At 36.0% G+C, this 144,179-nt stretch overlaps 2 long non-coding RNA genes across 2 annotated transcripts; one reads left to right on the plus strand and one right to left on the minus strand.

Annotated features, from left to right (window-relative positions):
- Window positions 1-51,557: 51,557 nt before the first annotated feature.
- LOC140713072 (uncharacterized) lies at window positions 51,558-109,834 on the minus strand. Its single transcript, XR_012094933.1, has 4 exons — window positions 109,701-109,834; window positions 105,997-106,149; window positions 51,853-52,026; window positions 51,558-51,688 (listed from the first exon to the last, which is right to left on the minus strand). It is a non-coding gene; the product is annotated as an uncharacterized lncRNA (long non-coding RNA).
- Window positions 87,082-106,133, plus strand: LOC140713071 (uncharacterized). The gene is made up of 3 exons (XR_012094932.1): window positions 87,082-87,217; window positions 87,392-87,469; window positions 106,029-106,133. It is a non-coding gene; the product is annotated as an uncharacterized lncRNA (long non-coding RNA).
- Window positions 109,835-144,179: the final 34,345 nt, after the last annotated feature.

Here is a 144,179-nt window from a genome sequence, read left to right on the forward strand (position 1 = left end):
CACAGAAACAGCACGGAGATAGCCACTCCCTTGATTTAATCATCTCCCACTGGGCTCCTCCCACGAAACACAGGAATCATGGGAGCACAATTAAAGATGAGATCTGGGTGGGGACACAACCAAACCATATGTTTCCGCCCTGACCCCTCCAAATCTCGTATCTTCACTTTTCAAAAGCAATCATGCCTTCCCGGCAGTCCCCCAAAGTCTTAACTCATTTCAGCATTAACTCAAAAGTCCACAGTCTAACATATCATCCAAGACAAGGCAAGTCCCTTCTGCCTAAGAGCCTGTAAAATCAAAAGCAAGCCAGTTATTTCCTAGATACAGTGGGGGTGCGGACATTGTGTAAACACAACCGTTCCAAATGGGAGAAATTGGCCAAAACCAAAGGGCTACAGACCCCATGAAAGTCTGAAAACCAGCAGGGTAGTCAAACCTTAAAGCTCCAAAATTATTATTAGTTTTTTTTACAAAGTCATGGGAGTGAGGCTGCCTAGAGCTTTTGGGACCCAACCCCCACCCCAGTGTGTCTGTTATACTGGGACATGGACTCAAAGAAGATAATTCTTTAGCCTCAAGATTTAATACTGTTTTCCTTGTTGGGGTTTGGACATACTTGGGAGCTGTTACTCCTTTATTTCCTATGTCTTCCTTTTGGAATGGGAATATCTACCCTGTGTCTATTCTACTACTGTGTTTTGGAAGCACATAACTTGTCTGGTTTGACAGTTCATAGACAGAGGGGAGTTTGCCTCAGAACGAAACACACCTTTGAGTCTCACCTATATCTGATTTAGATATTTTGATAAGACTCTGTACTTTAAATTTTTGAACTGGTGCCAGAACATGTTAAGACTTTTAGGACTACTGGGATGGCATGAATGTATTTTCATGTAAGAAGGATATAAATTTTGAGGAGCCAGAGATGAAATGCTATGGTTTGAATATATGTGTCCTGCCAAAATCCATGTGTTGGAATATTATTCAATGCAACAGTATTAAAAGGTGAGGTTTTGGTAAGAGCACCCCACCCTCATGAATGGGATACATGACTTGAAGGAATGCCCTAGCCCCTTTTTACACTTTCACCCTTTCTGCCATGTGATGACACAGGATTTATCTTCTCCAAAGGACATAGAAACATGACACCACCCTGGAAGCAGAAAGCAGTCCTCACTAGGCACCAAATCTGCCTGCACCTTAATCTTGGACATCTCAACCTCCAGAACTTTGAGAAATAAATATATATTATTTATAAACTACCCAGTCTGTGGTATTTTATTATAGCAGCAAGAACAGACTAAGACGCACCTTAGGTGATGTGTAGATATTATAGGAGAGGAGAATAAAGGGCAAACATTGTAAATTAGAGTTATGCAATGGTAGAAGGTGCTACTATGCATCCAGTGGTAGATATATATGAGCTCTCAATATGCCTGTGTTAACAAAAAGATGAATAGTATTTTCTTCCTCTTTGAACAGACTTTATCTACCAACACTTGTCCCAGTAGCTCAAAAACATTTTATGTAAAGTCCACTTTAAATTTAAACTTCATGTTTAACACAGTCTTTTAATTTAGTGAGTCTGGAAATGAAGTCTTAGTTTACATCATATACATATGATATGCGATATATCTACTCTTAAGCAAGAGAAAAACACAAGCTATGTTTTACTATACTTTTTATTATTATATTTTAGTAGTATGTATAGTTCTTAGAGTAAATTATTGTGAAAATACAGATACTTCCATAAAACTCCACTGTAGTTTATTCGTATTTACAATTATAATAAATCTTTCCAAACCCCAGCCATAATAATCTGATTGAAGCAAAAAGAGGAGCACAGAGAAATGGCATCTGCAGAGTTGCCACAATTTTATTGCAATATGTATAAGCAAAGTATAATTATGCAGTAAAAATAAACTTAAAGAATTATGATTCAGGTTTACAGATTAAGACATTAATTCTGTGGATATATGAGCAGTCAGTGGTAGTTTTAGTCACCTACGGCAATTCCTCAACTTCACAATAAATATTGTGTTAATTCTGTGGTTACCATGGATTTACTAAAGCCCAAACATTTGGTTTCATTAAAGCTTATCCAGTCGAGGCCGGGCGCGGTGGCTCAGGCCTGTAATCCCAGCACTATGGGAGGCCGAGATGGGTGGATCACGAGGTCAGGAGATCGAGACCATCCTGGCTAACACGGTGAAACCCCATCTCTACTAAAAAATACAAAAAACTAGCCGGGCGAGGTGGCGGGCGCCTGTAGTCCCAGCTACTCGGGAGGCTGAGGCAGGAGAATGGCGTAAACCCGGGAGGCGGAGCTTGCAGTGAGCTGAGATCCGGCCACTGCACCCCAGCCTGGGCGACAGAGCAAGACTCCGTCTCAAAAAAAAAAAAAAAAAGCTTATCCAGTTGAAAGTAATGCTGAACTACTTATTTAATATTCAACAACTGGGCTTTTTAACTCTGCTGTTAGGTTGTTTGCCCAGCCCATGGAAAGCTCAAGAATCTTTGCTTTGGAAACCTTGTTTCAACGTCTGTATTTCAGTCAGTTCTTCTCAGGCCTCAGCAGAACCTGTGGTTAACTTTATTACAAAGTTTATCCAAATTTGTTGTGATATTCTCATTATAAGCCTGATTTTCCACTAGCCTGTGTTCCAATTTGCCATGTACTTTTCTCCATCACTACCACAGTGCGAGCACCTTAGGAAATGTGGATGAAAATAAGGAAGAGCAAGTTTACGTAAAGGGAGCAAGTATGTGTTTACATGTTTGTTCTTCTAAATAAATCAAGGAGGTTTTGGTGTCTGTGGGCTTTTTAGAAAATTGGTCAGTTTACCTGGCCAAGGACCAAATATCTTTCTTTTAATGTTGCTCTCTGTCTCCCAGTGCTTGCACCCACCCATGCACTCAGCTAAAAGAGTATATACTGAGAGCCATATTAGTGGTTGCAAAATTAAGCCCCACCCCTCGGAAGCAGGATATTTCTCCCACCCCTGCACTGGACTCCCAATCATTTACTCAGCCCACCACTTTGAACTTCTCGTGGAAGGGAGTACACAAGTGACTGAGGCGGGAACTGGAGTGCACGAGCACTGGAATTGGCCAATGCTTTGGTGCCTGCAGGATCAAACTCCACTCATTCAGACCTGCTGCACTGCACCCCTTATGGGAGAGAACACCCAGGTGAGTGGGTGCAGGAGCCAATGTGAGTAGTTTTCGTCGCCGGCAGGAGTAAACTCTGCGCAGGCCCCCAGCAGTGTCCAGGCAGGGTGCTTGTGACTCCTGAAGCCTCAGGGGGCATGTTACAGTGCTCTTTGAGCTCTGCCATCCATGGAAAGCTTAAGTGTTAAGAGCTCAGTGGGCCTTCTGCCCTTTTGCACGAGGGCAAAGGACTAGTGTGACAGCCTTTTGTATCTACACTCGTGGCTTCCAAGCTCTTGTCCGGCATCCAGGAAAAATGTTGCACAAACTAATTGAAGGATGATAAATGCAGGGGATTTTATTGCCAATGACAGTTGCTCTGAGCAGGATGGGGAGCTGTAAAGAGGATGGGGCACGTAGGTAATCTTCCCCTGGAATCTGGCCATCTCTGCCGGATTCTTCTCTGAAGTTACGCCATCAAACCTCCCTCTGAAGTTAAGCCACTTCTCTCCCATGTCCAGCTATAGTTTCCAACGTCCAACTGCTTCTCCTCTCTACCAGCTGAGTCTGCGGTCTTTATAGGCACCGGATGGCAGGTGGGGTAGGCAATGGGTTGTTTAGGAAAAGAAAACATTCCAGCAGGAAGACGGATAGAAGTTCTCGCTTTGAGCCGGAGTTTCAGGCTTTTCAGCTTGAGGGTGGGAATTTGCTGGGGACCTGCTACTTTTCTGCCTAGAATTTTTCTGCCTCCTGCCTCTATCATTGTATCACCTCCGCCAGTCCTAGCTAACTTGATGTCCTCATCTGGACATCTGACTAAAACTGAGCTAATCATTTAATTAATGGGCTGATGTTGGCTATGCTGCTAATCATCAAACCAATTTCAGTAATTCCATCAACACAATAAAGACATTTTATCCAAATTTGCTGAGCCAGTGATTGGCTAAGATTCAGATGTAGAAATTTCTGTTTCTGTTTTTTACATAAATTGTATCTTGTGACAGTGATAGGAAAAAGATATCCTCAATTTTAATTATTATAGTGGTTTTTAAATATTTCTTAGCTGCAGAATTTTGGTTCAAAGAAGATTTTCCTGTAAAGTCCTTTATGTTAAACACACAAATGTGCAGTTGCTTCAGTTGACGTTGGAGGGCTTCCCACACCCACCCACCCATGTCCATTGTTCCAGAAACACCTGACGGAAAGGCACATGATGCCCTTAGGAGCACTGTTTGAAAATTATTCATTTATTTAAAACAACACACTTTGAAATAAAGTTGAATCAGGATGCAATTTGAAAAAACTGACAAATGTTGCCTTTGCCACAATGAGATCCTTAATATATCTTTTCATTGATTAGCTCTGTGTATCTATATAATTAGGCAATACTAATTATCTTTTTTCCAAGTTTTTATTGATTTAGTATTCATTTCTGGGAGTTCCAGTACTAGTGATGTCAAATACTCTTTATCGGTACTGGCTATTTCTAACAATACACTTAGAAATTTACTAGGTATCATATTTATTGTTTTGTTTCATCAGAGTTTCCATTTACAGTCAGTTTTCATTCATTCTGATAATTTGCCTAATGAAAATGCTCTATAAATATAAAGATACTTCCTCTCTATTTAATATATGCAAAAAGTTTCTTGGTTTGAAATATACCCTGGATAGTATCATAGAATAAAAATTTATATTTCAACATATGTTTCAGAAACATTTTGACACAGTAGCTGTTTAAAACTTGGAAACATTCTCAGCACTGGATCCAACAAAATTGAAAACATTAGACTAGGAAATAATCTCTGTATCCACAGACTTTTATGTGCAAACAACAACAAAAAGACAGAAAGAGAGAATTTTTTACATAAATTAAAACCTCTTAACTTGAGATTTATTAAGGTGTCTGCAAAACTTTTCCATACCAACTGATTCCAGATAGAACCTAATTCAGGCAGAGTATGAAAGGAAAGCCATTTCCTCCGATCATAGGGTTTCCCTCTGATTCCAGGCTTTTCAGCAAGCCTTTGTAGCGCCTACAGTCAGGAATTCAGTCAAACTTAGAAAGAGAAGTCAAAATCAGCAGTGTTATCATGTAATTTCCCTTATTTTTCTGTATCTATCTTAAGTTATTGAAACCTCTTAATTGATGAATGAAGACTTTATCAAGCCTGGCAGCAGTCGTTATGTCTCTGATTTTCCTTGAAATGTATCTGTCATGCAACTCAAAATTGAATAGCCAGTTTGGGGCTTAACCAGAGACATGGCACTGACTTAAGACACTCTGAAGGGAATGAATGATTAATGCAGTTTATAGACAGGATAGCGCTTCCTCTGTCTCATGTGCTTTTTGTATGTAGTCTCTAGTGGTTCAAGTTCAGATGGATCTAATGAAAAAGGACTAGATGTTTTCCACCTTCCCTTCAGAGCATGCTGTACGATTTATCCACTGACAAAATGTGCTAATGAAATGTCACCTTGGACAGCTTGGTAAAGGATTGATGGGCTGAAAGTTTTGCACTTTATTTAACTTTTGCAGGAAAAATGAATAAGTCCTCCAAACTCTGTATGATATAGAGATCCATTATGGTTTTCTGACTCAGGAAGTAGCTATGCCACTGATGGAATATAGAAAGAGAAAGATGCTGATGGGGAAATTTTTATCAATAAACAAATTGAGAATATGTGGTTTTGTTATGCTTCAATTCTAAATTACTGCCAAGTTATGTAATTTTATGAAGGCATTTCCTTTATATACTTTCTATAATTGTTTGCAATCTATTAGTCTATCAATGACAAATAAAACCGTCGGCCTTCATAACCAATTGCATTGCCTTATTTCTTTGTTTTTTGTCCCTTCTTTACCAGAGTCCCCAGCATAAAATTCATCCCAAGAATGGTTTTAAGCCTTTTATTTTTGCAGTGATAAGAATTCTTAATCTGTGAGCAAAGGTTACTGGTGATCATTAAAGAAAACTGAAATGGTAGACAAAGGATTAGGATGTCAGAGGAAATAAAACTGTAAATAATCAGAGATTCTGTTGATAAAGATAAAAGGGCAAAACATACAAAGTGGACTATCACTGATAAAAAATCAAAGCAGCAAGTGAAAATATGCAAAGAAACTAATATTTGCCTCCTGATACAGGTAGGTAATGACTATTTGTATTATGATTTGTGTATATGTACACCAACCAAAATAAATAAATAACCACACAATATATGCATGCACACACACACACAAGCTTAAAGTGATGGAAGAGTGTCTATCATAGGACATTTTCTTACTCTTTAGTCTAAAGAGAAAATCCAGTAGAACCTATTAAATATCAGGGCAGGAAAATTATCTCTGATCTAGGTTTCAGTTTTCCATAGCTGTTAAAATGGGAATTATGGTATCTTTAGGGCAACACTAACTGCTACAATAATTAAGTCCCCAAATTTTGGAAACTGAGTAAAATAGAAATTTATTTATTATACAATATTATGTTTAACATCGTGGAGAGTTATCCACTTCTAAGATAGAGGGATCTTGACTCTTTCCATCATGGGCCTTTTCTATTTTTAATACATGGCTTCCACGGTTGTTTAACTTACCTATGTCAAGTGGGCCTAGGGAAAAGAATGTAAGACTCAGTTTTTGAGTCTCTTATGAGCCGGGCTTGGAAGAGACCCACAATCCTTTTGCTCATCAGTAGACTACGTGACTAATCCTAATGCCAATTAAGCCTGGAAAATGTAAACTAACTGAATGTCTATGAGAAACAAGATTGATAATCGGGTAGCATTTCTTTCAGTTTTATGATAAAAATCTAATAATACAATGCATATAATAAGCCCAACGTATCTGTAACATTGATTTCCTGCTTTCTTTACCCATTCCTCTAATATTAACTGCCTCATAAGTATTAAAATGTATTATTGTTTCAATCTAATTAGAATAGCTAATTTGTCATCTTTGTTAAGAAAAGACAGAAGCACAGCCAAAGGACCATTCACTTAATAAAACTGAAGAAATTCGATTGTGAACTTTAGATTACAAAAATAGTAGTAAAAGAGAAGCTGCAGTTGCAAACCCACTGACTTTCACAATCATTTTGGCACTGAAAATATGTTTGTCTTTGACTTGTTAATATTCTGCCATATTTAATTCTCTCCTAACACATACTGTATTTATTGCATCTCAGCAAGATTTCCTAATTTTTTACTACGTACATACTTGGATGACAACCATGACATGAGAGCTGCTCAAAGGTATATTAAATATTTACACTTGTTTAATTTTTAAACTCTAAAAATAATCTGTTTTAAATGTGTTCATGTCACAGTGTAGTTGCCAAATTTTTTGAAGCATATATTTAACTAAAATATGAAAAAATTTGCAAATTGGTTGTAGCAGGACGAGCCACAGACAAAACTCCTCAGACACGGTGGAATTAAAGAAGGAAGTGGTTTATTCATCCAGGAGCATCTGGCAAGACTCCTGTCTCAAGATCCCCAGTGAGCAATTCCTGTCCCTTTTAAGGGCTCACAACTGTAAGCAGGTCCTTGTGAGAGGGTCGTGATTGATTGAGCAAGCAGGGAGTACGTGACAGGGGCTGCATGCACTGGTGGTCAGAGTGAAACAGAACAGACTGGGAAGTTCTATAATGTCTTTCTGTAATCTATAGATAACATCAATTGCTAGGTCAGGGGTCGAATTTTAACTACCAGGCTTAGGTCAGGCAGGCCCAGGCCTGGTTTCGGGTCTGGTTTCTTGGTTTTGGGTCTGGTTCCTAGGCGCCAGGCTACCTGCCTTTAATGTTGCTTCTCCTTCCTTTTCTGAGTATAAAACAATATAAAACAGTATGAGAGGGTCTGTCTCTCTTCTCTCATTTCCCCCCTTTGAGACTCTCACTTTTTATTAGTGTGAGTTCTCACTCTTATTTTCACTACTTATGTCTTCCTGTGCAATAGATTGATAATGATTCATATGGTACACTTGTGCTGATACATAACATGAAGTGACATTGAGAGACTGGGCTATATTCTTGGCTAATTGCAAAAACAAATTTCTTGTTTTTCCTGGAATTTCTGGTACTGGCACATTCAGTTCATCATAGAAAGTTTGAAATACTGGCTCAGGAGAGCATTTATAAACTTTTCCTCAAACCATGATATTTATTTGAAGACCCAGTCCAGCTCCATCAATTTCTAGGGTTACACATTCCCCCCGTTTTCTAGCAACGATTAAGGGAATTGGTTACTACTAGTTCTAAGGGGTTACACTGACCTCTGGTACAGAAAGGGCCACTTTTCCCTTGCTGAAGGTGGACAGAATTTTTTCATTTTTTAATCCAAGTAGCCTAAATGACACAAGACCAGTATCCACATTTATTTTTACACAGTCTTAATTTATGATAAATGTACTTATTTTCTGCCACATAGCCTCTTTCTTAATTAAGAGAACCACATCCTATTTTTAACTTATTACTTAGCACAGGCATCGAATTTCAAGGTGACTCGCTTGGGCACCTCTTTTTTTTGTTTTGTTTTGTTTTGGCTAACACTTTACTCATATCTTTTATGAGTCCCCACCAGTCCTCAGTCCTTAATCTTATTTTAAAAACGTGGTCATGGGAGGCTCAGATGGGTCATAACACACATCAGGTTGGTCATTTCCTGGGCTACATACCTGCACAGAATAACATTATACAAACAAGTTCTTTATAGAGTTTCAGTACACTTATAATAAATGTGAAATAATAGGACGGTAGCAACCTTTTGTCCTACCTCAGTGACTTGATGTATACACTAGGAACAGCGCTCACTCTGAAGAAGGTCCGTTGAAGTCCTTACTGTACAAATCTAAAATTTAAGGAAAATGAGTCCCGCAATGAGTTTTCTCATGCTTCAGCTGTGCGTGGACCAGTCAGCTTCCGGGTGTGACTGCAGCAGGGCTTGTCATTTTCTTCAGAGTCACTTTGCCAGGGTTGGCGAAGGTGCTCCAGTTCATGTATAGCTCACAGCCTACTGATGTTCAAGGATGGTCTCGGAGGTTGGGCCTGCTACAATAAACTGAATCCAATATCTCTACACAGTTATGTTCAACTGGGAACTCTGATACCAGGAGCAAGGTGGTGGGGTTTAGGGTGTTGCAAACTTCAATGGTTATGCAGGGATTTTTACAGAGCAAGCTTTGGTATCTAGTTAGTCCAGCATTCGTTAGCTAATGATGTCCTTTGGTATTTACTAAAGTCATCACAGCATGGGGGGACTTTATGTTTAGGTTTTGCCTAAGAGTTAGCTTATCTGCTTCTTGTGCTAACAGGGCCGTTGCTGCTAGGGTCTTTAGACATGGGGGCCAGACTCTGGAAATCCTGTCTAGTTGTTTTGAGAGATAGGCCACTGGCCTTGGCTAGGATCCCACAGTCTGGGTTAAAACTCCAACTGCCATTTTTTTTTGACACATACTGTGTAAAAAGTTTTGTCAGGTCAGGTAGCCCCAGGGCTGGGGCTGACCCGAGTTTTTCTTTTAACTCATGAAAAGCTCATTGCTGTTAGTTGTAATGGATGTAGTTTATCTAATCTACATTTTTATTAACTGTCACCTACTAAAATACTGACTTAAATCCTATAGCTATTTGATTTCAAGCTTTAATCTGGTATTCTTTGCAGGGCTCCAATTGCATCTAAATAGATATGAGAGTTGAAAAGCCTATAAGGGGCTTCTCTTGCTTTATGATGTCTTATTTTTTTTTTCCCTCTGGTTGATGAAATGCCAGGGTGAAAGGGATAGCCAAATGGACTAAAGTACAAGTGCCACTCTAGTTATTTGGCAGAATGTCCAGTAAATGTCCACCACAATACCAACACACATCCGCTTGGGGATGAACAAGGGCTGACTGATTGATAAGCTCTTGAAAATTTTTAAGCTCATCACATCCCTTTAGGTCTCTAAGGAATGCTAAGTTTCCTCCCTGTGGTGAGAGACACAAAGTGAACTTAGTGTTGGGAGACAGAAGCTGGATAGCCTTGGGTGCTGACCCACAGGATGCCGGACTTTGGGATATAGCAGAGAGAGCCTGGCATGACTTATTACTCCAAGCTGTAGAATCCTGGAAAAGAGCTACCATGCAGCCTATGCATGGTTGACTGGAGGACCACTTTAGTAGAAGGGGGACAATCTGGGCCTCTGGCCTGCCATGTGCACAAGCGTAACAATTGCTTTTGTTTAACATGCAGATGGAATATTTTAACCAGGCATTTGCATCTTGATATTGTCTTAATTGCTAGTTTAAGTCTTTAACTTTTGTGATCTTCTAGTAAAATGAATGTATGATTTACGAAATTACAAAAACCGGCTGGGGCAGTCCATCCTTGCTCTTTAGTGGTCCAGAGAACTTTGGACCAACTATGGCATGAAAGCTCTACATCGGGGGGCAAGACTCCTGGTTGGCACTGGGATCTTTATCGAAATCTCCCCAGATTAAATGGTCCTAGTTTACTAATGCCCAATATGAGGAGAGTCAGGAGGGACAGAAGTACTTTTCTGAAGTAGAGAGCTGTCTTTGACTTGGCAAGTCCCCACAGGGTATAACAAGGCAAGCATTAAATGCAATAGTTTGAGGCAAAATTGATTTGGTTATGTTAATAACTAGATGGCTAACAACAGAACAAGGAAAGAAGAAATAGCAATAGAAGAGATGAAAAGAGTTAACTTTTTCTTAGCTTTAGTTTGGTAGGGTTTTTCCCCTGGGACTATGGCCCACAACTCTGGAGGGGGTGGCGCTTTCTTGATTCAGGTGTGATGAGTCCATCCTTTCTTGCTGTACGAACAGTAGTCTTGGTGGTTAGCAGCACAAGGTAGGGTCTTTCCTAGGCTGGCTTGAGTTTTTCTTCTTTCGACTTTTTGATGAGAACATGATCTTCAGGCTGGTGATGGTTTACCGGAAATTCTAGGGGTGGTACACATGCTAAAAGACCTTTAGTTTTTGAGGGAAAGGAAAGTGGAAGATAAACCAAGTATATAATTTCTAAGAAACTGACCTTTTGTTTTAAATGTGGGGACCTTGGCAGTGGACTTTATAGTCCTTAGTGCCTCTTTACTGGGAAATTTACTTTAGCGCCTATTTTTATTAGTTTTTAGACCAAAGAAAACTAAATACCATTTTATATTTAATAATGCTTTTTGTATGATTTTTATACCAGATAAGCTAAATTTTATCTTTATATTAGTGTGTTATTAATGTTAAACTTAATTTAAATAAAACCTTGTAGACATATTTAGCTATAATTTGTAATGTTTGACCATAAGGTAAGATTTTATAGACTCTTTTTAACCTTTTATAATTTTTGCTAAAGAGCAGGTTGGTGCTTTAAGAAAAACCTATTATGCTTTTATTTTAATGTCCAGTTTACAGAAAAACTGGATGATACCTTTTTAACTTTAGCTAATATGTTTGCACACCGAATTTACACACAATTAACGTTTTAAAACTTGCTTAAACCTTTAAAACAAAATATACATATTTTTAACCTTTTAATGTAGGTAACAATCCACATTCTTATGCTTCTTTATAATCTTTTTACCAAAGGTATATTTTACTTTCCTTATACACCTTGCACATAAACTGTATCTTCAATAGTTTTACATTTAGGAAGCCTAATTACTTTTAAATCATACAACATTTTTTGCATAAATTCTTTTTTTAACACACTTTTTTTATAACTTTTTTCTTTCATGACTTTTACAGGCAATTTTTCAACATGCCTTAACTTTGTGACTTATTACAAACATTTCTTTCTTTAAACAACCAGTTTGTTTCAGGACAAAAATTTGCCATATAACACTCTTTTTATATAAATTCTGCCCCCCTTTTTATCCCCCTGTTTTTTTCGAAGATGATAACCATTATTTTCCAAAGCAACCCTTTTTCTTTTTTTTAATGTCTGTGGACTAGACTGTCTAATGCCACAGAGTAGAAGTTACTATAATACATGTTACACTGTTAACTTTTAGCAAACTTTACTTATGTTGAAAACCTTGTAAGTTTGGGATTTTAATTATTCTTTGCTATTAATAAGACCTTGTTTTGTCCAAATTAACTTAGAATTGGTATAGATGGCTTTTTTTTTCTTAACTACTTATATATCTCTTTCTTTCTCTCTTTTACTTTGTCTCTAACTTTCTTTTTGCCTCTGTCTCTTCCTCACTCTCTCTCTGCCTCTCTCTTTCTCTCTCTCTCCTTAACTCCCTCTTTGTCTCTTCCTCTCTCTCTTTGCCTCTTTTCCTCACTGTCTCTTTCCTTTTTCTCTCTCTGCTGGTCTTTCCTTGCCTCTGCCAGCTGCTTATGCTGCTGTTCACTCAACCACTATATGTGGGGGTGGGGGATCTAAAACCAGCCATAACCAAGTGTCTATGTACCGGAGCTGGTCTGGGTGTCCTGGCTAACAGGTAACCTTGTGCCATACCTTTGAAACAAGGGACCTGTCCAGGCTTCCTTCTAATGGCCAACCTACCTCTAATGCTGGCCAGTCTATCTTACACAAAGTTTTATGTTTTCCTGGTGTCATAGTACTCCATAGTCTCCCTTAAATCCTTTTTTAAAATTTTCAACATAGTTCCTAGTAGTGTGGGCTTATTTGTGCCTGACACATGCTTCTTCGAGACAAAACACCACGCTCACACCGCACCCACACCACAAAACGAAGAACAGGTAAAAAGGGCACGCATACCCTTTTGCAGTTTACACCAAACCAAAATCAAAACTAAAATCAGAGTATCCAGAAATCCAAGCCAGGTCAAAACCAAAACCAAAGTATCAAGCAATCCAAGTCAAGTCAAAAACAAAAACCAAAGTGCCGGTACAGGCACACCGTGGGTGATCAGGCCAGGCTTCCACTCAAAGGGATGGGGCAAGTTCCCAAGACCAGTCTTGTCAAGCAATTCAAACCAAGTCAAAACCAAAACCAAAGTGCCGATAAGGGCATGCCATGGGTGATCAGGCCACACTTCCACTCAAACGGAGCGGGCAAGTTCCAAAGACTAGTCTTACCAAGTTTCAGATGTCCGGACTCCAAATACCAGTTGCTTCCCGGTGTTCAGCCACTGCGTTGATCCTCCACAGGAGCCTGCCACACACTGCTCTGGCCAGACGTCCTACGGGGGCAAATGCTTACTCAGGAGCGCTCTCAGGATCCGCCTCGCTCAGGCTGGTCAGAGTCCCCCCACAAGCATATTCCACAGGGCAGGCTAAAGCTGCCTAAGGAGCTGCCTGGACCATCTGTCAATCACCTAGCTTCCTGGTCAGGGAACCAAGATGTAGCAGGAGGAATCACAGACAAAACTCCTCAGATACCGAGTTAAAGAAGGAAGTGGTTTATTTCGCCAGGAGCATGGGGCAAGCCTCCTGTCTCAAGAGCCAAGCTCCCCAAGTGAGCAATTCCTGTCACTTTCAAGGGCTAGCAGCCCTCACTCTCAGCGCCTCCTCCGCCTCAGTATCCACTCTGGCGGGGCTTGAGGAGCCCTTCAGCCCGCCACTGCACTGTGGGAGTACCTCTCTGGGCTGGCCCAGCCTGGAGCCGGCTAACTCTGCTCGCAGGGAGGTGTGGGGGGAGACGCGCAGGCAGGAACTGGGGCTGCCTGCCGGAACTCGTGGGCCAGCGTGAGTTCCAGTGGGTGCGTGCGCGCGGGTTCCTCCGGCCCGCAGCCAAGGGCAGTGAGGGGGCTTAGCACTCGAGCCAGCAGCTGCCGGCAGGCCGGCACTGCGCTTGAGTTCTCATTGGACCTCAGCTTCCTCCCGGTAGGGCAGAGTTCAGGACCTGCAGTCCGCCACGTCGGAGGCACCCCCTCCGTGAGGGTGGGCTCCCACGCCGCCGGAGCCTCCCCAACGGGTGCCGCACCCTGCTCCATGGCGCTTGGTCCCATCGACCGCCCAAGGGCTGAGGAGTACAGGCAGGGCTCACCCCTGCTCCATGGCGCCTGGTCCCATCGACTGCCCAAGGGCTGAGGAGTACAAGCAGGGCTCAGGACTGGCGGGCAGTTCCGTCTGCAGCCCCAGCGCTCCATCCATAAGTGAAGGCAGCTGGGCTCCTGAGTCTGGTGGGGACTCGGGGAACTTTTATGTCTAGCTAAGGGACTGTAAATGCACCAATCAGCACTCTGTGTCTAGCTCAGGGTTTGTAAATACACCAGTCAGCACTCTGTCAAAATGGACTAATCAGCTCTCTGTAAAATAGACCAGCCAGCTCTCTGCAAAATGGACCAATCAGCAGGATGTGGGTGGGGCCAGATAAGGGAATAAAAGCAGGTGCCCCAGTCAGTCCATGGCACCCAGCTCGGATCCGTTATACACTGTGGAAGCTTTATTCTTTTGCTCTTTACAATAAATCTTGCTGCTGCTCACTTTTTGGGTCCATGCTGCCTTTAAAAGCTGTAATACTCACTGCAGAGGTCTGCAGCTTCATTCCTGACAGTGAGACTATGAACCCACCAGAAGGAAGAAGCTCCAGACCTGAAGCTCCAGACACATCTGAAGGTCTGAAGGAACAAATTGCGGACATACCCTCTTTAAGAACTGTAACACCACGGGGGTCTGCAGCTTCTTTCTTGAAGTCGGTGAGACCAAGAACCCAGACCAAGAACCCACCAATTTCGGACACATAAGGGGGTCCGAGTGAGAGGGTCCGCGTGAGAGGGTCGTGATTGATTGAGCAAGCAGGGGGTACATGATAGGCTGCATGCACTGGTGGTCAGAGTGAAACAGAACAGACCGGGAAGTTTTGCAATGTCTTTCTATAATCTATGGATAACATCAGTTGCTGTCAGGGTTCGAATTTTAATTAACAGGGTTAGGTCAGGCAAGCCCAGGCCTGGTTTTGTGTCTGGTTCCTTGGTTTCAGGTCTGGTTCCTAGGTGCCAGGCTACCTGCCTTTAGTTTTGCTTCTCTTTCCTTTTCTGAGTATAAAACAATATGAGAGGGTCTGCCTCTCTTCTCTCATGGTGATTAAAATGGAAAGATTAGGACTAATTTTGTTTAAAATTTGTTTCTTTACATACTAGGTATTCTCAATACTTTTGAAACCCACCTGTGTTTATGATCTAAAAAGTTAAAGCTCTCCCTGTGGATTATGCAACATCACCCCCTGTGGCATCTTTTCCCTGTAAGAGAAATGTGGTCAGTGCACAGTTACTTACTTAATTATTTATATTTATTTATGTAAGTTTTTGTGATTTTGTAAATTTTTAAAATATAAATGCTGCTTTAAAAGTGGAATTAAAGGTTACACTCAATTAAATTAATTATTTTAAGGAAAGAGGTTAATTAATTTAAGGGAAATAATTTAGAATTACCAAAACTTAAGTTTGACTCTTATGTCACCATTTTTCATTGGCGTGCTTTAGACTCCCTGAGACTCAATTCGTTCATCTAGAAACCTGGGATAATAATATGGACTCTGAAAGATACAAGATGGTTTTGTAATTCATAGGAGAGAAAAAAAATTACAGGACCTAAGATGTTTCCTGGTACATAGTTGATTCTCAGTGAATATTTTTGGAATATATGAAAGTCAACATTCATAATATTAGAAAGTTATGAATATAGTGAGTATAGCAATTCTGACACTCATTTGTATATATTTTTAAGTTGAATAAATGTGAATTTATATATTGATATTGTTAGGAACCAGGGTTCTTGATGGCGGAAAGAAAAATACAAGTGTGTGCATATGTGTGTGTTTCTATATCTGATCTTAGAAAAGGCCTAAAAGTGAGAATATCCCAGTAGCAATGAATTTACCTTGTGTTCAGATTTTGGCTTCTAAATGCTAGTTCCAAGATTCTCAGAAGATGTATCCATCTTCTGAGAGTTTTGTTAGCCAGAGAAAAAAGGTCATGGGTTTTAGCCAGTGATGGGATAGAGTTGCTCAGACTAGCTTTGTGAGAGCTGAGTGTTAGGCTTTCAGGAATTAGTGAGTTGGATTTTAGCCAAGATCATCTTTAAAAAGTTAAATTAGCTAAATTATTTAAACTTACAATTAAATAAGTCTAATTTTTAAAACATCAGTACTCAAAACTCACCACTTCCAAAATTATTTTGCTGCAGTTTTCTATTATCAAAATAGATACTTGACATCTATTGTATCTGTAGGGTGGAAATGCAATACAATGGTATGCTACTACACATCCCCTTCTGGTGATATCATGTTGATTGCATGAAATCGGTGAGTTTTGACACAGGAAATTGGTCAACCAAGCATGACAAAACAAAGATTTTCATCCTCTTGGAATCGGTTTGTTAACATGTCATAACAATTAGTTTCATTCTAGTTCAAATAAAAAGAAAATGGAGATTTTTAAATACTCCAGTGGAAATTTAAAAAAATTACCAAGATAGCAGCATAATCAAATTCATTATTTATTTGCTTGTTTGTTTTTGTTTTATTTTTAAAGCCATTCTGGCTACTGTGTGAATAATAAACTTAAGAGAAGAAAGGGAGAAAATAAGTAAAACAGTTACTGGGATTTTGTAATAGTCAAATCAGGGTTGATGCTGGTCTCAACTAGTCAAAGGAGACCAAATCGGAACTAGGACTAATATTATTGTTGTATTTGAGGAAGTGTTAAGGATTGAGTATGACTACAATATCCTGGCTTGGACAGTATGTGTCTGATTGTACAACTTACTGTGATTATAAAAACTAGAGGAAGAAGGAGTAATGTAGAACTGGTGACAGAATTGGGGGAAGAAATAGTACAGTTTTGAATGTAGTAAATTTAGGAAGCATTTTAAATATCCAGCTTGCAAAGCCAGCCTGGTACTCTCAGTAGAGGATCATGCCAGGGAGTTAAAGGAACAGAAAATACCGAGAGCCTTGGGACTAAAGATCACCTGACAACAGAGGGTAAAGAAAGAGCAAAATTCATAGATTAGTGTTTTAGAAACTCCAACATTTAGCACTTCTGCTTTTCACTTGATGTTGACAGAGTGCCCTAAAACACTTCTACTTTTTTATCCTCTATGGACAAAAAAACAAGCTTTTAAAATTTTTATTTTTTAATCCTCCATGGACAAAAAATAAGCTTTTTAAATTTTTAAAATTTATTTTATTTACATATTTTAATTATGGTCTCAGTTTCACATTGGTGATATTTACTATGCCTTCTCTCTTCCTTTCCAGCCCAGCTTATTTTAAAATCCCTTCGTGTTACATCAGTCTTCCCCAACGAGCGTACATAGCTGCAAAGAGGGTTAACTCAATGATCCAATGACAAAATCCAATGCAAATTAAGTATAAAAAAGAAGGTGAGATAAACAACACACAACCTCAATTAAAGCCATAATGATTGTTCTTTTAAATTTCTTTTCGTAGAATATTCACTTTAGGATTTAGTAATAGCTGTCACCTATAAACAATTACTTGATTCCTATGTCTTGCTCAGCAAATCTCCTGCCATGTGCCAGTTCTTTGGAGTACAGATGTAAGTACCCACCAAGGATTAGGCAAACTTCCTTTGCATAAAACTTGACCATCTCTGAAAGAAGTCACCAATCTTCAGACGTAAACCACAGACTTCAACTGTGTAAAAAACACTTTTAAAAAATACACACTTGGTATTCTAATATTTGCAAATCATGATATATCGTTTTTTTTAACTTTATCGCTATTATAAATACAAACGTCAAGATGTTTATTTTGAAAATAAATCCAGAGCGTACTACTTATACCAGAGTCCACTACCATGTCCTGTGAGTAGCATGAACATTAGCTGGTAAAATTTTCTATTTGAAGCAAATATAGATGTCATTGTATGCAATTGTGAACATCTGAAAAAAATCTATGTATGCTATACATAATCAACCTGTTTAGGATTGAAGGCCAAGTTTTTTCAAAAATTTTAACTCTGTGAAATAAAGTTTTAAAAACTAATGGGTTACACCTTAGCCCAGTTTTGCAAACCACACATGCCTATGTAGAAATGCAGCAGCTACCAGTGAATATTTTTATTTTAGCCAAGAGATAAGCTAATCCCAACTCTCTTCAATCTATCTACTATATACTATACAATAGATGTCTCTTAAAGCTCTATTTAAAAAAAAAACAATAGTTTATATGTTAGCTTTTTTTCCCACTATGCTTTGATTTGTAGCAATGTTTTGTATTTTATTTCATTTGTAGGTATATATTCCTATGGTCTGTATTTGTTCTTTGGAATATGATAATTCATCAAAAAACTTCCTAAGTATATTAATTTTTACTTCTTCCTCCTTTATTTAACTTTTTGGGTGTTCATATATCCAAAAACTTGCAGCACAGCTCATTAAAGCCTATCTTTGGAAATCAACACATAAATTTGAAAAGTATTCACACTTGATTAACTGAAAAAAAGAAAAGAAAACTAAATCCAAAGACTCAAATATGAGAGGCCTTCAGTTTTCAAAAGAGGCACATAAATCAATTTTGGTTTAAGGACTAAAAAGAGTTAAAGTTTTCTTCATACTAAAATGAAAGGGTTTTATTCTATGTTTTTTACTTTCTTATCACTGGAAATGTCCACATAGAGCCTTAGTAAGCATCTGCCAAATGCACTTTTAAGGATATGCCTTCATTGGTTAGATAGAGCCTGCTTTCTCATCTCTTGGTAAGTGTAGAGCTTAGGAAAACAACAACAACAACAACAAAAAAAAAACTTGACCACTTTAGTGTATTTCCTATAATATTTTCTTTGGAAAGGAAAGGAAAGCAGAAGGGCATCATTCTATGAGGGCCAGTATACTTAATAGAGATGAACCACAAATTTTGCTCTGGGCTTTCTGGCAACAAGCATGAAAAAGCATAAAACAAACTCTAACATAATTTATAGGTGCCATAAGACCATACATTGATCCACTACATAAAAGTATATAAATACAAATGTTAAAAATACATTTGTGTTCCTGATTCAAGAAAGAAATTTTTCTCAAGGGTCTCCATACTGGAAACCGAAGAATCAGTTAAAATAATATGTTCAAAATGTCTTTATGTGAAAACAAATTCAAAGGGTTGTTCCTAAAGCAATATTGAAGTCTGTAGAGGGAACACACAAAGATGTTTTCATAATTTATAAGCGAAAGCTATGGGCATCATGTGTTCAAATTCCCAGATTTTAGGAAATGTTTTAGACAAAAGAAGGCCATAAATATTTAACTGTACTCCACCTGACTGTTATCCTGTGTATTTTAGTGTCAATATAAAGAATATTTCAGATTGGGTATGATGAAAATTTCTGTATAATTCGTTTAATTCCCTCAACTTTTCTCTCACCTCAATTTACATTCAATGTATGAGATCAAACACAACATTTTTCAAATGTGCTTCATATGCCTGTGCTTTGAGTCCTTGGATATACAAGAGTATGCAGCAGTGAAATTGCTGCATGGATAATTCTGTTCAGTCTCTAAAATATCTGAAGCAATTTAAAGAGTAAACATGAAGGGTAGATGTCAATAATATCACATTACAGCCTCGAAGTTCTGCCGACTCACCAGTCACAACAGAGAAGGAAGCAGTAAACATGAGAGGTAATACTAGCTTTGGGATTCTACTTAATATTCACTAAGGGTATTCCAAAAATGTCAGGTCTTTTTCTTTAAATTTTTATTGTGCATCTGTGAATTTCCTGCCCTTTTAAAGTCCTGATTCACTAAGATTTTAAGTCAATGGTGAAAATATTTCTAGTTTCCACTGAGACATATTTTTTAAAATGGCATTTAATTTAGTAATAATTGGCTAAAGAATGTTTCAGAATTAGAATCAAAAGAAAATTCTGGGGACTTTTCTAAAAGGGTAAATACACAGTGTGTCATAAGAGCTAATAATCTGCACATAATAAACTATCAGAAAAAAATAAATGTTGCAATTTTTTTATCACTCAAAAATTTTCATTGAAAAAGTCCATCTAATTCTTAGATACAAAATAATAGTATGTGTTGATTAAACAACAACAAAATAACAAAAAACACTGTCAGCATATAATGTCATAGTCCTTCTTTATGAGAGTTTCTATGAGTTAAGTTTTACAATTCTTTGATGAAATTGGATTCATTCAGTCCCTCACTTCAAATTTATCAAGCTCAGTAATACCATTAGAGACAAAGATAAGAGGCAAGATCTTCTACTCAAGGAAATGGGTGCCTTTGTGAAGAAATCAGACATGTATGCATGTGCTTACAATCTATACTATAAAAGAGGCATAAATACAGTTGACCATGGAACAAAGCAAGGATTAGAGGCACCAACCCCTCATGCAGTCAAAAAATCCAGGACAACTTTTTACTCTCCAAAAACTTCGCTAGTAATAAAACCTACTGTTGACTGGAAGCTTTACTGATAGCATAAACTGTCAATTAACATATATTTTATGTGTTATATGTATTGTATATTGTATTCTTAAAGTAAGCTAGAGAAAAGAAAATGTTACTAAGAAGATCATAAGAAAGATAATTTATTTGTTATTTAATAAGTAGAAGTGGATCATCATAAAGGTCTTCCTCTTCACACTGCGCAGGCTGAGGAGGAAGAGAAGAAGAGAGATTAGTCTTGTCATCTTTGGGGTGGCAGAGGTATAAGAAAGTGTGCATATAATGGGATCTGTGCAGTTCAAGCCTGTGTTCAAGAGTCAACAGTTGCAGGATTTAAGAACTGAGAAAGTAAAACTTAACCCTATAATTTATCATGAAATATCACCATTTACTCTCTTTTATTAAATGCCTAATTAAAAGAAATAATATTAGCCAAGATTATCAAGACTATCAAGATGACAAACAATTCATTAATTTTTATATCACCTCGACATTTAATCTTCTATCATTGAATAAATTTTAACCACCATGAGGCCCTATTCTTGGACTATATTTACATAGCCCCTTAAAGATTGATCTTGATTAAATCACGGTTGTTTTTTAATATGAGGTAAAATAACTTATTTTTTATAAAACTAATATCAAAAAACACCACCTCTATCATTCAATGTCTTCTGTATCATTGATTCACAACTATAGAGAAAGATATATCGGATTTACCTATACAACTACGGGTTGCTTTTGTTTTGTTGTTGTGTTTTGTTTTCAAACTATATCCTATTGCTAGAGATTCAGATTTGGCACCTTTATTTTCTTTTTCCCTAAACCCAGGAATCACCATCTTGATGTCTACAGATATAGTCATAATACTGTAGCGTTCAGATGTATTGAGAATGAAAAATATTGGGATTTTTAAATAATTTACTACTTGCTTAACGTACTTAGATTTATCATAAAAAATAACCAGCTATTTTTAATTCAGTTATTTCAAAATAAATTTTAAAATTTTCTTTTTCCTTGCCTACCAGAACGATTCATGTTAATTATATTAATCCTCATGGTTAGCATATTTTCTTCTTCATTTTGTATTCTTCGTATTTTCCCTCATATATTCTATATATCTTTAAAGTCATTAAACAGTGTTTCCATTTTTCTATTGCTGTTGAAACAAATTTCCACAAATACAGTAGTTTGAAACACCACAAATAAATTAGCTTATAGTTCACTGAAGTAGAAATCAAGGGATTGGCAGGGCTGTGCTCCTTTCTAGAGATTCTAGAGGAGAATCTAGTTTTTACCTTTCTAGCCACTAGCAGTTGCCTGCATTACTTGACACCTGACTCCTATAATCTTCAAAGTCAAGAGTAGTCAGTAGGCCCTTTCTCATGACTCTACTTCTCTGATTTTGGCTCTTATGCCTCTTTCATCCCCATTTGAGGATACTTGGTGAATACACTGGACCTGCCAGAATAATCTAAGATAATCTTGTTAATGTAAACTGATTAGCAACCTCAAATCCACCTGCAAATTTACTCCTCTTTTGCTATGTAATATAATATATTCACAGTCTAGGCACTCGCTCATGAGAATTCTGGGGTACAGGCATCATTATGACTAATACATATGACTTTTAAAAGTACACAACAAATAGAGGTATATGATCACCTGGGTCTCTAGAGAACTCATGATGAGATGTAAGTATTGGTTTCATTTGTCTTCAGCATAGATTGATTCATTAAACATATATTTAATTAATATCCACTCGGTGCCTGGTATTGCCTTTTTTTAACTTCAGAATAATGTGAACATAGCCTGACACTGTTTTAGGCATTTTATTTTATTTTACTTTATTTTATTTTATTTTTTTGAGATGGAGTCTCACTCTATCTCCCAGGCTAGAGCGCAGTGGCGTGATCTCTGCTTACTGCAACCTCCACCTCCTGGGTTCAAGCGATTCTTCCAGTTCAGCCTCCTGAGTAGCTGAGACTACAGGCACCCATCACTGGACCCAGCTAATTTCTGTATTTTTAGTAGAGACGGGGTTTCACATGTTGGCCAGGCTGGTCTCGAACTCCTGACCTCAGGCAATTTGCCCACCTTTGCCTCCCAAAGTGCTGGGATTACAGGTGTAATCCCGGCCCTGTTTTAGGCATTTTAGATACAGACCTCCTTGGCAAAGCACATGAGAAGAAGGAAGATTGCCTGGAAATCAGTAAGAACTGGGCATTTCGTGGAATCTTTTTATATAGTTACTGAACAAATACTTATTGAGAGGCTAGTCTGTACTAGATTAGATGCTACATATTGGATACAAATTATGAGAAACAACAAAGTGGTCCATATTTATAAAGATTACAGTGTAGTCTGGAAAATACCAAATAAACAAGTGAACCACTAAATAGTTGTAAAATTACAAATTAACAAATAAAGTACAGGTTTCAAAAACAGCAAAAGATCCCACATATGTAAGAAAGTCAGAAAAGACCTCAAGAGGATACACCTTCTAAGCCCAAGGTATATAGAATGACATATTACTATCTATAGTATTTCTCCATATGCTCCCAGAAATATCTGCATCATAAACACTGAGTGTTCTTGCTAAGTATTAAGATTCTTTGACTTCTTTGTAGGATTATTAAAATCAAATTCTCTGGTGTTAGGTCCAGGGAATCTATATTTTAGCAACCTTATCAAATAATCTTTCTGAACACTAAATTTCATAAATGTTTCCATAATTCTTGATGTTAAAAGAATCAATCTGTGGGTTTTCTGTTGCAGTGCAAATGACAAATCATTTTGTGTTACTCAGGGTAAGATTATTTTCCACACAGTTGAAAATGGTTATTTTCAGGAAGAAGACGCTTGGAGAACGAAAAGAAGTTCCACAGAAGCAAAAAAAAAAAAAAAAAAAAAAAAAAAAAAGCATGTGAATTGCATATGGCTAATTGATGCCTTTGATTTTCTCTGAATCATGGCAAAACTTGTGGAGCTGTGCTTTTTATTTTTTATTTTTTTTAGGCCAAGGTTAGGTTGACCATTAGAGTATTAACTTGGTTTTCTAAGTAAAAGAAACACCACTACTAAATTCTTAGACCTCAGTAAACTTCTTAAATAATGGTTAGACCATAATATAATTAGAAGTAATGCAAATAAACATTTAAAGCAGTTTTTACAGTAATTTTGTTTTGTTTCTGAGGTTTTTGATCTGTGCTCCACTTATTGCTACTTCTTTAAGTGTCTATTTTAGTGACAATACACCTCTTCTTATTCACTCAAAAATAACATGACAGTAAAAACATTGAAAACCAGAAACTATATTAGGAATAATAGGAAAGTTTATCAAATAAAAGCATGAGTGCATATGTATTAGTTCCTTCTCATGTTACTATTAAAGGCATACCCAAGACTGGATAATTTATAAAGAGGTTTAATGGACTCACAATTTCACATGGCTGGGGAGGCCTCACAATCATGGTGGAAAGCTAAGGAGAAGCAAAGGCATGTCTTACATGGCCACAGGCAAGACAGCTTGTGCAGGGGAACTCCCCTTTATAAAACCATCAGATCTTGTGAGACTTACTATTATGAGAATAACATGGGAAAAACCTGCCCCCATGATTCAGTTACCTCCCACTGGGTCCCTCCCATGACACATGGGGATTATGAGAGCTACCATTCAAGATGAGATTTGGGTGGGGACACAGCCAAACCATATCAGCATATAAATTGTAAAATAATTATTTTTTAATCCAACTAATAACTTCTCCCCATATCAAATGGATATTTCTTAAATTAACTTATTGGAAAATGGTACCCCTAGATGATATCCATTTAGTAATAGGATCAATATAGTATTTTTATGTGAGAAATTCTGTAGTAATATGATAAAACAAAGGCAAAAATTAAAACAAAAATTAAAATACATATAAAAGGTAGAAGAGAAGTGTCAACACTGGCACAATATTTTAATTCAAAGGTAGGTAAACTTTATTCCTCAGGCCAAATCTGGCCCCCCACCAATTTTTGTATAGTTATTGAGCTAAAAATATTTCTTATATTTTTAAATGACTGAAATTTTATAAAGTACATTAATATATCATGACACGTGAAAATTAGATAAAATTCAAATTTCAGTGCCCATAAATAAAATTTTATTAAAACACAGCCATAATTCTTTCATTTATAAAGGGTCTCTGGTTCTAGGCTGCTACAACAGCAAAGTTGAAAAGTTGTAACAGAGATCTTATGTCCCACGAAGCTTAAAATACTTACTATTTGTGTTTTTACAGACAAGTTTGTCAATGCCTGTTTTATCTAAAGATTTACAAATTTTACCTGTTTGAAGAAATTAATGGGCATGCCACTCCTTATGCCACTTTGGCATAAGGATTATTTTGAAAGCAATTAAAAAGTTACAAGAAAAGGTCTGCACCCTCCCCCATTTGCCTAAAAACAGGAAGTATATTTTCAAAGATGTCCTTCCTCCCCTCTCCACCACGAATGGCAAAAGTTAATCATTGGAGACACTTTTATACCCTTATCAGTCCAGAGACTATACCAGATAAATCTATGTAACAAACATTACTAACTAGCCTTTATCTACCATTGGTTTCCTTCCTACAACATATTTACCTTCTTAAAATTTCTTGTCCTTGGAAACCTAACACTGCTTTCCTTTCATTTCTCTAGATTTACTGCTCTTTGTCAATGCTGCTGTATAATCCTGAGTTTTAAGCCACTTTTTCAAGTCACTCATCTCTTGTTAGTCCCATTTTACATGCATGATGCACATGTTAATACACTTTTGCTTGTTTTTCTCCTATTAATCTGCCTTTTGTTACAGGGGTCCAGTGAGAATTTGGAAGGGGAAAGGCAAATGATTTTTCCTTCTCTACAATAGTATAAATATGCATATATATGTTTTGAGTCCTCACTAATTCTCATATACTATCCATGTTTTATACCCATTTATTTTGCCACATAATATATTCAATATCTGTTATTTCACTTAATCCTTGAGTTAATCATGCAAGGAATGTGCTAGAATTAAACACAATAAAAATATACAAATACTGGAATTTACATAGAATGTATAATTTCCAGAGGCACACATCTGGAACTCAAGCTCTACTTATTCTAACTCCAAAGCCCGTACTCTCTTATCTTTTGTTATTGCTTTATATTTTTAGTTACATATTTATGAATTTAGTGACATGTTTATGTATACTTAAAAACTGATTAAGACAGCAGAATCTAAAGCGATTAACAACACATTTATTTTCATTTTAATTTCAAATAAATCCTTTGCTGTTAGAAGAAAATTATTCTTGAATGATAACAAGTCATGCACCTATCGTTGCCAGATAGAGCCTTCTTAAACAAATGAAAGACAGTTATAAACAGACAAATGCATTTTCACCTTTTTCTCCTATAGAATTTTCTGTCTAGGAAGAGCAGACAGTCACACTAAAATCACACATTCTAAAAGCCAAGGGAATAGTCCTGAAAACACCTGTGACATAGCAGATACAAATTGAATGAGGCAGAGAAGGGAGGGAATATTAAACAGAAGAAAGTGGCCCTAGGCTTAACCGCCTAAAATTACCCTAGATTTTTTTTCTGCTAAATTCATAACAGATGAATTTCAAGTGATAAAACTGTACCAAGTGAGGACTCATAACCTTTCTAATGCTGTGAATCAGAGATTAATTATTAGTGGGAATAATCACTAACATGATTATTAGTGACACCTGTGTCACTAATAATGTCCTGACACCTGGACCCCAAAAAGCCTCTTCTCCAGCAACCCTGAAAATTATGATCCTGTAAGAAAAATGTCCCATTCTGGATCTTAGGTTGGAATTGACTTAGAATAGAATTAGAATATCTAAAAAGTATTCTAATAAAATTTTGTTAACCTCTATGACTCTTATACATTCTTTGAGAATAAAAAATATGTGTGAAAATTTTTCTAATGTGAACTGTAATATGAAAGGGAAAAGGGAGATAAAGAAAAAAATTATATGTATAAATTTAAGATATAAAGTCTCCATTTTTACTCGATGTATGGCACTTAATATAGCATGAAAACAAGCAATTTCTGTATATGCCACTGTCTTCATTAGATGTTTCACATATATGATAATATTATTCTATTTCAGCTCTGTGAAACAACATTTTTTTCTTATTTAGGAATTGAAACTTAAAAAAACAAAAACGAAAGTAGCTGTGCTAGATTGTCTTTGATCCACAGTTGGTTGAATCTACAGATGCAGAACCTGTGGATATGGAACGCCAACTGTGCTCTGAGCAGTACAGTAAGATGTGACCTCAGAACAAAGACCAAATACAGTCTGTGGGTGTGACACTTTTTGTTAAAACCTCTAGAAAGTTGAAGGTGCATGTAATGGATCTTTTAAGTCAGACAATAAGGCTCCTAGGAAATGGAGAAGTGTGAGCCCACAGAATCTTGAAGTAGCCAAACTTTCAGTAATTAAGGAAAAAGAGAGATGATTTTTAAAAGAATTTTAGATGCGACTCTGGCATACAGATTTGGCTGCAATCAAATACAAGGAAACTCATAGTATTTCAAAAGACCTGTACTGGCAAAGGTGCCACCTGCCTGTAGTGAAAAATATGAGGCATGAAAGAACTTCAGTAAAGAAGCTGACCAAGAAATACGCTCAATGACCTTTTCAAAAGTGGTCAGGGAGAGTTATGAAAAGTGGAAATTCCCAGAGAGTCAAGTCTAGAGCTGCAGAGAACAGTAGACTGAGTTGAAATGAGGCCCAATCAAGGAGCATTTTCTATCCTCAAAGTAAGGAAAGTGGGCAATATTTGCTCAATAGAATCTCAGAGTTACTAAAGATCGATAATAGCCATAGGACTACCCTTCTTTGCACTTGCAATAGAAGTATTTACTGTTGCTATCCTGTCTGTATTCCACCATCATATGTTGAATGTATGAGACAAGAGAGTTGCAGATAATATATCTTATCTCTTCTGATTTAGGGGCACAGGATCTAGATCTGATCAAGCCTGATGCAATGATAAGATGGGACTCTGAGTATATTTTGGAGAGTTATAGGGCATTTTTCATTTGGGGACACAGGGTACCCATAATGAAAACTGTGTTTGTGGCAACCATGAAAATGTCTGTGAGGGCCATAGGCTCTTGGCCTCCGAAAGGTTTTCTAAAAGCCACTGACATGAGGCAGATTGATTAATAGGAAAAAAAGGCATACAAATTTATTTAACATGTATACAAAGGAGCCTTCACAATGATCTAACTTCCTAATGAGTTACAGAAGCTTATATACCATTTTGAGATTACCGAAAGAACGAGGGCTTAAATTCTGGTAATACAGGTTCTAGGAGGGGGGAAAGAGGCTTGGCTAGCAAAGATGACCTTGCTATGTGGATGAAGCTTCCCACAGAAGCAACAGCTTGTAGGTATTTCTTTTCAGACTTTTAAAGGTACCTGACTCTTACTCTCTCAGATCCTGGGGCATGGCTGAATTCATAGAGATTATCTACAGATGCAAATTTTCCCCACTTAAGACAGCTTTGTAAGACCATTTTTTATCAGGATGGCCAAGTAGCAGCCATTTCAAAATATGTCAAATAAATATATTTTGAGGTAAATTATGTTAATTACCTTCATCTCACCCAAAATATCTTAACTGTGAGGAGGGTGAGTGTGATGCTGGATATATGCAGTCATGTCTATGAAGTGACCAGTGATCTGTCTGAAATGGGTGGGTAAGCTGGGGGTGATATTTGTCCTCACTGGATAAGCTTAAAGGTATTTAGGGAGTTCCAGTTTAAGATATGTATCTCTTTAAATCATCTATATTTTTAAAATTTTAACTTTTACACACTAAGCAACAGAATCCCTAAGAGACAGAAAGTAAATATTTAAGTATTAATTGTTAATAAATAATTTAAAATATTCTACTTGCATAACAACATCTTTTAATTAGGTTAAAATTGTATACTGAATTGTAGATCTAAAATAGCATGTCCTTTGAAAGATACATTTAATTTTAAATATCAATTGGTATGTTTAAATAAACTTGCATTAGAAATCTGAGAACATAAAAATACTTGAGAGAATATTGCAAATATGATCACCACAACTGGTTAATACCTATAAGAAAAAGGGTGCCGATTCTGGAATCTGATCTGCCACTTATCACCTCTGGGTCCTGGAATGTGTATTTAACTTCCCTGAACATCAGAATCATTTTCTGTAGAGTGGAGGTGATATTAAAGCCTTGTACAGTTAGTGTGAAATTAATTGTTATGACATATGTAAAGTTTTTCTTCGATGGTAAACTCTCAAAAATTGAATTTCACACCTCTCCCCCGTGAACACTCACAGATACATTTTCCTCAATGCATAAGGAATTGTTTATCAGACATGAAATATGAAGTTGGAATTTGTAAATGAATTTGTGGGCTTAGGACAAAAAGCACTCGATTCCATTGATTTATTGTCCAGTCTGTCCTTCACAGAGTGCTAGTCAGCATATCAGAATTAGTTGTTCTATTTGATGACTGCTTTTCTCATTCACCATAGTGGCTTTGTAGAATGATTAGCTGTTAGACCAAGGTATAAGAAAATCAGATTAACTTAAATTGGCAAGTAATTTTTTAATAAGTGGGCTTTAAATTCAGTCATAAAGTATAGGGGTGGAAGCTGGTCTAAACTCGTGAAAGCCTTATCTATTGGGTATGTCTTCAGATTGCTTTCCTTGAATTTTGTATGGCCAGTTGCCACATTTAAGTTGGACATGGGATGAGGAGGGTAGGTGTAATACTGAGCTCATGCAGTGATATCCAAGAAATGACTAGTAATCTACCCAAAATGGTTTTGTAACCAAAAATAAAATTCTAACTGACTGATGGGCCCACCCATTGGCCAAGGGCATTCCAAAGTTAGCTTGAAAAACTAGCTCAGGCCATGATGGGAAGTGGGGATCAGACATGCCTCATTGTACCCTTCTCCTTTTGGAATTCAAGCACAGCTGATAGCATTAACATCAATACAAAGGCCTTAAGACTGATAGAACAGACTCTTTAAGTCTGTTGAGTTTACAATCTATTCTCTCTTATGCTACCTAGAGGCTACATCTGCATGATAAAACTTTGATTTCTACAACCTCTTATCTAACTCAGACATTTCTTTCTGTTGATTTCAGCTCTTCAGTTAATAACCAATTGCCAATCAGAAAGTCTTTGAATCCACCTGTGACCTGGAAGCCACTGCTTCCAGCTGTCCTGCCTTTCTGAACAGAACCAATTCACATCTTACAGGTTTTGATTAATGTCTTATGTCTCCCTAACATGTATAAAACCAAGCTGTAGCCCAACTACTTGGCCACATGTTCTCAGAATCTCTGGGGGCTGTATTGCATGCCATTGGTCACTCATAAATGACTCAGAACAGATGTCTTCAAATATTTTCAGATTTTTACTCTTTTCATCAACAAGTTGATAACTTTGAGCTGCATATCTTCTGTTGGAAGAGCTCTGGGATCCTACCTAGTTCCATTTTCACGTTCTCCTTTCTACTGCTCTGTCCTCCCAATCTATTACTCACTATATCTGAGTTTATCTCAACTTATGTTCTGCCTTCAATGTTTATCAATACCACAACATTGAGAACTGCTGAGTAAAGGCTTGTCTACATGCCATGTAAGCTTATAAAGATATCTAACCCCTTTGACCCTGTACCATATGTATTCTATCCTTTATCAAGTCATAGATTATATATGAGCAACATTCTTTACAAAATTATTTACTTCCTTCCTTAATTTCCTATAATTGTTCTATCCTTCTCTGCAATTAATGATATACCAAACCCATGCCTCAATCAAGCTAAACCCTGTGCAGGTCCTTATTTATTTATTTATTTATTTATTTATTTATCTGGATGCCTAAGAATAGATTCTAAGCATTAGGAGTATGTAAATAGCCTGAATATGAGCTTTGTCCTAGTCACAATGGTGACAAGGGCTGCTTTTGTCTTAAGCACAATAAGAAAGAAAAACAAGAAGTGAACTTTGGGACTTTAAAACATTGGATTTGAATTGCAGCTTTACCTCTACTTTCTCTGATGTTTGGACAATTCATTTAACCCCCCTAAGCTTCAATTTGTTCTAATTTGTAAAATAGGGAGAGGGTTTTTTTGAGAATTAAGTGAAATAATGTGTATAAGTATTCTAATTCTTTTCTTTGCATGAATAATGTAAAATCCGGAGTACTTTCTAGGTGTTTACAGTAAAATCTGTGATGTGAACCAGACCTGAAACCTTTTCTTCCTTGACATTCAGCTGCACTATAATTTTCATGCAGATTTCCCATGCAGCTGTCCATATACAGATTTCATTTTCTCAATCCCTGAAGGTAGCCATGTTGCTAGTGAATTTTTCCCTCAATTTAGAAAACTAGACATACAAAATGTAAAACAAGTGATGTTAGATTTTGTGTAACTGGAAATGAAATTGAGTAAAAGAAGATCTATGATAATTTCCAAAGGAATTTAGTAGTTATGTAGTCACTTGCTTTAATTTTGACATTCTATATTAATAGAATTAATATTAGATTCCATAAAGCATAGTGTAGAAATCAAATAACTATAGCCTCTATAAAGGCATGATTTTTAAAATAAACTTATATTTACCAATAAACCAAACAAATGAAGTTGTTGAGAAAATTTCCTAATTTCTAAAAATTTAAAGTTATAAAAAATGAGAAAATAAACTTTGCAACTAAAGATTACATTGTTAAAAATTTATCTTCTGCCACGTCTTTCACATATTAAAAACTAATTTAATAATTTAATAGTTTTATTTTTTAATTCAATTTAATTTGAATTAAAATTGCATGAAAAGAGTAGTCACTACAGCCATTTAGATGGGAAAAATGGCTTTAAATTTTACTCCATATATACACTTGTTTGAAGAGAATGGAGTCTAATTCTATTGCTTAGGGTTTGCATATTACAGAAAGAAAAAAGCTTCATTTTAAGGCAGCATTATGATTTTCCATGACAAAAGCTTCAGTATAAGTTTAGATAGATTTGGATTCAAGTTCCAGCTCAACTCTTTAAATCAGTATAAAACTTTGTATAATTTTCCAATATCTTAGAGCTTCCTTATATTACCTATTAGAGAAATATAAACAAATTTTAATGAAATCCATATCCTCTCCTGGATAAGATGAGACAACAAATGTCTGTAGTATATAGTATGACCAACCTTTATTAGTCACTAAGGAAAATAACTAATATTATCTTTATAGATTCATCTACTTAAAAAAATACTGTATTAAAACCTGAGTGTCTCAGCTTGTTTTCTACTCTGTAACAGAATACTTCAGAAATTTATTTAGCTCATAGTTCCAGAGGCTGGGAAGTCCAAGATCAAGGAGCTATATCTGGTGAGGGTCTTCTTTTGGCTTTTAATATGGCAGAAAGTATCACATGGTGAGAAGTGAGAAACCATACAAGACAGAGAAAAAAAGGACACCAAACTTATCCTTTTATTAGGAGCTCACTCTCAAGATAATAAAACCACTTCTGCCATAGCAGCATTCATCCATTCATGAGGGTAGAGCCGTTATGACCTAAACACCTGTCAAATGTCCCACATCTTAATACCTTACATTGGCAGTTTAATTTCACATGAGTTTTGGAAGGGACATTCAAACCATAGCACTGAGCAAACATTATGCTGAAGCTTCGTGTGAAAATGTATAAGATATCTCATGAAAATGAGAAACAGAAATCAGAAATTGATAAAATTTTCATTTGGTTATTCCGAGATGGGCAGATCACGAGGTCAGGAGATCAAGACCATCCTGTTAACACAGTGAAACCCCGTCTCTACTAAAAATACAAAAAAATTAGCTGGGTGTGGTGGGCGCCTGTAGTTCCAGTTACTCGGGAGGCTGAGGCAGGAGAATGGCATGAACCTGGGAGGAGGAGCTTGCAGTGAGCCGAGATCGTGCCACTGCACTCCAGCCTGGGGGATTACTACTACTGAGAGTGTGATCTTCAATGTGGCTTGTTTGGATGACAAAATGAGTTTTCTTCCATAATTCTGCCTTAAAATCCTATTACATTTTGTTTGGAAGGTGATAAAAGAGAAATTGTTTCTGGTTACCTGCTAACCAGAAAGAGATGCAGTTCTTTCATTAAAAAGATATTCTGTTTTAGAGAGCAAATATATCAGAACCAGATTTTTTTTTCTTTAGTTAGAGTCACAGGAGGGTTCATAGAAGATTACCTTAACCATTGCATTTAAAATGGTCCATAAATGTCTAGCAAGTAGAAGCTTGTAGTAAATATGTAGGACAGAAGAAAAGTAAAGAACTGAATTTTGCCCAGAAAACTGATTGAGAGTATTTGGGGAACCAAGGGAAGACCCTTATTGAGCTTAACAAAAAGTTGTCATAAATACACATTTTTTGAGTGGCAACACAGATTGTATTTGTTTAGAAACCTGTGAAGAAATAATTAATAGAAGATGACCAGGCATGGTGCTGTAATCCTAGCACTTTGGGAGGCCGAAGAGGGAGGATTGCTTGAACCCAGGAGTTCAAGACCAGCCTAGGCCACATAGTGAGACCCCATCTCTACAAAACACTTAAAAAATAGCCCTGTGTGATGTGTGCCTGTAGTCCCAGCTACTTGAGAGGCTGAGGTGGCAAGATTGTTTGGCCCTGTGAGAGGGAAGTTGCAGTGAGCAGTAATCATGCCACTGCACTCCAGCCTGGGTGACAGAGTGAGATCACGTCTCAAATAATATATTATCATTATCATCATAAGAGAAACCAAGCCCAGTGGAACAGTTTTCCACAGGAAAGAAAAAGGTTTGCATAAAAAAGTTTTGGAGATTTTAGCACAGGATTAAATAGATGAAAAGTCAAAAAACTAGGCCAACTCCCTAATGCATGTGACTATGATGGAAGGGCTTATCTTCATTAGAAAGGGGTCACCAGAAGGACGGGACAGGCAGAATTTAAAACAAAACAAAACTTGCTAGATCTTTGAATGCCAATCTATTTAAAGGCATTGACGTACCCATGATATGTTATAACAATAAAATTTCTAAACTAAGATTTTGAAAAATCACATATTATTTCAAAGAATACATTTGAGTACAGCCTAATAATTGACATAAATTTATATTAAAATTAAACTATGTGATCAGATGTGAAAAGCTGAAAGTGAGGACAACAGAATACTAATTTTCTGGTAACTAGTATCCTGGGTTCAATATCCACTGGTAAATAAAATAAACAGCAGCTTTATGGATTATTCGAAGACCCAAAACTTGAGGAGAGTTTTATAAAGTTGTACACTGGAAGTCAAAACAATGAAATGGACATGTTTAGATCCCCAACATCCGCAAGAGATTAATTGTAAACATCTTTCAGTTTAACCAAGGGGTGTCATTCATAGGAATACTCCATGTTTATATCAAAAATGTGAATGAGATGAAAATATGAGAAGACAAGTTAAACAGGCTTTAACAGCCCCTAATTTCTGATGTTCTCTTGCACAATCTTCTTCCCTCTAATGTATCTGAGACTCATGACTTGCTTCTAACAACAGAGAACAGTAAAGGTGAGAGGATGTCATTCCATGAATAACTCATGCTGTGTAAGACTTTGTCTTGCTGGTCAACTTGCTCTCCTGGCTAAAGATAATAAGTGGGTGTTGTTCTAAGTCACTCAGTCTATGATGATTTGTTGTACAGCACAGAAAACTAATACAAGGAGATCCATCAATCCTTCACAGAGTAAGAATATCTTGGTAAAGGTAGAGATGTCTTTGGAATATAAGTGTTTTTAGGTTACAAGATTACTAATCCCTTTTTCAGGTAACTTACTAGCACTGCTAAGAAGGTTCATTTTATAGCAAGTAATTATGTGAAGTAAGGTTCCAGCTCCAAATTCAAAATAATAATAACAATAAAAGGGAAAAACATCCTACCAAATTGGTTATCCAAAGAACTTAATGATTTCCCTAGTTCATTTTTTTCTCTCTTAAAAATAATTTTTATTTTTAATTGTGCTGAAATTGTAGTCAATGTTTACCGTCATAACCATTTTTAAGTGTATAGTTCAGTGGTGTTAAGTACATTCAAAATTCTTTATATTTTTCAAAACTAAAAGCTCTATACCCATTACAAAACTAACATTCCATTTTGCCCCCAGTTCCTGGCATCCATTATTCTACATTTTGTCTTTGAATTAGACTACTGTAGGTATCTGTATAAGTGAATCATACAGTATTTATCTAATTGTGATTGGCTTATGTAATTAGCATAATGTTCTCAGGGTTTATCCATGTTGTAGTGTGTGATAGGATTTTCTTCCATTTTAAGACTGAATAGTAGTTCAGTGTTATATATAGACTACATTTTGTTTATCTATTTATCTTTTAACAGATACTTGAGTTGTTTCCACATTTTAGCTATGTGAATAATGCTGCTGTGATATGAGTATACAAATATTTCTTTGAAACCTGGATTTCAATTATTTTGGGTACATATACAGAATTGGAATTGCTGGATCATAGGTTCATTGTATTTTTAATTTGTCAAGAAACTGACATGATGTTTTTCATAATGGACACACAGTTTTACATTCCCATCATCAGTGCACAAGGGTTCTAATTTCTCCACATCTTTGCCAATATTTGTGATTTTCTGATTTTGTATAGCAGATATCCTAAGGAGTGCAAGATGGCATCTCATGGTTTTGATTTCTGCTTCCATAATGATTAGTAATGTTAAACATTATTTTATGTGAATATTGTTCATTTGCATATCTTCTTTGGAGAAATGTCTATTCAAGTCCTTTGCTCATATTTAAATTGAGTCATTTGTTTAGTTGTTGACGTGTAAGAGTTATTTATATGTTCAGATATCAACCCTTAACAAACATATGGTTTTCAAAGTGTTCACCCATTCTGTAGGTTGCCTTTCCTTCAATTGATTGTATCATTTGATGTGTAGAAGTTTTAAATTTTGATGTTGTCCACTTTATCTATTTTTTAAATTTTGTTCTTGGGTTCTCTCTTTCTCTCTCATCACACTAGTATTCTTGAGTGCTCCAGTCCCAGGTTTAAAGTGAAACTCAGAATCATACTAAAGTAAGTTTGTTATCTTTAAAAAGATAAGAATGTTGTTGCTGGACTTAGAAATATGAATAAACATATGCCAGATATATAGATGGATAGCTAGCTTGATAGATAATTACATAGACAGAGAGATAAAACCCCAGAAGTCAAGGTATCAGAAAACATAAGAAATACTATATTCATGCCCATGAAAAGTGTAGTCAGTAAATTCCCTTTCTAGGGTTTATTTATTTATGTGAATTCAAAGTGTTTATTAAACAGATAAAAGCCTCTCACCTTTTTGCTTTTCCTACTTTCTTAGGCCAAAAATTCTGATTTTGCAGTATTTTCCTGCTACAGTTTTTATATAATGAAGCATGGGCCAGTAAAAAGCATGGGATAGAATTATGACTCCCACCTTAATTTGTTCAATTTCATGAGCTATTTGATGCTTTACACAATGCAGTTTTAATGAGTGAGCAAACCCCAATATGGGATTTAACTAATTTTTCTCTCTTAGTTCCTTTTTCTACTTTCAGATATGGCTAGTTTTTTCAGTTGCCAAGAATATATGCCCTCATTATTTACTCAGGTGGTTTAAAAGTGACTGCAGGAAGCAAATGTCAAATATTCAGAAAAAGGAGTTGTCTGATCCATTCACATGGGGCACTCATTGAAGGCTTTATACAACCTTCATCACATCACTGTAACCATCATCATGACACAATGGGATGGAATGGAGTAGGTTGATCAGATGTAGTCAAAAGCTCCAGTCTTTCTACTTTTCAGGAATACTAGTCTAATCTTAAAGGAAATGCACTTATTAAACCATGTGAAAACTCTGAAAGAAGATGGGCCTTAGTGAATAGTTCTCTAGGAGACTGCACCCATCTCCTTATTATCTATCTGGCTGACCTGCAAAACAGAAACATAGTTTTGTATAAGAGACTCTTTGGCCAGGTTTTAGGACATATATTGGCAATAATACAGAGAAGCAGGGTACAACATGGTAAGTGATTTCACTAGTGAGGGCTTTATGCAAAGTAACTAACTGTTTGGCAAACAACAAAATGTTCATCTCAAGATGGGTGTGATATTTGGCATATGACCCTACCTTTGAGATGATGATTGCCCCATCAGGAATATAAAGGAAACTTGGATTTCTCAAATATGTTTTTAATTAAAGACAACTCAGTGGAGGTGTTAAAAGAACAAAACCTCACTTTGTAACTTTAAGTAATTTTCTCTCTGGATCTCTGCTTTAACCTATAAAACTGATGCTAAATAAGCGAGTTAATTTCCCAGTTCTTACCTCTCTTGAAATGCATTTTATTCAAAATCAATGAAGTATGAAGGAAAATCAGGTCAGTGGATGTATACATAATCACATGACTTCACATACCTCATAATGGGTTTTGCCTTATTTATAATTCAAAGCGAATTACAAACAAAGAGGTTAATTACAACATCTTACACAGTTAATGTGATGTGCTTAAATGTGGAAGTGAGGGTACTGCAAAAGGTAAGCTTCTCACAGTAAATGTACCAAGTCTACATTTCACATATGGCAAACTTCTTATGAGTATTTAAGGCTTTAAATTAGGAACTTAGCGTGGCATGTATATATGTTGATATTACAGGAAGTCTTTACTGTTTTGTAATTTATTTTGATTGTAATAAAATCTGCAACTCACATTTGTATGCAATAAGGTATAGGCTCCACTTCTTCAAGGTCTTTAACAACCATCTTTACTAGTTCAGCAAAATGTTATAAAAATGTGTGATTTGTGGGTGCTCAGTATAGAGATGAGGTAAGGGGCAGGGTGGCATAATGGCTGTGTTATGTAATAGATGTGTTATTTGGTTTACTTGATAACCATTTCTCACTACGAATTAAATTAAACTCATGTAGATGTCATAACCTTTGAAAATCATAAATATAAAACTATAGAGAAAAATACAGTCATGCATCTCATTCTTTCATAGTAATATCAGCAAGTCTGCTAAGCAGTGTGTGTACTGAGCACAATGAAAGATGATGCTGAGGGCTTTCTTTCCTTTACTCTTTCTGTACTTTTTCTTTTCCTCTACATTTTTTTTTCCATTATGAGGTGTGCCTACTATTCAGCAAACAATTACAGATGACAAACTATTGTACTAGTTCTGTCATGATTAGCTGAAGAATATGCTGGCAGAGACATGAATAATGCTCAGAATTTTTCACTCAATCTTCTAGTGCAGTATTACTATTAATTCATTCTAGAATTATACAGACATTAGCAAGGTACATAATTATGGTAGTAATTTTCTGTAATATTATAATGTCAAATAAATGTTAGGATTGCTATTACAAAAAAGGAAAGATAGAAATTTATCTTATTCTAAACTTAATCGTCAATGAATTAGTCACCTCAGTTGCTATCCAAAAAGTCTACTTAGAGAAGTTATCTAGAAAATACCACGACCTACATAGCAATAACAATTGCTGCATAAAGTTATTTCTAAGCAAGTAATTGTAGCAGATATTTTCAGCGTAATCCTGATGAAGACAAGAGAGGACACAAATTTGGATGTAAATGTGCTTTGCTGTATGTCATAAGCATGTAAATGAAAGGTCAATGATTTATTATTTTAAATGAATTCAAGTGGGGAGGGATGTTTTATAGTGTAAATAAATAATCATGCCCTTATTTAATTTTCTATATGTCAAATTTTATTTAAAATGCAGCACATTTGTATGAGATGTAAATAGAAAAACTGAGAAGTTTGTGTATAATGCATTACCTAATAATGATTAATTCATTCATTTATCTATTATATATTTACCAGATATACACTTACCATGTCTTTTGTTTAGAATTGACTAGATCTTTCTGCTGGAACAAATAACCCTATCGTATTGACTTAACACAGCACAAAAGGCAGATTTCCTATACAAGTTTCATACTGGTAACAGTATGATTATGATCTCTGCTCAATGTCATGCCACCTTCCCTTTGGGATCCAGGCTGATAAAGCAGTCACAATAGCTACAACATGCCAGATGTTGTGGTAGAATGGAAAGATAATATGGTCAGGCATGCATGTCTCTTAAAGCTTCTACCCAGAAGTGATAGGTGTCACCATGAGTCACATTTCATTGGCCAATGCAAATCACATGATGTGAGCCTGACCTTTCATCTGAGAAATGAAATAAATGTAATTTCATTTTCATGTGTTTAGATATATGGGCGTACTTCATTTTAATGTGCTTTGCTTTATTGCACTTAGCAGATTAACAGTATTTTTTATAAGTTGAAATTTTGTGACAATCCTGTGTTTAGTAAGTCTCTTGGCTCCATTTTTCCAACAGCATGTGCTCACTGTTTGTCTCTGTGTCACATTTTGTTAATTTTCATAATATTTAAAATTTTTGCATCTTATGGATAAGCAAAGAAAGTGGCTTCTTGAAAGAAAATCTACTCCTGGTGAACATACTGTGAACATTGTTGAAAAGACAACAAATAATTTAGAATATTACATCAACTTAGTTAACAATGCAGTGGCAGTATGTAAGAGGATCAACTCCAATTTTGGAAGTTCTACTGTGGGTAAATGCCATCAAACAGCATCACATGCTAGACAGAAATCTTTCATGAAAAGAAGAGTTGGCTGGGTGCGGTGGCTCACGTATGTAATCCCACATTTTGGGAAACCAAGGTGGGAGGATCGCTTGAGCTCAGGAGTTCGAGACCCGCCTGGGCAACATGGCAAAACTCCATTCCTACAAAAAAAAAAAAAAAAGAAAAAACTTTCAGAAACCACCATCCCATTAGTCAGCAGTCATCAACATCCAGGCAAGACCCGCCACCAGCAAAAATATTATGACTTATTGAAGACTCAAATGATCATTAGAATTTTCCAGCAACAGAGTATTTTAAAAGTAAGATCTGTACATTGTTTTTAGACGTAATGTTATTGCATACATAATGTACTACAGTGTAGTGTAAAAATCATTTTGATATGCACTGAGAAAACAAAACATTAGTGTGACTTGCTTTATCATGGTAGTCTGAAACTGAACTCACAATATCTCTGAGTTATGCCTGAACTTTCCTGTTCCTAAGTTAAATAATACAGGAAAGCAAAAGTGACTTTGTTACTTGTCCCAGAAAAGACGTGTCCCTGAGAAATATGATTGCTAATTAAATACAAGATCTTATTTATCAAAATTAAGAGCTCACTGCTAAAAGTGATTTCAAGATCTTTACTTTCTCGTGTCCACCAACACAAGCTATTAAAGCTATTATGTCATAGACGCGTCCCAATCTCAGCTAACTCCCCTTTTGCAATACACACTTTGAAATCATCCAACTCAGGTCCTAAAACCCTATCAATATTCACCACTGACTTCCCTCCTCTTGAACATTATTAAGACTCTATCAGAATAGTATTATCTCTTACTGCAGCTAGTCAGAGAGACTTTGATTTCCTTGATAGATAAGTTTTTCTGTCAATCATTTTGAGGACTGGGCATTCAATATATGTCTACTCTCTACACTTTGAAGAAAACAGGAAACTGAATTGAATTTTAATGTTAGGTGTTGTGATGGACATTAGAGATATATAATTCAATAGGGTCTAGGATTTGGCATATGGTATTTGTTTTATAACATTTGTTAAATGAAGAAATAAAATTTCAAACAAATGGCAATGTTGTAAAAACTTTGTTATTAAGAAAATGATGACAATAGAGTTAGCAGAATAAATAAAAAAGGTATATATTCATACAAACTTACTGTTGTACAATCCAGTATTTTAACTTGGTTAATGTTTTCTAATTCACTTGTTTCTTGGGTTTGTGAGTAAGTAACCCACAGATGGGTGGACAGCTTCTCCTCAACATCAGGGTGAAACAAATAATTTCATAATCATTGGAGAACTTCTGAAAGAATATTTAGTCTAGAAGAGAATAATATATTAGATTTTTTCTTAAGTTTCTTTCTCTTTTATATTTCTAAATCCCTGAGGACATGATATTCTTATCCCCCGATACAATGAAGATGTACAGTAAAAATTTTTGAAAGAATGAATAAACAGCAACCCCATTCATATTTCTGGCATATGTTGTGCTGGCACTTTATGCAAAATCCTGTGTGGTTTTAAAGATCCAAAAATGAATAGCATACAGACACTTGAGGCACCTTTGTAAAGGGAATAACGTCTGAATAAAGTCTAGAAACCACTATGGCTTCTAGAAGATGTGACATATCTCTTCCTTCTCATAACCCTACATGGCTAAGCACATTTTCTATAGAAATAATTCTATGACAAGCAACATGGTATAATGGAAAGATTTCTGAACTTAGAATGTGTTTCCAATGCCAACACTCACATTTGATTCTCGATGTGAATTTTGACATCTCTGTGCCCCTGATATTGGTTTCCTCATTTACAAAATGAGTTATTTATATTATAGTTGTGTTATGAGAATGCAAATATGGAATACTTGGGAAACAATTTAGCACTATCTGCAGTTACACCTGGCAAGTTGCTTTTTATCCTTCACTTCTACCGTCTCTTCGTTTTATATCTTGTCTGTCACTCTTTAGCCTCCTCTGGCATTTTATATCCAGCAGTGAATTGAAATCTTATATTAACTTGCATGCCTACTTCCCTTTGCACCTTCTCTGAGGACAGGACTACTTTACTCATCTTTACATCCCATACATTTAGTACAGAGCCTGATGTATAGTAGATGGTTAATAACTTGAAAAAGAAAATAATAAAGGATATGTTAATTAATGAGTGAATAAATACATAAGGAGATGTGGAATATAACAATTGTCAACAGAGTGCTCTGTTCAATCATTGAAGTAAGAGAATCACCAGCCCCTCTCTTCTGTATAACTTTTTTGAAGCTAAAGATGTAACATGTGCAGTAAAGGATAAAATCAGCACTGGAGTTTTCCCCAACTTCTTCAATAATAGGAATTACTTGAGTACTTATGAAATATACAGCTTCCATGATCTTCATCATGAAGAGTTTAATTTTTCAGCCCAGGATATCACTAATAAATTTGTATTTCTAGGAAGCGCTTCTAATCAGTATATAACATGAGTAAAACACCATTGAGAGGTTTAGTAACATACTGAGGTCACAGGACTATATATGTAATAGCTGAGATTTGAAATTTGGCAAATTGAATTTTAAGTCTGTATTCTTAATTTTTCATAATTATTTCTTCTTTAACAATAAAAAACTTATACTTGTACAATGCTACACAATTTAAAATGTGTTACATTTACTACTGCAGAGAACAAGTGATACTTACAGAGATCCATTAAAAGTATTTCAGAGTAAGCACCACATTTAGGTTTGAATTTTGTAGTACATGATGGGATAGTACCATGTAGTTATTGACCAGACTTTTCAAAAGCTATCATATTAGTTTCCTATTGCTGCTGTAAAAAATCACATCAGTGGATAAACACACACAAATGTACTGTCTTGCAGATCTGGAGGTCAGAGTGCCAAAAGAGTCTTACGAGGCTATAATCAAGCAATCAAGATGTCAGCGGATCTATTTCTCATGAAGGCTTCAGAGAAGAGACCATTCCTTGCCTCTTCCATTTTCTAGAGGCTGCTAGGATAGCTTGGCTTGTGGCTGTAGAACTTTAATCTCTTCTTGCATTGTCATATTGCCTTTTCCTCATTTGTTTCTCCTTCCACCCTCTTACAGGGACCCATGTGATTACATTAGGCCCACCCAAATAATCTAGAATAATCTCCTCAATTCAAGACCTTTAATTTAAATCACCTCTACAAGGCCCCTTTTGCCATGTAGAGTGGTGTATTTAGAGGGTCTAGGATGTGGATATCTTTGGTGACCATTTTCAAGCCTACCACACCAAGAGCAGCATAAGGGTGTTCCACAAAGGACAGTTTCTTAGCCTAGATGTCATTGAATCTCCTGCATTTCATATGCCAATAAAAGGATGAAGATTAGGTAAAAATACTTTTAATATTTTGGCTGTAATAGTTGTGGAAATGAAAATATAGGTTCTGATTGGAACAAGATACCATTCCTTTGCGCCCAGGAAAAACAGTACATGTGATTACTCTTAAGTCATCAATACGTTTTCTTTCTTACATGGAAAGCACTGTCACGCTATCTCAAAGTAAAACCTCTCCAGGAATTGGGTGTTCAATGCTATTCTGAAAGCCTAAATCAAACTAACTTTTGTATTCCAGAAGAGTTCCCTGAGACTCTATCTGCAAATTAATAACAAATCACCCAGAATTTGAAGTCATAAGAAATTACTTAGCAAGGGTTTATGGCTGCAAATCATGCCCAGTTGAAAGGTTCTAGCTTTCTGAGACAGAAGTGTTTGCATAACAGAAAGTTCTGTAAAGAGCTGCCCTATATTGAAGGATGAGTCCTCCTCTCATGTTAAAAATACCTTCAGCAACACATTTTAGAAAGAAACTGAACCATAGTCAGCATGAGGAGTTGCTGGAGGTCATAAAGGATGAACATCTGTAATAATTTGCTTGTCTCTATCAGATAATAAAAAACAAAATGTTAACTGAAACAGTTACCGTTTACATAATCTCAGTGACATTGATCAAATTGGGAGGATGCCAAATAAAAACATGTTTTCTTATTAATTCCTTAATTGTTTTTCTCATTTTACAAATTTGAGTTAATACATTGACAAGAAGATACAGTTACTTTGCAGTAGAAACAAATGTGAATTTGCCAACCAGATGTGGGCTGCTAAATAGCAGTCACCTTTGAACTAATTTTCCTAGGCTTTCTGTTTATTTGTTAGTTAGTACTTTACAAAGCCAAGAAGGAAATATGGAGTTTGTCTTTCACAAAGATCCATTGAGAGTATTTCCAGAGTAAGGACCACTGTAGGGTTTGGATGTTGCAGTGTATGATGGGGGCAGCAATGAGCATCCTGTGGGTGACTTCTGAGCAGTGAAATTAAGCTGTTTGCAAAGCTGTCTTTTGGATCGAGGGAAATGAAGTGATCTGCAACTAATGGATGCTTGGCATAAGCCCTGGGACATTACACTGAGTGCCTCGGAGGTGTTACTTCAAGCAAATCACTTAAACATTCTATACTTTAATCTCTCCATTTGTACAAGGCAGAAATTATATACATGCTATGTCTTCATCTCCCGAGAGTACCTTAGAGATTTGTAAGATTTATTCATACTTCTAAAGCATTTCAAAAGAAAATTGAACATGTAGGAAATCAGAATAATCTCTTCATGTCATATTCCATATAGATTAAAAATATTCCTATCCTCAGATTGATTAATACCATCCTGAGCAATTTGTCTTAAAGGAATTATCCAAAAGATAGAATGTACTATAGTCAATGAACAAAAATATTCTTTTAAGAATTGTTTACAATAAAACACATGAAAGCAGTCAAACTGTCTATTGATATTTGATATATAAATAATAGATATATGTTTAGTTGATATACAGTTTTGAACTATCAAAAGTAATGATAATGAAATTAAGGTGACATCATTGAAAATTACTTAGTATTACATAAAGTAAAAATGAACGCTATTAACTAATACCCAAGATATGTGTTCTATACGAATGAATACTAGGGCCGGGCATGGTCGCTCACACCTGTAATCCCAGCACTTTGGAGGGCCAAGGTGGGCGGATCACGTGAGGTCAGGAGTTTGAGACCAGCCTGGCCAACATGGTGAAACCCCATCTCTACTAAAAATAAAAAAGTTAGCCAGACGTGGTGGTGTGCGCCTGCAGTCCCAGCTACCTGGGGAGGCTGAGGTGGGAGAATCACTTGAACCCAGAGGCAGAGGTTGCAGTGAGCCGAGATTGTGCCACTGCACTTCAGCCTGGGCAACAGAGCAAGACTTCATCTCAAAAAAAAAAAAAAAAAAAAAGAATGAATACTTGAAGAGATATGCAAAATTAAAATGAATGATGTGTTTGGGTAGTGAACTATGTGATATTTATTTATTACATTTCTTAAACATCCTATAATGTTATATAGCATTTATCATTTTAACATTTTAAAATTAGAATTTTAAGATGAAAGAAATAAGGACACACGTAGTGGCATGCTGGAATATTGCCTTTATTTTTTTACTCCTGCTTTTCTGTTTTTCCTCTCTTCCATTTCCTAGAGTCAGCCAACACCACCATCTTCACTGGAAGCTTTCTCTGTAACTCATAGGAGTTTTTAAAGGTTTTTCATTCATTGTGTTCTGATAGTGAAAGTATTCCAGAGGGGCCTGCAGGCTCTGTCTAGCTGTCTCCCATCCTGGCTGCTCTTTGGTCATCCACACCACTGGCTGTAAAATGCCAGCAAGAAAATTAATGGAGCATTCGCCTACACCCTGATTCCTCTCTAAGGAAGACTGTCTCTGGGGAGCCACTAAAAGTACAGGAAAAATGTGCAGAAATCTCATGGGAATGGGAAGATGTGAAGACAGCTGGTGAATCTGGCAAACCCATGTCCCTGCAGAAACCTGTCATGCAGAGATAATGTGACCCGATTCTCTATGAATATGCATTTTATTGGACTAAAAGTGAAGGGAGCATCTCACTTTGTGAGTGCAGCTGTTTTTTAAAAAGTGTGCCAGACATACCCAGAACTTTGTATGCATGATCTCATTTAATTCTCATGATAACCCAAGAGAGAGAAAACATAATGTCCATTTTAGCAGTGAAAAGAATGGAGCCCGGAAAGAGTTAATTACTTTCCCAGTGACACACTGTGAGACACTAGTGATGCCTGAGCCTTCAACAATTCTATGCAGTCTCAGAAGACAGTGTAACTAGGGTTATGCAGAAAATCCAGCAAAACAACCAAACAAAATACTCTTCTCCTCCATATCAGGAAAGTTACAATCATGCCATTGGAGCAATAATGGAAGTGAAACAATAGTTCAGGGCCTTTATGGTAAGCTGCTGCTATTTGTCAGATACCTTTTAAGAATACAAGCTTTCCTAATCAAACTAGCAAGTGTTGGCCTCCTATTTTTCTTCTTTAAACAACTGAAATAATACTCCTGAGATGAAGTAAAGAGTATCATGTTTAAGAGCTCCTCTCTGGATTTTATTGTGTAATACCTCATCTTATAGTTAATGTGAGCAGTAAATGTCCATAATCGTAAGTTTAGCATGTAACCCAACGTCCCATGTGTATATATTTGGTTTCTTTCTATTAGCCTTTTTAAAAACATGTAGAGTTAATTTCTGGATACTCATTTTGTCTTTATATCTCATAAAGTCCAGACAGCTCACGTAGGTGGGAGAGTATAGGCAATTTACATACATGATGAAATAATAAAGATAAAAAAAAATTATTCATTGTCCCCCATATGCCAGTCCTGGTTCTGGATCATATTATACATTTTCTCAGTTTTTCCAACTGGCCTTCACGATAGATAGTATTATTTCCATTTGCATCTGTGAGAAGGGTAAGGTTTAGTAACTTTCACAACAAGATCACACTAGTGGTAAACTGGTAGCGTCAAGAATCTTAAGCCAAGATTTAAAGTCTTTTGCAAATATATCAATATTCCTGATCTTCCCCAGAGTATCTCAAACACAATAATACAGCCCAGACCTCACTTCCCTGCTGGCTTTGATATGGTGCACAGATTCTTGATTGGAAGCAACAGAAACTGAGTAATTAAATTTATTTTAAAGGATGTGAGATACTTCAAAGAATCATTAGCAAGGCTGCAGACTGAGCCATGGAAAAACAGCAGGAACAGAAACAGCTCCCAAGACCCTAGGCACAATTATGCCACAGAGCTAGTTCTGTAAAGATAACATTGCTGCTACCATCAACCACTCAATGACAGAGCTTGCATCCCTACCATGACCACTGGCATTGAACACTGTCTTTGCTTTAGGCCATTGCTACCCTGGAAACTCAAGGAGCTGTCTCTTCAACTGCAGCCTTCCACTAATATGAGCCTCTCAGTGTCTCTCATTCTTTGCTTGATATTTCCTAACTCGATGTTAGAGTGGGGTAAGGAGTGCCTTGTTGAACCAACATCACGCATCCACACTGTAGCCACGAGTACTGGGATATCAAGACTGACATTTTCAGCTTCTATTGTCATATATTGACTGTCATTGTCTTTCACCAAAGCTCAAAAATGCTGGTCATTACCATTCTCCCACTGTCTCTGAGAAATGCCAAACATGCATTTGAGTTTTTGTTTCTTACTGTTTTGGATTAAGAACATATAGGTTTCTTTTAAAAATGCAAAGAGAGTCACCTAAAGAGGACAACACACTGCTATCAACAGGCCAAATCCTCAGATTCTTCTACTTTATAAGATTATCTCAAGCAAAAATCAAAATTCTGAAGATGAAATATAAAAAAATGATAATGTTGATTCAGGTTTAAGTGTAAGAAAATAGTCCAGGAAAAGAATAATTTCTAGAGGAAGGTAAAGCTGGTTTTGTTGTTCAATTGTCTGTTTTGCAGACCTGGGAAGTTATGGTAGAGAAAGCAACTGAAAGGAAAAAGAGACAATGTGAGTGGAAACTTTCTTAAGTGACAAATGGGCATACATTCATTCAATCTTTGATTCAACAGGTATTTTTGACTGCCTATGCTGTCAGGCATAGAACTAGGTGCTGGAGATAAAAAATATGTGTAAAATTGCTCACTTTCTTCATAACGTTTGCTTTCTTCATGTATAGGCTGCTCGGCAGCTCACAGACATTTACCTGTCAGGAGCTAATTCTCTGGAAACTAAACTCCTTTTCTTCCAAAAATACCTATCTGACATAAAATGAAACGAGATTACACTAGTTCAGTGTTTAATATTCTGAAATCATAATTTTAGCCATAAATGCTGTTTCTTTCAAGTGATTGCTGTCTGGGGATTCTCACAGCAGCCTTAAGTTGGGGAGTAGTCAGATCCTTCCCTGGCTGTCACTGGCTTGTTTAAGTGACCCCAAGCAAATGAGTTAAGCATCTCTGGGACTTGGCTTTTTTATCTTTAAAAGAGGGCTAAAAATATCAGCCACCTGTTGGGAAGATCAGGGAGCTAATATGTCTCAGAGCTTTCAAATCTCTGGCTCTAAGCCTTTTGCTATCTACGTATTAAGAACAAAGACAAGTCCTCATTGCTTTCACCCAAATGCTACATTCATTCAAAGGAGGAAAAAATTACAATATTTGAGTTCTACAAGGCTTGAAGGTTATTTTGTATTAGTTTGAATTTCAAACTGTTTTTCTCTGTTGTACTCTTGGCACTGCCATTTTTTAAGTACAGCACTTCATTTGCATAATAATTACAAAGTTTAACAAATAGCATTAATGTCTGAAAGAAAGAGGTGCACTCCATTTAAATTACTGACAGTATTACATTACACATTTTAACGGCATTTTTTTTTTAAAGAAAGCTATTCCATCCTAATGTGCTGCTGTACAGATTCCCAGAGCTCAGCATTATTTGTGCTTTAAGAAGGTAAAATCTCTTCCTGTGCTCTTTAGTGACTTCTAAAACCCTATTCATAAATACTGATTAGGCACTATTTCACCATAGGACAGAGCGCTGTTGGCACAGATCCCTACTCAAAGCCAAATTGGAAATGTTAGTATAGTAAATTAGGCCAAATGTCCTAGCTGTACTGTACATGAAAGATCATCTTTAATAAATAGATGCTAATGTAGCACTTGGATCACTTACTGCCGTAAATGTCAACCCTTGGCCTTGATTCCAGGAAGTTTGGAAAATAAAAAAAAAAGATATTCAAGGAATGTGTGCTATTTTAATGAAAAAAAGAAGAATAAAGAGCAAACCTGAAATATACCATTTTTTTTGGAAAGAGTGTTGAATTTGAACAGAAACTCACCACTTAATAGTAGTATGAGGAGAGAAAAGGAAAAAATGAAAAGACTTGTAATTTTTCCTGCTTATGCCCATGTTGTATTTGTTTTATTTTGCTTTTGTCTAGCTTTGATACTTTGTGGATTATAAATAATGTATTTTTAACTAGTTTTCTCAATTGTTTGTCCATAACTTCCTTTAAACAAACTTAGATCCACTAGAAATAAAGTATCCTTAATTCTGATTCCATACACGCCATCCTACCACTTCTCCACTTACATGCTTTTATATCCGGGCAAAACACACAAACACAGACACACACAGCTCATGGGCAAACAACGTACAAAAATTCTACTAGAAAATTATATTAATTAGTAATTATTGTTTTATCCCTATATTTGGCCTAAGATAAGACAGCCTACTTCTAATTATAAAATATATCTTTAGCAAGCATATAGGCATTTCAAAGAAAGAGACTATGCATATATGCACATATTATTTACCTCATATAAATAATATATAAAAAATTTGATCTGGCTTGGTAGCTTGTCCAAGCATTCTAACTTACCTATGTTAACCACCTATGACTGGTTCAGTTATTTGACTTGAAAAGGTAAAGTGCAGTAACTAAAAGTACTTACATTTTCCTGATTTCCAGCCAAACACCAACCACTTGTTAGACCTTACAAGTCACTTAAACTTCCCAAGACTCAAGGTCTTCTGTACGCTGGTGATAAGAACACCTGTCTCATAGCTGCACTGTGAAAGTGATGAACATGAAAGACTCAGTAAAATGCCATTGGCATGTTACTTGGCATGCCAAGAAACAGGCAATATTGCCATCATTATTTCTAAACTGAATTATTTTGAGTCTTACTCATTAATAAATTATTTTATTTCAAGCTTTAGTCTCAAACATTAAACTCCTTATTGATAAGTAATCACTATTGCAATGAAAAATTATGACTTGTTACTGGTATACTCTTAGTCTTAAATTTTCCCCACATATGATAGATGTTTCTGGTTTATTTTTGTTTTTGTATTACATTTATTTCAAACTTTATCTTCTACAACTTTAAAAATGATTTAGTAGTACTTATCATTGTGAATGTCATGGTATTTCCATTCAAAGGAAAATAATTTGTGTTATAATTTTATTCATAAGGTACAAATTATGTGATTTATCATGGGAAGATATCTATAATAGAGATCTAAAGGATTATGCTACAGAAGCTTCTCTACTGTATCAATAATATCTTAGATAAATTCTGAGAAGAGTTGGATATAACCTTGATCAATAACAATGGCGATAGCTGAGGTTTTTAAATTCTTTGATTCTCCCTACTCTGTGTCAGGACCCATTTTATGTCCTCCAAAAGACATATTTCTAACCTTTACCACAGCCATTCAGTAGAATATCTATATTCCTACTTTAATATAAGAACTCCTGAAGATGAAATAACTCGTGAGGACACATAACTACAGGAGTCATCACCTGGATTTAAACCTAGGCTTTTTTTTTGTCTCAAACATCTATGTCTTTTATTTTATCATTCTGTATTCTAATACTGAATTATAGAGATGCTTTGCTTAGTAATATTGATTGTTCAGGTATAATATTCCCCCACATAGTTATTTTTTGATAGGTAAATTAGGGGTTATTTCTGTATGCATGAAAGGAAAAATAACTTTGTTTTATAGCCTTTGTATGTGATACGGATATTTATGGGATCATTTTACTTGACTGCAACAGTTATTTTTAATTCTAGATATTACTAAAAAGAGGATTAATCATTTCGTAATTCAATTCCAAGAAAAGATAGCACCATATGGATTCTCTAGGTAAACTGAGTTAAGAGATCCTAAGGAAGTTTGCGTAACATAGGGTTAAGTGGAGTCTGATACTATCTTGAGATGTGGATTCAGGACAGATAAGGCAGCAGCAACCATGTAACCATGTAAACATGGAACATGCGAAACACATTATAAGTCCTGGGGGGAAGCCACAGGTAGAATGTTCCTAAGTTTATGTAAGAATAGCTTAAAAACAAGCAAGTCAGCTATAGCAGGTACTGGAATCTTCAAGATAATGAGGCTTTGACAAGGATGAAATAGGTTCTATATGAAAAAGATTTGATGTTGCAAAATAACCCAATGATGGGCATTGTAGGAGCTTCATAGTGGCTCAAACGTGAAGAGTCACTGAAAATTGGGTATACTGTTTAGAATTCACGTTAAGACTTTAGGGAGGACAGAAATTTCAAATGGGTTTCATTATTTAGTTTTCTACAAAGAAAAAAGATAAAATTATAAATATACATTTTATAGGTTAAACATTAATTTGAAGACGTGATGTGGTGTGCTCTGTATAAAAGTAATCAGAAAGAGTAACAAAATATTAAAATAACCTATAATGGTTTTGAAAGAATATTAAAATAAATGGACATATAAGAAAATTAGAGATAATTTTGAAAGATGCTGTTATATAATATCAGTATTATTTGTTTGAGAAATTTCCACAAAGCCCTTAAATATTTACAAGTTGAGAGCAAGCAGTATTCAATGGGCATTCATCCAACAAATAGAACTGAATTTCCCTATATGCTTAGTGAGCACTCCTGATTGCTTAATTAATGTTGATTGTTCCGACATTTATCATTGTTCTTTTCTTTCAAAAACACCAATTTTTCAGATGTTTATGCCACGTCCATCTGTAGAAAATATGCTGATCAAACAGCTTATGTCATTCCCTTTGGTCCAGGGCTCACATTGCAATTTAAGTTTACCAATTAGAGTGAAGGGATAGGTTGATTTTCTTTGCTGGGTGAGGAGAGTATTATTTTCTCTCTGAATGTTCTTTTCTTCATCTACGAGCATATCTAGCTCTCTCTCCTAGAGGGGAGGGACGAGTAATCTTTAGTAATCTGAATGTTACAGGCAGTTGTGTTGCAACTACCAGATGAGTCAGCTTCAGTATAAAGCTGTGCCAAACATAAGCATAATATATATAGAGAGAGATGGAAAAATGCTGGATCTTAGATGACACCACTTAGTCCACTTATTTGCAGAGCATCACACGTCTGGAATCTATCTTACCTTTTATTAGTTAAGCCAATTTGTAGCTGTGTTTTCTGTCATTTGTAGCTAAATGGATCCTAAATGCCCGTGACTTTTGCTGTGTATTGCAGATATTCAGGAAAAAAAGACAAAATGTCTGCTCCCAAGGAGCTTATACTGTAAGGGAACAAATAGATATATACATTATTACACATAGATAAAATTGATATATTTTATTATATACACATATAAAAATCACATAAAGATATATACATCATTAGAAAAACAATAAGATAAATGTTAATGAAGATGTTTTCCACCGTCATACAACCAACACTCACCTATCACATTGTTCCTACTGCAGGCAGAATATGAAAGAAGCCACTATTCAGGAGAATTTCAGAGTATAGCTTGCCCAGTATCAGATATGAAATGCACATTCAATGGCTTTCAGAAGCAGAAGTGGCAATGAGCACAAAAACATTACCCTCAATGAACATGAGGGTACTCAGCATCTGCATAGGAGATCATTACACAGAAAGATAAATTAATTCTCATAGATCTCTACTGAGAAAAATAATAAGTATTTTGTTAGAAATTGTATATGATTTTAAATTTCACTTATCATCTGATAATGTGGTTTTGCTAAAATATATAATGAATACATACCAAGTGCTATGGAAGCACTGTGTTTATGAATTTTTGTTGAAGTGGGATATAGTTATGAGTAGTCTTCATAGAGTTATCATTCAATATTCAAGGCAATAATTCATCATAAATATGGGAAAGTTAGTCAATAGTAATGAATGTTTATTGAGCACTTACTATGTGGCACACATTTTTCTAGAAGCAGCAGCACTGAACAAAAGAAACAAAATTTGTTTTTATAATGAGGCTTATATTTGGAAGGGTTGAAAGAGTTAGATCATGAACAACATACATTACATGGGATGATAAAGTGATATGTGCTGGAAATAATGAAGTGAAATAAGGAGTAGTTGAGTTGGTTAAGGGAAAGGAGATCATAATTTCAGATAAGGTAGCCAGGGAAAACCTTGCTTAACAGGTGATATGACAGCAAACATATCCAAGAAAGAGTACTCCAGATGAAAGAACGAGCAGTACAAAGACCCTGAAGTTGGAGAACATCTTGCATGTTCAAAGAACAGAAAGATAGCAAAGAGCCCCTGGAACAGAGTAGGCAAACAAGCTGAAGAAGATATAATGGAGTCCTAAATTAGGGAAGGCTTCAGATAAGGGCCTTTGCAAATACTTTTACTTTTACTCTAAGTGAGATGGGAGGACACTGGACATTTTGAATTCAAGAGTGACAGAATCTAAGTTAAGTTTCAACAGGATTATCTTGCTGCAGGGTTAAGAAAAAGGTGGGAATAAAGAAACAGCATAGTATGTTTAGGAAGGCTGTTTGGTGGCCAAGGGAAGGGTATGAGTGTGCTGTAGTGAGAATGAGATTAGAAAAGGAGATAGGAACTATGTTACGATGGACCTTTATCTCTTTGATAATAATTCTGGACTTTTTTGCAGATGATACATGTTAAACCTAAGAGTGGCATGATCACATTTATATTTCAGAAATCACAGGCTATGGCAGCGTTTCTCTCTCCAGGAGAGAAATAAGAGTGAAGCAGAGAAAATAGTTAAGGGGCTCTGATTTTTACAACTTTTTTCAGCTACCAATAAAAAAGATTAAATATAAACAGTAATTTAAACAAAAATAAGTTTAAACATTTTTAATCTAGGGTTATCAAAGTGGTTCCTCAACCAACAAAAACTTAGACTTTTTCTGTATCATTAGATTATCATCCTCAACACTTGTCATTTATGTTATGATCCAAGATTGCTGTTCCATTTCCATCCATCATATCTGTATTCTAGTCAGTAGAAAGAAAGAATGAGAAAAGTGTGTCACCTCCCCTTTAAGGACATGTCCCAAAATTTGCTTACACTATTTCTAATTATATCTTTTTTTTGTCAAGAATTTGGCTTCAAGAATTTGGCTTCATCTAGCTGTCAGCGAAGCTAGAAAATGAACATTTCATTTTGTGTAGCTACATACCCAGCTAAAATTCAGTTTCTATTGCTGAGGGAGAAAGAGGACAACTTTCTTTGAGGACAACTATATGATTGAGTACAACTATATGATTCTCGCTCAGAGACTAGTCCAGGTGAGGTTTGCTGTATTCCTGATCTCAATTGCTGTTTCTGCAGGTAGAGGATAGCATGTAAATTTAAGCAAGGCTTACAAAGGAAATCAGCCAGATTTGGTGAATAATTAGATCTAAAGGATGATTAAAAAACACATCTAATTTGAGATTTTGACTGAAACTGATTTTATGACAAGGTCATTAAGCGAGACAATGTCTTAGTCTGTTAGGGCTGCTATAACAACCTACCATAGACTGGGTGACTCATAAACGAAAGAAATGTGTCTTTCACAGTTCTAAAGGTTGGAAATATCAACATCATGATGCCAAGTGATTTGATGTCTGATTAGAGTTAGCTTCCTTATTGATGGCCATCTTCTAGGGCGTAATGTGGACAAGGATGTTAGGTTGCATTTACAAGGACACTAATCCCATTCTTTAGGGCCCCACTCTCGTGACCTAACCACCTCTCAAAGATCCACTTCCTAACAACATTACCTTAGTGGTTAGTATTTTAACATACAAATTTTTGGGAGGAACACAAATATTCAATCTGTAGCATGTGAAGATTCCTGGAGAAGAAATAGATATGTAAAAAATGTTTGATTTTGTACAGATTGTATGTGAAATGCTTCATGATAGTTGGTATCTGGAAGAAATTCTTATTTTTACATTATATTGATTTCTTAAAAGAGTAATGTAAACCACAGGACATACATTCCTTAGAGTGTAATAGTACTATCAGAGTGGTTGAATTCATTTGGTTTTCAGTCCTGGAAATTGCTCTAGGAAATATATTTCTGTTTACTTAGGAGCTACCTGTTATTTTATTCTTGACCCTTCTGGCATTTGCTAGCATACAAGCATAGGTTACTAACTCACTCAAAACAATTTAATTTTGTTTTAGAGAGAAAGAATGCTAATAAAATGTCTTGAAGTCTGACCTCTATTCTTTTGTATCTTCTGTGGCAATTATCTAGTCAGGAAGACCTACCTGTAGAAATAAGAGACTTCCTGAAACCAATACAACATCAAAAGCACACAGTGTGTAACAGCATTTTTGCCATTTCTCCCCGTCAACAGAGATGCTTGAACCATAAATGCCAATTAGTATTGCAGAGGTTAGGGTATCACCTTTGTAAGTAGGAGCCAGAAGAATACAAAGAGTTGTATGCTCTGCTTTCTACCTGTCTTTTAGCCTTCCCTGGTTCTATCTTTCTATAGGGCTAATCATGAAAACCTGGAAGACTCCAAGAAAAAAATTCTGAAAAAAAAAAAAAAGAAAAAATAGCAATTTATTATGTGAAGTGAAATAAGCCAGGCACAGAGAGACAAATACCACGTACCCTCACTTACATGTGGAATACAAAACTGTTGAACTCACAGGTTACCATTTGGATGTGATCCAATTCAAAGTGATTAAAAATGAGAGGACCACTTACCAAGTTGAGATGAGTAATGAGACCAATTAAGTTTCATTAGGTCTCCTCACTTGAGAATGCAATACTACAACTAGTATAACTACTATAACTGAAAATTGTTGTTGCTATTAATGTTGTTATCAGATTTCATAGAAAATTATTCTGGAGCAAATGCCCTTTGGCTTACAAATTTAGGGCTGGAAAACCATCAGTGGGTAAACAGATGACAAGTTGCTTTGAAAGAATGATTTCTCACACAATTAACTCATTTAATCCTTATAATTAAATTGAGAAAGAAAATATTCATATTTTTCCAGATGAAGAACCTTAGGCTCATAGATTTTCAATGACTGTGCCAAGTTTACAGAGCTAGAGTATGAAAGAATAAGAATTTGAACCAAGGAATATCTGATTTCAAAGCTTTTGATAGTATTCCACTATACCATGCTTTTCATACAGATCTCACATTCATTGAACAGAGTATACTTTATATTACACATTATTTCAATTTTCAAAGTACTTAATATGCAATGAGAATATTTATTGTCCATTTATGCAAATTATTATATTCTACTGTCACAGCAGAATTCACTAGTCATAGGTCCCTTTTCTATAACACAAGACTATTGTGCACCTTGCTAAATGTATGGCTTGTTTATTCATTCAAATTGTCATTGAGTACCTACTACAATACTGTCAGATAACGAAGGCATAAACATGAATGAGCTATAATGCCTCCCATCAAGGAATCCTAGCAAAATGGGAGAAACAAGCAAACAGACCAAACATATAATGAAAATGTCTGAACGTAGAAATGATGTAGATAAAGAGTTGTAGGAGAACGAAGGATAAAAGAACCAGGTTGAATTTAAGATAGATTTCATAAGGAACATAACGTTTGGGCTGAGTTTTAAAAGGAGCTCATTTAAGGATGAGATTTTAAACTGGAGAAAAGGGAATCAAACTTTCTTGGCAGAGGAAACACATGTAAACAAACATAATAGTTTGAAACACCAGCTCTGAAGTTAGATTCTTTGGGTTCAAAGGGTGTTTGTGCCTTTTTCTAGATTAGATGAAATACCTTAAGAAGGCTACATACCTTCCATAAGCCTTAGCTTTCTTATCTTTAAGAAAAATGAAAGTTTCTACTATATAGGGTTATTATAAAATACTATAAATTAAATAATTCATGTAAAAAATTATCAGAATACCTAACATGCAAGGAACACTCATTAAATAGTCCTTAATACTATCTTTTTATTCAGTATGGCTATGCTTCCATTATTTAATAAACTCATTATCTAGTATGGTAAATGGAATATTCTGGTTAATTATATACTCTAGTCAATAGTTATATTTTATTTGTGAAATTGTAATTATCTGAAAATTAGAATACTGAAGATGACTTCAGGGAAGATTGAATAGATGTACTTTTCCCTATTTCTCCTTGCAAGTACAACTAAAAACCATGAAAGTTATATGAAACAAAAGTAAGAATACTAAAACATAGAGCAAAGAAGCCATACCAGCTAGGGACTTCGGAATTCAAGAAACCTCATGATATAGTTTGAATGTTTGTCCTCTCCAAATCTTATGTTAAAATGTAATCCCCAGTGTTGCAGGTGGGGCCTGGTGAAAGATGTTTAGGTCATGAAGAAGATTCCTCATGAATGGATTGGTGCTGTCCTTGTGATAGTGAGAGAGTTCTCATGAGAGCTGGTTGTTTAAGAAAGCATGACACCTCCCCCTTCTCTCTCTCCTGCTCCTTATTTAGCCATGTGATGTGTTGGCTCTTTATTCGCCTTTTGCCATGATTGTAAGTTTCCTGAATCCCTCTCCATAAGTAGATGCTGACACTATATTTCATGTACAACCTAAAGAACTGTGAGCCAATTAACATTTTTTCTTTACAAATTAACCTGCTTCCATGTATTTATTTATAGTAATGTGAAAACCGACTAATATAGAAAATTGGTACCAGGAGTAGGGAGTTGATGTAAAGATACTTGAATATGTAGAAGCAACTTTGGGACTGGAAAATAGGCAGAAGTTAGATTTTAGAGAGCTCAGAAGACAGGAAAAAGAGGGTAAGTTTGGAGCTTCTTAGAGACTAGTTAAATGTTTGTGACAAAAATGCTGACAGAGACATTGACGGTGAAGTCTAGGCTGAGTTCTCAGATGGAAATGAGGAGGTTATTGGGAATTGGAGTAATAATTACCTGTATTACACCCTAGTAAAGAACTTGGCTGTATTGTGTCCATGCCTTAGGCTTTTGTACAAGGTTGAACTTAAGAGTGATGAGCTAAAGTGTCTGGTGGAAGAAATTTCTAAGCAGCAAAGCATTCAAGTTGTGGACTGGCTGCTCTATCAACCTGTGCTTGGATGTGGGAGAAAATAAATGACTTTAAGTTGGAACTTATATTTAAAAGGGAAGCAGAGCATAAAAGTTTGGAAAAAATACGTACTCTGGCCATATGGCAGAGAAACAATCCAAACAGGCTTTGGAGAAACCACCTGCTAGAGGGATTAGCATGTCTAAAAGGGAGCCAAGTACTTATATTCAAAACAATGAAAAAAATACCTCAAAAGCATTTCAGAAGTCTTTGAGATAGCCCCTCCCATCACAGTTTCAGAGGCCCCAGAGGAAAGAATGGTTTCTGGGGCGAGGGCCAGGTCCTTGCTACCCAGTGCAGCCTCAGGACACTGCTCCCTACATCTTGGTAGCTCAGGGTTCAGCCTTAGCTCAAAAGGGGACTAAGTACAGCTTGGGCCACCACTCTAGAGGGTGTGATCAATAAGCCTTGGAGGCTTCCACATGGTTTTAAATCTATAAGTGTTCAGAATGCAAACATGAATGAGGCTTCGTGGCTTCCACTTATATTTTAGAGAATGTATGAGAAAACTTGGATGCACAGGCAGAAGCCTGTTAGAGAGGTGGAGCCCTCATAGACAACCTCTAGTAAGGCAATCCCAAAGGGAAATGTGGAGTTGGAGTCCCCACACAAAGTCCCCATTTGTGCACTGCCTCGTGGAGCTATGGAAAGGCAGCTGCCACCCTCCAGACACCAGAAGGGTATATTCAGCAATAGTTTGTTCCCTGCATCTCATAAAGCTGCAGGCACTCAACTCAAACTTGTGACAGCAGCCATGGGAGCTGTACCCTGCAAAGCCACAGAAGCAGAGCTGCCCAAGCCCTTGGAAACCCATCCCTTGCACCAGTGTGCCTTGGATGAGGGACATGATTATTTTGGAACTTTCAGATTTAATTAATTTTCTGCTGGATTTCAGACTTGCCTGGGGTCTATTGTCCATTTCTTTTGACCAATTTCTGCCTTGTGAAATGATAATGTTTAACCAATGCCTGTATAGCCATTGTATCTTGGAAGTAAATAACTCAGTTCTTTAACTCACAGGTGGAAGAAAGTCATCTCCAGATAAAACTTTGGATGTTGGACTTGAGGCTGGAAAAAGTTAAGCCTTTGGGGAACTATTGGCAGGGTGTGATTATATTTTATAACGTGAGAATGACATGAGATTTGAGGGGACAGAGGCAGAATAATATGGTGTGGATGTTTGTCCCCTCTAAATGTTATGTTAAAATGCAATCCCCAATGTTGGAGGTGGGACCTGGTGTGAGGTGCTTGTGTCATACAGACAGATCCCTCTTGGTGGTGTCCTCAAGATGGTGAGTGTGTTCTCATGAGATCTGGTTATTGAAACAAGTGTGGCACCTCCTCCTTTTCTGCTGCTCCTGATCTCACCATGTAATGTGTTGGCTCTCCTTTGCCTTCTGCCATGATTGTCAGCTTCCTGAAGCCCTGACTAAAAGCAGATGCTGGCATAACATTTCACATATACCCTACAGAACCATAAGCCAAATAAACCTCTTTTCTTTATAAATTACCAAGCCTCAGGCATTTCTTAATGCAAACACTGATTAATACATTACATAATGATGAGCTTCCTCCTGCTTTACTTTTTTTTTTTTTTTTTTTTTGCCTCAGATACCTATAAATGGGGCTGAAGAAGCCAGCAAGCTGGAAGCACCAATGGGAAAGACATAAAAAGAAAAAAAAAAAAAAAAGGAACAGGGCAAGAAGGCTGACTAGAGGTAGCCAGGTGAAACAGCTGGAACTAATGAACTAAGATGACTGGCACATTATTAACAGATCTTTAGAGGGAAGGCACTGAGAGTGGACAGAAGGAAGACACACAAGCTGGGATGAAGGAGGAGAAAGCTGGGAACCCCGCATGGGACTACTTCACATTGGGACTCATTCCTGATGCACAATGATTCCAGGAAAAAAGATGAGTTGAACTAACAAAAAGCAATTCTCTCCACAGGCCTCTGGAATCCCAGGCAGAATGAGACCCCTCAACCACATGGATACTTGAGTTGGCAAGGAAATCTGCTTAAAGAAGTGGTAGAGGCAGCACACCAGCCAATGTAAAGTCCAGAGGGTTTGGTGTGAGAGTTTCATAGAGGAGCATGGCCAGAAACACCTATCCTATCCCCCTAGGCTTGACTTGCTCTCATGGGAGACTTTAGACCTAGGGGAACTATTGGAGCTGAGCTGAGCAGGGTGGTCTTGTCCATCAGATGGGGCCGGTCTGACCTGAGCATCCCTCAGTCTGCTGTCTTACTCTGGGACCCCAGCCTCTACCATGCCTGCTTGCAATGTAGCATTAGGAGTACTGAGGGTCTGCATCATAGCTTCTGCACTGGTGGACCACATATGACCAATAAAGAACTGCAGTGGGTTGACCCTGATGAGCACACACCAGTCTGCCCACTCTCTGCCCTAACTGTAGCTTCCTGTGGGCCCATGGTCACCACCTACATTGCTTTACTGGCATGTGTGTCCACGGGAGGATCTTGCTTTCCCTGCCTCACCAACACTTGTGTGCATATGCCCCCTGCCCTGCCACTGCTGCTGATGCAACTGCACTCTACCCCCCTTACCCATCTACCTGCCATTGCAGTGGGAGCCTTGGTGAGCACAGAGAGTACAGAGCTTACCAGTCAAGCCCCTGCCAGCTCCCTGCCCTTGCACCAACACTGATGCTGGAGTGAAACTAGGCATGGAGAACAGCAGACCCTCCCTTGCCCTGAGTGGCCACTTCTGCTTGCATAAATGTACACAGAGGAAGCACACGGTCCTGTACCCACCAGCACTCTGCCCCCATGCTAACAGCACCACCAGGGCAACCACATGCACCGACATCAGCAGGGACCACCAATACCTCCAGCTATGCTGCCTCTGCAGCTGCTGTGAACACCTGCATGGAGGCCAGCATCCTGGCACCAGCTAGTAGCTGATGAGCATGCACCCCACTGTGCTGCCACTGCCACTTCTGCTGACATGTGAAAACAAGGATAGATTCCATGAAATGCTCTGGATAGTACCACCATCAGAGTGCTGTGACTAGCAGTCTAGGAACAGCTTAGCTCCCAACCCAGCACAGTTGGTTTCTAGCCTCTAGGAGGCAGAGAACAAAGCCAGGGTCCAATATCAGTCCCCCAGATTTACAGAACGTAGTCCAGGAGTTGTGAGCTGAGCCATGTCCCCCTAAAATTCTCCAGAAACACTCAGTGAGTTGACTGAACCCACCTTATACTACAATCAATGCTCAAGGTCATCAAATAGGATTAAAAAATAAACCCCATCTAAAGGACAGCAACTTAAAAGACTGAAGAATCATAAGCCCACAAATATGATAAAGAACCAGCACAAGAACCTTGACAACTCAAAAAGTCAGAGTACCGTCTTTCCTCTAAATGACTGCACAAGTTCTCTAGCAAGTGTTTTGAACCAGGCTGAGATGGCTGAAATGACAGAAATATAATTCAGAATATGGACAGAAACAAAGATAATCGAGATGCTGGAGTACATTGAAACCCAATCCAAGGAAGCTAAGAATCACAATAAAATGATAGAGGAGTTGACAGACAAAATAGACAGTATAGAAAAGAATATAACCAACCTGATAGAGCTGACACTAAAAATATTCGTAATGCAATTGGAACTTTTTTTTCTTTTTCTTTTTCTTTTTTCTTCAGACAGAAGTCTCGCTCTGTCGCCCAGGCTGGACTGCAGTGGCACCATCTTGGCTCACCGCAAGCTCTGCCTCCCGGGTTCATGCCATTCTGGTACTTCAGCCTCCCGAGTAGGTGGAACTACAGGCACCTGCCACCACGTCCAGCTAATTTTTTTGTATTTTTAGTAGAGACTGGGTTTCACCATGTTAGCCAGGATGGTCTCAATCTCCTGACCTCGTGATCCACCCGCCTGGGCCTTCCAAAGTGCTGGGATTAGGAGCGTGAGCCACTGCGCCTGGCCAATTGGAACTTTTAATAGCAGAATAAACCAAGCTGAGGAAAGAATCTCAGAACTTGAAGACTGGCTTTCAGAAATAAGAGAGTCAGATAAAAATAGAGAAAAAAGAAGGAAAAGGAATGAGAAAAACCTCTGAGAAATATGGGACAATGTAAAGAGACCAAATCTATGACATACTTGTATCCCTGAAAAAGATGGGGGAACGGAAGCAACGTGGAAAGCATATATCATGATATCGTCCATGAGAACTTCCCCAACCAAGCTAGAAAGGCCAATATTCAAATTCAGAGAACCCCAGAAAGATACTTCACAAGAAGATCATCCCCCAGAAACATAATAATCAGTTTCTCCAAGGTTTAAATGAAAGGAAAAAATGCTAGACACAGCTGGAGGGAAAGATTTGGTCACCTACAAAGGGAAGTTCATCAGACCAACAGATGTCTCATAAGAAACCCTACAAGACAACAGAGATTGAAGGCATATATTCAACATTCTTAAAGAAAATAAATCCTAATCAAGAATTTCATATTTTGTCAAAGTATGATTTATAAGCAAAGGAGAAATAGATCCTTTTTAGACAAGCAAATGCTGAGGTAATTTGTTACCACCATACCTTCCTGAAGTAAACATGGGAAAGAAAGACTGTTAACAGCAACCACAAAAACACACAGAAGTACACAGATCAGTGACATTTTAAAGCAACCACATAAACAAGTCTGCATAATAACCAGTTAACATAATGATGACAGGATCAAATCCACAAATATCAGTAATAACCTTGAATATAAAAAGACTAAATGCCCCAATTAAAAAGCACAGAGTGGCAAACTGAATAAAGAACCAAGACTCAACAGTATGCTCTCTTCAAGAGGCCCAGATCATATGCAATGACAACCATAGGCTCAAAATAAAGGGATGAAGAAAAATCTGACAAGCAAATAGAAAACAGAAAAAGGCAGAAGTTGCAATCCCAATTTCAGACAAAAAAGACTTTAAACCAACCAAGGTCAGAAAGGACAAAGAAGGGCATTACATAATGGTAAAGGTTTCAATTCAACAACAAGATCTTATTTTCCTAAATATATATACACCCAACACAAGAGCACCCAGATTCATAAAACAAGTTCTTAGGAACTTTCAAAGAGACTAGATTCCCACACAATAATTGTAGGAGACTCAAACCTTATTGACAATATTAGACAGACTGCCAAGGCAGAAAATTAACAAATATATTCAGGAACTGAACTCAGCAGTGTATTAAATGAACCTGATAGACATCTACAGAACTCTCCACCTCAGAATCAGAATATACATTGTTCTCATCACCACATGGCACATACTCTAAAATTTACCACACAATTGGACACAAAACAATCTACAGCAAATGAAAAGAGCTAATATCATACCAACCACTCTCTAAGACTACAGCACAATACAATTAGAAATCAAGACTAAGAAAATCACTGAAAACCATACAATTACATGAAAATTAAATAACCTGTTTCTGAATGACTTTGGGGTAAATCATGAAAGTAGAGCAAAAATTAAGAAGTTTGTTTGAAACTAGTGAGAACAAAGATACAACATACCAGAATCTCTGGAACACATGAAAGGCAGTGTTAAGAGGAAAATGTATAGCACTAAATATCCACATCAAACGTTAGAAAGATCTCAATTTAACTATTCAGTATCATAACTAAAAGAACTAGAGAATCAAGAGCAAACCAATCTGAAAGCTAGCAGAAGACAAGTAATCAAAATCAGAGCTGAACTGAAGGAGGTTGAGACATGAAAGAACTTTCAAAAGACTCACAAAATCAGGAGTTGTTGTTTCTTTTTTTGAAAAAACTAATACAGAGGCTGCTAGCTAGACTAATAAAGAAAAGAAAGAAGATCCAGATAAACACAATTAGAAATGACAAAAGATATATTGCCACTGGTCCCACAGAAATACAAATAACCATCAGAGAATATTATGAACATCACTATGCTCACTGGAAACTAGAATATTGTGAACATCACTATGCTCACTAGAAAGTAGAAAAATCTAGAAGAAATGGACACATACACCCCAGCCAGGAGCTAGGTTTTTGAAAAAAATTAATAAAATGGATCGATTGCTAGCTAGACTAAAAAAGAAGAAGATCCAAATAAAAATAATCAGATATGTAGAGGGGGATATTACCATTGACCCTACAGGAATACAAATAATTATCAGAAACTATTATGAATACCTGTATGTACACAAACTGTAAACTCTAGAAGAAATGGATAAATTTCTGGACACATACACCCATCCAAAACTGAACCAGGAAGAAATGGAATCCTTCAACAGACCAGTAATGAGCTCTAAAATGAAAGCAGCAATAAATAGCCTACTAACCAAAAAAAAAAAAAAAAAAAAAAAAAAGCCCTGACCAGAAGGATTCTAAAAAAACAAGGAGGGGTACTCCTCCCTAACTTATTTTATGAGGCCAGCATCATTCTGATACCAAAATCTGGCAGAGACACAACAACAGGAAAAGAAAATTTCAGGGCAATATCCTTATTGAAGATTGTTTCAAAAATCCTCAAAAAAACATTTGGCAAACCAAATCCAGCAGCACATCAAAAAGCTTATCCACCATGATCAAGTATGCTTTATCCCTGGGATGCAAGGTTAGTTCAACATATGCAAATCAATAAATGTGACCCATCACATAAGCAGACCTGAGGTCAAAAACCATATGATTATCTCAATAGATGCAGAAAAGGCTTTCAATAAAATTTAAAACACCCCTTAATGTTGAAAACCCTCAATAATGTAGGCATTGAAGGAACATACTTCAAGATAATAAGAGCCATATATGACAAACCCACAGCCAACATCATACTGAATGGGAAAAACTGGAAGCATTTCCCCTTGAAAATCAGCACAAGACATTAATGCCTTCTCTCATCCTATTCACCACAGTATTACAGGGCAACCAGGCAAGAAAAACAAAAAAGGCATTCAAATAGGAGGAGATGAAGTTAAACTATCCCTGTATGCAGATGACATAATTCTGGATCTAGAAAACTCCATAGTCTCTATCCAAAAGCTCCTTTAGCTAATAACTTCAGCAAAGTCTCACAACACCAAAGCAACATAAAAAAATTACTAGCATTCCTGTACACCAGGAATAGTCAAGCCAAAAGCCAAATCAGGAACTCAATCCTAATCACAACTACCACAAAATGAATACAATACCTGGGAATACAACTAACCAGGGAGGTAAAAGAGTTATACAAAAAGAACTACAACAGTCCCATTCCAAGTGGAAGAAATTGGCCAAAACAAGGAAGCTATAGGCCCCATGGAAGTCCAAAAGCCAAAAAGGCAGCCATCAAATCTTAAAACTCCAAAATAATCTCCTTTGACTCTGTGTCTTACATCCAGGGCATCCCTATGCAAGAGGTGGACTCCCAAGGCCTTGGGCAGCTCTGCCCCTGTGGATCTGCAAGATAAAGCCTTTGCAGCTACTTTCATAGCCAGGCATTGAGTGCAGCATTTCCAGGTGCATGGTGTAAACTGTCAATGGATGTACCATTCTAGGGTCTGTAAAACAGTTGCCCTCTTCTCACAGTTCCACTAGGCAATACTCTAGTGGGGACTCTGTGTCGGGAATCCAATCCCACATTCATTGCCCGAGTAGAGTTTCTCCATGAAGGCTCTGACTCTGTAGCAGATTTCTGTCTGGACATCCATGCATTTCCATACATCCCCTGAAATCTAGATGGAGGTTCCCAAAGCTCAACTTTTGTCTTCTGCAGACCTGCAGTCCCAACAGCACATGGAAGCCACCAAAGCTTGGGGCTTGCAACCTCTGAAACAATGGCCCAAATCGTTCCTTGGACCCTTTTAGCCACAGCTGGAGCTGGAGTGGCTGGGACACAGAGCACCAAGTCCCAAGGCTGCAAAAAGCAGCAGGGTCCCGGTCCTGGCCCAAGAAACCATTTTTCTTTCCTATGCCTTCAGGCCTGTGATGGGAAGGACTGCCTCAAAAAGCTCTATGTTCCCTGGAGACATTTTCCCCTTTGTCTTGGCTATTAACTTTCAACGCCTCATTACTTATGCACATTTCTGCAGCTAGCTTGAATTTCTCCCCAAAAATGTTTCTTTTTTTTCTTTTTCTAAATTATGGTCAGGCTGCAAATATTCTAAACTTTTATGCTCTGTTTTGATTTAAATAAAAGTTCCAGTTTCAGATAATCTCTTTGTCAATGCATACAGCTGAATGCTTCCAGAATCAGCCAGGTCACCTCTTGAATGCTTTGTTTCTTAGTAATTTCTTCCACAAGATACCCTAGACCATCTCTTTCAAGTTCAAAATTCCACAGATCTCTAGGGCAGAAGCAAAATGCCGCCTGTCTCTTTGTTAACGCATTGTATGAGTGACCTATACTCCAGTTCCTATAAGTTCCTCATCTCCATCTGAGACCCACCTCAGCCTGGATTTCATTGTCCATATCACTAGCAGTATTTTGGTCAAAACTATTCATCAAGTCTCTAGGAAGTTCCAAATTTTCCCACACCTTCATGTATCGTTCTGATACCTCCAAACTGTTTCAACCTCTGCCTATTACCCAGTTCCAAATTCACTTCCACATTGTTAGGTGTCTTTATATCAGTATCCCACTCCCAGAACCAATTCTTTATATGAGTCCATTCTCACTCTATTATAAGGATATTACCTAAGACTGGGTAATTTATTAACAAAAGAGATTTAATCGACTCACAGTTCTGCATGGCTGGGGGAGGCCTCAGGAAATTTATAATCATGGCAGAAGGTGAAGGAAAAGAAAAGTATGTCTTAAGGGCAACAGGAGACAGAGAGAGAAATCAGGAAAACTGCCACTTTTTAACTATCAGATCTCATGATAACTCACTCATTATCATGAGAACAGCATGGTGAAAACTGCCCCCATGATCCAATCACTTCTCATCACATCCCTCCCTTGACACACAGAGATTACAACTGGAGTTGGAATTTGAGAGGGAACACAGAACCAAATTAAATCAAACCCTCATTACCTAGTCTAAGCTAATTACCTCAAAAAGGTTCTATCTGTAAATAACAACCCATTGGGAGTTATGGCTTCAACTAATAAATTTTAAGAAGACATAAGCATTCAGTCCATAATAAACTGGTTTTCTCCATCCAAACATTACATACACACACACACACACACAAAAAAAAACCCATACCCACACCCACACCATTGAGAACCAAGAAGGGATACTGGACTTTAACTTGTACAAGGGCCAATAAAATACTTTGAACACTTTCCCCCTCAGGCCCACCCCACTTACCACTGGTCTCATGTCAGAGAAAACCTAGAAGGAAATTGAAACTTTCAACCCACTGGGTAGTAATTAGGCCCCCAGACCTGCAGTGTCAGTGAGGCTACATGGTGAGACTTGACTTATATTCAGTACTGCCACCCAGTAGTAATGAGGTGCCCCTTCTGTACCTTATGAGGGAGGTACTTGAGAAGATCCTAAGGAGAGTCAGACTTTTGACCACCACCCAGTGATAATGAAGATATCATTTTTTTTCCACTCCAAACTTTCTTCTACTGTCAGTGAAGGTCAAATGTAGACACTAATGGGACATTCCTACTCTCACCAGAAAGGAAGGTACTAGTATCGGCCTAGTGGAGGAGAACTAGAATTAATATCCTCACTCAAGGGTAACAAGGCATCCTCATCTCAGATGTCAATAGAGGCCAGGCGGGGAACCTATACTTCTATACCACCACTTTATCTTGCTGGAGAAGTGTCAGAGGAAGCTAGCTAAAACAGAAGGCTTAAATAAAACCCAGAATCTCATAGCATAGTGCTCAGACTAACAAATTTTAATTTAAGAAAGAAAGACATCTAACTAACTAAAAAAATAAAAATATAGTATTTAATATATTCTAACACTAACATAACAGAGATGTTAGAATTTTTCTGAAAAGGATTTTAACTTAGCCATTAAAAAGATGTTTTGAGAAACGATTATTACTGCACTTGAGTAAATGAAAAAAAAGTATTAACAAATAGAGAACTATATTAGTCGGTTCTCATACCGCTCTAAACAACTTCCCGAGACTGAGTAATTTATAAATGAAAGAGGTTTAATTGACTCACAGTTCTGCATGGCTGAGGAGGCCTCAGGAAATGTATAATCATGGTGGAAGAGGAAGGAAGCACATCCTTCTTCACAGGCAGCAGGAGGGAGAAGTGTCCACAGTGAAGGGGGAAAAGCCTCTTATAAAATCATCAGATCATGTGAGAATTCACTCACCATCATGAGAACAGCATAGGGGAACTGCCCCCACGATCCAGTCATCTCCCACGAGGTCCCTCCCCCAACACATGGGGATTACAATTCAGATTACAGTTCAAGATGAGATTTGGGTGGGGACACAGAGCCACACCACATGAAAAACCTCAGCAAAAATATAAAATATATAAAGGAGAACCAGATGGAAAATTTAGAATAAAAAATTATATTGGCCAACTTAAAAAAATATCGATGGATGTGCTCAACACCTGAATGCAGAGATCAGAAAGAAGAACCTATAAACTTGAATATAGAGCAATAAAATCTTGCCAATATGAGTAAGACTGAAAAGTTAGATTGGAAAAAAAGAACAGAGTCTCTGGGACCTGTGGAACTATTAAAAATAAATCTACGTTCATACCATTGGAGTTCCACAAGGAGAAGAGAAAAAGTGAAAGACAGAGAATATATTTGGCCAATTTGTCAAAAACATAAACCTACAGTTGAGCAAACACCAAACAGACTGAACTCAAAGAATTTCCCACCAAGATGCATCATAAACTTTTCAAAAATAAAGACAAAAGTAACAAACATCTTCAAAGAAATAAGAAAGAAACAAAATATTATCTACAGAAAGAAACGTAATGCTAAAGGCAGCAAATATTTTATTAACAACTACAATGGCCAGAAGATAATGGCACAATATTTTTCAAGTGTTGAAAGAAAATAGCTGTTAGCTCAGAATCCTATATCCTTCTGAAGGATATATTTACTGAAAATATGCTTCAGTAACAAAGGAACATCATGACAATCTCAGATGAAGGAAGACCAAGATAACTTGTTGCCAAAATACCTAAAAAATGGCTAGAAAAAATTTTCTAAACTGAAAAGATAAAATAAAAGAAGGATTCATGGAATATCAGGAAGGACCAAAGATAAGAAAAGCATAAAATATGATAACTATAATACCTTTTTATCTAATGCTTCTAATGCTCTGCTTCATAATTAAAGCAACAATTATCACACTGCTTAATGTGGTTCTTTATATGAAGGAAATATTTAAGATGATTATATTATAATAGAAGGAGGATAGAAGGAAGAAAATGGAGGTAAGATTTCCACACTTTACTCAAAATAGCAAAACAATAACACCAGTAGACTGTGATAAGTTATGTAGATGTAATATAATAGTTATAGCAACCGTCAAATACACTCAAATACACAATAGAGTGCTATTGAACCTTAAGAAAAGGAAAAAAAGTCCTGTCATTGGCAGCAACATGGTTATACTTGGAGGACATTATATAAAGTGAAAAAAAGCCAGGCATCAAAAGACAAATGCCATATGATCTCACTTTTATGTGAAATCCAAAAAATAAACTCAACTAATAAACACAGACTAGAATGGTGGTTGCCAGGGGCTGAAGGGAGGAGATGAATTGGGAAGATATTGGTCAAAGAACACAAAATTTCAGTTACACAAAAAGAATAAGCTCAAGATCTCTTATACAACATGGCAACCATAGTTAATAATAATGCATAGTATACTTGAAAATTAACGAGAGTAGATTTTAAGTATTCTCACCACAAAAAAATAAGTATATGAGGTAATGTGTATGTTAATTAGTATATAAATTGAACCATTCCACAATGTATACATATTTCAAAACATTATATTATACATAATAAATATATACATTTTTACTTGTCAATTAAAAATTTAAGAATAAAATGATAAAGAAACTCTAGGTAAATGAAAATGTAATTATAAAATATGTTTAAGAAGCCCACAAGAGGGCAGGAAAAGAAAACACAGAAACAAACAAAAAGGAAAAAGAGAGGGCAAAAGACAAAGCAAAAGTTAAAATTGTAGGCTTAAGATCTAACATATCAATAATTAATGTACATGGAGGTTGTCTAATCCCATCCATTAAAAGACAAGGATTGAGAGATTAGTTTTAAAAATAGTACCCAATTATATTCTATTTACTAGAAACTCACAGCAAATAAAACAATACAAGGAGACTGAGAGTTAAAGGATGGAAAAAGATACATCGCACAATCATTAATCCAAAGAAAAGAGAAGTGCCTGTATTAATATTAGGTAAAATAGACTTCAGAGCAAATAAAATTACTGGATACACAGAAAAACTGTATATATTGGTAAAATGATCAATCCCCTAAGAAGTCATAGAAATCCTAAATGTTCAAACACCAGACAAAAGAGCTGCATATTATGTGAAGCAGACGCTCTCATGATAATGAAAAGAGAATTAGACAAATATACTATTAAAGTTGGAGAATTCAACATCCCTCTCTCAACAACAGATAGAACTAGACAGAAATCAACAAGAATGTAGAACTCAACAATACTATATCCACTGAAATATCCACTGATATATCCACTGAAAATATGCTTCAGTAATAAAGGAACATCATGACAATCTGAGATGAAGGTACTATCTTGAAACCAAATATCTTGTTATTATCTTGAAACCAAAACCAGAAATAAATGAAACAACAATAAAAATTAATATTCATCAGTATTAATATAACACTGCACCCAACAACAGAAGAGTCTCTTTAAGTGCACATGTAACATATACCAAGATAGAAGGATGAAATCCTGAGCATAAAATTCACCTCAACAGATCCCCCAAAAAACCTGAAATCATACAAAGTTTGCTCTCTGGCCACAGTGGAATTAACCTAAAAAGAAGTAACAAAAAGATAACATAAAAATTTTCAAGTAATTAGAAACTCATAACATGTTTCTAAATAATTCATGGATCAAAAAGAAAACCTCAAGTGGAACAAAAAATGCATGGCACTAAATAAAAATGAAATCATAGCATATCAAAATTTGTGCAATGGTGTTAAGGCAGTTTTGAAAAAGAAATTTAAACCACTAAATGCTTACATTAGAAAAAAAGGAAAGCCCAAATCGATAATGTAAGTTTTCTCTTCAAAAATCTAGAAGAGTAAAATAAACACGAATCTACTTAAATGGAATAATAAAGATAAGAGAAGAAACATGTGAAGATGAAATAGAGAAAAATCAATGAAATAAAAAGCTAGCTCTTTGAAAACATCAATACAATTGACAAATCTCTACTAAGACTGAAAAAGAATAAAAGAGAGAATATACAACATTTTGGTATCAGGAAGAAAATAGCGGCTATCACTACAGAGCCTGCAGGTACCTAAAGAATAAAAGTGGAATACTATGAAGAATTCTGCACATATAAATTTGAAAAGTTAGATGAAAAGAACCAACTTCAGGGAGAACACACTACACAACGCATCCAATATGAAATAGACCATTTAAATGGCTATATAACTATTAATTAAATTTGAATTCATAATATAAAATTTCCTAAATGAAGCTCTATAAGCACAGATGGCTTTACTGGAGAATTCTAACAAAGGTTTGAAGAACCTTTGTTCTAAAGAAGTGTTAATACCAATTCTGTATTAGGGTTCTCTAGAGGGACAAAATAATAGGATATATGGATATATGAGAGTTTATTAAGGAGAATTGACTCACATAATCACAAGGTAAAGTCCCACAATAGGCCGTTTGCAAGGAAACCAGTGGTAGAACAGTCAGAGTACCAAAACCTCAAAAGTAGGGAAGCCAACTACAGCCTTCAGTCTGTGGCCAAAGGCCCTGGAGCCCCTGGCAAACCATTGGTGTAAGTTCAAGAGTCCAAAAGCTGAATAATTTGGAGTCTGATGTTCGAGGGCAGGAAGCATCCAGTGTGGGAGAAAGATGAAGGTCAGAAGACTCAGCAAGTCTGCTCTTCCATCTTCTCCTGACTGTTTTATTCTAGCCACACTGGCAGCTAATTAGATGGTGTCTACCCATATTGAGGGTGGGTCTGCCTCTCCCAGTCTAAGGACTCAAATGTTAATGTTAATCTCCTTTGGCAACACCCTCACAGACACACACAGGAACAACATTTTGCATCCTTCAATCCAATCAAGTTGACACTCAATATTAGCCATCACAAATTCTTTATTATCTCTTCCAGAAAATTGAAAAGGAGGGAGAATTTCCCATTTTATTTTATGAAGTTGGTATTGTCTTGAAACCAAAACTAGAAATAAATGAAACAACAAAAGAAAACTACAAAGCAACATCCTTCATAAATATACATGCAAATTTTTTAAAAAATATGATCAAAAAGAATTCAGTAGCACATAAAAAGAAGTATATACCATTACAAAATTTAGTGTATTCCAAAAATTAGGGCTGGTTCAATTTTTGAAAATTAATCAGTATTGTTTACCATATTTAATTAAAGAAGAAAAATCATATGATTATATAAATTAATGCAGAAAAACTGTTAAAAAAATTAACACCTATTTATGTTAGATAGTCTCAGAAAAGTGGAAGTAAAGGAGAACTTCCTCAACTTTATAAAGGATATGTACAATACATCTCAATTAACATAGTTGTTAATGGTAAATGACCATTCAAAAGCAGGATCAGTGCAAGTATGCCTGTTGTCAGCACTCTGATTCAACGTAGTGCTGGAAATTCTAGCAAGTACAATAAGAAAAGTATCTGAATAAAGGCATACATATCAGAGTGTAAAAACATTAAACTGTTCTTATTTGCAGGTGACATAGTATTCTGTGTAGAAAATTACATGGAATCTAAAAATAAATCTCCTAAAATGAATAGATGAATAAAACAATTTCACAGAATAAAATATAAACATACAGAAATATAGCACTTTGGGAGGCCAAGACGGGTGGATCCCGAGGTCAGGAGATCAAAACCATCCTGGCTAACACGGTGAAACCCTGTCTCTACTAAAAATACAAAAAATTAGCCAGGCGTGGTGGTGGAAGCCTGTAGTCCCAGCTACTTGGGAGGCTGAGGCAGGAGAATGGCATGAACCCTGGAGGCAGAGCTTGCAGTGAGCCGAGATCATGCCACTGCACTCCAGCCTGGGCAACAGAGCAAGACTATGTCTCAGAAAAAAAAAAAAAAAAAAATACAGAAATAAATTGTAATTCTACAAACTAGCAAGAAACACATAGACCGGGAAATTAAATGCGATAGCATTTATAATTCTTCGAAAAATGTGAAATAATTATGTGTAAGTCTAATAAAGTTTCTATGGTCTTACATGCTAATATCCATAATCTGCTGATAAATACAAGAAGATTGAAATAAAGGGAGAGACATACTGTGTTTGTGGATTGGAAGACTCAAAGATATCAATTCTCCCCAAATTGACATAAAGTTTAACACAATTTTTACCAAAACACAGCAAAAGTTTTATATTAATACAAGAGTTTTCTGAAGTTTGTATGGAAACACAAAGGAACTATATTAGTTAAAACAATTTTTATAAAAAGAAGAGAGTGAGAGGAATTGGTCTACCTGATTTCAAGACTTACAATTACAGTAATTAATACTGTGTCGTGTTGGAGGACAGATAGACATGTATCAATGAAACAAAATAGAGCAACCAGATATATTCCTATTCCTATACAAATGTGTACAAGTAATGTTTGACAAAGGTCCAAAATCAATTAAATGAAGAGAAGAATGCCATTTAAGCAAATGGCAATCAGGCAATTGGATATTCATAAGCCAAAAACTGAACATCATCCTAAATCTCATACGTTTTACAAAAATTGACCCAAAATAGATCATTGACTTAAGCATGATGTAAAAAACTATAAAACAGATAGAAGAAAATATGAAAAAAAATCAGAATTTAGAACCAAACAGAATTCTTATACTTGACACCAAAATATAAGCTATGTAAGGAAATATTGGTAAATAGAAGTTCATCAAAATAAAAAATTTTGTTGCTTGAAATATCTTGTAATAGAATCGAAAACAAGCTGCAGACTTAGAGAAAATATTTGCAAATTACTTGACTGTATCAATGTTAATATCCTCATTGTGCTCTCATACAACAGTTTTGCAAGATTTTATAATTATAAGAAACCAAAGGGTACATGGGATCTTTCTTCATTATTTTTTACAACTACATATGCAAGAAAGGGCTAATCTCTAGAATATAGAAAGCAATCCCAAAGTTCAATAGTTTAAAAAGAGAGAGCACGCCAACTTGAAAATGGGCAAAAGATATGAACAGTCATTTCACTGAAGTGGATATACAGATGGCAAATAAGCACATGAAAAGATGATCAACATCACAATGAGATATAATTACATATCTATCATAATGGCATAATATTGAGAACACCAAATGATAGTGATGATGGGGGAACACTGGATCACTCATACACTGCTGGTGAGATTGTAAATGGTTCAGGCACTCTGGACAACAGACAATTTCTTTAAAAAAATCAACTTGCAACTACTCTATGAATCAGTAATTGTACTCTTGGGCATTTAATCCAGAAAAATGAAAATTTATGTTCATACAAAAATCTGTATGTGAAAGTTTATAGCACCTTTGTTCATCATAATCAATGATTAGAAACAACCTGGATGTCCTTCTATAGATGAAGAAGTAAAAAATTTCATGGTACCTACTTACCATGGAGTAGTACTCAGAAATAAAAGGAAACTAATGATGCATACACACAACAAGAGAATCACACTGAATAAAAAATCCAATCCTGAAAGGTTATATACTGCATGATTCCATTTATATAATATTATTGGGATAACAAAAGTTATAAAATGAAGAAAAAAGTAGCAGTTACCAAACACTAATAGTGAAGTGAAGGGGGAGGGACGTGAGTGTGACTATAGAAAGGCAACATAAGGAATCCTTATGGTGATGACAATGTTCTATAACTTGACTGTAGCAATGTTAATATCCTCATTGTGCTCTCACACAACAGTTTTGCAAGATTTTATAATTACAAGAAACTAAAGGGTACATGGGATCTCCATTATTTTTTACAACTGCATGTGAATCTACAATAATCTCAAAATGAAGAGTAATTTTAAAAAACAGAATAAAATGAATTATACTATTCCTGGCCTTATAATTTCCCTTCTCTGGATGCCTTTCCCTTACCTTAATTTCTCCCTTCTTACTCTCTCCATTCTTCCATTCTTCTGTTTAATTTTATTTTTCTTTTTGTTTTTTTTTTGTTTTTGTTTTGAGAAAGAGTTTTGCTTTGCTGCCCAGGCTGGAGTGCAGTGGTGCAATCTTGGCTCACTGCAACCTTCATCTCCTGGGTTCAAGTCATTCTCCTGTCTCAGCCTCCCGAGTAGCTGGGATTACAGGCGTGCGCCACCACGCCTGGCTAATTTTCTAATTCTTGTATTGTTAGTAGAGACAGGGTTTCACCATATTCATCAGGCTGGTCTTGAACTCGTGACCTCAGGTGATCCATCCGCCTTGGCCTCCCAAAGTGCTGGGATTACAAGCGTGAGCCACGGTTCCCAGATCTGTTTAATTTTTTTAGACACATCACATTTCAGACCACTTGTCCTACTCTACAAGTTTTCTCAGTCTCAACTGCTACTCAAATCTTCAACTACATGCTCTGATTCCACTGCAGCCACAGCCAATCAACTACATAAATGTTTTGAGCTCAGTCAGTCACTTTTCAAAGTCCCTGGTCCCTTTTTCTGCCACTTCTGGACTCTAGTGAAATGCTACAATGGACGAGGCAACTGAAAAATGCAGAGCAGTTTTCAAAGTTTGTGGGACAAACTTTTAAAAAGGGTGGAATAGCAGGGGCAGAATGAATGAGATCCACGTAGATAAATTTCCTGTTACTCCTCCTGGTAGACTGCTTAAGGAATGGATCTGGCTGCGTCTCCTTGTGGCTCATTGTAAAACATTGACTTATATGGTAATATAGCTTCTGGCTTTGCTTGCTGTTTTTCCATACCTCACTTTCCTACTTTTCTAAATTTTTTGCTGCCCTGGGAGTGAAACTCTTCAAAATAAAATCAGCAGTTAAATCCTGATTCAGTATTTGTTTTTCAGGAAATACATCTTATTAATTTTTATAATTTCCACTCCCATACACATAGTATTTTCTTTGAAATTCTAGACTAAGGCAGTCAAGAAATATTTCACCTCTGTTTAAGTATTTGGGTTTGTTCTTGTTATTTTTTATGATAACAACCAGCTAATTCGGAAACAGCTTAGCATAGTGGTTTATAGAACTAATTTGAGAGTTAGAAATTCCTTGCTTTAACATTTACCACTTGTTTGCATTTGAGTAAACTATTCAAATTTTAGGAGCATGAGTAAATTGGTGATGATAATATCAATGTCACAACATTTTTAGGAGGATGAAATAAATGATGTTTAGAAACACATATGGACTAACGAATCTGTAATTAATATTACAGATGCTCTATCTTTTTCCATGTTCTTCTCAGCAATGCTTTTAACCAGTTATAGTTTTGTGGCTTTGTCATCGGGGGGGTCTTCTTGCTTCAGCATATAATTTTTTTAATATGTGTGTTTGTTTTAGGATCACTTCTCAAACTGCCACCTTGATAACAGACCACAAAAGAGCAGTACTTGAATGCCTGGTAGCCAAGTCTTTATACTACTAACCATGGAAACATAGTCCAGTCACTTCACCTCTGTTAGCTTTACCCTTCCTACATGTAAAATGAATATAATGAGATATTATGCGAGTTAAACATAGCAGTGTGTCCAATAAATACTCATGGTGATCACAACCTCAGGTGACCTTCCCTCCTTCCTCCATCTCTCCTCTCCCCTCCCCTCCCCTCCCCTTCTTTCCTTCCTACCTTCCTTCCTAATATTCCATCTTGCCTTGAGGTGCTACATCTCCATGGGTAAAAATTTTCATATGATTTTATTTTAGTATTTCAGTAACTGATATTCCATAAATTTACAGCTTAGAAACACCTGTTCATGGTGTTTTTGTTTTAATTTCACAGTGCTACAATAAGGCACTAGCATTTTTATATATTAATATATAGATATAAGCAAAAGACACCAGGGTATGGGGTTCTTGATTAATGCTTTTATGTATTTTTATGTATTTTCCCCATAATGCTTTTAAACATTCACTGTCATAACTCTTTTCTTATTAGTGAATGTTTGATGTGCATATGAAAGGATATCATTGCTGATGATTTTAAAACATAAATTATATGGCATCTGTTGGTATGTTGTAAAAAAAAAAATGGGGAAAAATGCGTAACTACTGAATATAGCTATTTAGGAATGCCCTTAGTGTAAAAATGTGATAAAGATGTAGAGAGAAAAAGAACTGAACAAAATTAATAAAACAAAAAATAAAAGGAAACCACTTAAGGAAGCATTGTACAGCTCTTCTTCCTTCCAAGACTGAAATGTGATATAACTAACTGCCAATCACTATAGCTTTATTTAAGTACATTAGCCATGGAGAAAGGTAATAGATTTAATACTAGCTTGTTTCTCATATTGAGTTACTTACTAATGTGAGTGGCAGTAGAATTATTGTGATCAAATGAACACATTTATGTGCACCTGTGTAATTTAAGTGAAACGTTAAATCACAAAAATGTAAACAACAGTGTGTACTGTTTGTCAGAAACTTCCAGGGAAAATTGTCAACGAGGACTTTATTGCTGCTCTGAGAAATAAGTGCATGCATCTAGAGTCAGCACCTGCCTTAAGTATTTCTGTGATAGGTCTTGCCTTGAATTTTTATTAAAATATCATGACCCAAACACCTGACTTCCAGGGTGCTGCTTCAGGTTGTGTGTATTGACAAAGAGACCTAATTTATTAATTAGCTTGTCCAGTTAAAATTCACCCTTGCTTTTTATACTTTGCATCTGCTCTCAACCTTTTATTCTACGTTGAAAAATCAGAAAACTGGAATAAAAGATTTATAGCACACATATTTAAACTGTATGTATCATCGGGATTTAACTTAATCTTCTAGGCAAAATTGAACATTTTAAAAACTAAGATGAACATGTTAGGAGCAATTGTCAAATAAATTTTTCATCTACAGCAGTGTCATCCAATAAAAATATAATATGAACCACATAAGCAATTTAAAAATTTTTAGTAGCCATGTTTCAAAAAAGTGAAAAGAAACACATGTATTTTAGACTTACAGTATATCTTAGTGTGAACTAGTATCATTTCAATGCTTAATAGTCACATGTCCTGAGTGATGACCTTTGGAAAGCACAAATCTAGAATCTTGACATAATATAAGCTTAAGTGGTGTACAATTTAAGAACTGCTGTGGGATTTTTCTGTACAATTATAGACAACTGTAACACTAAGCAATAATTAAAAAGTGTTTGGAACAAAAATTATTCAAAATTTTAGTATTTCAGAGGCAGAGTTTGAATATGACATACTTGTGGATGGAAAGAAAGTTGTAATAGATTACTTGCTTACATTTTTAACTTAATGATTTGTCAAGATGACATAAAGACGCAATCAGGCTGAGGTATGGAAAATAATTTATGTCACTGAATTTGCAACTCAATAATATTAGGGTTAAAATTAGAACTGAATTAAATTAAGTTTTTTTGTTACTTTTCATATACCATACCAACTGGAATGTAAAGATCGATGAGGGAAGAGAAGACTCTTTTTCCTGAACGACTCACGATTAAGTGGGTAAAGAGTGTGATCCGTTTGAAAGGGATAACGTAAACAAAAATAAAATCCAACAAAGTCTAAAAAATTTAATTTATACATATTATTAGTCCTTAAAAGTCAGTAGGATTGCGAGGTGCGGTGGCTCACACCTGTAATCCCGCACTTTGGGAGGCCGAGGCGGGCGGATCACCTCCGGTTGGGAGTTCAAGACCAGCCTGACCAACATGGAGAAACCCCCTCTCTACCAAAAATGCAAAATTAGCTGGGCGTGGTGGCACGTGCCTGTAATCCCAGCTACTCAGAAGGCTGAGGCAGGAGAATCACCTGAACCCAGGAGGCGGAGGTTAAGGTGAGCCGAGATTGGGCCATTGCACTCCAGCCTGGACAACAAGAGTGAAACTCCGTCTCAAAAAAAAAAAAAAAAAAAAAAAGTCAGTAGGATGATTTATTATAGCACTAAATTTTAATAGAGGAAAAACCTTAATTTTTTATTTTTAATCATTAAAAATTATTTTTTATGTCTTGAGACAAAGCATGTAATTTCTATACGTTTTAAAATAAACAGTCTGATATGTAACAAACGCATATCCAAACATGCTTCTATTGTATAGATATTTTTAAATTCATAACTTTGTAAGATGGTTTGTTTTGTAAATCATACGGTCTTGGGCCGGGCGCGGTGGCTTATGCCTGTAATCCCAGCACTTTGGGAGGCCGAGGCCAGCGGATCACGAGGTCAGGAGATGGAGACCATCCTGGCTACCGCGATGAAACCCCGTCTCCACTAAAAATACAAAAAAAAAAAAAAAAAAAAAAAAAAAAAAAAATTAGCCGGGCGTGGTGGCGGGCGCCTATAGTCCCAGCTACTCAGGAGGCTGAGGCAGGAGAATAGCATGAATCCGGGAGGCGGAGCTTGTAGTGAGCCCAGACGGCGCCACTGCACTCCAATCCCGGCAACAGTGAGACTTCATCTAAAAAAAAAAATGTGTGTGTGTGTGTGTGGATACACACATACTGTCTCCTCATGATATAAACAAAGAGGTTCAAAGGCTTCTTACAGACATAGGATGTGGTCATAATATTTTGCTAATGGGATAGGATATGAAATTATTAATACATTATACTTTCAAATTGGTAAATATTACATAGAAAATATACTCAAGGATATGTCAAAATGCTAATAGTTGTTTTTGGTCATTTCTTTCTAATTTTTTACTTTTTGACAGTTTAAAAGAGTAATTTTAATTTAATAATAAAGCCAATGAGGCTTATCTCATCATACAAAGAAAACATAAATTGTTGCATTTGAATCCATAAAAAGTAAAAATTTATCTTAATCAAAAATATTCAGAAAGAAAAAGACAAAAGCCTGAGAGAACTATATGTGACAAACAGAACAAGAAGTTAATAGCCTTACTGTACAAAAAATTAAAACAAATTAAATATAAGGATTACAAGAAAAGAATAGTCAAAGCAAAAGGAAAATAACACAAAAAAATCAACCTCAGTAATAACCAAATGAATCAGAATTTTAACCATGAAATATCATTTTCAAACATTAATTTAGTAAATGTTTTTTTAAAATAACAAATATATGCTATCAGAAAACATTAAACAAAACACTCCATTTATTCACTGTTGGTGGAAATACAAACTGGCATAAACTGGGATGTAATTTGACAAGACTATAACTCTACAGAAACCTTGCCTTTATCCTAAAGGTGTACTAAAAATATTGCACTAAAATGTAAGTATGAGACATTTATTCCAATTTTATTATGTTTCTTATTTTAAATAAAATATTTAAATGTTAAAAAAATTAACAATGGCCAAGTAAATAACGATATGTTCAGTAACACGAACATTTCCAGTTATTAAAAATAATATTTTCAAGGAATATGGTAAAAAGTTTGTAATCTTAGTAAAACAACAGAAAAAAAATCTGTTTATTTACAATTAACATAGCAGCAATAACTAACCATGCTTTAAAAGAAATAAGTAAAAAAAATCAAAATTATAAATTAGGGGTTACTATATTAGATTGCCTTGCCAAGCATTCATGAAGTGAAACCTCTTCAATGTTTTAATTAATGTTTTAAGTCGTTTGAAATTTAATCAAGTACTTTATAAACAACACTGAAGCTGACTAAGTTTTTAAAAGACGTTTTTAGGGTTTATGAAAGCAGAAGGCTAAAGCCACATACCAGGTGAGAAATACTCATCCATCTTTGTATGGGGAAAATGGCTAAAATAATGTATGGAAAACTACATGGTAGTGTATTGTGATGTGTTCTTTGTCAGTAAATAATGTTGAAAGAGGTAGAAACCTTATTGCTGAAGATTTAAAGAAACCAATCTTACAACGAATTATGTAGGGTGAAAGGTTTACAGTACAGCAGGATCAAAGTAAGCAAATTTCTACACGCTTTGAATTATGCTAGATATTATTTTTTTCAATTATAACACATATAAACTATGCTTTATGAACATTCAAAGAAAGATACAATTTCCCTAAGAAATAACTTAATGAAAGCAATAGTAAAACTATGCAGTAACTGCTTTTACATGACTAAAAATAAAAGAAAACCATTGTGATATGTTGCAGATTTAGCACTTCAATTGAATTCATTCACTGTATCATGCCCAGGAAAACTTTCATAGCAGAGATTTTAAGCCAGAAATATAAAGTGCTACAAACTATCATTAGTTTTAATTCTTTGATCAAAATAAGTTACTTTAAATGTAGTCAACTCTTAAAATAAATGTATTATAAAATTCAACATAATTATCAACAAAATTCAACATTATTATCAAAACAGATCAATGTTTAAAGGCTATTCAAACAACAGAGATCTTAAAAGAGTTGCTGACCTTAAGAATAAGGTATGTGTTCTTTCTCAAAAATCAAGTGTTTTAAATTTACTTTTCTCTGATGACAAGCACTGCCAGTAACATGCTAGCCACCTAACAGATAAAGGCAATATTTTAATAGTAAGCAAGTAGTAATTGTTTTTGAAAGAATATCATATCATTGACTGTACATTTTGAAGACTAGTATTTTGAAGTTTTTCTGCCATTATGATTTGCTGCTCAAACTAACAGACTAGCCTTATATACTCATATCTGCACATTAGAAATAGGAAATAAGACTTTTGAAATTTTAGTATCCTTTAAAATAAATAGTTTTATGGAGTCATGAACCTGTTCATCACATATAAAAACATGACACCTTCAGATTTATTTAAAAGCAAAACCAATTAATTTTTTATGAAAAAAAAAAACTGTACAGTATGCCTGAACAATTGAATAACTGGACAACGGGTTTGAGTAGTGAGTGTCACGATTTAGAAATGTAGTCAATGATGCAAGCGTTCCTTCTGGATCCATATTTCTTTGTAAGATATCTATTTTGGCTATGATAGCCATTAAAATAATGTAGTTAAATAAACAACTTAGAAACAGATAGCTATATCACAAAATATTGAAACGATAATTTCGTTGTTATTTAATGGTACTGTTATAATTTATAATATATTAAAAATTTTGTAGAGACAAAAATTTTTAAATAGTATTTCATTGTTACATTTAAATTTCTATTATTAAATGCTTTAGCATTTTTAATGTCAGTACAATAGATACCTTTAAAGTACATGTTAATAAATATACATAGGCTGTAGTACATTTTTTTGCAATTTATATTGTCTGACCGACCACTGCTCTATCATTAGTTTGGCAAAAGGCAATCTTTACCTGGCCCAAATGAGTTCACACAGTCTTGAGGCCAACAGCCTCATAGGAATAAAGACTGTGCTTTCGCTCGTCACTTTTCTCTATCATGTGTCTTATCCTCATAAACTTTACAGAGAACAACAAGTTAATCTGTAAAAGTTATTCAGAATTTCAGTATGTGACCAAATGTTAATTTCATATGACTCCACTAATATTTCATGAGAAAAATTAGTATATAAAACAATTATATTATTTTAGTTATGAAAAGAAATATATATATATACAAGTTCATATAAAAATTAGGAGGCAACATGCTAAATAGTTTATATACTAAGTTATATTGTATACTACATTGTAGAATTAATGGTAACTCCTATTGTCATTTATATACTTGGTCATGTTTTAAGTTTTTGAAAATAAGAAATAAAACCGGGTATTAGGAAACATAATCAGCTCAATTGTTTCCAGTATTTATTTTCCTACAATAGTAGGAACTTAGACCTGGTCTAAGTTCTTATTTATGTGAAAATAAATAAATATGCAGATTATCACTACAGGTTATATAGTGACAAAAATTCACGAAGGAAGAGTATCTCCCAAGGAAAGAAATGTGAGCGCTCTTCATTCTCCTACATGTTCAGCAGTACTAATGACTCAGATCCTTCAAAAATGAATGTTTGAGTCATTCCACTGGGCAAAGAACCACAATCAGCCGAGGTGTGTGCTGAGTGTGAAGGAAATACGAAATAGATTGAAAGAAGATAGTTATTTACAAGGTGCAACCATGTGACCAATTTCAGAGAAGAGGACTTTAATAGTCATAAGTACTTTTTCTTTGTTTTGACATGAATATGTTTTTATATATATATATATATATATATACATATCAAATATTATTGTTTTATCCCCTCTCTGATTTTCTTATTATTTATCTCAGTATTTAATTTACAGGACATCAAAGGAGAAGAGTAGTAACCACTCAAAGATTTCATATACTTTTCTGGAGAACAGCTTAGCCTATTTTTGACTGAACATGAGATAGTTGTATCATATTATGCAGAAGTATAACCCTGTTACTGTCTCTATTTGGAGATTCAGTGAGGTTTTAAGATATGTTTATAGACGCCAAATTGAAAAAGGTGAACTGCAGTGGCTTTTGGTGTATTCAATTTGCTCTTCCATACTATAGTTTCCAGAGTTCCCTTTCTACTACTTTCCAGTTAAATTGAGCTTCAAGGGATGTTCTCTTGCAAAAGTCAAATATTGGAAGGAAGCAGTCATTTTGTAGCATGCATATACCTTCTAGTTATTCAATAAAACAATAAACTAGTTTCTACTTTAAAGAGATTTTTGCACATGTGATTAAAGTATTTGATCAATTAACTATAAGTTAATCAGTTGCACAGTCTTTAAAAGAGGGTTTAGGCCTTCTCTGAGTTAAGAGAACACTGCCTGTAAACAACACATTTTAGATTAAGAGGCCATCCCCTTCTCGGTTGTCTGCTCTAAAGATTTCAGATATATATGTATATCTCTCCTCACATATTTACCCCAAAATATATATGTTTGGGTAAATATGCAGAGAGAGATAGATATATCCATCCAACTAATTCTGCTTCTCCAATCAAACCCTGACTAATATAAGTATCATTAAGAAAAATTTCTAGTCAAGAGATATCTTCGATATATATATATAACAAAGGCAATAGCATTAACAACAACATACAGCCTGTTAACCCATCAGCTATTTTTCAATAAATGCATCTTTCAATATCATAGTTTCAAATCCTAGATAGAATTTATCTAAGTTTCAACATATATTTAACACACTGCTTGTTTCCTACAAAATATTATCTACCATTAATCAGAAAGATAATTATTTTCAGTTATTGTTTAAATTCTAATAGTGCAGGTTTATTGTTTCATTTCATACTTTAGGAGGGAATTGTCAATTTATGTATTGAACACTATAAATAACATAATAGAGCTAAATAGTAATTTGATTATATACTTATATTTCCATTTTCTGCAGGCATGGTAATTACAAACCAGGCTTTCAAGGTCCTTGTGACATTATCAATCTATTAATTATCTTATTGTATTTGACTCCACTGTACAGACTCTGCAGGAAGTATTTGATCCAGGACGATTTAGTGACCTCTCTCAAATGGCTAAGATGGGAATCAGGGAAAAAAAAAAAAAATGCAGCAAGCTACATAGTAAGAGGACATATTAACCTTAACTGCTTTGACATCAAGATACTGCTCTTTGGTTTCATGGTTTAAGGGATAAATGAAATAAGAAAACAAGATAAAATAGTTGACTAACTCACATTGAAATAAATTTTGTTTTAAGCCCTTTTCGATTAAAGAAGTGCATTATCTCACACTTTACAAAGAAACATAATTTTAAAAAATGACATAAAGGAAATCTGTAAAGTTAACATTAAATCCAAATACTCAATCATTCAGCTCAACTTCAGCCAATTAGCTATTTTCATAATTAGGACCAGAACCCAGGACTAACTGGCCAGTTTTTGGGCTACAATACAATGTTGGCTTTCCTTTTACTAGGGCATCTAGCTGATGTGCCTACCTTCTAGCTGCTGTTCCAGGTTCTGAGAGTGTGAAATGACTAGCCTGTGTCCTGTGCGAGCCCTAACTCTAGTTGATTTTCTAAGACCAATCTCTTACAGCTGTACGAATAAGTATGTCATAGTAAAGATCCACATTAGCTAGTTTGCAGCAGACCTCCAAATTCCCGAAGTAGGGAGGAGCTTCCCTCATCCATCCTTGTTGCTCTTTTTAGACCAGATAGGAAAGTCTCTGCATTTCTTGTTTTTTCCCCTCTCTGATACAAGGTGCGCGCGCGCGCGCACACACACACACACACACACACACACACACACACACACACGTGTTCTAGATAAAATCCCAAGGTTCTCCTTGCATTACACTGGACTCCAACTGAACTCTGGTGCCGTACCAAAAGAAGAATCATGTTACCTTCTTCCAGATCCGCAGGGAAAATATATTTAAAAACAGTATTCATAAATTTGGAAACAGAAAAATACTATGATTATATCATCTAACCTACCAAATAATTACTAAATATATCCAACAGAGTAAAATGTTTGCTTCTTCAAATGAGTTTAAAAATGCAATAATTTAAGCATATGGATATTTATCACAATTTAGATTGGTGATATATATATACACACACACATAGACACACACACACAGCTGATCTTCATTATTCATGGTAATCGTGTTCTATAAAGTCACTATGAACACTAAATTAAATACTAAATTTTTGTTCCTAGGAGAAATTGTGTGTGTATATATATATATCTGCATACATATACATGTATGTATGTATATATATCTGCATACATATACGTGTGTATATATCTGCATACATATACATGTATATAGCTGCATACATATACATGTATGTATATATCTGCATACACATACATGTAGGTATGTATATATCTGCATACATATACATGTAGGTATGTATATATATCTGCATACATATACATGTATGTATACATACAGTCATTTCTCAGAGATTATAATCTTAAATCTTAAATACAACAAATCCTGGCTGGGCACGGTGGCTCATGCCTGTAATGCCCGCACTTTGGGAACCTGAGGCAGGCAGATCACATGATGTCAGCAGTTCGAGACCAGCCTGGCCAACATGGTGAAACCCCATCTCTACTAAAAATACAAAAGTAGCCAAGCAGGGTGGTGCATGCGTGTGATCCTAGCTACTCAGGAGGCTGAACCTGGGAGGTGGAGGTTGCAGTGAGCCGAGATTGTGCTACTGCACTCTAGCCTGGGCAACAAGAACAGCAAAACTCTGCCTCAAAAAAAATAAAAAATAAAAAGAAATTGGAATAGTTTATTTATTTTACAAAGGAGAAAGCAAGATTCAAAAGCATGAAGTGACTTGCATAAAACCATGCCCCCTAACAGGTGTCAGAGTGGGGATATAAACACTGACCAACTGGTCCCAGACCAGAGCTTTGTGCACTACATTGCACCACCCCTGACCTTCTCCATCCTCTTTTCATCTTTATATGAGAGCTGAGACAAGAAGGCCTTGTTCCTCCTTAGCTGGAACTTGCCTAATAGCTGACTCAAATGTTTCACTATTTCTGTGCATGTCCACAAATGACTTCAAAAGCACTGCTAGTATTGATTTTGACATTATAAACAAAGTTTAGCAAATAGGCAAATTCACAAATATAGAATCTGCAAATAATGAGGATCAGTTGTATATATGGTCAGTAAACACAAGTCAGTAAATTCAAATTAGTAAAATACCATGCTTTGAAAGATATAGATAGAAATTTCAAAATTTATCATAGATATGAGATCATGAATAAATGTGTTAACTATCTGATATTGTCTAAAATGAAAATATACTAATTGTAAAATAATACTTTGCTAGAATAACCAATTTTGATTCTCTGCTCTAGAGAATAACTTAAACATCATTAGAAGAATCCAGATCTTCAAAATGCATTTTTTTTAAATAAATAAAAACTGACATTTAATTATCCACTTTGGAGTATTCATATTCAATCACGTAGTATGGATAATCAAAAGTTGTTAACTTCATTGTAAACCAAAGGAACTAAAACATTAAATGAAGACATTATTATAATTTTAAGTGAATATTTTTATTTTCAGAAGCATAGATTTCTCTGTACCTTTCTGTTATCTTGTTTGAGTGGTTGATTTTTTATTAATGTGTATGTGTGTGTGTGTGTGGATGTGTGTGTGTGTGTTTCACTACCAAGGAAAGGCAGAATTTAGAAGGGAAAGAGGAAAATGAATAAGAAAGAAACAAAAATTTCAGTGATATTTCAACAATACATTTAATTTTTATTCTAATGTTCTAAGCAATATGTGGAAATGACTGCCTTTTATAAAAGCAATTTTCTTTCTGGCTTGATGAAAGTAAAAAATTCCTGTATGTTCAAACTCATTTCAAACTTCAAAGGACAGAACAGCCTTGGCGTTGGCGTGGTTCTTGCAAGCAGTTGGGTAAATTGACTACATAATGAGTCCTTGGCTGTTCCTAACCAAAACTTTGTTGGACAGGTTCATTTACAATCCTCAAACAGCATGACCTTCCATCTGGCTTAATGGCCCCTGGATTGTTGCAAATGCGACCTGACATTTCCTTATGGGTGAGTTATTAAATTATATCACAGAACACAATAACATAATTTGGTTTCAAAGCCTAAGTGAAAGTGATAGTCCAGCAGATTAAGATGTAAAATTCCTTTGCAAAATTAAGTTATTTATAATCTGATGCATACCTCCTTGTTTTATCTGCCATATAATATAATTACTTTCCACAGTACAGTAGCTGCATATACTGACAATGCTGACAGAACAGAAATGGCATTTGAAGAGGAGAAAAGAACTTCAGTGGTCAGGTAACTGACTTTCATAGTTATATTTCTAAACTGAAATCACTTGCATTTTTTGCTTTTCTTTCCTTAATGGAATTGATCCATTAAGCAGTGCTTCTCTCTTTTGCCTAATAGTATTAGACATACTTAACTCTATGAGCTACAGTTTCTTAATTCATCCTGAAATATCTGCTTTGACATGACTAATACCAATATATTTTTTAATTTAGGGTTTTTATCTATTTAGTTGCTTCTATCAGTTGTGGTTTAGTGAAAAATAAACCAATGTCTCATTTGTTACTGTATTGGATATTGGAATTACTAACTGTGACTCTTTAATGGTTTGGATAAATTTCAAAGACCAATAAAGCTGAAAGAACAACATATTTCTAAAATTATTCATACATAATGCAAAATTTCCTTTAGTCAGATTTTTAACCATTAAGAAAAGAAAGATTTGAATGTAAGATTTGCCTACAGCGATAACTAGAATTTTCATTCTAACACATTCTTCTGGTGTATTTCACAGTGGGAAAACTCTGCTCTGCTTGTGTTGAGTCTCTTTTGTAGTATTTCTAACTTTCCAAAGCATTTACCCTTATTCTGTTCACTCAGAGGTGCTGCTTATCTATCATCAACAGAGTTTTAGTTGAATATTCATTCAAGCAAATTTTTTGAGCACCTACTAATCGGGTACTGTGCTAGGTTTTATAAAAATAAAGATAGCAATAGAAATAATGACAATATTAATTAAAATGTGGTATAATACAAGATCCAGTAGGGTAGAGATCTATCTTAATTCATGTATGTGTTCTAAGTGACTAAGATGCACCTGAAACATAAGAGGAGCTCAGAAAACATTTGTGGAATAGCACTTACTGTGTGTTCCACTTGCATATTCTCATTGAACCTTCAAGATGTCCCTACTGGTAGATACCATTTTCTTCTTATTCCATGAGAGGAAATAAATGCAAAATGTTAAATCACTCTTCCAACTTCTTGGCTGATAATAGCCAATCATGTATTGAAGCCAGAGTCTGATTCCAGAGACCGTTCTTTGAGCAATTATCTTATTGCCTCTTCCTGCCCTCAGGAAGCACACTCACAAGTTTATTCCGATGAAGACATCCAAAATTAAGTTTAGTAGATTATCTTTGCACATTTATGAGGGCATTTTTACACTCAGCTCTAATCTAGATCCATAATGGCACTATATAAATTACAAGAAGTTTCAGCTCCTTGCCAAAACCAATTTGAATCAATGGGAGTAACTTCACTTTAAGGAATACCATTCCTACATCACTGACTTTATGAACAGTTAATTCCTTGCACATTCTATCTTCCAAACTACATCACTTACAGTTTTAATGCTAAGATTAAAGCTCATTTCCTGCATTAGGCATTTCCTCATTTAACAGTATTTACCAGTTCATGCACCTCTTAATTTAATTGGACTGTCTATATAAATCCAAATAACATTACATCAGAAGGAAAACATGAAACTTATGTGAAGTCATGAAATCCTACAAAATGAATATTTTTCTTCTTTTTAAATTGTTGAATAACAGCATTTCTACTGATTATCTATTTTTCTCCACTCCTCAAAATATAAAAAATACACACACACTCTGTCACACATGTATATTATTGTTTTGTTTTGGAAGGGTTAGAGAATTGAACTAGTGACCATAATATTTTTAAGGTCATCACATACCCTAAATAAATACAGAAACCAGGTCTTCTCCACACTGTTAACATTTGCATATGGTTCCTTCTTGAGAGTTAGAGGAACCCAGAGAGTGCTCAGTAAATGCCACAGTTATTTCTACATGATGGCATTCAAAGCTTGAAACTTACTTTCCAAACTAAAGCTAAGATTTTCTTTGTAACTCCTTTTTTTCTTTTTTTTTTTGAGACGGAGTCTCGCTCTGTCGCCCAGGCTGGAATGCGGTGGCGCAATCTCTGCTCACTGCAAGCTCCGCCTCCCGGGTTCACTCCATTCTCCCGCCTCAGCCTCCCGAGTAGCTGGGACTACAGGCACGCACCCGCACCCTCACGCCCAGCTAATTTTTTGTATTTTTAATAGAGACGGGGTTTAACCATGTTAGCCAGGATGGTCTCCATCTCCTGACCTCTCTAATATCCTGTTTACCAAATGAATGTAAATTCTCCATGTGCTGCATTACCTTACTCACATTTACCCCTAAACAGAAGTTACCTTACACTGTCTTATACTGTAGTTCTCCTTAATCTCAACTTAGTTTACCTCCTAGGTTATAACTAACCAAGTGTAAAGGAAATATGAGGAAACTTAAAAAAAAAAAAAACAAGAAAAAAGTTGAATTGAAAGATAAAAATAAAAAATATAAACTTTATTTTTCAGCATAAGCTTCATCAGGTTCAAGACATTTTTGTAAGCAATGCAACCAGCTATTTAATCCATCCCTAAAGAACTGAGAGTCTTGGTAATTTAACCATGCCAATGTAGTCATTTTACATTATGACTTAAAAAAAAAATGGGTGCCCTCTACAGTAGTTTTTAAGATTAGGAAACAAAAATAATTCAGAAGGAGCCAAACTAGGACTGAAAGGTGGGTGCCAAATGACTTTCAAAAACAAACAAAACAAAAACCCTCTCGCAAAATTGTTCTTGTTTGATGAGAATGAACAGAAACTTTGTAATGGTGGGAGAAAAACTCTGTTGCAGGTTTCCTGGCTTTTTTTCTGCTAAAGATTTAACCAACTTTCTCCAAATACTATCATAGTAAGCAAATGTTAATATGCTTGAGCCCTCCAGAAACTCAACAAGTAAAATACATTAAGTGTACCAACACACTATTATTATGAGCTTTGATCTTGACCAGTTCACTTTTGCTTTGACTGGACCAGTTTCACCTCTTGGTTGCCATTGTTTTGATTGTGCTTTGTCTGCAGGATTACACTGGTAAAGCTATGTTTTATCTTTTGTTACAATTCTTCATAGAAATACTTCAGGATATTTATCTCACTTGTGTAAAATTTCCATTGACAACTATTCTTGTCTGAATTTGATCTGGGTGCAATGGTTTGTGCAGTCACCAAATGGAAAGTTTGCTCAAATTTAATTTTTCAGTCGAAATTGTTAAGCTGAACCAACTGAGGTACCTGTGGCATCGACTATTGTTTGTATTTTTATTCATCATTTATCTTCAGTTAGGGCACAAACAAGGTAAATTTTTTCCTCACAGATTGGTGTGGATGGTTTGCCTCTGCAGGTTTCATCTTCAACATCATTTTGTCCCTTCTCAAAACAAGTTATTCATTTGTAAATTACTATTTTATTTGAAGCAATCTGACCCCATAAAGTTTTCATAAATCATCAGTTATTTCACCATTTTTCCATCTAAGCTTCACCATAAATGTGATGTTTGTTATTGCTTCAATTTTAGCAGAATTCATGTTGCTCTAATAGGAACTCTTTTCAAACTTATGTCTTATCTTTCTTAGTGCCTCAAGCTAGGTCCTATGCAGACATGTCATAACATGTTAGTTCAAGTTTATTTTGGTGGAAAAAAATTTCAAATGTATGCATAATTTTTCTACAATATGCATCTTCCATGAACTTTTAAAGCTCCTATGTGCTCTGCTCCCCTCATCACACTTTCACTCTCCCATGCGTACATATACATGTGGTATACTAGGGAACTGGCTCTCCACAGGGAAAAAAAAACCAAGGAAAGACAGAAAAAGTAGTAATTGTGTGTGTGTGTGTGTGTGTGTGTGTGTGTGTTGTGTGACTATTTTAGTGGTTTGACTATTTTAGTGGTGTAAATACTCTTCCCTGGACAATTTCAAGGTACCAGTAGTTTAACAACTACCTTGCAAAATTTCTTAATGTTTTAACAATTGGCTCTTGTTCATTTTAAGAGGTAGCTTATATAAACATATTTACACTAGCATAGTTCTATGTACACAATAAATAACCAATAATAAGCAACAAAGGAGATCAGCATGAAAGAGTGTAGCAAAGGAAGGTAGGAAACAGGAACCTATAAAGGAAAACCTCAATTTTTCCTGTTTTCTACAATACTAATAAAGCAAGGCAGCATAATATTATTCTTCTTTTCCATTATTCTTGGATTATTGGTGAAGCCTATTCTTGGTCTTCGCAGCCCTTCTCTCTCTCTCTCTCTCTCTCTCTCTGTTACAAACACGCACACTTTGCCAATGACTTTTCGTCTTTCTTTGGTTCCTCTCATCCAATAGTTAAAAATTAACTCAGCTAGAGGAAAAAAATCCATAGTAGTAGAATTTAAATAATAGAGCACTAGCATCCTACACAATTCATAATGCCCCCTTCAGCAGTCCATTCTACAGGGCTCTTATTCATCCAGGCTAGAACATTCAAGTCTTATGAGTTTACACATTTGACCTCTTCAGGAGAATAACCAATGTGTTGCTCTCCACTGGCCATTACCCTGCCTTTGTCATCTTCACAGCTAATGGTCCTTTAGGGGATTCTTGAAATGAAGTTACTAAAATCTCAGTCTGCCTTTGCTTAGGTTCTTGCCATTGGGCACACAGAAGTTACTCAGGAACATGATATTCAATTCTATCTGAACCAGCCTGCTAGCTAGAAGGCAGCTTTAACATATATTTAGTTATTCGGTTGCTTTACAAAATTGCACCCATTATAAAAATGCCCAGGGAATAAACCAAAGAATTAGCACATTCATTATAAGTAAAGCATTACAGAATAACAGTAATTAACAACTCTAGTTTTTAGAGCTATCATTCATGCTGGGCCACTAATAGAAAAGTAACTAGAATGGGAGAGGGCAATATAACTACTGAATGCCAATCTACCTGTTTATCTATCTATCCAACTACCTACATATCGCCCTACCTAAGATTTGTAGTCAGTCACCTGGAGTTTTCTGTCTTGATTCTGCTACCTTCTACCATTGAAAAAATATGCAATTCAATTAAATTCACCACTTTCTATATTTTTATCTCTAAGAACGATATCTGTTGTACCAGTGGCAGTGTTTCTAATTTCCGGCTTTATATTGTTCCCAGTATTTGTTTCAGTCTTCATTTCCTCTGACTTGCAACAAAAATGGCATACTTTGGAAATCATGCAAAATTATCTATCTCCATTGAGATGGAAATAGCCTAAACCTGCAGCATAATACATTTAGTTAGGGAAATAGGTGAGCTTGATAACAGCAACATTTTCAAAATGAAGTAAGGATTTTTTTCACATATGTTTTTCATTGCATGTCATTTTAAATATCAACTTTTTCCTGATCTTTCTTCTAGTCTCTCTATGAAGATATTTCTTCCAGGACTATATATTATCCGCTTCTCAGCGTGACCTCCCTGACTAGCATCCTAGAGTCAGTATTGATGTTTTTATCATTATGTTGTGTTTTTTTTTTTTTTTTTCTTTTTTTTTTTTTTTGAGACAGAGTCTCACTCTGTTGCCCAGACTGAAGTGCAGGGGCATGATTTTGGTTTATGCAACCTCTGCCTCCCAGGTTCAAGCAATTCTCATGTCTCAGTCTCCCAAGTAGCTGGGACTGCAGGTATGTGCCACCACACCCAGCTATTTTTTGTATTTTTAGTGGAGACAGGGTTTCACCATGTTGGACAAGCTGGTCTCAAACTTCTGACCTCAAGTGATGCTCCCCACCTTGGCCTCCCAGAGTGCTGGGATTAAAGGATTGAGCCACCATGACTGGCCTATGATTTTATTTTTCAATAGTTACCACAATGTGTTATTATTTTATTTCATTGTTTCACATTGTTGTTGCTTTTAGTAGTTCTTGCACACTAGAATATAAACCTCTTATTGGCAATTTTAGTGCGATTTGACCACCTTTATATCCCTAGAACCTAACGTCATATCTGGCACAACAGATACTGACTGAATGAATGAGAGGCAGACATAATACATGAAATTAGGAAAGACCTAATAAATAATAGTTTTACAATGGAAGCAGAAAACTCCTTTGTTTTTGTGGAAGCAGAGAGTACATCATCCTATGCATAGGTTATACTGACACACCCAAATAAATTAATGGATCAGATAAGAAACATCCCAACTCATCTGTTTTCCTCAAAATCTTAAGTTTTCAAGTAAACAGAATCTCTGGGTCATTGTCTCAATTTAATTCTTATACATGATCTTTAAAAAATTTCATGATTCTCTATTTAGGCACCACAATATTTCTATAAAAATTTTATAAGGGTGTTTTTGTAGCCCTAACATAATTTGCAACACCTACACATCTTCAAACCTTGAATAACAATAAAAAGTTATTTTGTATTTAGATTCACACTAAATTTAGGAAAGGTTAAAATATTAAATCAACCAACACTTTACTTAAATCCAGTATTCCTTTTCTTGAGATTAAATGGCCTCCTTGTTTTGAGGGTAGGGGAAGACAAAAAAAAAAAAAAAAAAAAAGAAAGAAAAGAAAAAAAAGCCCGCTTGACTTCCACTTGCACATTTTCAAGTGAAAAAGATATCTCAGTCACTTCTAACACATCTTAATTGCTTCATTATATTTTTATAGAGCACCTGAATTGCTTGGAAGAAGCTTAATTAAAATGGTGCTTGTTTTATAGTTAACAGAAATGCAAAAAGCACATATCTTGCAGCACAATCAATCATATTTTTTCTTTGCTGCAGTCTCAAAGACAGTATAGACTGAGCGGATTAATAAGGCACTGAAACATTTGAGCACCATCAGAATTTAGATGTGTGCATCTTTTTCTTGGACCCAAGCCTCTCATAAACTTTAATATAATCTTTCCTTCAATCTACGGCATCACTTAATGAATCGCTGGCCTTAATATATTTTGTGGTCTGACTGTACATTTGCCAATTCTGAGCATTATGGGAGAAAGGAAATTTTCAGTACAGCAGCAGTTATCATTAGGCACAAATTCACATTGCACTTATGGTCGGTTTCACTATTATTTTCAGTAGAAATTATTGGAAACTACAAGATATAGTTTGGAGTCATAATTCAGTGCCAGTCTTCTGTGTGGCTTTGACTAACACTTAATTTATCTGTGTTTATATCCCTTTCTAAACAAAATGAACTTCTTTCCTGGAGATAGGTGATATAATAAACATTTTGTGTGTTTCTAACTAAATATTGTTGAAGGTAGAGAGGATAGAAGTATAGAATTTGAGATAATTTATATAGAACAAAAGCCCTTGCAACACCTGAGAGTAGCACCTGCAGGGCAATTCCTAGAAGTTTCCAAAATGACTAAGCAGCTCACCATAGGACTCTTGCAACAATGTTGTTCTGACTTGTCACTGACATTTTTCTTCTTATAATCACAATTGTGTTAGAATTTCTGAGCTCTTTAAAGTCTACACTACAATCTGCTTTGTTTCTCCTCTGGGAGTAGAAAATTGGGATCTTCTTTGAAGCACCCCTTACCTTGACTTTTTTGATTATTTACCCAAACCTATAATAAAGGATTCATTCATTTGTCATGCAGTCAATAAACATTATTTTGTACTATGTTACTAATACAAATGAAGTCAGATTTTATTGCTTTTGACATCAGGGTCTAATTATTGAACATAGATATGAGATATAGAACATAGGCTAGCATCTAAACAATGTGATCCTCAGAGCAAGAATGAGATTTTAAACCTAAAATATGTATATTTTGGAGGAAACACTCATAAAGAAAATTTCTTACCGGTAAAATATTGTGTTAAATTTTCTGCATGAATAAAGTAATCTAGCTCTGATTTAATACAAATGCTAGTACACAAGGAGACTCATAGAGTAACATGAATGTCACAGGTAAACAGTTAACAATTCTCCTTTACTGAAAGTAGTTTTTAACTATAAAATATAATAGAACTGATACTCCTACCTTTCTCCCTACTACCCAAAAAAAAAAAAAAATGCACACACACATGTACACACACACACACACAGACACACAGAGACATTCAGAAGAAATTTTAGTTACATAGACAACAAAGAAAAAAGGAGAATACCATAAGCTTAGGGTTCAAAACCTCAGGGTCCTTTTACTATATAGAATAACCTATCATAATAAAAAAAAAATTACCTCTAGTTGGATAAATAACAGTATGGGATAGACTATTTAACCTAGGCGTTTAAGAGAGTGAAGCTGGTGTAGTGAGTTGAATGGTAGCTGTATTAGTCTGTTTTCACACTGTTGTAAATAACTGTATGAGACTGGGCAATTTCTAAACAAAAGAGGTTTAATTGACTCACAGTTCCACCTGGCTGGGGAAGCCTCAGGAAACTTATAATCCTGGCAGAAGGCGAAGGAGAAGTAAGTACCTTCTTCACAAGGCAGCAGGAAAGAGGGCACAGGGGAAACTGCCACATTTAAAGCATCAGATCTCATGAGTACTCCCTCTCTATCATGAGAACCGCATGGGGGAAACTGCCCCCATCAGCCAATCACCTCCCACCAGGTTCCTCCCTTGACAGGTAGGGGTTATAATTTAAGATGAGATATGGGTGAGGACACAGAGCCAAACCATATTATTCTGCACCTGGCCCCTCCCAAATTTCATGTGCTTTCCACATTTCAAAACCAATCATGCCTTCCTGACAGTCCCCCAAAGTCTTAACTCATTCCAACATTAACTGGAATGAGCATCACAAGTCCAAATCTAAAGTCTCATCTGAGACAAGGCAAGTCCCTTCCACCTATGATCCTGTAAAATCAAAAACAAGTTAGTTACTTCCAAGATACAACAGGGGTACAGGCACTAGGTAAATGTTTCCATTCCAAATGGGAGATATTGGCCAAGTCCAAAACCTGGCTGGGCAGTCATTAAATCTTAAAACTCCAAAATCTCCTTTTATTCCATGTCTCACATTCAGGCCATGCTGATGCAAGAGGTAGGCTCCTACAGCCTTGGGCAACTATGCCAATGTGGTCCGGCAGGGTACAGACCCCATGGCTGTTTTCACAAGCTGGCATTGAGTGACTGTGGCTTTTCCAGGCACACACTGCAAGTTGTCAATGGGTCTACCATTCTGGGGTCTGAAGGCTAGTGGCACTCTTCTCACAGCTCCACTAGGCAATGCCCCAGTGGGGCCTACAACCCCACATTTCCCCTTTGCATTGCCCTAGTAGAGGTTCTCCACAAGAGCTGTGCCCCTGCAGCAGACCTCTGCTGGACATCCAGGCAAGTCCATATATCCTCTAAAATCTAGGCTAAGGTTCCAAAAGCTCAACTCTTGTCTTCTGCACACCCACAGGCTTAACACCACTTGGAAGCTGCCAAGACTTGGAGCTTGAACCCTCTGAAGCAATGGCCTGTGCTGTACATTGGCCCCTTTTAGCTATGGCTGGAGCAGGGGCAGCTGGAATGTAGAGCACCAAGTCCTGAGGCTGCAGAGAGCAGCAGGATGCTGGGCCAGCCCATGAAACCATTTTTCCCTCCTAGGCCTCTGGGTCTGTGATGGGAGGGGCTGCTGCAAATTTTTTGTATATGCCCTGGAGACATTTTCCCCATAGTCTTGGCTATCAACGTTCAGCTCCTCATCACTTATGCAATTTCTACAGCCAGCTTGAATTTCTCCCCCAAAAATGGGTTTTTCTTTTCTACCTCATGGTCAGGCTGCAAATTTTCCAAACTTTTATGCTCTGCTTCTCTTTTAAATATAAGTTCTAACATCAAATAATCTCTTTGAATGCATATGACTGTACACTTTACAAAAAGGCAACACACATCTTGAGTGCTTGACTACTTAGAAATTTCTTCTGCTGGATACCCTAAATCATCTCTCTCAAGTTCAATATTCCACAGAACTCTAGAGCATGAACAAAATGCTGCCAATCTTTTTGCTAAAGCCTAACAAGATTGATTTTTACTCCAGTTCCCAAAAAGTTCCTCATCTCCATCTGAGACCACTTCAGCCTGGACTTCATTATTCAAATCACTATCAGCATTTTGGTCAAAACCATTCAACAAATCTCTAGAAAGTTCTACACTTTCCCACATCTTCCTGTCATCTGAGCCTTTCAGACTATTCCAGCCTCTCTCTATTACCCAGTTCCAAAGTTGCTTCCACATTTTCAAGTATCTTTATAGCAGTGTCCCACTCCCAGTACCAATTTCCTATACTAGTCTGTTTTCATACTACTGTAAAGAACTGGGTAATATATAAACAAAAGTCTCACTACCTGAGACTGGGTAATATATAAACAAAAAAGGTTTAATTGACTCACCATTCTGCATTTCTGGGGAGGTGTCAGGAAACTTGCAATCATGGCAGAAGGCAAAAGAAGAGCAGGTACCTTTTTCACAAGACAGCAGGAGAGAGGACAGGGGAAATTGCCACTTCTAAAGCACCAGATCTCATGAGAACTCCCTATCATGAGAACAGCATAGGGGAACCGCCCTCATTAGCAAATCATCTCCCACCAGGTCCCTCTCTCAAAATGTGAGGATTACAATTGAGGTGCAATTTGGATGGGGATACAGAGCCAAAGCATGTCAGTAGCTAGAAAGATTAACACCTGTATCTGTAAATATGACCTCATTTTTTAAAAAGAGGCTTTGTTGATGTAATTAACTGAAGGATCTCTAGATAAGATGATCCTGGATATCTGGGCAAGCTCTAAATATAATGGCAAATGTCTGAATAAGAAACAAACAAAGGAGAGACAGGGAGAAAAAGGAGAAGGCCATGTGAAGGCAAAGGAGTGAGAGATTAGAGTTAAGCAGCCACAAGCCAACGTGGCTGGTGGTGCCTGACACCACCAGAAGCTGTAAAAGATAAGATGGAATTTTGCCCTAGAGATTTCAGAAGTATAGCCTGGATGTCACCTTGATTTCAGACATTTGGCCTCCAGAATTGTAAGAAAATAAAAATAAATTTCCTTTGTTTATAAGCCACAAGGTTTGTGGTAATTTGTTACAGTAGTCCTAGGAAACTATAAAAGCTAGTAAATATTTTACCTTTTCATGTGATACACTGTGCAATAAAATGAATCTGTATAAACAAATAATGTAATTTGATTGCTCAGACTCTAAATTTGCTTAGAGATTTTTAGTAACATGCCAAGAAACATTAACCTCATACAAAATAAGATCATGTTTCCCAGGTGTTTTGCCTTTTAATTATTTTTCTTTTATAGTAAACACCTTTCAGTGTTATCCAGCTAAACCCGTGATTTTCTTTCTGCAAAGTTATTGACTTTGCTATCCAACTTAGAAGTCTATCTGCAGTCCAGATCAGTATTATCCAGTTGCATTTTCTACTACTCCATTTGGTTTCTGCTTTAGCTTTGAAGCTCCTGCTCAACACCATCATTTCTGTTCTTTATTCATTGAAAAGTGTTTTCATGACTGTTCTGCTCTTGTTTCTTCACATTCTTTCTTTGACTTTGTTTACTCCTTTTGATGAGCCAGTTGTCATGTCATTTTACCTTTCTTACCCAACATCACAGCCTATTTTGTTTTTGTTTTAAATGTCCTTGAGAGTACTAAGCACAATGTCCAAAATTTACTTTGGTTTTTTATTGTAAAACTTTTTACACAAAGGTATTTTCTTCACTGGGCTCTTGCATTACTATGATCATATGTTTATTTCATGTTGCACAATCATTTATCAACTTTTATTTATTTTTTCTGTTAATTACCTTTAAATGGGGAAAAATAGCTATAGAAAGCATAGATGCTTTATCTTTGCCTCTAAATAGCTTGAGTTGATTTTTCTTTTTTTTTAATTTTCAACTTCAAGTTGAAGTATATATATAAGTGTATATATACTTTTTTTTCTTTGAGATGGAGTTTCACTCTTGTTGCCAAGACTGGAGTGCAATGGTGCGATCTCAGTTCACTGAAACCTCTGCCTCCTGGGTTCAAGCGATTCTCATGCCTCAGCTTCCTGAGTAGCTGGGATTATAGGAGCCCACCACAACGCGAAGTTAATTTTTTGCATTGTTTATAGATATGAGGTTTCACCATGTTGGTCAGGCTGGTCTCAAACTCCTTACCTCAGGTGATTCACCCACCTCAGCCTCCCAAAGTGCTGGGATTACAGGCATGAGCCACAGTGCCTGGCCAGGTGCACATATATTTAGAATAGTTAGCTGTTCATGTTGAATTGATGCCTTTACCATTATGTAATACCCTTCTTTGACTTTTTAAAAATTTTGTTGGTTTAAAGTCTGTTTTGTCAGAAACTAGGATTGCAACTCCTACCTTTTTCTGTTTTCCATTTGCTTGGTAAATTTTCCTCCATCCCTTTATTCTGAGCCTATTTGCATCTTTGAAGATGCATCTTTGCATCTTCAAGAGATGGGTCTCTTGAAGACAGCATACTGATGGGTCGTCATTCTTAATTCAGGTTACCATTCTGTGTCTTTTAATTGAGGCATTTAGTCCATTTACATTTAAGGTTAGTATTATCATATTTGAATTAGATTGTGTCATTATAACACCAGTTGCTTATTTTGCAGACTTGTTTATGTGATTTCTTCACTGTTTTGCTGATCTGTCTACTTCAATGTGTTTTTGTATTGTCTGGTAACAATTTTTCCTGTCCATATTTAGTACTTCCTTCAGGAGTTCTTGCAAGGGACGTCTGGTGGTAACAAATTGCCTCAGCATTTGCTTGTACGAAAAGGATCTTTTTTCTCTTTTGCTTATGAAGCTTAGTTTGGTTGGATGTGTAATTCTGGGTTGGAAAATCTTTTCTTTAATAATGTTGAATATTGGCCTCCAATCTCTTCTGGCTTCTAGGGATTCTGCTGAGAGGTCCATGATTAGTCTGATGGGCTTCTCTTTGTAGGTAACCTGACCTTTCATTTCTGGTCACCCTTCACATTTTTCCTTTCATTTCGACTTTGGGGAATCTGATGTTTATATGCCTTGTAGATGATCTTCTTGTTGAGTATCTCACTGGATTCTCTGAATTTTCTGAATTTGAATGATTGTCTATCTTGCTAGGTTGGGGAAGTTCTCCTGGATGATATTCTGAAGTATGTTTTCCAACTTGGTTCTATTCTCCCTGTCTCTTTCAGGTACCCCAATTAGTCATAGATGCAGTCTCTTCACAAAATCTCACCTTGCTTGAGTTGCAGACACATTTGTTGTGGATCCCAGAGCCAAAGTATGTAAAACTCCTGGGTCTCTGTGTGAGCATGAGCAGGCTCTGTCAAGACTCCACATAGCTCTGTGTGTCTGACTTCAGGCCCTGGTGGCATGGGCTCACCATGGGATCTCCTTATCAGCAAGTTGCAAAGATCCACAGGAGAAGCAAAGTTTTTGGGGGTTGTGCAAGCACTCACCATTTCCCTTGGCTGGGGGTGGGGATTCCCTTGACTCCATATCATTCCTGTGTGGGCCATCACCCCACCCTGCTTTTCTTCATTCTCTGTGGGTCGAATTGTTTCCCTGATCAGTCCCAATGTGACTACCTGGATATTTCAGTTGAAGGTGCTCTATTCACTTGCTCTTTTTGTTCCTCTTTGTGAATGCTGTGAACTTCAGCCTCTTCTAATCAGCCATCTTTTTGGCTATATATTTTAAACAATTAAAAAATATATTTACACCATGGGATAAAAAGAAAAAAAAATTAGGATTTATATGTGTTTAGAGTTAGAGAGAGCTCCCTGTATCAGTGTAGTCTGTGAGGACTAAGCTCTGATTTTTTTTTATCTTGCCCAAAGTTCTACCTAAGGGGTCTGGGAGTCATGCCTACAAACCATAAATTCTCATCAGATGGGTTTTATATAACCCTATATATTGTGACTTGCTTTCCAACCCAACTGGAATAACATTATGAGACAAGGAAGAAAATCAAAATTTTTATCCCAAAACATGTTTCTTTGCCATATCTTGAAATGGCCCTACAAAGCTGTCCTTTGTGGGGGAAAATCCGTATCTGTAAAGAATCTCTATTAACATAACTAGATCCTTTTCTTCCAGGCCCTCCCAGTCCTAAAGAGATTAACTAAAAGTCTAGCACCTTTTAAAGATTTGAATTTGTCATCTATTGTCTCTGAGGGCATAAACTATGAGATTTCAAAAGAACCTTGGTCTCCACAATTTTTTATCTTAACCTAAACATTTCCTTCATATTGATCCCAGGTCTTTACACAAACTCAACCAATTGTCAACCAGAAAATGTTTAAATTTACCTATAGCCTGGAAGCCCCCACTTTGAGTTGTCCTGCTTTTCTGGGCCAAACCAATGTATTTCTTAAATGTATTTGATTGATGTCTCATTCCTCCCTAAAATGTATAAAACCAAGCTGCACCTCAACCACCTTGGGCACATGTTCTCAGGACTTCCTGAGGTTTGTGTCATGGGCCATGATCACTCATATTTGGCTCAGAATAAATCTCTTCAAATATTTTACAGAGTTTAACTCTTTTCGTTGACATCTGCCATTTTGTTTTATGGACCTGGGGTAGACTTTTCATGTGTCCTCTCTTTTTATTTTCCAAAGCAACAGTCAGTTTTCTAAATACATTACATGATACACTCATTTCATCTTGACACCAGCCCAATTGTCCCATAGAACTGATGTTTATGGTTTATTTCCCATCAGCCCTTCCAGACAGTACTTACAAGCAAAAACTTACCAGATCACTGCATCTGGACAATGAGATACCAGACCTCTTACTCATCATGATTTCCTTTTTCACCACCTGCTTCCTGTTGAACAACTCCTTTTCTTTACCCCTCCCTAAATCCTGTTTACCCACATGTAATTACATTTCTTCCCCACTATGTAAATCCCTAACTTGGTCAGTTAGATGGACTTGAGACTCATCTCCCATGTCCACAGCTGCAGCACCCAATTAAGGCCTTCTTCCCTGGCAATATTTGTTGTCTCAGTGATTGGCTTTCTCTGTGGTGAGCCGCAGAATCTAGACTGAACCGTTGGTGTTTTGGTAACAATCTTCTCAATAACTCTATAAACTGGATCCTACAATTGCTATTTTTCTCCTTTTTCATTAGATTAAGAAACTGAAATATAGAGCAGTTTTGATTTATTAAAAGACCCACACATTGAAACCACATCAAAGGTGGGATTTAACTCAGACGGGTGGCTGTAATCTACGTGCTCTGGTATTTATTTGATACTTTGCATTTCCTTGGAAGATCTGGTGATGAAAAATTACATTACCAATTGTATTATTTGGAATCCTGGTGAACAGGGAAACAAAGTGGCAAGAAATCACAGAAGACATATTTGTCTGTTTCTGTCCCAGAATTCCCAAGAAAGTCTTATCTGGACACTACATTTAGAATACAGAAACTCATCCCACATTACCGTTGTCTATCAATACCATTTATGTAACTACTCCTCATGTCTTAACCTTCTCCTTCCATTCCAGAATAAGGCTAATTTACTTTTCATAACCAAAATGCTCATCAAAGCAGTTTTCTAAAAAGATTTGTTTCCTCTTCTAACAGCAGTTGTCACATTTCTTAACTAGCATCAGAGAACTCAACACCAACTGCAGCCATTAAGATTGTAGAAATGACTTCATTTGCTTTTACATTTGCCTTTTCCCTCTTCTCCCACCTATAGCTATCTTTATATTCCAATAGTCATTTCTATTGGAGTGTGCAGCAGTGGTTGTGAGATGTGTATGTTTCCATTTTCATCGTATGCAGAATTTCCGACAGTCTGCCTCTTTGAACTGCCGTTTCACTACCACAGGCAGCTTTTCTTGGAAATCTGACAGTCTGCAAAATATACCTTGCCTTGAAGTTCATGAACAAAACCTTATTGATCACTTAGTCTCTCATTCTCCAAAGCTAGGAAATCATTTAGCTCTTTCATAGATGTCTATATACTTGAATGAGTATTTGCATACCTATTCATGTATATATACATTTTTCAATCTTTACAAAGGATTCTTAGAGGGCAGTTTTTGTGTCTTATTAATATTTTTATTCTCTCTGTCCTGTATTGCTTGGTGAATAAATGGATGGGTGAATGAATGAATATTAACTGAAGCCATTCTGCCATTTTGGCCTCATTTGTTCAAAAGGTTTTGTGCTTGAAATGCTTTCCCCCTCAATAACCTCTTCAAATAACTGCCCATCTTTCAAAATCAATGCAAAGATTTTCTTCTATATTTGCAATTCCCTAACTTGACTGAGCATAAAAGTTATAAAAGTTTCTTGTGAAAAAAAATAAATCCTCAGGTCCTCGTGAAGGTACCAAATCAGAACATTCAAGGAAATGCAAGGATTTTGCATTTTCAGTAAGCACTCTCAATGAGTCTTGTGATCAGGCATGTTGGGGAAAAGTTGAATTGCAGGATATCTCCTATAAACTCTGCTAAGTAATAGTCTTTCCAATTGTTTTGTACCTTCTTCAGAATGCTTTTAAAATTCTGCTTTAACATACATATTTTTGTGTAAAGTCTAACTGTACTATAAAAACATATACCCCTGAGAGTTAGAAACTTGCTTTGCCCAAATTTTGAATTCACCATAGTAGAGCACAGTAGTGCTTTGCAAATAATAAATATTTGTTGGGTTGAGTCATTACATATACTCTGCACAATCACAGCTTCACATTCAAATAGGTGAGAGAGCTGCAACTTGCTTTAAAGAAAAGTTTGAAATAATTTCAATTTCTTTCTTTCTTTCTCCTTTATTTATTAATAATGTTTAAGACAGGGTCTCACTCTGTCACTCAGCCTGTAGTGCAGTGGATGCAACTCACTCACTGTATGAGTGAATGCAACCCAGCTCACTGCAACCTCTACCTCCTGGGCTCAATTGATCCTCTCATCTTAGCCTCTCGAATAGGTGGGACTACAAGTGTGTGCCACCTCACCCAGCTAATTTTATGTATTTTTTATAGAGATAGGCTTTCACCATATTGCCCAGGCTGGTCTCAAACTTCTGGGCTCAATTGATCTGCCCACTTCAGCCTTCCAAACTGCTGTGATTACAAGTGTGAGCCACTGCACCCAGCCTACTTTTAATTTACAAAATATATTAACATGATGCTTAACATAAAATGGATTCCAATGACATTTTGTTATAAAAATGGAAATGCCTAGTATATTTAGTAACGTTTTCTAATCTTAAATCAGTATTTACATTTTTTCTTGACTGCTAATAGTTTTCTGTTAATAATCAAGAGACATTCAATTATGAATTTCCTAATGCATTAATTAAATAACTGATTGCTGAGAATAGATTAAAAAGATAAAATGAGGAAATAATTGAAGAGATTGAGAAGCAAGTGCAATTTGAGAAAAAATGGATTTTTTAAGGGACTGAAGTTGACACCTAGCAAATGAAACATACTGTTAACTAAATGCAAAGCATAACATCCGTCAGGATGGCCAGACAAGCAGAACCACAGCAGCACACTGAAAATGCAAAGGAACAGGGTCTTCAAACAAGAACTTCTCTAGAAAAGTTCACTGGCAATTAAGAGCAGTCTATTTTGACAATGCAGAAAAAAACAAAGGGAACCCCATGACAGGTATTTTAACACCACACTGTGCAGATATGGACTCCTATGATGATAAGTCCAGGCTATGTTTTTAAAATGGTAAGAGTGATTCATAAGGCTGAGGTTATACTTTTTTTTAAGTTTTTAAACTTATATTTTAGGTTTCTAAACTTCATTTCTGTTTCATTTATGGAAATTTCAAAAAAGAGCAATGTAGCATAGTAGTTTAAACCCCAAATTCTGGGGACCTTCCACAAGTTGCTCAATCTGTCCCTCAGTTTTCCCTCTGTAAAAGAATGATGTCAATAATAACTAATGCATAGGGTTCTTATAAGAATTAAATGTATTAAGGTGCTTACTCCCAGAATATAAGGACTCAGCAAGTGATACCAATTAGTAGTAGCAGCTACAAGCAATTAAAGAGTAATGCATCAAGATGACTTAAGTGTACATAATAGAAAACGGTAACTATCTAGCTTAAACCAATAGGAAATTTAATTCACTTGTGATAGGCAGCATAATGGCTTCCCAAAGGTGTCTGTGTTTTAATCCTAGGAACTATGGATTTGTGACTTACATGGCAAAGGAGAATTAAGTTTACAGATAGAATTAAGGTTGCCAATCAGCTGGCCTTGAGATGATGGTATTATCCTTGATTATCCAGATGGGACCAATATAATTACAAGGATATTTTTAAGTGAAAAAAGAAAACAGGTGAGTAGGAGTCAAAGAGAAATGGAAATGGAAATAGAGGTTGGAGTGATGTGATTGCTGACTTTGAAGTTTAAAAGAGGACAATGAGCCAAAGAATATAAACAGACTCTCAAAATTGAAAAAGGTGAGAAAACAGACTATCTTCTAAAACCTTTAGAAATTGATACAGGCTTGCTAACACCTTGATTTCAGTCCATTAAAACCCATTTTGGACATCTGATTTCCAGAAATGTATGATAAGTTTTTATTGTGTTAAACCACTGAATTTGTGGTAATTTGTTACAAAAGCAAGAGGAAACTATGTCACTCAATAATAGAGTCCAACATAATGAGTCTCCAAAATTGCTTTATCCAGCAGCTCAACAACATCATTAATAACTCACATTTCTTGCATCTTTTCCTTTGCCATCATCAGTGTACGGCAAGCAGCCCTGACAATATGAAATCACTTCACCAGCTTCCAAATTCCGGACAATATGAAATCACTTCACCAGCTTCCAAATTCCGGCCAACGTTGTAAACATATGCAGCAATATCTAAGGAAAAATAGATTATATGTCTTTTTATATCTGTTTGATGTTTGACTTTCTACATTATTTTTGGTATCTTTTCCAAAAATATTTATTAATCTTTATTTTATTAAATATATCGTTTTATTTGTGGTTTGCACCTTATTTTGCTCTTATTTAGACTTTCCTGCTACTAAGATTATTTCTCTAAAAGCTGTCAATGTCTTCTCTGGTGATATTTTAAAACCAAAGTGCACTTAACTTTAGGGCATAAGGAACAAGTCTAATTTTAAAATACATTTTCTAACTTTTTAACTTATCCATTTCACATATGTATCACTTCTTGGGCTCTCAAGTCTGCTGTATAGATCAAATGATTTATTTCTTCATATTCTACATGATTTTCATTGCTGTTACATTGTAAAAAAAATTCTTGTATGTGGTAGGGCAATTTCCTTCTACTACTTCTTTTTTAAGAGTTGTGACACAATTCATTCCAAATGTATTTTAAAATTAATTGGTTATGCTCCATAAATTATCTTGTTGGAATTATATTTACTTGTATTGTGTTTGCATATCAATTTGAAAAGTTTTTTTTATCTTTATGGCATTTAGTTTTTGATCTGGGAAGATATATGGCTCCACTTATTTAAAACAAATTTTACCTTGTATCATTCAATAACGTTTATAGTTTTTTTCATAATTTTGTGACACCTACTTGTAGGTGCCGTATGATTCTTGTTGCAACCTGTTTAAGTCTCTGAATTGCTTTTATTTACGTATTTATTTTAGTTTAGATTGATTATTGCAAGAATACGAGAAGATTCCTGATATTTGTATCTAATAAACGTATTGATCTATTTAATTCTAAAACAGATTTCTTGAATTTTCTATGAAACCAATGACAAGTTTTTATTTATATTTTATCTATATTATTGCTATGTCTTTTATGAACTTATTTTGGTTATGACTTCGGTGGAAATATTAAGGGTAACAGAACATTTGTCTTGGTATTGATTATAAGGGCAATTCTATAATTTCCCTATTAAGTATGTTAGTTGCTCTTTTTGTTAACATCCATTAAAAGTTTAAGGAAGTTCCCATTTCAAGGATTTTTATTCATATGTGTGTATGTGAGTGTGTATGTCTCTGTGTGTGTGTGTGTGTGGTTCCTGATCACTCTTGATCAGAATAAACTACTTTCTATTATAATGCCTAATTTTAGCTTGTAAGCTCAATTTTGAACACTGTTTATTTTGAAAATTTCTCCAGAAAGTTCTTATATTTTTTTTCAGGTGCCTCAGATAGGAACTACTTTTATATTAATTTTCCATGTCAAAAAAGTAATGTAAATTCAATCCCAAAACTCACATGAGGCAGACCTAAAGCTGGAATTCTCAAAAAAAATTATTTTAATTTTTAATTCAGATCTCAGGCATAGGCTTAGAAACTTCTCTACAGTCTACATTTGCAAAAGGATAGATTTTAAGTAGTCTACTTTTCAATAGACGCTAAAGTCTTTCAAGAGTACCATATTTAGTTGCATACCTCAGTTCTAACTCCATGAATTCGTATACCTCATACTTTAACCTTTGTCTCTGGATGGCTAAACCTCAGCACTGTTTGTTATTGATATTAATAAACACCCCAGGAAATGAAAACTTAATATTCTTACCATATTGGCTTTCTGGGATTTTTTTTCTTTGTGTATTCTCAATTTTTAATTGACATTTGTTGCATTTTAAAAAGCATATTAAGTGTTTTGAAGCCAGTAATTTTTCAATGCATGTAATTCAACATATTGCCAGAAATGAAAGCCTCATCTCCAGATTTATATTTATTTCAATTACAGACACATTTAGGCTTCTTTTCCTCTTTTTAATTTTTCATCATGCTTTTTTATTCTCTTTTTATTTTGCTATTTATTACAATTGAGCTCTTTAAATCCCTTCTTACACTTTACCTGTTTGCTTTACGGAGTTTACTCTTTTTCTACCCTTCACTGCTTTGACAGTTATTTTTATTATATCTGATTTTTTTAGTGCTTGCTCATAAATTTTGACTATGCATGTTTATCTTAATAAACTCTAAGATTAATCAGTATTTCCATTTTTCTTCCCACACTATATAAGCTATAAAAGATTTATAATATGTATGTATTGTGTTTAAATACATCAGTTCCAAGGCATTTTAAAAACATCCGATAACAATTTTTTTTCATGCCAACTGTCATTTAGATTCATCAGCATGCTTTACTGATTTCTTTGCTCATCATCTTTGGGGATCCCACTTTTTCCTTAAGTTTCATGTTTCATTGTATTGAGGAATATCCTTTACACTGGGCTGAGTTTGCAACTAGTAAACACTCTTAGTCTTTCAAATCTCTAATATTGTCCTGCTTTCAACTTCGTTTTCAATGGTTTATTTACTTGGAAATGGAATTTTGATATGATTATTCTATCCTAAGCACTGAAAACAGTATTTTTTGGCAGTCGAAGGGTGGGGGGGTGCGTGCTTCTAGAGCCTATTTTAGCCACTGAAAAGTCTGCTATCTGCCTGATATGCTTCTGTAAATAATGTCTTTTCTCTTTTACTACTTTGTTTTAATATCTCCCCTCTATCTTTGATTATGTGCAATTCAATTACAATTTAAGTATGTGTTGAATAGTTTTCAATTATCCAGCTCCAGACTTGATGTTTTTATTTTTGGAGTTTGAGGATTTTATTTATTATTTTTTATGTTTTATTGACTGAGTTGATTGCACAAATAGTAAATTACTATTGCAGTCCAGCATGTGAGTTTTCAAGATTTCTTTATAGGGCAATACTGAATTTGCCTTTGAAAGGTCTTTGGGTTTTACCATGTCAAACCTGAGTGTCTATGTATTTTCCGTTAGGCACCATGGGAAAAATAGACAGCATCTACAGGCTACGAATTGTAGACACTACAAAATCACACTGCTGTAGTGAAGGAGCATGCTGTTCCCTCTATAGTGTTCTTAAGCCACTACACCACCATTTAATATATGAAGAGGGAGCATCTATTCATTTTCTGCTCCAACAGGGGAAGCATCATACAATTGTGAAGAAGATGTAGTTCCTAGAAACCTGCTGTAGCTGAGATAGTTACTACTTTAGCCACATCCTCTCTAGAGGGAAACTGCTCAGAGAACTGTGCTTGAGCTACCTAGGAGAATTGTTCCCTGGGGAGGCATTTACATTTTTTTTTTTCAGACGGAGTCTCGCTCTGTCGCCCAGGCTGGAGTGCAGTGGTGCGATCTTGGCTCACTGCAAGCTCCGCCTGTCAGGTTCACCCCATTCTCCTGCCTCAGCCTCTCGAGTAGCTGGGACTACAGGAGCCCGCCACCACGCCCAGCTAATTTAGTAGAGATGAGGTTTCACCATGTTAGCCAGGATGGTCTTGATTCCCCTGACCTCCTGATCCACCCGCCTCAGCCTCCCAAAGTGCTGGGATTACAGGCGTGAGCCATCGCGCCTGGCCGGCATTTACTTTTCTTTGATCTCCACTGTACCGGGATAAGCAGGAGAGAGCAGTTACCTAATAGGTTTATACCTACCTAGTTAAAAATGTCCAACTGAGAGGTGTCAATGTGCTAGCAGCCCTCACTCTCAGCGCCTCCTCGGCCTCAGCGTCCACTCTGGGGGCGCTTGAGGAGCCCTTCAGCCCACCACGGCACCATGGTAGCCCCTCTGTGCTGGCTGAGGCCTGGGCAGCCTCCCTCTGCCTGCCGGAAGGTGTGGAGGTAGGGGCGTGGGCGGGAACCCGGGCTGCGCAGTGCTCCAGGGCCAGTGCGACTTCCTTTCGGCGGGCGCGGCCCCGGCCCCCGCGCGGGCTAGGAGGGCCCGGCATACGGAGCGGCTTGCCGGCGCCCTCCGGCCCGGGGCAGTGAGGGGCTTGGCACCCGGGCCAGCAGCTGCGGAGGTTGCCCGCGTCCTCCAGCACTGCCGGCCTGCCGGCGCTGCTCTCAAATTCTCGCAGGGCCTTAGCTGCCTAGGGCCTCTCCGCGGGGCAGGGCTCGGGACCTGCAGCCCGCCATGTCTGAGCTCCCCAACTTGCGGTGGGCTCCCACGTGGCCTGAGCCTCTGGGAAGGGCCCTGCCCCCTGCTCCGTGGCGCCTGGTCCCATCAACAGCCCAAGAGCTGAGGAGTGCAGGAGCCGCTTGGGACTGGCAGGCAGCTCCGCCTGCAGGGGAATGCAGGATCCACTAGGTGAAGCCAGCTGGGCTCCTGAGCTGGATGGGGACTTGGAGAACTTTTATATATAGCGGGAGGATTGTATGTGCACCAATCAGCCCTCTGTGTCTAGCTAATCTGGTGGGGACTTGGAGAGCTTTTATGTCTAACTAGAGGATCATAAATACACCAATCAGCACTCTGTGTCTAGCTCAGGGTGTGTAAATACACCAATCAGTATTCTGTGTCTAACTCAAGGTTTGTAAATACACCAATTGGTACTCCCTATCTAGCTAACTCTGTATCTAGCTAACCTAGTGGGGACTTGGAGAACTTTTCTGTCTAGCACTCTGTGTCTAGCTCAAGGATTGTAAATGCACCAATCAGCACTCTGTGTCTAGCTCAAGGATTGTAAACACACCAATCAGCACTCTATCAAAACAGACCTATCAGCGCTCTGTAAAATAGACCAATCAGCTCTCTGTAAAATGGACCAATCAGCAGGATGTGGGTGGGGTCAGATAAGGGAATAAAAGCAGGCTGCCCCAACCAGGGAGGGCAATGCTCAGGTGCCCTCCCAATTGCCCTCCCATGCTGTGGAAGCATTTTTCTTTCACTCTTTGCAATAAATCTTGCTGCTTTTGCCTCTTTTGGTTCACACTGCCTTTATGAGCTGTAAAACTCACGGTGAAGGTCTGCAGGTTCACCCCTGAGAGTGAGACCGTGAACCCACCAAAAGGAAGAAGCTCCAGACATATCTGAGTGTCTGAAGGAACAAACTCTGGACACAACATCTTTAAGAACTGTAACACTCACTGGAAGGGTCCACAGCTTCATTCTTGAAGTCAGTGAGACCAAGAACCCACCAATTCCGGAAGCACGACTATTTTACGTAAGTGATTATCAGACCTAATCCACCATGCCTGATACTTCATCAGCACCAGAAAACAGTTATTCACCTAAAACTTATCCCCTTAATGTTGTTTTTATTCACTTATTCTACTTATTTTCCCCCATTAGAATTCATAGTTAATAAAAACAAATCCCTAGATCTTCAATTTTTTCAAATTTTTGCCCCATGTAAAATCTACCTTTTCTATGATGTCATCTTTCCTCTGTAGTCTATCCTTCCACCAAGTTCCACATAGGAGCTCTTCTGACCCCCATTACCACTTTGAAATGGTATCTACCTTGATCTTCAAATACCCCAAGTTTTTTGACAAGTATGTCACTAAGTCTGTTTCTTGCTCTCTCCATATTGCTATAATCTATCAGCCTTCCCTTTCCTATATCAGTAACTTCCTTTTATTCATGGATGAATTAAGCACCTGATTTAATATATTTCTGTTCATGTCCTTTCCAGTCTATATTATAGTGGCATCAATAACCATCCAATACCTTTACCTCAGTTCCTTAGTCTCCTTACAACCGCACTCCTGAGTTCATTGTCTTTCTCCTTCTCGTAAGCATTAACTGCTACATCTTTGTAATCTTCTGCATCTTTGAAATCGTCTGTGGCAGAAAATTTTATAAAAATATTGGGGATAAAAAGAAAATATTTCCACTCATGTACAGTACTGGTCAGTATAAATTCATACAGATTTACAGCGCTGTGCATGTAATAGGATCTGAGCCAGCCCTTCTAGCCCCTCAAGTTAACATGATACCTCAGAAAGAGCTTTCAATATGCCAACAGATGATAGTTATCTCAGTCAACTTACAAAGCAGGAAGCAAACTTAAGAGCAATAACAAGTCCACTTTGCATTAGAGTTGAAGCAATGCCTCAATTTCTAATATAAAGCTGAGGACAAATCACTCTTATCAAGTGTGATTTATATTGGGTAATTTCTATGAAAGTTACATTCTTAAGTTCTAAATGCTTATAGTCTTAAATGTATTAAAATATATGAACAATCCTACTTGCACTGAGTTCAAAATTTTTATTTCAAATGGAGATGGCTACTAAATTAATTCCATATAATAAAAATAAGGAAGAAGAAAAGATTAAGAGAAAGAAAAGAATATGTAGATCAATGGAGAGGTGAGAGGGGAAGGGAATAAGAGAGGGAGTGCAGAGGAAGAGGAAGGCCACAGTGATTGGAAAGTTTCAAGGCTGTGTCCTCTTGTTCTCCAAGGTCACATAGCAAGTAAGTGGCAAAGTTGGACTGAAACCCACTTTTGTCTACTAGAATAATAGCTTTAAGCTCTATATTGTTGATGAAGTTTAGTTTTTAATTCCTTGGATCTAAATTATTTTTATAAAGGCTTGAAATTCACTGCAGATATTTCCAGGTAAACAGTTTAGACCAAGTCCAACCAGTTTTAACAAAAGCAAAGTTGAGGTCATTCATGCTTATTTGTACATAGAAATATATAAAGCTTAGTTATGATTCATATAAAACTAAAGTATGGCTCACCATAAAAAAAATCAACCATATTCTTTCTAATTATATTTTGTTATTGTTTTCTTTGAATTCACTGTTTGGATGTTTTAGATCACTACACATAATAAATGGTGGTAAAATGTTTTGCTTTTTATATATTTTCAACAATCATTAATAACCTTTCCTTGAAAACAGTTCTGCTTGCCATCCTAATAAATCTGATGAAATTTACCTTTATTACAATCTAATTTTTGGCCCAACTGAAATTTTGTAAATAAAAAGCGGCATTTTAAAGGGCTATTGTTTGTTCATTAACAACACTGATTTATAAGTTTACAAAAGGTTTTAGCTGTTAGACAAGCAGAATATACGGTTCTTTGTGAGTATTTTTCCTTTTTTGGCAATTCCTAAGTACATGTTTGGGTTAAATATACCTAAAAACAAAATAAATATCAATGGCAATGTTAAGGGAATTAAAGAGAGATAATTTTTTAAAAATTTGTACCTATTTGAAGTCCAATATTCAGGTTGAATTTCTAGTTTACATACTGCAAACTTAACACAGAATTTTGTTTCAGCAAAGCTGAGTTTTGACTGAGTTCCGATTTTATTCCTGTAATGCGATAGCCTTGAATGAGTCTTCCTCACCCATGTATATTTGTTCCAGTGTAATTTTTGCTTTGACCCTCTCCCTGGACCAAATCTTCCATACAGATATATTTAGTTTGACTTATATAGTATTTTTGAAATTAGAAAATGTCACGTAAAAAAAATAGAATATACGATTTTCTTGAAAAATGTGAAAGTTCTAGCAATAATGGTCTAACATTCTATCATGGCAAAATCTGGCAAGAACAGTGGTCTTTGTTGTTTTTCTTAACATTATTTTTCATCATGACTCCTCCTTATCCCATGAAATTATAATACTACATATAGATGTTTATTTGTTGTATGTATATCAAGGCTTTATATGTTAATATAGTAAGATTTTCTTCCTCGTACCCTCCAAGGACTAATATTTATCCCTTGGTGTCAATAAAGCTGGTTTTAGAATGAATGCTTTAGAGAACAATGCTTGTGCTTTGTAGCATCTCATGGTCTCCACCACTACCTAACTTACTCCTTTCTAACTGGTCCACTTGTTAATATCATCTGCCTGTTTCTTGGTAAGATTTTGAACTTGAGACTTCTGTTTTAAGTGTTCAAAACTGGCTGCTGACATTAGATACCCATAAATTTTAACTGCTGCATTATCACAGCCTCATACCTTGTATTTGTTGCTTAATGTATAAATGGAATAAAATAGCTTTAACAATTTTTGAGGGAATTTAATAAAATAATATTAACAATGTACTGGGGGATATGTCATACACATTTTAGTTCTCAACTCATATTAAGAATTAACAGTATTTAAAAATATTAATGCTATTTAAAAAAACATAATAGGACTCTACTGCCCCAAATAATAGTTAACAACCTAAAGCCTCAAGAATAAGACTTTATTTGCTCATTTGGGTATTTGTTTGTTAGTTTGTTTCTACTGAAAATTTAACATAGAAAGAAGTTCCCCTTTGGTTATATGAGTGAAGTCTGAACTAAGTGTTAATTAGCAGGCTAAAACCATTCTTAGAATGTAGAATATTGAAAAAAAAAATGAGCTAGATGGGAAATTCTAGTCAGCCTTGGACAACAAACCTTCATTTTTTTTTTTCTGAATAAATACGTTTTATTTAAATTAAGTGGAAAAGATAATTCTGGTGGTCTTTTAGTTTTTTACACATGATCATATTTTATAGTGGTTTATGGGAAAGGTAGAATGATTTCATGGAAAAACGCTAGTTTAGATTCTAGCTAGTCACCATCTGAATCCTGGTTCTATTTCTAAGTAAGCCAGCAAGTATTCTGATTCTCATGAAAAGTGTCATTTATAATCTAGCCTATCTCCACCCCTACTCCTTCTGAGGAGGGTAACGACTCTTGCTTATGTAGGGGAGAAAAAGTAATATCTTTTCCTTGCCCATCACACTGTTAATGACTGACACCCCTATAACAAAAGACAGATTAGAAGAAAAAAGCATAGCAAATGTATTTATTCAAGTTTTATGTGGCAAAGAGCCTTTAGGAATGAAAACACAAAGGCCCAGGGAAAACTGTATTTCTACGCTTAGGTTTGATGTAGCATAAACAGTCATATGGAAGTAGGTTTGGGCTAAAGGAGTATCATCTAATGGTAACCAATTGAGGAAAACTTAGGCCTGTTTGTTCAGATGTTTCTCTGTGTTTCTTTGCATTATTTTCTTCTGGGTATAGGAGAGGATACCTGCCACATGTGGATTTCCAGAGGAGAAGAAAGAGAGAATTCTTTTTATGGCTTTAAGAGGGAAATGTGTGAAAAGATCAGAGAGTGACCTTTTTCTTATGCCAAAGTGCCGTATCTGGGAGCGTCGTATTCTGAGCCTGGTATTTGCTTCTAGAGTTTGTAGTTTTTGTTTGTTTGTTTGTTTCCTGAGTGCAAACAAATCATCTTTTTTTCACTTTTTAAGAAAAAATACTGAACTCAGAAAGGGAGATGTGGAGTTTCCTCAAGATGTGATAGAAAAAGGGAGAAGAGGAAGTTGATGAGGGAGACCTTTTTTTTTTTTTTTTTTTGACATGGAGCCTCTCTTTGTCACCCAGGGTGGAGTGCAGTGGCGCAATTTGGGCTCACTGTAACCTCTGCATCCTGGGTTCAAGCAGTTCTCCTGCCTCAGCCTCCCAAGAAGCTGGGATTACAGGCATGTGCCACCACGTCCAGCTAATTTTTGTATTTTTAGTAGAGATGGGGTTTCACCATGTTGGCCAGGATGGTCTTGATCTCCTGACCTTGTGATCTACCCCGCTTGGTCTCCCAAAGTGGTGGGATTACAGGCGTGAGTCACCGCACCTGTCTGAGGGAGACCCTGAAGAAGGTTGGATAATTTGCGTATTTTGCAGTTACATGCTGAATATTCATCATTCAACATAATGCCCTCTTATTCCCTCTGCCCAGTATGATCCCACACAAACTTTTACTATAATATTAAATTTTTACTATGCGGTAGTTAGCCTGGGAAAACTAGGCCAAAGGAGTCACCAAACCAATTAAGTAGTTTTGAGGATTAAGCGTGATGATGCCAAAATACCTAAAATGTGTTTGGGAACCCTAGGTCAAACAAGTAACTTAAAGTCAGGAATTATGTTTTTACTCACCTTTACATTCTCTTTAGTACCTAGGCTAGAAGTTTCAATAAAAGAAATGTGTTTTTGTGATACAGGCCAAGAATGAATATTTCAAATGTCTTTACAGATAAAGTAGCCACATTACTGATATATATCCAAGATGGCTTACCAAGGTAACATTTATGTGATGTTTTTGGTTTTTTTTTTTGTTTCAATATACTCTCTTAATCCACCAGATGGAAACATACGGAACATCTCATCATTTCCTGTCATGTTGGCTTAGGTACACATGGGGTAAAGTGTGTTAGACTTGGAGTCAAGAGGCCCAAGTTAAAATCCTGTATTGATTACCTTTTAACTTTTTGACTTTGAGTTGTTAATCTAATTTTTTCAGCTTTAATTTCCCAACTTATGAATAACTACAACTACCTCATGGAACTGTTTTGAAGTTCCATGTATATGTTATGTACAGCTAAGCTTCTGACTATACTAGGATCTGAACAATTATCCCTATATGAATTATCAAATTAAATATCTGTACCAGTCCTGGACTGGATGTTTTATTTAGATCATTACCCTTATTGGAGGTATAAAAAATAACTGAAAGCTGTATATATCACTAATCAAAAGATCTGTGGTTGTTAGTTCATTTATTTAAATGTTGAGTACTATTATATGCGATTCTTCTATGATTAATGAAAGCAAAAGGAAACTTAATGCAATAGATTATTTATGACTTGATAAATCTACACATTCTTGAATAGTTTTGCTATTTTGTCCAGATAAATAGTGGAGCCAAATAATCCAGGTGTCTTTCAAAGGAGATTAACTAGTTCAATGCCTAGTTACACAGATGCTGAAATGGTACTGTGTTGTTACATAGAAATTAACATTTCAGGGAAAGAAGCTGCCAAATATCATTTCAGCTTCTTTATTTTAGGAAATGCACCTTTTTGGCATCTTTAGTTTTGCAACTTTAGGGCAAATTCACACTTGTGTCCCTAAAGTCAGGGTGAAACAAAATCTTTTCTGTGTATTGAGGAGTTTTGTCCTTCTCAATATCAATTAGTTCACTGGGCTAGACCCTGGGCAGGCAATGAGAGCAATTGCAAGGAGCCTAGGAATATAACTCAGAAGGATTCAGATAATTCTGTCTTAAAATAATTTTCCACCATAACTTGCTAAAAATCTAGATCAGTATTAGAATCATCTCAGCAGTCAATGTATGTTCCTGTTAGTATATATCTGTTTTCAAAAGGGACAATATTTCGCACAAATTGAAGTAACTATAGCAGAAAATGTGGGTTTCTCTTTTGAACTGTTCAAGTTGTAGGTATTTGGAAATAAGAATACCTCTTTGTAATGGATAACTCCCCATATTTCCAGAACATTTGTTTTTTATTATTATTATTATACTTTAAGTTCTAGGGTACATGTGCATAACGTGCAGGTTTGTTACATGTGTATACTTGTGCCATGTTGGTGTGCTGTACCCATCAACTCGTCAGCACCCATCAACTCGTCATTTACATCAGGTTTAACTCCCAATGCAATCCCTCCCCCCTCCCCCCTCCCCATGATAGGCCCCGGTGTGTGATGTTCCCCTTCCCGAGTCCAAGTGATCTCATTGTTCAGTTCCCACCTATGAGTGAGAACATGCGGTGTTTGGTTTTCTGTTCTTGTGATAGTTTGCTAAGAATGATGGTTTCCAGCTGCATCCATGTCCCTACAAAGGACACAAACTCATCCTTTTTTATGGCTGCATAGTATTCCATGGTGTATATGTGCCACATTTTCTTAATCCACTCTGTCACTGATGGACATTTGGGTTGATTCCAAGTCTTTGCTATTGTGAATAGTGCCGCAATAAACATACGTGTGCATGTGTCTTTATAGCAGCATGATTTAGAATCCTTTGGGTATATACCCAGTAATGGGATGGCTGGGTCATATGGTACATCTAGTTCTAGATCTTTGAGGAATCGCCATACTGTTTTCCATAATGGTTGAACTAGTTTACAATCCCACCAACAGTGTAAAAGTGTTCCTATTTCTCCACATCCTCTCCAGCACCTGTTGTTTCCTGACTTTTTAATGATCGCCATTCTAACTGGTGTGAGATGGTATCTCATTGTGGTTTTGATTTGCATTTCTCTGATGGCCAGTGATGATGAGCATTTTTTCATGTGTCTGTTGGCTGTATGAGTGTCTTCTTTTGAGAAATGTCTGTTCATATCCTTTGCCCACTTTTCGATGGGGTTGTTTGTTGGGGTCCGCGTGTTTCCTAAACAAAGGAATGAACACACAAGACAACACAGGACAAGATATACATGGCAGCCGCCCCGAATGGCACACACTGCTTTATTTTATCCAGCCGTTTGTGGAATGTTGCCAAGTCACGGGACATGTGTTGCTTCTCTGACCTTTCCTTGACTAGCAAGATCAGTAAAACACTGACCAGATCCCAGAGCCCACTGTTTACAGCTGGCTCCTTTATCCTTCTTGTTTGCAGAGAAGGAATGTCTTGCTTTTTTTGCAAGAGCAAGGTTTATCGGGAACTTCTCGTTTGCGAGCACGCAGTCCTCTACAGTTGTTTGTTTTTTTCTTGTAAATTTGTTTGAGTTCTTTGTAGGTTCTGGATATTAGCTCTTTGTCAGATGAGTAGATTGCAAAAATTTTCTCCCATTCTGTAGGTTGCCTGTTCACTCTGATGGTAGTTTCTTTTGCTGTGCAGAAGCTCTTTAGTTTAATTGATCCCATTTGTTAATTTTGGCTTTTGCTGCCGTTGCTTTTGGTGTTTTAGACATGAAGTCTTTGCCCATGCCTATGTCCTGAATGGTACTACCTAGGTTTTCTTCTAGGGTTATTAGACCTACTACCATAATACCAGGACAATTTTTGATGGGAAAATGGGACTGAGAGAGAGATTTTGGAAGCCAGTGAGTGTTTAATAACGTGATTTAAATTTTGAAATCAGATGTGACTTCATTTTTAGGCCAAGCAGCTGTCATGGGTTATACTGGTTAGACATGTATGGTCTTATGTACTAATCAGGAAAAAAAAATAAAGAACTTTTCTGTGTAATGTATATGAAGAAAAGATGAGTATGATAGCAATGAATGAAATAGAAACAATGACGGTTATAGATTCTTAACTTTGAATAGGACTTCCGAATGGATAAAATTCTCAAACACTCACAATATAGCCTCTTAAGTGTTTTGTGTTAGTCTGTACAGGTACTATTGCATTCAATTTGCAGATACCCAAGGCCATACATCTCCAGACTTCTGCTAAATAAAGAACTCCATTTATAGCTAGTAACTGGTGTAGGGAAAGTCACTCTGTAGTAATCCAAAATGGAAAAGGGGCAGAAGTCATCTCCAATCCATCACAAAAGGACACTGAAAAATGTTTCCTACAAAGTTTGAAGGAAACTAAAAGTGTAAAAGAGAGTCAAATAAAAGAATAACAAAGTAGATAACCACTATCTATAGATAAAATAAATGGCTCTTTAAATATTTTTGAGAATAAGTCCTTGTGAAAATTTTTAAATGAGGTCTTAGTGATACTTCTTCTGAAACATTCCTAGCATTAAATTTGGCCCAGTAAATGTTCTATGGAGAATTAAAATATAATTGTATATAAAATAAAACTATAAATAATGCTTCACAACACAATTCCGTTTTGTTTTATGATATATTTGATTTATGTATACTTAAAATTATATTCAAATTTTAAAATTTTAATATCTATATTTCATATATCATCCCATAATATATATCAACCAAATTATATCATAATCCACTTATAAGCTCTTAATTATATGTCATCTACTTAAATTTCAATAAATATATGCTTCTTTATTAAATTTTTTTTCTCACAAACCTCTTTATTTAAAAAATATTTAACTAAATGCATTTTGTTTCATTCATTACAGAACTCTTTATAATTGTTATATATTTTGGGAAATTTTATAAACAAACTGATCCTCTATTTCTTATTTCCTATTTTTGTATTAAATTTTATTCATCTATTAGCATTATTCTTTTTGTTTTGGCTTACCTTCGGTAATCTTTATTTTTAGCTTTCCTGTTTATTTTGTTTTATATGCAAATTGTGCAACTGCAGGCAGCTTGAACATCAAACTAATAAGATATCCATCTTAGGAACCTTCCAAAGTTGTGCGTCAGATTGTATTTATAATGATATTTTCAGTTTCTTAAAGAGAGTCACACACTTTTACAAGTTTTGGGTCTCTTCAGACCTGGATTTTATCATTTGCTAACAGCACACAGTTGGATTTTTTAAATAAAATCTGAAAATATTTATTTTATTTTAACAGGGGTGTTCAACACTATTATTGTTGAGATGCTTGATCTATCTTCTGTTGTATTTTTCACGTTTTTTGTGTGCCTCATTTATGTTCTTTTTTTTTTTTTTTTGTATTGTTTTTATATTGATGTGGGTCAGGAAAAGCTACCCAAAAATATGACAGACTTCATTCCAGGGGTGCCCACCCTATCCTCATAGGAAAGAAGTGTTCCTATCTCTGTAGATTCAGGGACATAGAGAAGAATCTGAATAAACAGACCTTGCTAATTCCCTCCAGTTTGTTACCCTATTTTGTCTAATGATACTTCCCCACAACTGTCCACTCTTTATCAAACCTAAGTATATAAATATACAGATTTCCCTGTTTCTTTCCATCTTCATTTCTGAAGTCACCTGCATCACATATACTTCATATTAAGTAAATTTGCTAGTTTTCTTTTTTTTTTTCTTTTTTTTTTTTTTTCTTTTTTTTTTTTTTGAGATGGGATCTCACCCTGTTGCCTAGGCTGGAGTACAATGGCATGATCTCGGCTCACTGCAACCTCCACCAGTCAGGTTCAAACAATTCTCCTGCGTCGCCTCTCCAGTTGCTGTGATTACAGGTGTCTGCCACCATCCCCAGCTAATTTTTGTATTGTTAGTAGAGACAGGGTTTCACCATGTTGGCCAAGTTGGTCTTGAACTCCTGACCTCATGATCCACCCACCTTGGCCTCCCAAAGTACCGGGATTACAGGCATGAGTCACCACACCCACACATTTGCTAGCTTTTTACTCGTTAATCTGCCTTCTGTTACAGGTACCTCAGTCATGAGCCTTGTGATGGGAAAGAAAGATAATTTTTTCCAAAAAAAAATAGACTATGTTTTATTTACATTTATCATTTTGTGTTAGTTTATTCATGTCTTACAAGAGTTGATAAAAAATATTTTCATTATGAAAAATTATTTTATTTAAAGTTTTTATTTCGTCTGTTACATAGAATTCATTTAGGAGAGATTTTTGTTTTTAAAAAAAGGAAACAGTATTTTAGTTTCTGGTAACAATTGTATTTTAAATGATCAAATAAATTGGCACATAAATTGGCTGCATATATCTAAATTCTGTGGATGTGTGCAACAAATTAGCATGCTATAAATTTTTGCCTTCTAGGCACACTTAAAAAGTTGTGTTCATTGTGCCTATTCACTTAATCTGATTAATTATATTATTTAAGTTATTTATATCTTTTTTGATGTTGTTTATTTTTTCTGTGAAAGGCCGTAAAGTACATTCAGTGTTGTCATTCTAATTTTACTTATGTTCAATTATTTTCCTTGTGGTTCTAATCACTTTTCTCCAAGTATTTTGCTACAATATTTGGCATGTACGTTTATAAACTATCATATATTCATTATAATCTATCCCTTATTCATGATGCCTCTCTCTGTTTTGAATTCCACTTTGCTTAACATTATCACTTTATCTTTATTAATATATATTTAAGAAGTCATGTTAATTTTATTCTTGTTAATGTTTCTGTTACTTATATTCCTCGACGTTTCTTTTGCTGTATCAATGATGGTTTGGTTGTTTTCATCATCTCAGGTTATTTAGAGGATAGTATTCTGCTTCTACTTACATGTTTTTATCATTGTGGTTTTCTAAAGCAAATCTTAAACTTTAGTAAGTCAAGAATGGAAAATCTCAACCTAACTAGCATAAAGCTTAGCATACTCTTACTGCTTCCTCATCTTCCCTTCACAAAAAGTTTAGTAAACATAACATGAAATTTGGGACTTACCTCCTAGTGGAAGGAGTATTTCCATGTAAGATTTGAAATTGTTCTGTAATGAAGAGTTGTCCCTTTCCCCACATTTATTTACTTGATAATTAATGTCAGGATTAATGTTTTATACTTTGGTTATAGTTACATTGTACTTTATTTCGTTAGTCGAATTGTTCCAGCTTTTGGCTGATGAGAACTCTTTCAAGTTGTTTCCTGTGTCCTTTTGATATGGCCAAAATCTTTTGTTTTTGCATACTTCCTTACTTTCTGGTTTGTCCTATTTTAATATAAAGTTATTTGTCCTATTACTATTATGCGATAACAGTTCTTTAAATATAAGTTTTATATTAGGTGTATGTTTGCAAATATTTTCATCCAATTTGTATCTTAATTTTCATTTTCTTAATACTGGTTGTGAAGCACAAACATTTTTAAATTTAATAAAGTCAAGTTTAACAACTTTTTAATGGTTCATGCTTTTTGTGCCTTAGTCAAAAAATGTTTACCTAAACTAAGTTCACGAGTATTTTATGATTTTTTTAAAATAGTTTTATAGTTTTAGATCTTATATTTAAATCAATGATCTATTTCATGTAAATGTTTATATATGATATGAGACAGAAGTCAAAGTTTATTTTTGCAGTCTTTCTAGTGAGTAGAACAAGCTTGTAATACAGGCACCATGTAGACTCTTCAGAAGGATATCACCTCAGTAGTAGGACTAAAACAGTTTCTACTAAAGGCTATTCTAAACCTGCTCTTAAAAGAGCTTTAAAACAAACTTCAAAAGAATCAAACTGATTCCAAGTAACTATCAGATGGGAACACCAGCCCTCTTTGAGCTTCGGGAATTCTCTGACCTCCTCCTTTTCAGTGGTTCTTTCCGTGGCCTCAGATAGTTCCCTATCACATATGAACAGATTAGTGGCTAACTACGGGCTTAAAGAGACCTCTTTTCCATCTCAAGATCTGAAGACTTTCTCCTTATAAAGTCGCCTCCTCTCTAGTATTTAGCTTTGCAAATTCTAGGTTCTTGGACTGCTTAGCTCTGTCTCCTTAACTTCATGAGAAATCTGGACTCTGTTTCTCCACTATGACGTTGCCTAGAAACTGCCTCCAAGCAGTCAGTTAGGGCAATGGTAGAACTCATCTTGTTTCTGTCCCTCTTCTCAGGAACAAATGTCGTGTTCTGTTTGCTATCCCATTTCTGAAAACTAGTATTCCTTATATAGTGCCTGTTTTTCTGTTTTATAAAGTTGGAGGTAAATCTTGTCCCTGTTGATTCATAATGCCTGGAACCTAAACGTGTTTTGTACAGTGTGTTAGCATGACAACTTGTTTTGTGTAGTGTATCAGGGTGACAGCTTGTGTTTTTACCCCACATGAAACATGTTCAAAAACAGCAAAACTCTTTTAAATGTTTGTTATAAATAAAACAGTGATTAAATAATATATGTGTCTTTTAAAGCTAATTTTACATGACTCCTTTTAGAAATAAAACTTGTGTCATTCTTTCTAGATATATACATTATTGGATTGTTTAACTTTCAATTTAAAAAGCCTGAGATGCTTGATTATTAGAGTTAGATTCATAATTAAATTTTATTAAAAGTGTAAAAATGTCACTGCACCTGGCATATAGTCAGTTATTGAAAGAGGGAGAATGATAATTAGGAAATGAATGTAATGCGAGAAAAATTAAGGAAAAAAAGAAGTTAGGACTTTGATGGGCAGTGGAAAAGAGATTTTGGGAGTTCAGCTTTAAAATAGTGAGTGAAACAAGTAGTTTCAAGTAGTTATTTCCCTGCTGACTGTCAGTCCAAGACTCTTTCCTTTGTACCACACAGCCTTCTCTCTTAATGAAAATGCTTTAAAAGGACTATTTAAGTTTTTCTACAATAAATTGACCAAGATTTTTATCATTCAAAGAATGTCAGCTCTTGCCTGACTCAACTAAGATAGTTGAACACAAAGTAATCCATGCTATGAATAAAGACCAGAAAAATAAAATATTTCTAAAATGCCATCTTTGTTCTAACTGAAGTATTTAAGGCACTTAGTTTTTGTCACAACAGGCACTTAAAAACAGGAAGGTTGAAATAAACATCATATATACAGAAAGTGTAAAAGGAGACTATAACAACTAAGAGACCGGTAGCGATGAATCACACTAAGTTGCCCATCAGCACTTATGAACACATTTATTTCATCTGTACAAGGAAGAATATTCATAGATATTCTTTTCAAATTTTACTGTGATAATTCATATGTATTTTGAATAAACCTCTTTGAAGGCTAACATTTAATTTCCTCTAAATAGTCAAGTTGATTTAACACTAGGGGAGCAGCAAGTTTATGAGGACCGAATAGTCAATATGATTTTCTAGGTATTCAGATGCTTTGTTGCAGCTTAGTTATCAACAATTCAAATATTTTGAATATTCAAAGTATGAAGAAATTGACTACTAAGGAATAGACTTCAAACTTACAATACATTTTCAAGTTAAGACCACCCATTGTTCATGCAAATATCTAAGGGGTTTTGGCCACAGTGCAAATCACCCTAAAGGGTTATTTTTATACCCTTACTTCTAAAAGACACTATTTCTGTGTTATGTGTAACGTTCTATAGGACTGCTGATGATATAGATAAAATGAAACTTGGAATGCAAGAATAATGCCCCAAAATCATGCATGTTAAATATAGTATATTATGGCCACAGAAAAAGACATACAAATTAAATTAACTGCAGGCTATGTCTCTTATAGTAACAATAGGTTCCACTGAGTTCTCTGTATTTTTCCATTTTGTTCAGAGTCATGTGAATTTGTGAGACACATAACCATAGATATAGACAAATTCTATTTGATATAACCTTGTTTTCCTTTATGTAAAGTGAATCCATAGCATTATCTTCCTGCTACAATGTATAATCCGTTGTGTTTGTTCATTCATATTAAACCTCCTTTAAAATAGGAATTAAGGTAACTTACAAAGATGCGTGCATACCACATTATAAAAACAAATAAATGAAAGATCTGGAAGAAATCATATACAGATAATTAAAATATAAAATAAACCCAGAAGGAAAGGTAGCATCTCAACCACATATCACATGGACCCCCCTTCCCCACATACAATTTGAAAGTTGTCAGAGAAAGGAATAAAAAGAGGCTTGACTTAGTTAAAAAAATTATTACTGTTATTTTTACACAATTCAGGTAAAAATTCTCCATTTAAAAACTCAAAGTTTCCTCAAATTCTATTACATGACATAAACAACTCCTTACAACATGGTGTCATCCTCTTTTTTTTTTTTTTTTTTTTTTTTTTTGACAGAGTCTTGCTCTCTTGCTAGGCTGGAACGCCTGGTGCACTGCGATCTGGGCTCACTGCAACCTCCGCCTCCTGGGTTGAAGTGATTCTCCTGCCTCAGTCTCTTGAGTAGCTGGGACAACAGGCGCATGCCACCACGCCACCACACCCTCTTTATTTTTGTATTTTTAGTAGAGAGGGGTTTCACCATGTTGACCAGGATGGTCTCGATTTCTTGATCTCTTGATCTCTTATCTGCCCACCTCGGTCTCCCAATGTGCTGGGATTACAGGCACGAGCCACCGCGTCTGGCTGCATCACCCTCTTTTTAAGTAAAATCTTCACTGTTCTTTCATGTGCAATGTGATCTGGTTACCCAGAGTGTCTCTCCATATCTCTCAATGTCATCTTCTTGCACCTCTTTGCTTTTGAACCTTTTGCGTGGAGAGCCAGCTTCAATCTCTTTTTCTTGGTGAAATGTCATGAAACCTTTAAGACCAATTTAGTGTTTCTCACTCTCTGAAGACTTCTCTAGGGCTAAAGAACATGTTGGTCACCTAGTTTATGTGTACCGTTAGTGTTTTAAACCAATTTGTATAATAGCATAATAGCATCTCTCAAAACCCTTCTGATAATTTCTCATATGCTTATTAGCCCCAATGCACTGAGAAGATGGAGACTATATCTTGTTCAATTCTACATTCTCAGTTCCTAGCCCATTATAAATAGACACTTTGTGAGTGTCAGATGCACAATAAATTGGCTTAGAGCTAACAGTAGAAGGGGTGAAAATTTAAGAATGAAAACAGATGAGTAAGACTAATAAAAAGACTGTGTGCCAAAATACCTCAAAGGGAATCATGATTTAAAAACATAAAAATGTGTCATTTGTTGATCTGAATTAACCCTTACAATTAGTGGATTCTTTTAAAAAAAAAAAAAAAAAAAAAAAACCTCATATTAATATGGATGAAATTTTGAAATGCTTAGCATTACCAGTAAAATCCATATAAAATTTCATCTAATGTGAGTCATATTGTTAAAGAAAGTCACCTCCTTTAGTCTGCACATTGAAGGCATTTTATTGTATTACATATAGCCTTCCTTTGTGGCTGTGATGAGCTATCACAGTCCAATTTTATTCCAATTGCACAGTACAAAGCAGTTCTCCTAGGAGCTGCTTTTGAAGATTAAAGCATAGAAATAATTTTATTAATGCAATTTTATTTTATATAACACCACACTTCAGCAAGCCTAAATTCTTCATGAGTATCAGCATTATCTATATAGAATTTAATTTACCAGTGGTCCAATGTGAAAATGCTGTTTGCCTATCCACAAAAGTACTTGAGTAGGTAACCTAGCAGTTAATGCTTGCTGTAAATTAATCGAAGTTTCACCAGAAACTGCAAAACTAGTAGTATCAGGGTCAGTAACATACTTCAATTGTGTCCATTTTATATTTTACAAAGTTCTTATCCATAATGTCATTTAGCCTTATTGCAATTTTGTGACCCAAGAATTGTTTGCTAGTTTATTTTAAGTAAGTAGAGAAAAGAGGCTTAGAGAACTAAAAGTTACTTCTCGGTGTCATGGGACAGAGGAGGGTAGATTTGGGATTGGAACTGAGGCTGTGTAACCTCTGGCTCAGAAACGTTTTCTTTCTCTTGAATAATTTTCTTCTTATCTCATCTTTGGAATGGTTTACAGAAAATTATGATGTCAGGTCAAGAGTTTAGAATAAAAGAGGGTACATAAGACATACAGGGAGCTAGAAGAAAGTCACAAGTCACTCAGAAAACATTCATTTGTGCATTGATTCTTGCAAGAAATACTGGACAACTATTAAGGAACTTCCACTCTACTAAGTGCTGGATTTAGCATTAGACATACAGATTTCTACTTTGTGCTAAGGAGTTTACTAGGCTCTGTAGATAACATAAAAATTGGATTTAAATCATGTTTAAATATGTAGAAATTACAATGTCTTAAAAATTCTGATTAAAAAATGAAAACAAATATATTTAAATAATTGGAAAATTTAAGAATACACATAGGAAAAGTACTTTCAGAATGTCATAATAAAGACCACCAGAAATCTCCATAAAAACAATGAGATTTGCAAACACTGTCAAAATCAACTTTTTCAGGACTTTGAAAATTAATAAAAGTCTTACAACAATCTGAGAAGCATTTATTCAGTAAAATGACTACATCTGCTTAAGAAAAGCAAGCTTTGTGGCATTATAATTTGCCCTTATATCAGTCCTATCTTTTTAGCTCTGTAGTAATCTTGTAAGCCAAAAGCCGCAAAATCACGGTAGCTGGAAAATAAACAGCCTAGCAGCCACTGAGGGAGTAGAACATGTTTTTAGCTCCTCAAAGGACCATTTGTCAGATATTTGTCATTATTTGACTTGTTTGTCAGCTCCTGGGAATCCTCCTCTTTAGACTTCTCTTTATTTGACCTGACTCAAGGTTCATTCAGTAAAAACAGTCTTTTGGTTGAAAACAATGATCATTACTTTCTTAACATCAGAGCTACCAAAGAAGGGAACAATAGTTGGGACCAATTAGTTTACCTAAAGAAGTTAGAAAGAAAATGCCTAAAAATGAGAATTAGAAGTAGATAGGGGATTTTGAAAACCTCTGACATATTTCTTGTCACATAAATGTACAAGCCTGTTTGCATTTTCAGAAAATAATTAATACTCTAATCTCATCTTTCTAGCTTACTTTGAGTTTCTTTGCACTCAGGAAGTAAAGGCTAAGGCAATGTTGTAAATGCTGGAGTGTTAGAGGCACCGCACAACATGCATGTGCAGTCTCTCAGTAAAAACTAGAAAATGTATTAGTTCAAGGCATTTGAGGAAATTTCTGTCCAAATATTAGCTCATTAAGTGGACATTTCAGTAATTATAATTGACAAAGAATATGGACTTGACAAAATTAGTTCAGGAAAGTCAGTAGGAAACCAACAACCCGAAAACAGCAACAAAAACAAACACAAAGGAATAGAAGAGAAAGCATCCACTTTCTAGAACCACCAGATTATTTTATTTAAAATATCTTGTTTTCAACAAAAGTGAGACATGTAGAGACACATGAAAGTATAAACCAGAAAAAAAAGTTAATAAAAACTGTCCCTGAGGTAACCCAGGCTTAGATTCACTCAATAAAGACTTTATTATAAATATATCCAAAGAAGCAAAAAAAAAAAAAAAAAAAAAAACTCCAATATGTAAAGAAATAAAGAAAAGCATGAGAATTCTACTCACTAAATAGTGAATAACAGTAAAGAGACACAAATTTTATTTAAAAAAAGAAGCAAATAGAAATTCTGGAGTAACAGATTAGAAAGGCTGAAATAGGAAATTGTTAAAGGGGCTCAATAGCAGATTTGAGCTGGCTAAAGAAAGAATCAGAGAACCTGAAGATAGGTCAATTGAGATTATCCAGTCTGAGAAAATAAAAATAAAATAAAATAAAAATAGAGCCTCAGAAAAATGTGGGACATCGTCAAGCATATATACCAACATACTCAGAAAAGAGAAATGGAGGTGGGGTGGAGGCACAGGGAGAGAAGAGGCAGAAATAAAATTTTAAGTAATAGGAAAAATATTTATCTACATTTAAAAAGTTCAGCGATCCACACTATGAAAAGACAAAGAGAAAATCTTGAAAGCACTAAGAGGTAGGTAAGAGGTAGGTGACAATTCACATGCCTATGACCCTCAATAAGGCTAACAGATGATCAGGCGATTTATCATTAGAAACCATGGAGATTAGAAGGAAGTAGAATTACATATTTAAAGTGCTGCAAGAAAAATAATATCAACCAGGAATTTTATGTCTAGCAAAATCATCCTTCAAAAATGAAGGAGAAATTAAAATGTACCCAGGTAAACAGATACTAAGCAAAATTTTTAGTAGCAAACTTGCCCATCCCGAAATACTAAACAGAACACTTCAGGCTGACATGAAGGTCTACTAAATAATAATTTGGTTCCACATGAAGATATAAGGTATACATGCATTTTTATTTAGACTTTTTCTTTGTGCTGAATGATTTTTTTAAAACGTGCAGAAGGCAATAAATATAAAACTGTGCTAAGGTGCATATAATGTACAAATATGTAATTTGTGATTATAATGTCACAAAGGAATGAGGAAGAAAGAGAGCCACATAAAAGCAATATTTTGTATAATATTCTAATTATGGTGGTATTAATCTGAACTAGACTTTTAAAAATTGTTATACCCAAAGAAACCACTAAAAAAAAAATGTTTCAAAAGGAATGTAGATAACATCCAATATGAGTACATAGCAAATGTTGTTTCAGGTAAGAATATGTTGTTAAAATTCTGTATTTGCTTTTAATGTATCAGGCATTGGTGATTCAAAATGATTTCTTTTTTTGAGAGGTTCTCTGTTGCTTGGGCTGGAATGCAGTAGTGTAGTGACTCACTGCAACCTGGAACTTCAGGGCTCAAGCAATCATTCTACCCCAGCCACCAAAGTAGCTAGGACCACAGGTGCATGCCACCACACCTAACTAATTTTTTATCTTTTGTAGATACAGGGTCTACTTATGTTGCCCAGGCTGGTCTCAGACTCCTGGGCTCAAATAATCCTCCCATCTCAGCCTCTTAAAATGCTGGGATTATAAGTGTGAGCCACCACGTCTGGGCTCAAAATGAATTCTATTATGGAGTTACTAATGTTTGTTCTAAAATATTCTGTTCTCTCTTTGATTAGGATTATACTTACCTGCTCCCTTTGAATCCAGAAGCCATGTGTCTTAATTTGACCAATAAAATGTAGCAGAAATAACATGCCTCGGCTTCAGGATAAAACTATGTGCCAGTGTGTTATCTACCATGCCCATTTTTTCTGCCTTAGCATTAATGGAAGCACATGTAGAGACTGAGTCTTCATGGATTTTATGTTGCTGAGTGACCATGATATTCCAAAACCTCTTCTAGTTCAGGTTAGACTGGAACTGCTAGTAGAAGTAAACTTGTGTTAAGCCAATGAGATTTGGGGTAATTTGTTATTTCAATGTAAGAATTATAATGGATGATAGTAAAAGTATAATTTATTGCAGGGCCTTTATCTAGGATTATTCACTCCATGAATAGTTGTGTTTAACAAAATATTTCTATAATTTGAAATTTTTTAAAAATTATTTTACATGAACATTACTAGGTGGTCTATTTAAAATCTGAATTAATTGTGAAATTTGTGATTCTCTCCCAGAAACTTTTGCTCTAATTGCACAGTTTTTCTCTGTTATCTCCTAAAGAAGCAATTTGCATTCATGCTCCCAAGACTTTTTTCTTCTCTTTCCATTTGAAATACTTCTTCAATTACCATACTTGGATTACATCTTAAAATCTTATCAAATCTTCAGTGATCCAATTCAAGTCATATTTTATTGATATGGTTAGGCGCAGTGTCCCGCCCAAATCTCATCTTGAGTTGTAATCCCCGTAATCCTCACATGTCTAGGGAGAGACCAAGTGGAGGTACTTCAATCATAAGGGTGGTTTCTTCTATGCTGTTCTCACAATAGTGAGTGAGTTCTCACAAGATCTGATGATTTTATAATGGGCTCTTCCTCCTCCTCTCTGCAATTCTCCTTCCTGCTGCCTTCTGAAGAAGGTGTCTTGCTTGTCTTTCACCTTCTGCCATGATTGTAAGTTTCCTGAGGCCTCCACAGCCATGCTGAACTTGAGTCAATTAAACCTCATGCCGTTATAAATTACCCAGTCTCAGGTAGTTCATTATAGCAGTATAAAAACAGACTAATACAGCAAATTGGTATTGAGGTCGTGGGGCACTGCTATAAAGATGCCTGAACATGTGAAAGCAACTTTGGAACTGGGTAATGGACAGAGGTTGGAACATTGTGGAGGGCTCAGAAGAAGACAGGAAGATGTGGGAATATTTGGAAATTCCTAGATAATTTTTGAATGATTTTGACCACAACACTGACAGTGATATGGACAATGAAGTCCAGGCTGAGGTTGTCTTAGATGGAAATGAGCAACTTCTTGGCACCTGAAGCAAAGGTGATCCTTTCTATGCTTTAGCCAATATACTGGCAGCATTTTGCCCCTGCTATAGAGATCTATGAAACTTTGAACTTGAGAGTGACGATTTAGGATATCTGGTGGAAGAACTTTCTAAGCAGCAAAGCATTCAAAATGTGACTTGGATGCTCCTAAAAGCATTCAGTTTTATGTATTCACAAAGATATGGTTTGGAATTGAAACTTATGTTTAAAAGTGAAGCAGAGCATAAAAGTTCAGAAAATTTGCCACCTGATGATGCAATAGAAAAGAAAACCCCATTATCTGAGGAGAAATTCAAGCCAGCTGCAGAAATTTGCATGAGTAATGAGAAGCTAAATGTTAATCACCAAGACAATAGGGCAAATGTCTCCAGGGCATGTGAGAGGTTTTCACGGCAGCTCCTCCCATCACAGGTTTAGAGGCCTTAGAGGAAAAACAAAAATGGTTTTATGGGCTGGGCCAAGGACATTGCTGCTTTGTGCACTCTCAGGATTTTGTGTTGTGTATCCCAGCCATGGCCAAAAGGAACCAACATACAGTTCAGGTTGTTGCTTCAGAGGGAGCCAGCAAGCCCAAAGCCTTGGCAGCTTACTTGTGATGTTGGCCTGCAGATGCACAAAAGTCAAGAATTGAGGTTTGGGAACTTAGCCTAGATTTCAGAGGATTTATAGAAACGCCTGGATGTCCAGGCAAAAGTTTGCTGCAGGGGTGGAGCCTTCATGGAGATCTTTGCTAGGGCAGTGCAGAAGGAAAATGTGGGGTTGGAGGCTCCATGGAGAGTCCCTACTAGGGTACTGCCTAGTGGAGTTGTGATAAGGGGACCACTGTCCTCCAGACCCCAGAATGGTAGATCCACCAATAGCTTGCACTGTACACCTGGAAAATCCACAGACACTCAATGCCAGTTCATGAAAGCAGCTGGCAGGGGTCTGTCCAATGCCATGGGAGCCCCCATCTTGCATCAGCATGACCTGGATGTAAGACAAGGAGTCAAGGAGATTATTTTGGAGTTTTAATATTTGATGGCACTGCTGGATTTTGAACTTGCATAGGGCTTGAAGCCCCTTCATTTTGGCCAATTTCTCCCATTTGGAATGAGTGTATTTACCAATGCCTGAACCCCCATTGTATTTTGGAAGCAACTAACTTGCTTTCGATTTTGCAGGTTCATAGGTGGAAGGGACTTCTAGTTTAGATTTTAGAATTTGAAATAATAACTTTCAGATGAGTCTTTGGACTTTGACTTTTGTTAATCCTGGAATTAATTAAGACTTTGGGAGACTGTTGGGAAGGCATGATTGATTTTGAAATGTGAAAGGGACATGAGATTTGGGATGGGCTAGTGGCAAAATGACATGGTTATGCTTTGTGTTCCCACCCGAATTTCATCCAGAATTATAATCCTCATAATCCTTATGTGTCAAGGGAGGTACCAGGTGAAGGTAATTGAATCATAAGGGTGGTTTCCCCCTTGCTGTTCTCATGATAGTGAGTGAGTTCTCACAATATCTGATGGTTTTATAAAGGAGTCTTCCCTGTTTTTCCTGAAACTCCTCCTTCCTGCTGCTTTGTGAAGAAAGTACATTGCTTCCCTTTCACCTTCTGCCATAATTGTAAGCTTCCTAAGGCCTCCCCAGCCATGTTAAACTGTGGGTCAATTAACCTTCCTGTATAAATTACCCAGTTTCAAGGAGTTATTAATAGCACTATGAAAGTGGACTAATACATTTTCTATCAGGATTTTTCCTATTTTTATACTTCAAATAGATAACAAAATAATAATGCTGCATATATTGAGGATCAGTAATGTGCAAAACACTGTATTCACTGTTTTGCATGTGTTATGCTGTTTAGTCTTTGCAGCAAGGTCTAACAAAAGACTTAGGCTAAGAAATATCATGCCAAGCTGATGTGCCTCATACAATGCTAACCCCTATTTATAGAATTAGTATTTTTTTATAAACTACAATATTACACTTTCAACTATTTTTTATTATGAAACCTTACTGCATTTGACTCAGAAACCAAGTCATTTATTTTCTCATAATTCCATCATGTACTTTAGTTCTGTCATTGAGGTTAGCTGTAAACTCGGGTTTCATGTTGACTTTGTATCTCATTCCCCACAGAAGTGACTATCATTACAAATATTCTAGTTTAGATTTTAGAATTTGAAATAATAACAAAGGTGGTGCATGCAATACTTAAAGTCATAAAGTATGATATGGAACCTTAAAACTAAAACACTTGTTTTAGCTGAGAAAATAATTTCAGTGATTAGGAAGAAAAGGTGAGGCAAAGACAATTATTTTACATGAATTACAGCCTGTTTATTTGTAGAATCGTACCAATATATACACATCTATGCTGACTTTTTCATTTTTATTTCCAGTTGTGCAGATATAGATTTAGTTGCTAAGCGTGTGGCCTATTTAGTTTGCTACAAGGGAAAAGAAAAATAATAATGCATATCAAGTGCTTCCTCTATGGAAAAATGTGGCTAAGGTTAATGAAAACCTTAAGGGTTATCGAAAGTATCAAGGATGCCATCTTAATGTTTTAACCCATAATAGGTGTTTTAATATTAATTACTGTTTCTGAAGGCTGTGTAATCAGTAACAGAGTCCAAATTCAAAGCCCCATGTATCTACCTCCAAAAATTTGTGCATTTCCCCTCATACTACCCAGTGTTCAAATTTTTTGCTAGAGATAGTTACAATCCCCATCAGATTTACTATGATTTCTTTATTCTGTTGAGGTTTATTCTGCTCTTTTACTGCACTTAAATATTATGAGCAGTCAACAATCTAGTTTCACATGACAAGACATTGTCAAAGAAAAACCACTGACACTTACCTTTGCAAGTGACAAGTGCTGTTTTCCAAGGAATACATAAAATGGTTAAAAAATTAAAACCTCAGAGTTTTTGTCTGTTTAGAATCGACTGGGTTTCATACTTTATCGTTGCTTTGATACTTGCCAAATTAGTGCTTCAGTACTAACATTTTTAAAGTATATTTTTGTCTCTATCATACTCTTCTATTTTTTTCTTGCTGACCTGTAATCATAATGAAAGCACTTATACATCTTTTGTCCTGTTTCGCTTTTCAAAACAAGTACTAATCACTCTCATTCTGGAATCTGAATGTCAGAGTCAATCATATCAATATTTACCCTTGTATTAGTCCATTCTTGCATTACTTTAAAGAACTACCTGAGACTGGTTAATTTATTTTAAAAACCAAATGTTTTAATTGGCTCATGATTCCACAGCCTGTATAGGAAGCATGGCTATGAAGGCCTTGGGAAATTGGCAATCATGGCAAAAGATGAAGAGGAAGCAGGCATATCTTACATGGGCAGAGAAGGAGGAAGAGAAAGAGGGGTGAGGTACTACATACTTTTGAAAAAGCAGATCTTGTGAGAACTCACTATTACAAGAAAAAGGAGAAAATCCACCCCCGTGATCCAATCAAATCCTACCAGGTTCCTCATCTAACACTGGGGATTATAATTTGACACAAGATTTGTACAAGAACACAGACCAAAACCACATCATTCTGCCCCTGGCCTCTCCCAGATCTCATGTCCTTCTCACATTTCAAAACACAATCATGCATTCCCAACAGTTCCTCAAAGTCTTAATTCATTCCAGCAATAACTCAAAGTCCAACGTCTCATCTGAGACAAAGTTAATTCCTTCCACCTATGAGCCATTAAAATTAAAAACAAGTTAGTTACTTCCAAAATACAATGGTGGTTTAGGCAATGGATAAATACTGCCTTTTCAAAAGGGAGAAATCAACCAAAACAAGAGGGCTGCAGACCTCATGCAAGTCCAAAACCCAGCAGGGCACTTGTTAAATCTTAAATCTCAAAAATAATATCCTTTAACTCTATGTCTCACATCCAAGCCACAGTGATGCAAGGGATAGGCTCGCAAGGCCCTGGGCAGCTCCACCCCTGTGGTTCTGCAGGGCTAGGTTCCTATGACTGCTATCAAGGGCTGGCATTGAGTGTCTTCAGCTTTGCCAGGTGCACAGTGCAAGCTGTCAGTGGATCTATCATTCTGGGGTCTTGAGGATGGTGGCATCTTCTCACAGCTCCACTAGGCAGTGCATCAGTGGGGAATCTGTGTAGTGGCTCCAACCTCACGTTTTCTCTCTCCACTGCCTAGTAGAGGTTCTCCATGAGGGCTCTGCCCCTGCAGAAGAGTTCTGTTTGGACATTCAAGTATTTTTGTACATCCTCTGAAATCTAGCCAGAGGCTCCCAAGCCTAAACTCTTGTCCTCTGTGCACCCATAGACTTAACACCACGTGGAAGCCACCAAGGATTGTGACTTGCACACTCTGGAGCAGTGACCTGAGACATATCTGGGGACCTTTTGGCCACAGCTGGAGGTAGAGTGGCTGGGATGCAGGGACTAATGCCCTGAGGTTGTGCAAGGCAGTGGGTTCCTAGGCCTGACCCATGAAACCATTCTTCCCTCCTAGGCCTCTGGACCTATGAGGAGAGGAGCTACTGTGAAGGTCTCTGAAATGCCTTTGAGGTATTGTCCCCATTGTCATTGCTATAAACATTCAGCTCCTCTTTACTTATGCAAATTCCTACAGCTGGCTTGAATCTCTCCCCAGAAAGTGAGTTTTTCTTTTCTACCACATGGTCAGGCTGCAAATATTCTAAACTTTTATGTTGTGCTTCCCTTTATATAAAAGCTCCAGTTTCAGATAATCTCTTTGCTCACACATATGACCATATGCTATTAGAAGCAGCCAGGCTACATCTTGAATGCTTTGCTGCTTAGAAATTTGTTCTGCCAGATACTCCAAATCATCACTCAAATTCAAAGTTCCACAGATCCCTCGAGCAGAGGCACAATGCTGCCAGTCTCTTTGCTAAAGCATAGCAAGAGTAACTACTCCAGTTCTCAATAAATTCTTTATCTCTATCCGAGATCATCTCAGCCTGTAATACACTGTCCATATGCCTATTAGCATTTTGGGCACTACAATTTAACAAGTCCCTAGAAAGTTCCAGACTTTCTCTCATCTTTCTATCATCTTCTGAGCCTTTCAAACTGTTCCCACCTCTGTTACTCAGTTCCAAAGTTGTTTTCACTTTTTCAGATACCTTTATAGAGTTGCCCCACTCCTGATGCCAATTTTCTGTATTAGTCTGTTCTCACATTCCTACAGAGAACTACCCAAGACTGGGTAATTTATTTTTAAAAAGTGGTCTAATTGTCTCACAGTTCCATAGGCTGTACAGGAAGCATGACTGAAGAGACCTCAGATAACTAAAAATTATGGCAGAAGGCAAAGAGGAAGCAGGCAAAGCTTACTTGGATGGAGAAGGAGAAAGAGAAAGAGTGGGGAGGTGCTACACACTTTTAAACAACCAGATCTTGTGAGAACTGACTCACTATTAGGAAAATAGCAAGGGGAAATCTTCCTCCATTATCCACTTAGATTTGGGCAGGAACACAGACCCACATTGTATCAACCCTTCACTTCACATATATAAGACCAGAAAGTGACTTTTCCTTTTAAGCTGTCTGCTTCCTAGGTGTCTTTTTTTTTGAGATGGAGTCTTGCTCTGTCACCCAGGCTGGAGTACAGTGGCTCAATCTCGGCTCACTGCAACCTCTGCTTGCCAGGTTCAAGCAATTCTTCTGCCTCAGCCTTCTGAGTAGCTGGGACTGCAGGCATATGCCATCATGCCTGGCTAATTTTTGTATGTTTAGTAGAGATGGGGTTTCACCATATTGGCCAGGCTGGTCTCAAACTCCTGACCTTGTGATCTGCCCACATCGGCCTCCCAAAATGCTGGGACTGCAAGTGTGAGCCACTGCACCTGGCCTCCTAAGTGTTTTAAAATCACAATGTCTTATTGTTTTAGTTTCTTCTCAAAATGAAGTTTGTACTGCTTTAAACACTGCTAAAGCAATAGTATGAATATTTCATCATTCTATTTCATCATCCATACTAGACAGAAGGATTCTGTTTTGCCATCTTGTAAGTTGTCAACCTTGCTTTCATTGTAAAAAAGGCATTAATAATAATAAAGAAGAAGGGAAAATATCATAGCAGGATTTCGAGATCTCCAGTGTAGATATCACCAGAACATGGAAAAACAGCAGCTTAACTAGACGTAAATCATGTGGGAGACAGGAAAAAAAGAATAAATATTAAAATTCACACAACATTATTTGGTAGGGTTCCTTCAGATTAGGATTATAGTCAGTATGGGTTTGAAATCATAGATCCATAGACAATGATGAAGCTTCATGGCTGTACAATTATTTCCGAAGTTTTCCAAAATGGTTGAACTTTTTTGAAGAGTAAAGATAAAGAACTCTGCTCAGTTTTCAAAGATATTACAAGCTATCTTAAGGCAATGAGCACACTCCCAGTTAAGGAGTGTATTTAATATCCAGTTTTAGGGGTAGGCTCCACCACATGGCTGATACACTGGTGACAGTAACATATGGATGTAACCTGAGTTGGAATTTTTCTTAAATATTTATTTCACTAATACTTTTTCAGAGATTATGCTTACACTTTTTCCTCTTTGGATATAGGCTAAAAATAAAATTTAAATGTTAACTGGAAAATTGTAATTATATAAAACAGATTTAAAATTGGGGCACTTCAATCAAAAAAGACTTTGTGACTTGTGTTGAATAATAATTACCCAATGTTCTACTTACTCTCCCATTTTGATCTTGCATATAAAAGTGTGGGATTCTTTCCTATTCTTCACTTTCCTCCTCTTCGCCTTCATTCCTTTTCCTCCCTCCCTCCCTTCTTCTTTTCTTCCTTCTCTGTCATTACATTTTTTTTCTTTTATTCAGATTGGGAAAAAATTAAATTTCCAACAGAATTCTAAATCCTATCTCAATTTGGTTTGTTGGCATCCAAACTTTGAAGTATTTTTAATGACATTCTTAAGTAGAATTGCTTCAGGAAGTTAAATTTATCTCTTAATATTATTAACACAATAAAACAAAGCATTTTTACAGAGAAATGTAAAATTTCTGATGCATGTCTTCAGCTCATTACAATTTGATTTTTGGAAACTATTTATTACAATAAGTTACAACTAAATTAAGCATAGTAAATGGATCGCTCCTAAGGGGATAAACTAAATTAAACTTGGAAGAAACCAGAGCTAATTGTATTGCATCTTTATAATTAAGCAGTGAGAATTTTTAGTCTGCTGTGATCCTTTTGGTTTGCTAACACTTACATTTTATTAATATAGCTGATGTGTCTACATTTTTTTCTCAGGGTAATATAAATTAAAACATTAAAAATTAGAATACTCAAAGATTACTCACTTTTGTCAATGTTCTATGTTTCTGGGACTAATTGTTTTAAAATTTAGTAAGTATACATAATCATTTACATCATCTAATTTGATAATTTAATCCATTTCTATTCTCTGCATCTATTTATTCAACACATACTTATTAAGCTGCTAGTTGTGCTCTAGATATGAGAAGTACAAAAAGGAATAACACATGGTGCTCCTTTCAAGCTGGTCTTTGTTCTACTTGAGATGACTTATAAACCCGTGAAAATAGATAAAGGAACAGGGGGTAGATAATAGATAGTAAAAACTGTTTAGCAAAGCTTTATAGAAAATGCTTTTGAAATACAAAGGAAAAAGTGATGATTTTTATCTGGAGGAAATCCAAGAAAGTTTCATAGAGAAAGTGATATTTAAATTGAGTGTTGGAAAATTAAACAGAGAATGAGGAAAAAGCCAATTTAAGAAACATAGTAACTAATATTTATTGAGCTCCCAATAGATATTTTACCTATGTCAAAAACTGACAAGAGAGAGGTAAGAAACATGTCCAGAACACACAGCTGGTGAATGGAAAAAGGTGGACTTTGAACATAGGCAATTTTACTTTTGAATACACACTTTTAATTTAGGTAACAATACTGCAAATGAATGATAACATAAAATTTGATAAATTGTTCTGGAACATGAGATCTAAGATATTTGGGAACCTGTAGTAATGAGTCTAGAAATGTTATTCTTGGTTTATTATGAAAGCCCTAAAACATCTTTTCAAGGAATTTAGATTTGATCGATTAGATGTTTAAAATTATTCAAAGCTCTTAAACTGAGAAGTAGTAAGCTCTGAGGAAAGTGGTTGTTGAAATAAAGACTATAGACTTAGAATTTTAAAAATGAAAGAGAAGAAAGACATTATTTTAAAAGGACAGCATAGTGACATTGCAGAAAGGAAGGATGATAGTGCAGCAACCTAAGCCAAAGACTGGCATTAGCATAACCCAGTTTCCTCAACAAATCACAATATGAGTTTTATTGGCTTGAATACAAATGTGTAGAACCCAGCACTCCCCAAAGAATTGCTTGGTGGTCAGCAATAGTGGATGGGCCAAGTTGACTTCAGATATGGTAGATGAAACCTAGCGCCACTCAGTAGGAAAGGCTGTGATGAATCTTGACGTAAGTTAGAAAACAGAAGAAGGGCATTTGAGACGGGAAACTGAGTTGACATCCATTAGAAACTTCCACAGTGTTCGTCCAACAGAAAAACAAAGGTGTCTAAAGACTTCGAGTGTTTTTCCTAGAGAGTGAAACTTTAAGGACCTTTTTGTTAGTTTAATTGTTAAAATATATGACAGGAAGATTCTTTGATTTTCGAAGGGCTGATTTCCTCATCAGTGCTTTAGAAAGTTCAGGACAGCCACAGGCGAGTAGAGAGGGGCATTGGACAACCAAAGGCAATAAGGAAAATGAGGTGCCAGAATTTTATTCTAAGCAATGAATAAAGGCATTCTGAATTATAACAAAGAAGATGAAGAAATCAAAGTGAAACCTTGTTCAAGAATGAAGCTTTTACATGCTCCAGTATAAATGCTACATCTTAGAGTATATTCCCCATTATTTAATATAAGTTTGTTTATATTTGTGTTCACATAACTGTTGGTATAGTGGAGGTATTTGACCTGAGAGGTTTGCAGTGTGAACACAGTGTAACAAAATCAAAAATTATTCTGCCAAAATGGAAACTGTTTTTTTTTCTTGGAAAAAAAAATATTTCTCTTAAACATATGCATTTTTGAATTAAGTTTATTCCCCTTAAAATAAGTTTCATTAATAGCTAAATGTGAGAAAATCATACCATACAAATGAACTCATAAACATTCCTTTTGGGACACATTTTGAACAATAGATCCTAGTTTCCCATATAGTTAAATATTCCAGGAATGAATTTAAAAGTATTATTTCCACCTCAATTTTTTTTGGATGAGTTTTAGGAGGATTGGTGTTAATTCTACTATAAATGTTTGTAGAATTATCCAGTGTAGCATCTGGTTCTGGGCTTTTTGGAGGGGGGTTGATGTTTTTGATTACTGATTCACTCTCCTTACTCATCATTAGTCTGTTCAGATTTTTTATTTTCCCATGGCTCAGTCTTGGCAGCCTGCTCATTTCTATGAGTTTGTCCATTTACTATAAGCTATCCAAATTGCTTGTGTAAAATTGTTCATAGTATTCTTTTAAAATCCTTTTTACTTCTGTGGTGTCACTTGAAATGTCCCATTTTTCATTTCAAAATTTAGTTATTTGATTCTTCTCTCTTTCTGTTCTTTAATTATTCCAACTAAAGTTTGGTCAATTTTGTCTACTTTCTTAGTTTTGTGGATTTTTTCAATCTTTCTATATTATCTATTTTTTAAAAATTTGTTCTAATATTTATTATTTCAGTCCTTCTGCTAACTTTGAATTTAGCTTGTTCTTTTTCCTATTTGTTGTGGTATAAAGTTAGGTTGCTGATTTAAGATTTTTTTATTTTTTTAATGTTCACATTTATAGCTATAAACTTTCCTCTTTGCACTGCTTGTTTTTTCAGACCTCACAGGTTTTGGGATATTTTGCTTTTATTTTTATTTGCCTGAAGATATTTTTTATTTATTTATTTATTTATTTATTTATTTATTTATTTATTATACTTTAAGTTCTAGGGTATATGTGCATAACGTGAAGGTTTGTTACATATGTTACATATGTTACATACTTGTGCCATGTGGGTGTGCTGCACCCATCAACTCGTCAGCACCCATCAACTCATCATTTACATCAGGTATAACTCCCAATGCAATCCCTCTCCCCTCCCCGCTCCCCATGATAGGCCCCGGTGTGTGATGTTCCCCTTCCCGAGTCCAAGTGATCTCATTGTTCAGTTCCCACCTATGAGTGAGAACATGCGGTGTTTGGTTTTCTGTTCTTGTGATAGTTTGCTAAGAATGATGGTTTCCAGCTGCATCCATGTCCCTACAAAGGACACAAACTCATCCTTTTTTATGGCTGCATAGTATTCCATGGTGTATATGTGCCACATTTTCTTAATCCACTCTGTCACTGATGGACATTTGGGTTGATTCCAAGTCTTTGCTATTGTGAATAGTGCCGCAATAAACATACGTGTGCATGTGTCTTTATAGCAGCATGATTTAGAATCCTTTGGGTATATACCCAGTAATGGGATGGCTGGGTCATATGGTACATCTAGTTCTAGATCTTTGAGGAATCGCCATACTGTTTTCCATAATGGTTGAACTAGTTTACAATCCCACCAACAGTGTAAAAGTGTTCCTGTTTCTCCACATCCTCTCCAGCTCCTGTTGTTTCCTGACTTTTGAATGATCGCCATTCTAACTGGTGTGAGATGGTATCTCATTGTGGTTTTGATTTGCATTTCTCTGATGGCCAGCGATGATGAGTACTTTTTCATGTGTCTGTTGGCTGTATGAATGTCTTGCCTGAAGATATTTAATAATTTCCTTTTTTACTTCTTTTTTAACCCATTCATGATTTAAGTGTGTATCATTTAATTTTCTACATGTTCGTAACAAATATGCTATTGGTTTCTACTTTCATTTCATTCTGATAATAACAGACATTTTGTATAATTTCAATATTCTTTACTTTTATTAAGATGTGTTTTGTGTCTTAACATATAGTCTCTCCTGAAGAATGTTCCAAGTGTGCTTAAGAAAAATGTATATTCTGCCTTAACTGGGTGGAATGTTCTGTATATGTCTGTTAGGTCCAGTTTGTACATAGCATTAAGTCCTTTGTTCTTAGTGATCTCATGTTCTGATTGTTCTATCCATTATTGAAAGTGGGGTATTAAAGTCTCCTATTACTATTATGTTGCTCTTTATTTTGCCCTTCAATTCTGTCAATGTTTTCTTCCTATATTTAGGAACCGTGAGGTTTGGGGCATAAATATTTATAATTGTTATATCTTCTTGAAGAATTGATCCTTTTATCATTATAATGTCTTCTGTCTCTTGTGACAGTTTTTGACTTAGTCTATTTTCTCTGGTGTTAATATAGCTACCCTGATCTCTTTTGTTTACCATTTGCATGAAATAGGTTTTTCTGTCTTTTCAACTTTCAGTCTGTTTGTGTCATCTAAATTGAGTCTCTTGTACACAGAATAAGGTAACTATTTTTAAAAAATCAATTTAGTCTCAATCTATGGCTTTTGATTGAGGATTTTAAGCCATTATCATTTAAGGTACTTGCTGATCAGGAAAGAGTTACTATTGCCAATTTTTTTATTTATTTACTGTATTCTTTGTAGCTTTTTTTTACCTTTGTTCCTCTATTACTGCCTTTACTTGTGTTTTGTTGTAGTAGCAATTTTTGATTCCCTTCTCATTTCCTTATGAGTATATCCTGTACATATTTTCTTTGTAGTTACTATTGCAATTACATAAAACATCATAAAATTATAACGTTCCACTTTAAAGTGATAACAAGATAAGTTTGATTGTATACAAATATTCTACTCTTTATAGTGCCACTCCCACCCTTTTTAATTATTGAAATCAAAAATTACACTTTTAAATATTATATACCCATTAACATAGTTTTATACCATATGTTTAATGTATATGCACCATAATTACAGTAATCCAAGCTACTCTAGTTGTTCATGTATCTACCTTTACTGAAGTACCTTATATTTTCATTTATGTTATACTTTTGTTTCTACCTGGAAGACTTCTTTCAGCAGCCTTAGTGGTAATGAACTTCCTCAACTTTCATTTATCCAGGAAAGTCTTAATTTCTCCTTGATTTTTTAAGAAAATTTTTCCCAAATAAAGTATCTTGGTTGATGGCTGTTCTTTTAGGATTTTGAACATATAATTCCACTCTTCTGACTTGCAAGATTTCTGCTGAGAATAGTCTTATGAAAGGTTCCTTGTATGAAACAACTTACTTTACTCTTGCTTCTTTCTTTGTCTTTGACTTCAGTCAGTTTTGTTAATAAATTAGTGTGATTTTCTTTAGCTTTTTCCTAGTTCTTTTTTGAGCTCTTGAATTTGCGTATCTGTTTTTTTCATCAGATTTGAGAAGTTGGGGTCATTATTTCTTCAAATAAGTTCTCCTCTCTGCTCCTTTCTTATCTCTTCTCTTCCTGAAATTTCCAAAATGCATATATTGGCTCACTTACAGTATTCCACAAGTCCCTTGGGTTTTCTTCATTTTTCTGTAGTTTTCTTTTTCTTTTCATTCCTCTGACTTGACGATTTCAAATGACTTGTCTTCAAGTTCACATATTTGTCTTTCTGCATGATCAGGTCTGCTGTTGAACCTTTTTCACGAATCATTATTTCATTCTATTGTATTCAGCTTCTGTACTCTTGAATTTCAAAATTTCTGTTTGCTTCTTTTTATAGTTTCCTTTTGTTGACATTTTTGTTTTGTTTTTCCTGATTGTGTTT

The sequence above is a fragment of the Chlorocebus sabaeus genome, chromosome 12, assembly GCF_047675955.1.
Source record: "Chlorocebus sabaeus isolate Y175 chromosome 12, mChlSab1.0.hap1, whole genome shotgun sequence".
Classification (NCBI taxonomy): Eukaryota; Metazoa; Chordata; class Mammalia; order Primates; family Cercopithecidae; genus Chlorocebus; species Chlorocebus sabaeus.